General features: G+C 37.3%; 3 protein-coding genes and 3 pseudogenes across 4 annotated transcripts; 2 read left to right on the top strand and 4 right to left on the bottom strand.

Annotated features, from left to right (window-relative positions):
• Positions 1-5,661: 5,661 nt before the first annotated feature.
• Positions 5,662-35,852, bottom strand: LOC150055666 (UDP-glucuronosyltransferase 2B17-like; annotated as a pseudogene).
• LOC150055667 (coiled-coil-helix-coiled-coil-helix domain-containing protein 2) lies at positions 14,275-15,041 on the top strand. The gene has a single exon (XM_090343484.1). It carries the CDS (start codon positions 14,298-14,300, stop codon positions 14,763-14,765), a length of 468 nt encoding a protein of 155 aa, XP_090199610.1. The 5' UTR covers positions 14,275-14,297; the 3' UTR covers positions 14,766-15,041.
• A 23,201-nt stretch (positions 35,853-59,053) lies between the features above and the next one.
• On the top strand, positions 59,054-69,688 carry LOC150055665 (UDP-glucuronosyltransferase 2B17-like). 2 transcript variants are annotated; one of them, XM_090343475.1, is made up of 6 exons: positions 59,054-59,824; positions 61,652-61,800; positions 63,152-63,283; positions 64,634-64,721; positions 66,123-66,342; positions 68,912-69,688. In XM_090343475.1, exons 1-6 carry the CDS (start codon positions 59,101-59,103, stop codon positions 69,189-69,191), a joined length of 1,593 nt encoding a protein of 530 aa, XP_090199601.1. In that variant the 5' UTR covers positions 59,054-59,100; the 3' UTR covers positions 69,192-69,688. The 2 variants fall into 2 exon arrangements, with proteins under 2 accessions (XP_090199601.1, XP_090199602.1); XM_090343476.1 differs by having other exon boundaries at positions 59,130-59,220.
• Positions 69,689-74,665: 4,977 nt separating this feature from the next.
• LOC150055664 (UDP-glucuronosyltransferase 2B17-like) lies at positions 74,666-82,377 on the bottom strand (annotated as a pseudogene).
• Positions 82,378-93,923: 11,546 nt separating this feature from the next.
• On the bottom strand, positions 93,924-105,441 carry LOC150055663 (UDP-glucuronosyltransferase 2B17-like). Its single transcript, XM_090343486.1, has 6 exons — positions 104,701-105,441; positions 102,678-102,826; positions 100,913-101,044; positions 98,929-99,016; positions 97,966-98,185; positions 93,924-94,370 (listed from the first exon to the last, which is right to left on the bottom strand). Exons 1-6 carry the CDS (start codon positions 105,422-105,424, stop codon positions 94,091-94,093), a joined length of 1,593 nt encoding a protein of 530 aa, XP_090199612.1. The 5' UTR covers positions 105,425-105,441; the 3' UTR covers positions 93,924-94,090.
• A 6,005-nt stretch (positions 105,442-111,446) lies between these two features.
• On the bottom strand, positions 111,447-130,930 carry LOC150055662 (UDP-glucuronosyltransferase 2B15-like; annotated as a pseudogene).
• Between the last annotated feature and the right edge of the window lie 13,249 nt (positions 130,931-144,179).

Here is a 144,179-nt window from a genome sequence, read left to right as displayed (position 1 = left end):
GACAAAGTTATGCAACCTTTATTCACCAAAATCATAGCAGAGAACTTCCCCAACTTCAAAAGGGAAAATACTCACATTATTGAAGGTTTCAGGACCCCAAGCAGGCAAGATCCTAGAAGGAACACACCTAGACATAGCATAGTAAAGACAGTAGACCTGAATACCAAGGAATTGATCTTAAATGCTGCAAAAACAAAGAAGGAGCTATATTATAATGGGAAGAACATTCGAATTACAGCAGATCTCTCCATGCAAACCCTAAATGCAAGAAAAGCTTGGAAAAACATCATTGATGTCCTGAAGACCAACAACTGCCAACCCAGACTGATATATCCAGCAAAACTAGCATTTACATTTGAGGGAGAAACAAGAATATTTCACTCCAAAGAGAAGCTTTATGAATACGTGCACACTAAACTAGCGTTACAAACAATACTAATTAACCGAGAACAAATTGTAGAACATCAAGAACCCCCATCAAGAAGCAAACATCTATAATTCACTAAACACAAAAGGGGAAAAAAGAGAAAGAAACTTAGAAGTAAAAATAAATAACAACAATGGACACTGACCACTTCTCCATAATCTCCCTAAATGTGAACAGGCTGAACAATCCAATCAAAAGACACAGAGCAGCAGACTGGATTAAGAAACACCACCCATCCATATGTTGCCTCCAAGAGACACACCTCACTGCCAAAGACAGAAACAAATTCCAAGTGAAAGGCTGGAAACGAATTTTCCACTCCAATGCACCATGCAAAAAAGCAGGAGTAGCAATCTTAATCTCCAATCAAATTAACTTCTCAGTAAAATCAGTACACAAAGATAGAGACGGCCATTATATATTAGTAAAGGGTACAATCCATGCCCATAATATTACAGTTATAAACATCTACTCCCCCAACACGGGAGCACCCAAATTCGTCAAACAAACTCTTTTAGAACTACACAAGATAGACTCAAACACAATCATTGTCGGTGACCTCAATACTCCACCCTCAACAAATGACAGGTCAACTCAACAAAAGTTAAGCAAAGACACCATCGACTTAAATGACACCATAGCCCAGCTGGGCTTAACAGATAGACACAGAGTCTTCCACCCAACGGTGAAACTTTTTACATTTTTCTCCGCAGCACGTGGAACACACTCCAAAATAGATCATATAATAGTTCATACAGAAAACTTAAGCAGATACAAGAAGTCTGATATAATCCCATGCATCCTATCAGACCACAGTGGAGTCAGACTAATTCTGAACAATGCAGTCAAAGTCAAAAAACATTCAATCATATGGAAACTGAACAACACACTTCTGAATAACCCCTGGGTAACAGATCAGATCAGAAATGAAATTAAAAACTTCCTTGAATGTAATGACAATCAAGAAACATCACACAGGATCTTATGGGACACAGCAAAGGCAATTCTAAGAGGCAAATTTATCGCACTACGAGCGCATATTAAAAAGACAGAAGAAGAGCACGTAAATAACCTTAAAAAAAACTGAAACACCTAGAGCAGCAAGAAAAAGTTAATTCTAAAACAGCTAGAAGGACAGAAATAACAAAAATAAAATCAGAAATTTCAGAGATTAAAATAAGATCTACTATACACAAAATTGATAAATCAAAAAGTTGGTTCTTTGAAAGAGTCAACAAAACTTGGCAAGATTAATCAAACAAAGGAAAGGGGAGACTCAAATAAACAAGATTAGAGACCCCACGGGAACAATCACAACTGATTTCCAAGAAATTCAGTCCATAATGAATAGGTACTACCAGGGCCTATATTCAAAGAAACAAGAAAATGTAGCAGAAATGGATGATTTCTTAAATATAGGCTACCCACACTGAACAACGATGAGGTAAACAAATTGAACAGACCAATTTCTTACAACGAAATTGTGGAAGCAATCAGGGAAATGCCAACCAAAAAAGCCCAGGTCCAGATGGTTTCACTGCGGAATTCTACAAGACATTTAAAGATGAAATAACACCTCTACTCTTGAAACTCTTCCGAGAAATAGAAACAGAAGGAGCAATACCAAACTCATTTTATGAAGCTAATATTACTCTCATCCCCAAACCAGGGAAAGACCCAACAAAAAAAGAAAACTACAGACCTATCTCTCTAATGAACACAGATGCAAAACTCCTCAATAAAATATTAGCCAACAGAATCCAGAAACAAATTAAAAAAATCATACACTATGATCAAGTGGGCTTCATCCCACAAATGCAAGGCTGGTTTAACATTCGCAAATCAATCAATGTAATACATCATATCAATAGAGCTAAAGATAAGAATGATATGATAATTACTCTGGACGCGGAGAAGGCATTTGACAAAATACAACATCCATTCATGTTGAAAGCACTAGAAAAAATAGGAATAAGAGCTACATTCCTCAAAATAGTGAAAGCCATATATGAAAAACCTACAGCCAGTATTATACTAAATGGTCAAAGACTGGAAACATTCACCTTAAAATCAGGACTAGACAGGGATGCCCACTCTCTCCACTTCTCTTCAATATGGTGCTGGAACCCTTAGCCAGAGCAATAAGACAAGAAAAGGACATCAAAGGGATCCACATAGGGAAAGAAGAAATTAAACTACCCTTATTCACAGATGACATGATCCTCTACTTGAGTGACCCAACAAACTCCACTCCCAAACTACTAGAATTAATAAACCACTTTAGCAAAGTGGCAGGATACAAAATTAACCTTCAGAAGTCAGTAGCCTTCTTGTACACCAACAATACACAAACAGAAAGCCAAATCAAGAAAATGATCCCATTCGCAATAGCCCCCAAAAGAATAAAATACTTAGGAATATACTTAATCAAAGAAGTAAAGGAATTATTCAATGAAAATTATAAAAGCCTAATGAAAGAAATTAAAGAGGACACTAGGAAATGGAAAGACATCCCATGCTCATGGCTAGGGAGAATCAACATAGTGAAAATGGCTATACTGCCAAAACTGATATACAAATTCAATGCAATCCCCATCAAAATCCCAAAGACATCTTTACGGAAATTGAAGATATATGGAACAAGAAAAGACCTAGAATAGCCAAAACAATTCTAGGCAAAAAGAGCAATGCTGGTGGTATTACAATACCAGACTTCAAACTCTACTATAGAGCCATAATAACAAAAAACTGCTTGGTATTGGCACTAAAACAGATCAGAAGATCAGTGGAACAGAAGAGAAGACCCAGAAATAGAACCACATACCTATAGTCAACTTGTATTTGACAAAGGAGCCAAAGATATACAATAGAACAAACACAGCCTATTCAATTATTGGTGCTGGCAAAACTGGGCAGCCACATGCAGAAAACTAAAAATTGACCCTAGCCTTTCGCCATGCACAAGCATTAACTCAAAGTGGATCAAAGACCTCAATGTCAGACCGGAAACCGTGAAATTGCTACATGATAATGTAGAAGAGACACTGGAACTCATAGGCAGAGGCAACAGATTCCTGAACAGAATCCCAGGGTCACAACAGATTGGAGAGAGACTCGATAAATGGGACTACCTAAAAATAAAAAGTTTCTGTACAGATAAAAACATAGTTGCAAAAGTAGAGAGACAGCCAACCAACTGGGAAAAGATATTCACCTACAATACATCTGACAAATGCTTAATATCCAGTATCTACAGAGAACTCAAGAAACTAATCCCCTCCAAACCCAATAAACCATTCACTAAATGGGCACGGGAACTAAAGAGAGACCTATCAGAAGAGATTAAAATGGCAGAAAAACATATGAGAAAATGTTCATCATCTATGGTCATAAAGGAAATGCAAATAAAAACAACCCTAAGATACCACCTTACCCCAACAAGAATGGCCAAGATTTTGAACTCAGACAGTGACAGTTGCTGGCGGGGTTGTGGAGAAAAAGGAACCCTACTGCACTGCTGGAAAGCAGTGTGGAGGTTCCTTAAGAACTGAAAATAGACCTTCCCTATGATCCCGCCATACCACTTCTGGGCATCTATCCTGAACAGGATATTATAAAGACACCTGCTCAACTATGTTCATCTCTGCACTATTCACAATAGCCAGGCAATGGAAACAACCCAGATGCCCTACTGCAGATGAATGGATACAGAAAATGTGGTATATATACACAATGGAATTATACATAGCCAACAGACAAGATAAAATAATGGCACTCACAGGGAAGTGGATGAATCTAGAGCGAATCATGCTGAGTGAGACAAGTCAAGACCTAAGGAACAAAAGGCCCATGGTATCCTTAATATGCGATTATTAAATCCAAAGTGTACAAGAGCAAGGACTCAATAACTGCATATGCAAAGCAATGGACATGGTAATGGAAATGCAAACATAACTATATAGACAAAAAAACCTATGACTCTATAATCATAATGTTTTATTTCATAAACTGATATGTTTCTATGACATACAAACCGTTAGCCTAATTTTGATTAAGTTCTAAAGACTAAGTCCCAGAGAATGTAATTAGAGATTTCCTCCTTGAACAATTGTTGGTTAAACTTGTCATTTAAAATATGATGTAAACATAAGCCATATAATTAATCATTGTTGTTCTTAAGGTACTATGTTATCTCTCATCACTTCTACTGTCCCTTGGTTATCTTATATTGTTACACTATCTCACTTTGTTACCTGATATATCGGATATAATTGTATTTGGTTATCTGAAATTGGATAGGGAATGGGGGAAAACAAGATGAGGGGTGGGGGAGGGGGGAAGGGAAATGGGGACCATGACATGTGAAAGGGTATCAATGTGTGGGAATTAAGGCACCATTTATCTGGCAAATATCATGTAACCCTTCTATTAATTACAATAAAAATATATTTTAAAAAATGGACAGGGAAGTGGGGAAAACCAAGAGGGTGGGTGGGGAGGAGGGTAATGGGGACCAAGACATGTGGAAGGGTATCAACGTATGTGAATTAATGCACCTTCTATCTGGCAAATATCATGTAACCCTTTTATTAAATACAATCAAAAATATTAAAAAATATGTCCATATGACAAAGCAATAATTATGTCTCACTCACAATGTACAATGCAAACTCTCTAACTCTTCCACTGAGAGGACATTTTCAGTAATTTTCCACTTCCTTTTGTACTTGCATATCTTCACATAGATCTGTGGTCCTCTTTAATTACCTCTTCTTCATTTACTCTCAGTCACTTTTTATGTTTGTGAAAAAATTAGTTGGTTTTGATTGTGAAAAAATCAAATTCAGTTTTTGTCAACTATCTCCCATATTTCAGTAGTCTAAATAAAATCTCTTACCTGTTTTAATCTATCTCTTTCTTTTTTTTTGGACAGACATACAAGGAGTTCAATTAATTATGTTTTATTAAAATATTCCTTTTCTGAAAATGCACTGCAAGATGGTGGATTTCATGCTTCTCTCACAGTAACATGATCAAATTTTCACAGGTCCCTGCTGATTCAGTTATGATAACTACATAGGCCAGTGACATGAAACATTTTGAGGAATTATGAAATGAGTATTGTGCACTACTTCATGTTTAATGAGGAGGAAGGTCTGTTTGAATATTCCAAAGGCTTAGGTTTGGATAAAATGTGGAGGAGAATCTACCCTAGCTTGATTTTGCCCCAATCATTAGGATATCTTTCTTTGTAGACTTTTTGTCCATTCTCTGTGGTATTGAAATCTCTGCTCTTTCTTTTTCTTGTTTCCCATCTTGAAAAGCTTTTGGTAAGTAAGCTGGCAACATTTCATGAAGAGGAAAGTTACAGTGGCCACACAGGCCAGCAGGAACCCAAGGACATCCAGAGAGTGGTACTGGTACCAGGTGAGGTTGTGAGCAAGGGGCCTCAGGTGCTTGGCTCCTTTGTGGCGCATGACAAACTCGATCCAGAAGACAGCTCGATCCAGGGGCTTCACAGGCTGATCATGGTGAATGGCTGATAACCACATAGCATTCTTTTCGTAGCTGAAGATAAATCAGGATAAATTCAATTTATGGAATGAACTAGAGAAGAGAGAGATTGAATTTTGAGTAGATGATAGGAATGATTCTATAAAATTTGAGAGAAAAGGAAATGTTTTTGTTCTGCAGTATTTCTGGACATGTTAGTGTTAAAGGCAGAGCATCTGGATAACTCTGGATTTAACCATATAAAAATCTTGTGAAACAGAAGTTTGTGGAGTAGAAAATAGAATCAGACCAGGACCATATGGCTCATGCTTGTAATCCCACCCTCTTTCTCTCTCTCTCTCTCTCTCTCTCTCTCTCTCTCTCTCTCTCTCTCTCTCTCTCTCTCTCTCTCTCTCTCTCTTCTCTCTCTCTCTCTCTCTCTCTCTCTCTCTCTCTCTCTCTCTCCCTCACTCTCTGTCTCTGTCTCTCTGTCTCTCTGTCTGTCTCTCTCTCTCTTTGTCTCTGTCTCTCTCTGTCTTTGTCTCTTTCTCTCTCTCCCTCTCTCCCTCCCTCCCTCCCTTTCATAATTTCATTATCAGAGTGATATATTGAAGGGTTACTATTATATTTATAAGGTAGTGAGTGCATTAATATTTGAACATTGTTACCCCTTCACAGGTTTTTCTCCCACATTCCTTCCTCTACCCCTGAAGACTCTTATCTCCTATAAACCACGAGAAAAATTAGAAATGGTACTATACTTCAAAGAGGTAGAACACTAGCCTTGAGCTGAAAAGCTCAGGGACAGTGCCTGGGCCCAAAGTCCAAACCCCAAGACAGACATAAAGAAGAAAAAAAAGTAAAATTTCAAAGACAAAATGAAAACTTTAATTATCTACTAAACAATTAATTCATCTCTTGTTTAAAGTTCAAAATTGTATCATAATTTGGAGGCACAAGGATTATTTGATGAAAAGTTTTGTCCTTGGGGATTTGTATTTCTCTTTTATCACTGTTTAATTTTATTAATTATTGTATAACTATGAATGCTAATTTCCTCCTTTTTTCTTTCCTGTGCTGATATTAGACCTTAAACTCGGTGCCTTGGCACTACATTTGAGTTTTGTTTCCTTAAAGAAAAATACTATCACTTGAGCTAAAGCTCCAAATCTGGCTTTTCATTGTTAAGTAGAGACAAGATTCTTAGGGGCTTTTCTGCGTGGCCTGATTTCTCACCACAATCCTCAGATCTTAGCCTCCTTAACTATATAGGCATCAGCTAGATTAGAGTAGTTACCATTCATAAATAATTCTTTGAGCTTAATGTTCAACAAAACAGAAAGACACATGCACACACAGTCATACACATTCACATACACATATACACCCACACTCACACACACATACATATACACACACTGGAGCCTGTACTCATACAAGGTTGTTAATGACTACATCCAGTGCTCTGAGCAAGTCTTTTCTCCACATTGCTCTTATATCCCCTTAAACAGCAGCTCCTTTGGCCACCATGTAAGTAATGTTGTCATGTTGTTCCCCAAACAAAGGAATGCCCACCATGGGCATCCCATGATAGATGGCTTCATAGATGCCATTCGCTCCACCGTGAGTGATGAAAGCTTTGGTTTTGGGATGACCTAGGTGGATTTCAACAAGAGTGTCCATTAAAAGACCTGGACTTAAAATGAGAACTGGATAACGCAGTTACTGACTGGAGCAGTCTTTTGCAAATAACAATATTGAACCAATGAAACTGCATTGAAATGGCTTTCATGGCTCACCGCAAGTAGCACCAACTCCACTTGAGAGGTAAGCACAAGTCTTATGGGACATGCTTTACATTTTGGGTGACTTGAGACTTGAAAATGAATATACCATTTCCTGCTGAACATTAAACACATAATGGATAACAGAGAGCAAATTGTGAAGACGAAAATATTCATGTTGTTCTCATAAACTTGAAATTGTTGCATTAACCTAATGAAAGAGAGATGTTTTAAACAATGTATTAACACTACTACATACTAAGAAACATGATGTTATTTTTCCTGCATACAAAGCAGTTTTACTCATAGTAAAATGAAGGGGTTTGTTTCAGTAGCATTGGAAATACAAGCTGTCATTTAGGAGGCTAGATAGTGGAGTGACTGAGTTAAAGGACAGAGAGATATGCCAGAAGAAAATGTACTGTAAGAAAAGGTAAACTAATTATTATACAGAATATGATGGAGTATCACAAAACTGCAACTTTTAAAGCTTATTTTCCTTAGGGTGCAATCATAAATCTAAATTGTTTGCTTTCATTTTTGAGTTTTCATTAAAAAATCTCCATCAGTATATTTCTTTCAATAGTTATTTTTCAATCTTGCCCAGGAGGTCATTCTGGGGGAGCCTCTTGTACAGCCAAGTATTACCTCCAAAGGTGTCTGGTCTCTTGCCATTAAATCTCCAAAGAACCTGATTGGGAAAGACAGTGTACTCTTAAAGTTTAAAATTTAGAGAACACACTGTTAAATGAATTTCATAGAAAGCATAAAAAGAACAGGTGCAGTTAATTAATGAGGACTATTGTAAGACAGAGACAAAGGATATCAACATTTTCTGTATTTATTTTCACATTTAATAAGATGGAGTACCGGTATATTTTTACAGTAATTAGACAAACGAAATGGGTGAAAAATGCATGCAATAATATTTATTTAGTCGTAGTCATAGATCTCACACACAACAGAACTTACAATGATTACGATTTACAGCTTTACACATTAATATTCACCAACTGGCTATCCACTTCCATTTGTATCTATTAACCCTTGTAAAGTGATATTAGGGAAATATTCTCTTATGCTATAAGTAGTAATTTTTTTTTTTGGCCCCTTTCTCTCTTTCTGGCCCCGCTCGCTCTGGCCCCGCTCGCTCCGGCCCCGCTCGCTCCAGCTTGCTCCTGGCTCAGCTCGCTCCGGCCCCTTCTCGCTCTGGCCCTGCTCGCTCCGGCCTCACTGGCTCTGGCTCGGCTCGCTCCCTCACGCTCCGGTCCTGCTCACTCCGGCCCCGCTCGCTCCGGCCACCACTCGGTTGGGCTCTGTTCACTTCAGCTCCTCTGCCACTTTCCGGTTTGGTTGTGTCTCGTTTCTGCCACTTCCGGCTTGGTTGTGTATGTGGGATACCGAGGAATCGAACCCGGGTCTTTGTGCATGCTAGGCAAGCACTTTAACCGCTAGGCCAAACTCCCGGGCCCTATAAGTAGTAATTTTAGTTTAACATTTTTTATTTGCTTTTCAACTATCTCTTTATGATATATATTTTTTAAAATATTTTTTATTGTAATTAATAAAAGGGTTAGATGATATTTGCCAGATAGAAGGTGCATTAATTCACATACATTGATACCCTTTCACATGTCTTGGTCTCCATACCCTCCCCCTCACCCCCCATCATGGTTTTCCCCCCTTCCCTATCCAATTTCAAATAACCAAATACAAATGTATCCAATATATCAGATAACAAAGTGAGATACTGTAACAATATGAGATAACCAAGGGACAGCAAAAGAGATGAGAGATAACATAGCACCTTAAGGACAGCAATCATTCGTTATATGGCTTTTGTTTCAATATCCTAGAGGTCCATTCAATTAGCTTCATACTATATGGCCTTATGTATCAAGTTTTGCTCTATTGCAAATCTTTGCTATTAGAGCCCAAGGTTTCTACTGGTTATGATGAATGAGGGAAACCATTGAGCCTAAATTCCTTTGAGTCTGGCTTACTTCGCTTAATATGATTTTTTTTTCTAAGTCTTTCCATTTCCTAACAAATGGGGTGATGTTGTTTTTTCTGACAGCAGCATAGAATTCCATTGTTTACAAATACCACATCTTGTGGATCCATTCATCAACTGAGGGACATCTAGGTTGGTTCCATATCTTTGCTGTGGTGAATAATGCTACAATGAACATTGATGTGCTAGTGGATTTAGTATGCCCTAGTTTCTGGATGGTTGGGTAAATGCCAAGTAGTGGGATTGCTGGGTCATAGGGGAGCTCTATGTTTAGCCTTTTGAGGCACTGCCATATTGCTTTCCATAGTGGTTGAATGAGTTTGCACTTCTACCAACAGTGTAGTAGTGATCTCTCCTGGCCACATCCCCTCCAGCATCTGTTGTTATTCATTTTCCTGATCCTGGCCATTCTAACTGGAGTGAGGTGGAATCTTAGAGTTGTTTTGATTTGCATTTCTTTTATGACCAGAGATGTTGAGCATTTCTTCATGTGTCTATAGACCATTTTTGTTTCTTCTTCAGAGAAAGGCTGTGTATGACAAACCCACAGCTAATGGTGAAAAGCTAAAGCCCACTCTCTCCACTGCTCTTTAACATAGTATTAGAATTCCTAGCCAGTACAATAAGGCAAGAAGCAAACATAAAGGGGATCCAACTAGGGAAAGAGGAAGTAAAACTATCCCTCTTTGCAGACAACATGATTCTGTATTTAAAGAATTCTATAGACTCTACTCCCAAGCTCCTTGAGCTGATTCAAAACTTTGGAAGGGTAGCAGGCTATAAAATTAACCCTCAAAAATCAACTGCCTTCCTCTACGCGAACAGTGAGAGGAATGAGGCAACAATCAGGAAAGAAACTCCTTTTGCAGTAGCCTCAAAGAAAATAAAGTACCTAGGAATTAGCTTAACTAATAATGTAAAGGACCTTTTTGATGAAAACTTTAAAACCCTGAAAAAGGAAATTAAAGCAGAACTGAGGAAATGGAAAAACCTCCCATGCTCCTGGATTGGAAGAATCAACATCGTGAAAATGACAATCTTGCCAAGGGCTATCTACAAATTCAACACAATACCCATCATTATCCCAATGTCATTCTTTAAAGAAATAGAAGAGGCAATCCAAAATTTCATATGGAATAATAAAAGACCCCGCATAGCAAAAACACTTCTTAGCAGAAAGAACAGCACAGGAGGAATTTCAATACCAAACTTTAGGCTCTATTACAGAGCTATAATTATCAAAACAGCTTGGTACTGGCACAAGAACAGGCTTGAAGACCAATGGTATAGAACTGAGGACCCAGATATTAAACCACAGACCTATGGCCACCTAATCTTTGACAAGGGAGCCAAAAAAATAGAATGGAAGAAAGATAGCCTCTTAACAAGTGGTGCTGGCAGAACTGGTTAAGCACAGGCAGAAAACTAAAGTTGGATGCTTCTTTGTCACACTGTACTAGAATTAACTCCAAATGGATCAAAGACCTGGAGGTAAAAGCTGACACACCGAAAACTTTACAAAAAGGTATAGGAGATATACTAGGCCTCCTTGGCACAGGTCGAAACTTTCTTAATAAGGACCAAGAATCCCAACAAATCAGAGAAAGGCTGGATAAGTGGGACTGCATTAAACTGCAGAGATTTTGTATGGCAAAGGACATAGCTAGTAAATTAATTAGGAAGCCTACAGAGTGGGAGAAGCTCTTCACCAACCATACAACAGACAAAGGCCACATATCTAAAATATATCAACAGCTCAAAAAATTGAATCACTCCAAAACTAATCTTCAAAGTAACAACCATCCCATTAAAAAATAGGCCAATGACATATATTTTATGTTCTCAATTCTCTCTGGAGAGAAGTTGTGTGAAAAGGTACTATTATATTTGACCAGAAATGAAATCAATCGGTATTCTGTACTTCAGAATACTGAATATTTGGCTGGGATATAGCTCAGTAGCAAGGCATTTTCCTAGCAAATGGAACGTCCTGGGTTCAATCCCCAGTACCAAATGAAAATACAAAAAAAAATAGAGTTAAAAAACCCCAACAGAATACTGAGTATTATATTAAGTTACATTTTGTTATATAATACTCAACATTATGCAGAGAGTATACCATACTAACATACTATTTTTTATATTGTGTATGGTCCCACTTAACATGGTACAGACACAGTAACAATTCACAATTCTTATACTGAGTGTTATGGCTGCACCTACTGCCTCATAACCAGCATGAGGACAAACGTTATGTTTATACAATCTTTTCTGTGACATAATCCTCAAATCAATGTAACCAATTCTTTCTGAGAAATAATTGATTCTTTTGAATGAATTTATCCCATATTTATGATACTGACATCTAAACATCCTATCATTAGTTAATTGTAAGAAATAGAGCTAGCATGTAGTTCATAAGTCATATGGCTGCTGAAAAGAATCCAAATTTTAATTATGCTACTTTTATTTTTCGGATTAGTATGTCTACGTGCACATTAACTGTACAGTTCTGGTTTCAGATATGAGCAAGTCCAATAAGATAGGTCAGTTTTATTTTCTCTTAATGAAGAAGCCTGAATACATCCCTGGAAAGAGTAGTGAAATTTGCTTTCCTTTCTCTGAATAATCCTCCCCAGTGTACACTAAATGTGTCAAAATCAAAATTATAAGAAAGGATTGTACGGGAAGTCTAAAGTATATATTGTTATTATTTGACTTCACTTATTAAGTGACTTTAGTTCCTTTCAGAAACATGTTTAGTGTATTATAAGGCTTAAGATTTCTGCAAGGACCAGATGAAATTTAATGATTTCTGTGACATCTTGCTAGCAATATTATGACAGAAAAAGAATTTCACTTTGTGGCTGTGTTTCTTTCTGGTGATAAGGTTCATTTTGTGGTTATTGTCAGTTTAAAACAATCAAAAGTCCATACTATTGGAAGATCTGCCTAGTGTATCTTTGTTAAACTGGCTGAGATAAATTAGAGTTTTGTGACAGTGTAATTTTCACCAGGAAACTATTGTAATCTGATACCTACAGGTTGATTTCAGGAAGATTACTATTGAGGCACTATATCTCACCTTTTGTGGAATTTGTGCCAGTGCTGATGCAATCTCATTGGCTGTCTCTTCTGTTGTGTTATCAACCATTGGCCCCAGGGAAAACACTACCAGACCATTATTTCCAGAGCTCTGCACGAAGTCTTCCATTTCCTATGAAGAAAAAAATACACACACATGCACATACATTCAGAACTAGCAGTGAAGCAAACAGTTTTGATGTATCAAACTACTCAAGCGTGGGTAGCTTTTACGTATAATCTAGCTACTCAGGAATGTAAGATCTGAGTATCATGGATTGAAGCCTGCTTGAACAGGAAAGACAGTGAGACTCTCAGCTCCAATTAACCACCAAAAAACAAACAATGCAAAACCAAACGACAACAACAACAAAACAAACCTGGAAGTAGAACTCTGGCTTAAGTGGTAGAGCACTGGACTTGAGCACTAAAGCTGAGGGACAATTCCCAGGTCTTGAGTTCAAGTCCTACTTACGCCTGGAATGAAAATAAAACTTAGGAGAGAAAATTAAATATCATTAGAAAAGAATTGAGGAGTGTAACATAAACACAGTAACACACACCAAATACAATTTTCCATTAGCCTCTAGAAAGGGCACAGGTAGGGTTATGAAGTACATTGATATCATTGCACAATAAATTGTTCAAATATTTCTATCTGGACTCTAAATTATTTCTTGAGCAAATTTACATGATAAGCAAAATTATTGTACATTGTTGCCACTGTTCTAATTTGCTTTTCTTCATATTTCTTTTTCAATTTTCTTTCCTCAAATGATTTCTGAGCATTGTTCATATTATTGTTCGTAATATTGATGACTGAGAAACTTCCTAATTCCCACCTCTGTTCTTTTAGTATTATGTCTTATGCTTTCATAGAATTTTGACTAGTTGATTCTAAACTATCCTTTGAAATGGAGTCTAAAGTGTGAGGGTTGCAGTAGAAACAGACATTATGTTTACATGCAAATCTAACACTTATTTCTTCATATGATAATCACTTGTTACTTTTACGAGTGAATCAAGGATTCCTTTTAGATGCTGAATAATTAAGTTTTAATTAAACTGACTTTTTTTTAAATGACTCTTAGGTGTCTGAAATGCAGAAACTTGAGATAAAAAAAGTTCAAAACTCACCTTCAGTTGTTAGAATGCTTTATCCCACTTCTTTTTTCTGTTTCACTGTAAGCAAAGACTTAGAGTGAGTGGCACAAAACTATATTTATTGAAATCATGTAACACAGACAAGAGAAATATATTTACCTTGGGCAAGGGTTTTGCAGGTTTGCAGTGGAGTCCTCCAACAAATTCAACATTTGGTCAAGTTGGGCGAGGGAATTCCAAGTCCCAGTAGGACCGAATAAGCCAGATTTCTGCTTTACTCATTGTCTCCATTAAGGTAGTGGGTCGTCCTGAGTGGAGAAGTGGAAAAGTAAATATTAAGAAAGAACATGGCCTCCCCGTTTCTGGACGTGCTTCGTAGTCAGGGTCCAGGATGCCTCGTGGAAGCCGTAGCCGCACCTCCCGAGTGGCCCCACCGGCCAGCTGGGCTCCTCAGATGAGAGCTGCACCCAGGCCAGCTCCTGTAGCTCAGCCACCAATGGCAGCCCCAGCATCCGCTGTGGGCTCTCCTGCTGCTGTACCCCGCCAGCCAGGGCTGATGGCCCAGATGGCGTCCACTGCTGCTGGCGTGGCTGTGGGATCTGCCGTAGGGCACACACTGGGTCATGCCATCACTGGGGGCTTCAGTGGAGCTGGTAATGCTGAGCCTGCCAGGCCGGACATCACTTATCAGGAGCCCCAGGGAGCCCAGCTGGCACAGCAGCAGCAGCAGCTTAGTGGCCCATGTTCCTATGAGATAAAGCAGTTTTTGGAGTGTGCCCAGAACCAGGGTGACTTCAAGCTCTGTGAGGGCTTCAATGAGGTGCTGAAGCAGTGCAGAATTGCAAATGGACTAGTTTAACTGTGAAGTTGAAGTTGAAAAAATGGAAAATCGCCTGTGATGACCAAGTTAATTTAACATGGAAATGTAATTGATAGTGACACTATAAAGTGTAAAACTATAAGTTAACTTCTTGTTATTAATAATTTTGTTGCCTTGGGTGGCCATGGAAGAGGGTATTGTGACTCTTAATAGAGGTTCACTGAGATGATGTAGAGTTGGAGCTAATGGGAGTCTGTATGGCCTCCAGCTGTTCTGTTATTCAGTTACTTAGAATAAAGTGATTTCTTCAAAAAAAAAAAAAGAAAAGAAAGAACATGGCAGAGGTGTTTGTGAATACCATATTTATTTTTTCCCCAAAGGATTGGTATAATTTGTACTCAATGATATATAATTCGTTTGTTGGTAAAACAAATATATTTATGTATGATATAATTTAGATGCATAATTTAGTTTTTGGTAATGTATGGCACAGGAAGTGTGGTGTGTGTGTGTATTTGACCAAGGCAAACTCATAAGCAACTATTTTTATGGTACTTCCATTTATGAAGTCATATTTAATCATTGTGTTCCTTTTCTCTTTATCAATTAGATAAATGATTCTAACTGAAATCAATAATTCTAGCATATTGACAGAAATCGTTTTTCTACTAGTTTTCAAACTGGTTTTCTATAATGTAACATACTATTCATTGATTCTTCTTCTCCTTCTTCTTCTTCTTCTTCTTCTTCTTCTTCTTCTTCTTCTTCTTCTTCTTCTTCTTCTTCTCCTTCTTCTTCTTCCTCTTCTTCTCCTTCTTCTTCTTCCTCTTCTTCTCCTTCTTCTTCTTCTTCCTCTTTTTGTGCCCAGGGGCCTGGGCACGCCCTGAGCCCCTAAGCTCAAGGCTACCACCCTACCCCTGAGCCATAGCCCCACTTCCCGTTTTCTAAGGGTTACTTCGAGATAAGAGTCTCATGTTCTTTAGTGCCCAGGCTGGCTTTGAACCACAGACCTCAGATCTCTGCCTCCTGAGTAGTTAGGATTACGGTTATGAGCCAAGGCACCTGGTTGTTTGTTGATTTTTTAATTTCCATGTAAATGTATGTTTAATGACTGTGGCTGAATTTCTTACTTCTACTTGATTCACAATACGACCTTGAAGATGTTTATTATATAGAGACACTAGCAAATATCACTTGGACGTATTTCAGAAATAATTTGAGTAGATAATTGTATTTATCATGAGTACATGGATAATATTTTATTAAATGCAGAAATATGCTGTAAGATTTTGGGAAGATGGTGACGATCCAGGTTGTCTTTCTGAGCTCTTACCAAGTTACCAGTTTTAGCACTGTAGTAGAAAATCTATAGCTAAAGAATGATTCTAAATAAGCTGTAGTAGCAGAGTGATCTATCTCAATTAGAGAGGAAAAAGACAGGCAGCCAGCTTGAGAAGACAGTTTTGAGCCCACACTGGTGGCAGTGGTGGCAGCAGTGGCAGCTGCTGCTCCCCAGAGGAGCAGCAACATCTTAGCTACTGGCAAGAACCCTGCCAGACCAACTAGGAGAGAACTGGAGCCTGACAAGTGGTATTGACAATGTCATTTCTCAAAAGGGCTAAGGATCTGATCAATGTCACCTTAGCTAGGTGACTGGTTCTTTGCCCAGGGAAAAGCAATTCCTCCCTGGGTGGAGAGGCTTGCTTCTCCCTAGGTAAACAAAGCCAGAGGCAGCTCCTGAACTGGCTAAAACCATAATGGCCCCAGACTAGATCTGAAGCTCACCAGGGACTCCAGATAGAATACAACTCCATGCATATTCAAGCTACAGAAGTCAACCAACTTTCTCCAACAGGACACATAAAATTTATCACCCTGTCAGTAACTTAATCTGGATGGGCAGTCACAGAGACTCCAAGTCTATAAGGCAGAATTTTTCTGCCTACTCAAGCAAACTGATTGGAAAAAACAACTAAGCCAAAACACAGGAGATAAGAGACTACATAAAGAGACTGAATCCCGAATTCAGTGGAGACACATGTTTTCCCTGAAAAAAACTGAAGAATATTTTTATCATATTTTTAAACAATTACTTTTTTCCATTTTCATTTTCATTTTTACTTGTTCCTTTTTTTTGGCCATTTTTTCTCCATCCTTTTTTTCCTTTTTTTCTTCTTCTGTCATTGTTGTCATTCCAGAAACATAGTGTCAGCAATTAGTAGTGGTCCTCCTTCATTAGGTACAGACTTGTTTCAAATTATATTTTTATTGACTCAGTCCCCTGCTTTTTAATCTTTTGGTTTTTTAATCTTAGCATTTCTTCTTTAAGAGCTCACAGTTGTGAGGTGTTTTTCTTTAATCATGGATCGTTCTTATATATGTATATATATACATATATATTCTGTTTTTCTTTTATATATTATTTTTTTATTTTGTAAATATTTTAATGGTTCAGTAGCAAGTATTATCAACTTTTGTAGTACTGCAATTGCATATAAGTAACAACATGTCTTCTGAGAGGTCCACAATTTATTACGTCTTTAAAAGAAAATATGAGTTACTGAGGTTTCTTACACAGAATCTGGAATTGCAGTATACAAGCTAACCAGCAGAGGTCAGAACAGGATCTGTTTCTTGGGATTAATGTATGAAAATACATTAAACAGAAAGTTCTCAAAGGGCTGAGTTTTTCTTGCTCTGCTGTCTAATAAATTTCATTTCTAAGGTCTACTGAGTATATATTATTTTTGTTTTTAAGTTTGATTGTTTGAATTTTTTATTCATTTATTTTCCCTTCCTATCACTCTAGATCACAGTTATCTTTACTCTATTCCTTTCCTTCATTAATACATCTTACATTCCTACATTACTCTTCCTTAGTTGCCCCTCTTGTCTTTCATAATGTCTTTCTATCTCTGGTCCTTTGTTTCTTCTTCCAATTCCACAGCGCATGGCTCTTCGGTTGATTGTTGCTGACCCAGATGGTGTATGTATTTGTTCAATTATAATATAGGCCTAGAGTGATTTAAATCTCAAAGAGATTGGAATGTGGGGGTTTTTTGGTCATAAAACTGTGTTTGGTGGTGGTATTGGATTTGTTTGTAAGTGAACAGAAGGAGAGACAGAGTGAAAATGCCAGACTAAGATTGTGTGCTTCTGTACTTTGGGAAGCTATACAGTACTAGGTTGGATATTATCTTAAATTGTAGTCTTTTGTGGTATTAATTTTGCTCCCATTTTCAAATGGGAAGAACAAGAAACTGAAGAAAAATGGCAAATTAAGGAACTGCATCTTCCCTCCAAATTAAACAGGCAACAAAGCAGTCAATGGGAAACCTAGAAGAGAGTCTTCCAAATGCTCTACAAATGCAATTGGTCAAGATGATCAATGAAAAGATTGAAAGCATAAAGAAGGATATATTTTAGAGATGAGACCTTTGTCGGTTGTATGGTTAGTAAAGATCTTCTCTCACTCTGTGGGCTTTCCATTTAACTTGCTTGATAAAAGACACCACTTTTTAGGGTATAAAGTAAACCTGTGCAGATTCAGAAAAACTGAAATAATTTCCTGCACTCTCTCAGAGCACAATGACATAAGACAGAAAGTGAACACCAATCTCCACCTAGGAAAGTCCTATAACTCATGGACACATGATTGAATCACCAGTGGGTCATTGAGGAGATCAGAACAGAAATTCAACAGTTTATGGGATTTAACAAAAAGGATAACACAAAATACTAGCTACTTTGGACACAGCAAAGGCAGTACTTAGAGGAAAATTTATAGCTCTGGCTATCTACATTAATAAATTGGAAAAAGTTCAAACCAACAATTTATTGGTGTACCCTAAGCTTTTGAAAAAAGAGCAACAAACCAATCCTGATTCCAGTAGAAGGAAGAAAACTATTAAAATCAAAGGAGAATTAAATGAATTAGAGTCCACAAAAAACATAGAAAGAATTAACAAAACAAGGGGTTGGCTCTTTGAAAAAATTAGCAAAATTAAGAGACCTTTACCAAATCTTACCAAAAAAAGAAGGGAGCATGCCCAAATAAACAAAATCATGGATGAGAATGGAAATATCCTGACAGAAATTACCAAGAACCAGAGCATCAAAAGAGAATACTTTTCAAATCTTTATGTCAACAAGTGTGAGAATCTAGAAGAGATGGATAAATATCTAGTCAATATTAACATACCTGAACTGAACCAAGAAGACTTAAACCCACCTACTATTTCAAGTATTGAAAGAGAAATGGTAATAAGAGACCTCCAATCCAAAAGAAGTCCAGGACCTGATGGCTCCAAAACTGAATTCTATACGGCCTTCAAAGCAGAGCTCACACAAATACTCCTCAAACTCGTCAATGAATTTGAAAGCAAAGGCTCTCTGCCAAACACGTTCTACGAAGCCGCCATAACCTTCATCCTGAAACCAGACAGGTACCCATCAAAGAAAGAGTACGATAAACCCATTTCTTTGATGAATATTGATGCAAAACTTCTCAGCAATTGTCTTCAACAACTCATCAAAAATGTTATATACTATGATGAAACAGGATTCATCACAGAGATGCAAAGCTGGTTCGATATACGCAAGACAATTAATATAATGCATCACATCAACAGGACCAAGGACAAGAATCACATGACTGTCTCAGTAGATGCAGAATACATATTTGACAAGATCAATCAAACCTTTATGCTAACAGCTCTGGAGAAATTAGGAATTCATGGACTATTTCTCAGTGTAAAGGCTGTGTATGACAAGCCTACAGCTAGCATTATAGTTAATGGCCAAAAGCTAAAGCCATTTCCTCTAAAAACACTTCTTAGCAGAAAGAACAATGTTGGAGGAATTTCAATTCCAAACTTTAGACTCTATTACTGAGCTATAATTCTCAAAACAGCTTGGTACTGGCACAGGAACAGGCCTGAAGACCAATGGAATAAAACTGAGGACCCAGATATTAAACCACAGACCTATGGCCACCTAATCTTTGACAAGGGAGCCAAAAAAATAGAATGGAAGAAAGACAGCCTCTTCAACAAGTTGTGCTGGCAGAACTGGTTAAGCACCTGCAGAAAACTAAAGCTGGATCCTTCTTTGTCACCTTGCACTAGAATTAACTCCAAATGGATCAAAGATCTGGAGGTAAAAGCTGACACACTGAAAACTCTACAGGAAGGAATAGGAGATACATTAGGCCTCCTTGGCACAGGTCAAAACTTTCTTAATAAGGACCAAGAATCACAACAAATCAGAGAAAGGCTGGATAAGTGGGACTGCATTAAAACTGCAGAGATTTTGTATGGCAAAGGACATAGCTAGTAAACTAATCAGGAAGCCTACAGAGTGGGAGAAGATCTTCACCAACCAAACAACGGACAAAGGCCTCATATCTAAAATATATTAACAACTCAAAAAATTGAATCACTCCAAAACTAACCTCCAAAGTAACAACCATCCCACTAAAAAATGGGCCAAAGACTTAGAGTCTTCTCTGAAGAAGAAACAAAAATGGCCTATAGACACATGAAGAAACGCTCAACATCTCTGGTCATAAAAGAAATGCAAATCAAAACAACTCTAAGAGGGGGTGTGGCCAGGAGGGATCACTACTACACTGTTGGTGGGAGTGCAAACTCGTTCAACCACTATGGAAAGCAGTGTGGCAGTGCCTCAAAAGGCTAAACATAGAACTCCCCTATGACCCAGCAATTCCACTACTTGGCATTTACCCAACCACCCAGAAACAAGGACATACTAAATGCACTAGCACAACGATATTCATTGCAGCACTATTCACCATAGCAAAGATATGGAACCAACCTAGATGTCCCTCAGTTGATGAGTGGATCAACAAGTTGTGGTATTTGTACACAATGGAATTCTATGCTGCTGTCAGAAAGAATGACATCGCCCCATTTGTTAGGAAATGGAAAGACTTAGAAAAAATCATATTAAGTGAAGTAAGCCAGACTCAAAGGAACTTAGGCTCAATGTTTTCCCTCATTTATCATAATCAGTAGAAACCTTGGGCTCTCCTCACAGAGATTTGCAATAGAGCAAAACCTTGATACAAAAGGCCATATAGTAGGATGCTAAATGAAAGGATCTCTAGGATATAGAAACAAAAGCCATATAATGAGTGATTGTTGTCCCAAATGTACTATGTTATCTCTCATCTCTTTTGCTGTCCCTTGGTTATCTCATATTGTTACAGTATCTCACTTTGTTACCTGATATATCGGATATATTTGTATCGGGTTATTTGAAATTGGATAGGGAAGGGGGGAAAACAAGATGAGGGGTGGGGGTGGGGGGGAGGAAATGGGACCAAGACATGTGAAAGGGTATCAATGTATGGGAATTAATGCACCATCTATCTGGCAAATATCATGTAACCCTTCTATTAATTATAATAAAAATATATGAAAAAAAAGAATGATGGGCTGGGGCTTTTAAGGAAGGGGCTATGTGTGAATCCTAGAAGAATTATTTTTTCTTAACACCCAAGATCTTTTATTTTTGTTTGTTTTCACTCAAGACTAGTATTCTTCCACTTCTGCCATAACTTCCATTTCAGCTTTTGGATGGTTAACTGGTTCTTTTCTGGCTTTGAACTGTGGTCTCAGCCTTTTAAGCAGCCAGCATTACAGACATGAACTACCCAGTAACAAGCTATTAGGATCAGTTTTTAGGCTTCGAAGATCAGTATTGTTATGGAAGTAATGAAAACTTAATTAGATCAACAGCACACAATGAGATTTAGAAATATAACAATTATTGCTCTAAATATACTATGTTATTTCTCATTTCTTTTGTTGCCCCTTGGTTAATCTTATATTGTTACATCATCTGACCTTATTATTGGGTTTATTTTATATATAGGTTTATTTGCTTATTTGAAATAGGAAAGGGAAGGGAAGAAAATAAGATAAGGGAGGAAATGGGGGAAGGAAATGGGGACAAAAACAAAAGAAGGGGTATCAATGTGAGAAATAATGCCCCTTCTATCTGGCGAATACAACTGCAATCCCTCTATTAATTACGATTTAAAAAAGAAAGTTTTTTATTCCCATTTCCTCAACGTTTGTTTTAATTTCATTGTCTAGGTTTTAAAGTTTTCATCGTAGAGAACCTTCACATCTTTTCATAATTCCTAGATTTTTTTTTATGTCATCATGGGACTTGAAATCTTGGCATGGGTGCTGTTACTGAGCTCTTCAGCTTAAGGCTAGCCTTCTACAACTTGAGATAAAGCAGCTCTCCCAGTTTTCTGGTGGTTCATTGGAGATAAGAGTATAACAGACTTTCATGTCTGGGGTAGTTTTGAACCACAATCCTCAGATTTCAACATCCTGTGTCTTGCATTCTTATAAACCAATTCTGCAGGTTATCCATCCAGACAATTGGGTTCCAATTTCCTATTCATTGCTGAGGAGCTGTTTCTAATAATCTCTGTAGCTTTATTTCTGAAGTATCATTTGAGGTGAATGAGTCCTTTCATATGAATTTGGTTACTTAGTGATAGTTCATCTGAGAAAAAGGTGTCCGTTTGTTCTGTGAAGTATTTTATGCAAAAACTAATAAATTAGTACATTATCAGTTCCCAGGCCATTCTACATTGTTGGTTCATAGGACAACTCTGTCAATGCCATGGTTTCTCTCAAAGTTTCAGATCTCCACTTAGGAAGAGATGCCATGTTCTCAATGTGATGAGGAAGGCAGTGTGGTTTAGAAATTGCTTTTTTATTGTAATTAGTAAAAGGGTTACATGATATTTGCCAGATAGAAGGTGCATTAATTCACATACATTGATACCCTTTCACATGTCTTGGTACCTGTTTCCCTCCCCCCCCCCACACCCCCTAGAAATTGCTTTTTAAACTAACTTCACTGAAGGATGATTTTGTTGAAGGACACAGTGAAAAAGAGAACTATATACCACTGGTTTTGCTCTGTTAAATTTTCACTTCCAGTACATAAGACTCTGTGGTATTCTATGTGCACTTCCATTCAACCAGCTCTTCAGTGATTATTTTCTTGAGTCCCCATCCTTGGTGGAGTTTTGTTTTATCTACTACAGAGGCACTAAGAGCATAGTTAATTCACGTGGCAAGCACTATTTATTAATCGGGCTGACAATCTTTTGTAATTTATAATCCACCTATCATTCCAGGGGCTTGAATTCAGCCCAATGGGCATTTGTTCCTAAGCTTTTTTTTCCATATGTGTTTTATTGTAATTACTAGAAGGGTTACATTATATTCACCAGATAGAAGGTGCGTTATTTCACAAACATTGATATACTTTCTCATGACTTGGTCCCCATTTCCCTCCCCCCAATCCCCACCCCTCATCTTGTTTTCCCCCTTCCCTATCCAATTGCAAATAACCAAACACAAATATATCCAATATATCAGATAACAAAGTGAAATACTGTAACAATATGAGATAACCAAGGGACAGCAAAAGAGATGAGAGATAACATAGTACATTAAGGGAAACAATCACTCAATATATGGCTTTTGATTCTATATCCTAGATGTCCTTTCATTTAGGGTCATACTATATGGCTTTATGTATCTATGTTTTGCTCTATTGCAAATCTTTGCTTTGAGAGCCCAAGGTTTCTACTGATTATGACAAATGAGGGAAACCATTGAGCCTATGTTCCTTTGACTCTGACTTACTTCACTTAATATGATTTTTTCTAAGTCTTTCCATTCCTAGCAAATGGGGCGATGTTGTTCTTTTTGACAGCAGCATAGAATTCCATTGTGTAAAATACCACATCTTGGCTGGGAGTTTGGCCTAGTGGTTAAAGTGCTTGCCTAGCATGCATGAAGACCTGGGTTCGATTCCTCGGTACCACATACATAGAAAAAAGCTGGAAGTGGTGCTGAGGCTCAAGTAGTAGAGCTCTAGCCTTGAGAAAGTCCAAGGACAGGGCTCAGGCCCTGAGCTCAAGCCCAGGACTGGCAAAAAAAAAATACCACATCTTGTTGATCCACTCATCAACTGAGGGACGTCCACGGCACAGGTCAAAACTTTCTTAATAAGGACCAAAGAATCACAACAAATCAGAGAAAGGCTGGATAGCATTAAACTGCAGAGCTTTTGTATGGCAAAGGACATAGCTAGTATATTCTTTCTGTAGGAAGCCTACAGAATGGGAGAAGATCTTCACCAACCATACAACGGACAAAAGCCTCATACCTAAAATATATCAACAGCTCAAAAAATTGAATCACCCCAAAACTAATCTCCAAAGAAACAACCATCCCATTAAAAGATGGGCCAAAGACTTAAAGAGAGTCTTCTCTGAAGAAGAAACCAAAATGGCCTATAGACACATGAAGAAATGCTCAACATCTCTGGTCATAAAAGAAATGCAAATCAAAACAACTCTTCCACCTCACTCCAGTTAGAATGGCCAGGATCAAGAAAACTAGTAACAACAGATGATGGATGGGATGTGGCCAGGAAGGATCTCCCACTGCTGGTGGGAGTGCAAACTTGTTCAACCACTATGGAAAGCAGTATGGCAGTTCCTCAAAAGACTAAACATAGAGCTCCCCTATGACCCAGCAATTCCACTACTAGGCATTTACCCAATTGTCCAGAAACAAGGTCAGACTAAATCCACTAGCACAACAATGTTCATTGCAGCACTATTTACCATAGCAAAGATATGTTCCTAAGCTTTGTCTCTTCTTTTTTGACCCAGTGCTAGCACTCTACAACTGGAGCTACAGCTCCACTTCCAGCTCCTATTGTTTAATTGGACGGAAGAGTCTCATAGATTTTCCTGCCTGGACTGTCTCTGAAATGTGATCTTCAAATTTCAGTTTTCTGAATAGATAGGATTTCAGTCATTAGCTCTCAATTTCAATTTTGCAAAATCTCTACTTTCTCTACTTTCTCATAGACAAGTGAGAAAAGTAAATTTCTTTTTTTGTGGAAAGATAAGTCATGATGACAATGGCCCAGCATTACTGACAAATTTACAAGTTCAATAAAGGTTAGAAAAATGGCAATAATTAACTAGAACTTCTAGGTCAAGTAAGGTTAGATTTGGAAACATTTGTCCATCAGAATTGTTACTGGCAATTGGCAGGATTTTAAACAAATCTGCTGAAGTCCACCCCCTGCGCTGCCCGTGGATCAAGCAATCTGATCCAAAAAACCGCAAAGCCAAATCACAAAAGAAAAAGACTTTGTGAAGTGTTTAGATCCCGAATTTAGTGGAGACACAAGTTTCCTGTCCTGCCCATTCCCCCGCCCCAAAATGAAGAATACCCTTTTTTTTCTTCTACCCCATTTCATTTGAATTTTTAGATGTTCTTATTTTTCTCTTTGCCATTTTACCTACGCCTTTTTTTCTAATGTTATGATTCATTCCTTTTTTTTCCCTCCTCTCTTTTCCCTCAATCCTTCTATCACTTTGGTCATTCCTAGAAACACAGTGACAGCTCTGGGTACAGTCTGAATAAAAATGATATCCATATAGATACAGTCACCTGCTTTTTAAACTCTTGGTTCTCAACCCTAGTATCTCTTGGGTATGAACTCAGAACAGTGAGGAATCTCCCCCCACCTTTTCTTTTTTTTGTTTTTTGTTTTTGTTTTTTGTGTGTGTGTGTTCTGTTTTCTTTTATTTTGTTGTTGTTTTGCTTCTTTTATTCTTGTTAAAATTTGTATCATTGAAATCTCCTATATCTACCTCCCTCTTTTCTCTATATATTCTTTATTACTCTTCTTATTTTCATAAGTTTTATCTAAGTTCATCTAAACTTTCTACTCAAATATTCTACCTGTATATCACCTTAGGTCAGTTATCATTTTGGTCATAAATTTTTCATCTGTGATTGTATTAGATTTGTATGTAAGTGCACAAAAAGAAAGAGAGAGTGATATTACCAATTTAAAAGAGTGAACATCTATTGTCAGCCAACTAAAAAGGTCTAGGGTGGTTATATCTGAAAAATTATAATATTGTTTAGTATTGATCTTGCTCCCATTTTCAAATGTACATGTTTTTCTTTTTCACTCTATTCTCATTCCCGTCAACTACCTCTCCTTTTTTTACAAATAATTATTTGTGTCACTTTTATCATGATACTGTCATAGATATGTGTATGTGCATTATGTCCTTTTATTCTGTTTGCTCCACAGTATCCTGTCCTTTCTTTCTTTGTCCTTATGCTGATCCCCTTCTAAAAAGTCCTGCCTTTACATTCATGTATCTTGTCTGCTAATTACTATTATTATCATCATCAGTTTTGGTGTCAACACTACAAATAAGCAAGATGACACAGTATTTGGTATTTCAATATATGTTCATCACAGTCCACCTGATAATTTCCACTTTTTAAAAAAATTTCTGAAAATGAATACCTTAAATTTTCTTTATAGTAGAGTAGCATTTCTTTGTGTATCTAATGTTAATGTGCAGCCTTATTATATATAATAATTTGATGGAAAAATTAAAATTATACTAGATTTGTTTTGAGTAGTATATATAGAAAGCTTCATTTTTGGCTCAGAAAAATAAATGTGCTAGATTTTCTCATTAAAAACTCAGTGCATTAAAAACACTGAAGTAGTATTTTTGTATTCTAAGCATTGTTTGTACTGTTTTCTTTTAAATTTAGCTGATTGTCCATTTAAATTGCAATGAACCATAGCTATTGCTGCCTATTTCTTTTTTGCATGTTGTTTTTATAATTAGTTTTATTGATAGTAACTCTGTTTTTGGTAGCACTAGGAATTAAAATGAGAGTGTCATGTTTGCTAGGCAAGCACTCTAACACTTGATCCTATACCCTTTTGCCTTTACTGGATAAAAAGCACTCCCATACTGTCTCCATTTCCCATATATTGGAAATTACAAATCTTTAACACAATTCCTGTCATATTCCTTCTGTATGTGTGCATGTAATTAAGTATGTATTTATGTCAGTAATGGAGTTTAAACTCAAAATCTGGGCACTGCCTTTCAGCTTTTTTTGCTCAAGGATAGTTCTCTATCATTTTGAAACACAGTAATTATTTAGGTTTCCAGTGGTTATTGGGAGATAAGAGTTTTCTGGGCTGTCTTTGAATAACAATTTTCAGATTCCAGGCTCTTGTGTAGCAGAAGTGAGCCACCATAGTCTGCAATGATATCTAATTTTATTTTCTTCATAACAGTGATATAAAACTGTCCATTTTATAAGAGCATTAGTCATGTCTCACATACAATGCAAAATCTCTAACTCTTCTACCCAGAGAAGCACATTTTCAGTTTCTTTTGTATTTGGCTATCTTCATGTAGATATGTGGCCCTTTCTAATTCTCCCTTCTTCACTTCCTGTCACTCACTGTTTGTTTATGAAAATCTTAGTTGGCTTTGACTATTAGAAGTTAACTTTAGTTATTGTCAACTCTCTCCCATATTTCAGTAGTCTGAATAAAATCTCTTACCTCTTTTAATCTAGTTCTGTGAATTTTTGGACAGACATGCAAAGAGATCATTTTATTAAATTTTATTCAAATGTTCCTTTTCTGAAAATGCACAGCAAAAGGTTGGGTTTTATGTTTCTCTCAAAATAACATGATCAAATTTTCACAGGTCCTTGCTGATTCAGTTATGATAACTGCATAGACCAGTGAGACGAAACATTTTGAAGAATTCTGAAATGGGATTTGTGTATGACTTCATGTTTAATCAGGAGGAAGATCTGTTTGAAAATTCCAAAGGCTTAGGTTTGGGTAAAATGTGGAGTTGAATCTATCCTAGCTTGATTTTGCCCCAATCATTAGGATATCTTGCTTTGTAGGCTTTTTGTCCATTCTCTGTGGTGTTGAAAACTCTACTCTCTCTTTTTCTTGTTTCCCATCTTGAAAAGCTTTTGGTAAGTAAGCTGGCAACATTTCATGACAAGGAAAGTTACAGTGGCCACACTGGCCAGCAGGAACCCTAGGACATCCAGAGAGTGGTACTGGTACCAGGTGAGGTTGTAAGATAGTGGCCTCAGGTGCTTGGCTCCTTTGTGGCGCATGACAAACTCGATCCAGAAGACAGCTCGATCCAGGGGCTTCATAGGCTGATCATGGTGAATGGCTGATCACCACAAAGCATTCTTTTTATAGCTAAAGGTAAATCAAATTGACATCAGTTTTTGGAATGATCTAGAAAAGGTGGATATTGCCATTTTTTATAGATGATAGAAATAATTCTATAAAATTTGAAAGGAGAGTAAATAATTTTTTTCTTTTGTTTTTGGTCAGCTTTGGGGCTTGAACTCTGGGGATGGACATTGTCCCTGAGCATTTCAGCTCAAGACTAACACTGCACTACCTAAGCCACAGTGCCACCCCAAGTTTTCTGGTGGTTAATTGCCGATTGCATCTCATGGCATTTTGTGCCCAGTTTGGCGTTGAATGACAAACTTCAGGTCTCAGCCTCCTGAGTAGCTAAGATTACAGGTGTGAGCCATCTACGCCCAGCTTGATTTTCTTCTCTAGAATTGTGGACATGTTAGTGTAAAAGGCAAGCACCTCTTAACGACACTGATTGAATCATTAAAATATCTTTTTAAACACAAGCAGAAAGTAGAATCATTTAAACATCAAAGGCATTTTTTTAACTTTTCTATTGTGAATAATAGAAGGGTTACATTGTATTCACCAGATAGAAGGTGCATAACTTCACAAATATTGATACCCTTTCTTATACCACATCTTGGTGATACACTGATATACTGAGGGACATCTGGGTTGGTTCCATATCTTTGCTATGGTAAATAGTGCTTCAGTGAACATCATTGGGCTAGCGAATATAGTATGCCCTTGTTTCTGGATGATTGGGTAAATGCCAAGTAATGGAATTGCTGGGTCATAGGGGAGCTCTATGTTTAGTCATTTGAGGTACTGCCACACTGATTTCCATAGTGGTTAAACGAGTTTGCACACGCACCAACAGTGTAGTTTTTTTATATATTTATTTTTTATTTTTTTAATATTTTTATTGTAATTAATAGAAGAGTTACATTATATTTGCCAGATAGAAGGTACATTAATTCATGTACATTGATACCCTTTCTCATGTCTTGGTCCCCATTTCCCTTCCTCCGCCCCCACCCCTCATCTTGTTTTTCCCCCTTCCCTATCCAATTTCAGATAACCAAATACAAATATATCCAATATATCAGATAACAAAGTAAGATACTGTAACAATATGAGACAATCAAGGGATAGCAAAAGAGATGAGAGGTAACATAGTACATTAAGGACAACAATCATTCATTATATGGCTTATGTTTCTATATCCTAGAGGTCCTTTCATTTAGCGTCATACTATATGGCTTTATGTATCTTGGTTTTGCTCTATTGCAAATCTCTGCTAGGAGAGCCCAAGGTTTCTACTGATTATGACAAATGAGGGAAACTATTGAACTTATGTTGCTTTGAATCTGGCTTACTTCACCTAATATGATTTTTTTCTAAGTCTTTCCATTTCCTAACAAATGGGGCAATGTCATTCTTTCTGATAGCAGCATAGAATTCTATTGTGTACAAATACCACATCTTGTTGATGCACTCATCAACTGAGGGACATCTGGGTTGGTTCCATATCTTTGCTATGGTAAATAGTGCTGCAATGAACATGGTTGTTCTAGTGGATTTAGTCTGACCTTGTTTCTGGACAATTGGGTAAATGCCTAGTATTGGAATTGCTGAGTCATAGGGGATCTCTATGTTTAGTCTTTTGAGGAACTGCCATACTGCTTTCCATAGTGGTTGAACAAGTTTGCACTCCCACCAGCAGTGGGAGATCCTTCCTGGCCACATCCCATCCATCATCTGTTGTTACTAGTTTTCTTGATCCTGGCCATTCTAACTGGAGTGAGGTGGAATCTTAAGAGTTGTTTTGATTTGCATTTCTTTTATGACCAGAGATGTTGAGCATTTCTTCATGTGTTTATAGGCCATTTTGGTTTCTTCTTCAGAGAAGACTCTCTTTAAGTCTTTGGCCCATCTTTTAATGGGATGATTGTTTCTTTGGAGATTAGTTTTGGGGTGATTCAATTTTTTTGAGCTGTTGATATATTTTAGATATGAGGCCTTTATCCGTTGTGAAGTTGGTGAAGATCTTCTCCCATTCTGTAGGCTTTCTAATTAATTTACTAGCTATGTCCTTTGCCATACAAAAGCTCTGCAGTTTGATGCAGTCCCACTTATGCAGCCTTCCTCTGGTTTGTTGTGATCCTTGATCCTTATTAAGAAAGTTTTGACCTGTGCCAAGGAGGCCTAGAGTATCTCCTATTACTTTTTGTATAGTTTTCAGTGTGTTGGCTTTTACCTCGAAGTCTTTAATCCATTTGGAGTTAATTGTAGTGCAGCGTGACAAAGAAGGATCCAACTTCACTTTTCTGCAGGTGCTTAACCAGTTCTGTCAACACCATTTGTTGAAGAGGCTATCTTTCTTCCATTCTATTTTTTTGGCTCCCTTGTCAAAGATTAGGTGGCCATTGGTTTGTGGTTTAATATCTGGGTCCTCAGTTCTATTCCATTGATCTTCAGGCCTGTTCTTGTGCCAGTACCAAGCTGTTTTGATGAAGTTTGTTATTGAATTTCTTCCTGCGCTGTTCTTTCTGCCAGAAAACTGATTCCATAAATGTTTTATTTGGGAGATATAAACTTTTCTAAAGACAAATCCCTCAAATCTATGCAACCAATTCTTTATGATAACTCAGTTATTTATTTTGAGCAATGTCATGAAACTAGTTTGAATACAATTTATTAGTTGGGACTTGTAGGAAAAATTGTAAGCTGAATTTTGATCACAAATTATAGTACTGTTTTTTAACCTACCTATCATTAATGATGGAAAAATATTAAGGGTATAAAGTAGAGCTGGCTTGCTATTCATAATTCATATGGCTGATGAAAAGAATCCAAGTTTTAATGATGCTGCATTTAGTTTTCAGTAGACTATGTACACTTTAACAAGAACTACACAGATGTGCTTTTAGATATAAGCAAGGCCCAGCCCAGAAGGGCAGGTTGGTTTCATTTACTTTCTCTGAATTAACACGACTGGATACATAGGACCCAGAAGAAGTGAAACTTTGTTTTCCTTTCTCAGACTAAGCCCTTCAACTCTATATGCAATATGTCATTTACAAAATTAGAGGAGAGTATTGCATGGGAATACTAAACTATATAATTCATTTATACATGCTAAATGTTATAGTATGTCTTCAATTATAAAGTGACATTATCTTCTTGCTGAAACATCTTTAGTGTATTGAGAGGCCTTAACATTCCTGCAAAGATCAGATGGAATTTGACGATTTCTGTGAAGTCTTGCTAGCAATAGTATGATAAAAAAATTTCACATTGTGGCTGCTGTGTTTTTTTCTAGTGACAGAATTCATGCTGTATTTATTGAAGATGAAAAAATTCCAAATTTCATACTATTGGAGTACCTGTCATGCATATCTTTGTCTTTTAACTGTCTAAGATAAATTAAAGCTATTGTGGCAGAGTATATTGCATTGGGGAGCTAGTGTAATCTGATACCTATAGTGTTTATGCCTCATTCAGTGAAGATTGCTATTGAGGCACTATATCTCACCTTTTGTGGTATTTGTACCAGCATTGATGCAATCTCATTGGCTATCTCTTCTGTCATGTTATAAGTTATTGACCCCAAGGAAAACACCACCACACCATTGTCTCCAGAACTCTGCACAAACTCTTCCATTTCCTGTGAGGAAAAAAGATTTGAAATCCACCCCCCACACAAAATTAATTGTGAAGCAAACATTATTTAAAATTTTGATATATCAAAGTAGCCAAGCATGGGTGGCTTTTGCCTATAATCATAGATATTCAGGAAGCTGAGATCTGAGGATCATGAGTTAAAGCCTTGCCTTGGCAGGATAGTTTGTGAGACTCTCAACTCCAATTAACTTCCAAAAAGTTGGATGTAGAACTGTGTCTCAATTGGGAGAGCACTGGAGTTGAGTACTGAAGCTCAGAGGCAGTGCTTTGGTCTTGAGTTCAAGTTCTACTGAGGGTTGGCAAAAAACAAATAATATAAAACTAATGAGAAAAAATCTAATATTATCAGACAATCACAGAGCAACACAACATAAACAGAGCAACATGCATAAACCATAAGATTTTCCATCAGATACTAAAATGGGCATGGGCAATAGTATGTAATATTTTGCGCCATATGGCAACAAATTGTCCAAACATTTCTATGTACAGTCAAATTACTTCTCTAGCAATTTATCCCATGAAGCAAAATTTGTAGTTCTTGTAAAGTGTTCTCACTCTTCCAATTGATTTCCTTTATACCTTTTTAATTATCATTCTTCAACTGATTTGTTAGCATTATTTATAGAATTTCTTATCAATGTATGAGAAATGGTCTATGATTCTCATCTCTGTTCTTTTAGTAATGTATCATTCCTTTCCAAGATGCTTTCACAGAATTTTTAATAACTGACTGTAAATTATCCCTTTAAATTGATTAAACCATATCAGGGTTTGGAGTAGAGTTAGTTAACTTGCATACATATCTAACACTTACTTCTTTAATACACTTATCACTTGATTTATTTTGCCAGCCCTGGAACTTGAACTCAGGGCTTGAGCACTGTCTTTGGGCTTTCCTCAAGGCTAGCACTCTATCACTTGAGCCCCAGCACCACTTCTGGCCTTGCCCCAGCACCACTTCTGGCCTTACCCTTGAGCCAAGCCTCACTTCCCACTTTCTAGTGGTTAATTGGAGATAAGAGTCTCAGGTCGGTCTCGCTTTGAACCACAATCTTCAGATTTCAGCCTCCTGAGTTGCTAGGATTACAGACATGAGCCACCACGCCTTGCTATAAGAGACTATTTGTATGGTGCCTCAGCTTATTAGTGGTCATAAAAATCATTAAAACAGGTGTTTATATAATGAACAATACATTTTTATTCTTTTTCCACTGAAGAAATATTTCTACTGTGTCGCTGCCCATGGCAACAACACGTCACTTCGGAGTAGTACTGGGAATGATCACAGACTCAAATCGCTGCAAGCAGAAGTCGTTTATTTCTCTCTTCTTTCTCCTCTGCCTCTCTCCTGTCTCCTCTCCCTTCTCTGTCTTTTCTTCCTTCTTCGTCTTCCCTCTCTTCTTCATCTTCTCTCTGTCCTCTCTCTCTCCTCCCCGCAAACCCCACATTATTTATATCCTTAAGCAGCCAATCACAGTAAAGGTCATCTGCAAAGCAGCAAACAAACCTGGAAGAAATCTAGCAATCCACTCTATTCACAAGCATAAAAAACAAATCAACAAATGCAAAGAAACTTCCTGGTCAACAAGTACTGACTCATTAGCGAGCTGCCAGGTGCCAACTTAGAATCTTACTTCCTCCGGAGGCTGAAAGCAATGGTCTCCAACACTACTGCAAAAGCAATATTTGTATAATATTTACAGAAATTGTTTTCCCAGCAGTCTTCACACTGGTTTAACAACTAATTTAACAACTAGCTCTCAAACTATGGCAACAGACTGTTCCTTGATTCTTGATTTCCCAGCTGAGAGGATGTTTTCTGACTGTGGCTGAAGATTTTGCTTCTACTTTATTCATTTAAAGAGCTTGAAAATATTTATTTACTACATAGAAACACTGGAAAATATCACCTGAAAGCATTTCAGAAATAATGAGAACAGCTAAGTGTTCTCTACTTATTCATGGCTCATACATTATTAAATGCAGAAGCATGGTTAAAAATGATAGAAAATTATCATATGTACATTCCCATTTTACTAGATTTTATGCCTATAAAATAAATGATTAAAAAGCAATAAAGGAATGTGGAGTTGTTAAAAGTTATAATTTTTTTAGGCTTAATTACTGTTTATTGCACAGGTCCATGTTAGACTATGACATCTGACAATTGACAGAATATGTTCCGCCACTTTGAGAAGCAAATGGCATAATTGTCTTCATACCTCTTCTAGAATAACAGAATCAGAATTTTAAAAGTCTCATGGACCAATGAAAAAAACATGGCAGCATATTTTAATAACTGAAGCAATCAAGCTGTGAGGTAATAGGGAAATGGAACAAAGTTTTAAAAGTTATAATTATTGACCTGTTCTGAAACACTGGAACTCTCAAGAATAAGAAAACTATTGCTGGTCATGGTGTCTCACACCTATAATCCTAGCTACTCAGGAGGATGAGATCTGAGGACACAGGTTCAAAGCCAGCCCAGGCACAAAAGCACCTGAGTCTCTTATCTCCAGTTAACCTCTAGAAAATGGGAAGCGGTGCTTGGCTCAAGGGTAGGGTGGTAGCCTTGAGCTGAAGAGCTCAGGGACAGTGCCCAGGCCCAGGGGTAGGGGGGTAGCTCTGAGTAAGAGCTCAGGGACAGCGCCCAGGCTGAGTTCAAGTCTCATGACTCACCAAAGGATAAGAAAATATGGTGTTGAAACATAAACACAACTACATAGACATAAAAAATTATGACTTTATAGACATAATGTCTTATTACATAGATTAATATGTATCTATGACATGCAAACCCTCAGCCTAATTTTAATTATATTCTAAAATCAAAGTGCCAGTGATTGTATACAGAGATTTCCTTCTTGACTACTTGTTTGTTAAACACGTTATTTGAAATATGATGTAAAAATCAATATTAATAAATTCTTTATTTAAAAAAGAAAACTATTGAAAAATGTGGACAGTGGATACCAGTGGCTCACATTTGTAATCCTAGTTACTAAGGATTCTGAGATCTGGAAGACTGAATTCTGAAGCTAATATGAGCAGAATATCTTCAAGACTATCCCTCCATTAAGTAGCAAAATGCTGGACTAGAAGTATACATCAAGTAGCAAAGTACCACCCAAACAAAACGTGTTAGCCAAGCAAATTTGAGGCATCCAAGTTCAAACTTAGGTACAATAAAAAAGAAAACTATAAGAAAGAATACAAAATAGAATATTTTGATTTCAATGAGGAAATTGATCAAAGGAAACAATTTACTTCATGCATACATAGGATTAATAAAAATATCTCCTCAATAAATATTTTTCATTCAGTTTCTCTTAGGAGGTAATTTTTGTTTTTGATAATAAAGAAAAATGAATAACTTTTTATTGTGAATAGCATTTTTCAAACTGGATGACATCCTAGAGTGTCTTATATAGGTAGCTGTCAATTGTCAATTATCTTTGATAGTTGGGAATCTGATAGAAAATTTTACAGCTCACTTAACTGTTTCACCTACAAAAGACAAATTTCTCTCATCTTACATGCATCCTGAAATGCATCTTACATGCATTTCATAAAAATGACAACCTAACCCTACTAAAAGTGAAGCATGATTTACCTAAAAAATCACTGTAAAAGCTACTCCACTCCTTCAAATCAAATGTCTCCAACCAAAAGTCAAAATAAAGCATGCACATCATGTTTTCTATCCTCTCCAGGAATGTCATCTGACCACTTAAGCCTGACAGAATGACAGGTACATAGGAAGGAGGAACTAGAAGCCTTCCACTATACTTCTCCATTGTGTAGTCAGGATAGGAGTGGAGAGTGTACACCAAAGGAATGTCCAACAGTTCAGCCAGGAGTTCTCCACAAGGACCAATGGCATCTTGCAATCATAACATCAAATCTTGCCTTTTGTAGCCTAGCTATCAGTTTCTTGTTCATGGCTGCCTCCTTACAAATGTTTAGCCAAATATGAGAAAATGCCTTAAATATATTCTCCAGTAATGGCAAATTGGCCAAACATGTTGTTCTTGGCAATTCATATGTCCACAGATATGTCAATCCTGAGAAAACTGCAATTAGTTCATCAGTAGTGGAAGATGAAGGGAAAGTTTCAGATTTAATGCTGGATGGTTCCTGGCTGTCAACAAAAATAGCAGATGATAGCCTCACAACTGTTACTTCATGACCCCTGAAGATGAGTTCATCCAGTATTACTTTGATATTTAACCAGTGGCTGTATTGCATGGGCCCCACCAGTATTTTCCCACAACTTCCAGAGTTAATGCAGCAGCTCAGTTGTAGTAGCAGAAGAACCGAAATCCATTTCCCAGTCATGTTGAGGAGCAACACAGCGACTTTTCAAACTATGCTCGCTTGTGTCAATTTCTTATGCTTATATTCGAGAAAAAATTGATCATGAAGTTAAAGTATAACTTGGGTTGGTCAAAATAAATACGTAAAATAACCAGTCAGTTAACAATCAACTTAACTAAGAATGCAAAGGATCTTTATGATGAAAACTTTAAAAACCTGAAAAAGGAAATTAAAGCAGAAGTGAGGAAGTGGAAAAACATCCCATGCTCCTAGAGTGGAAGAATTAACATTGTGAAAATGGTAGTATTGCCAAGGGCTATCTACAAATTCAAGTCAATACCCATCAATATCCCAAAGTCATTCTTTAAGGTAATAGAAGCGGCAATCCATCATATGGAATAATAAAAGACCCCATAGAGCAAAAACAATTCTCAGCAGAAAGAACAGCACAGGAAGAATATAAATACCACACTGTAGGACTCTAGTACAGAGCTACAGTAACAACAGCAGCTTGGTACCGGCATAAGAACAGGCCTGAGGACTAATGGAACAGAACTGAAGATCGAGAAATCAACCCACAGACCTATGGCCACCTAATCTTTGATAAAGCATCCAAAAAAAAAATAGAACGTTAGAAAGACAGCCTCTTCAAGAAGTTTTACTGGCAGAACTGAGTAAGCACCTGCAGAAAACTAAAGTTGGAACCTTCTATGTCATTCATCAGGGTCTTTTATTATTCCATATTATTATTCCATATTATTATTCCATATTATTATTCTATATTATTATTATATGGGGTCTTTTATTATTCCATATGCCTAGGCTGGTTTTGAACTGTGATCCTCATACCTCAGCATCCTGAGTAACTAGGATTACAGGAATGAAGCCACCATGCCTGGCTTTCACTTCTGTTCTTTAAGATTACTTCATATTTGTGCTTAATACCTTTATGAATAATTTCTGTGCTGGCATTTTTCTGAAATATCTGGGTTATTTTTGTATCCTTGTTTTGATATATATTTTGAATCACATATTAAGTTCTTTTTTCCATATATTTTTATTGTAATTAATAGAATGGTTTCATTATATTCACCAGATAGAAGGTGCATTTCTTCACAAACTTTGATACTCTTTCTCATGTCTTGGTCCCCATTTCCTTCTCCTTATCCCACCCCTCATCTTGTTTCCCCCTTTTCAAATATGCATATATCCAATATATCAGATAACAAGGTGAAATACTGTAACAATAAGAGATAACCAAAGGACAGCAAAAGAGATGAGAGATAACATAGTACATTAAGGACAACAATCACTCATTATATCGTTTTTTTTTCTATATCCTGGAGGTCCTTTCATTTAGTGTCATACTATATGGCCTTACCCAATCTTCCAGAAACAAGGACATACTAAATCCACTAGCACAATGATGTTCATTGCAACACAATTTACCATACCAAAGATACAGAGCCAACCCAGATACTCCTTAGTTGATGAGTGGATCAACAAGATGTGGTATTTATACACAATGGAATTTTATGCTGCTGTCAGAAAGAATGACATCTCCCCATTTGTAAGGAAATGGAAAGACTTAGATAAAATCATATTAAGTGAAGTAAGCCAGACTCAAAGGAACATAGGCTCATTAGTTTCCTTCATTTGTCATAATCAGGAGAAATCTTGGGCTCTTCTCGCAGAAATTTACAATATCACATAAGTTCTATAACCAGCATGAAGTTCCACGAAACTTAAAATTTGAGAAATTAGTACGATTTTCAGTTAGCATATTAATTGATTTGGAAAAATAAACACCCATATAAAACTTGTTTCTCTAGTCTTTGAATATGTACACAATATTTATTTTTCAATATTGATTTTAATAATGTATTTTGAATTGTAACCATACATGTCCTACACAACTTTTCTGAGTATTCAATGTATTTAACTTGAAATACATAGATACCTTTCTTAGGGTGAAAGGGAGTCAGTCAGGAGCTACTTGACCTCATTCTTTGGATGCCCTCTCTCAGTTCTGTCACTCAGGGCTAGCTAGCCCTCTACCACTTTTATCCTCAATGCCACTCCTGGTTTTCTAGTTGTTAAGTGAGATAAGAGTCTCAAGGACTTTCCTGCCCAGGCTAGTTTTTAACTGAAGTCCTTATGTCTCAGCCCCAAAGTACCTAGAATTAAATGTGTGATCCATAGGAACTTGGCATATATGCATATACATATAATGCATATATATACATACATACATATATGTCTTAAATGAAACGTTTACTGTATTACCTATATTTTTTCATAGGGATCACTGACATTATATAAGGTAGGGACTTATGTCTTATTTGAAAGTGTCACATTCTTTCTAATGAGTTATTTCTATATTCTTTGGGATTTACTCCATAACAAGTCATTATTAGTTAGATAATTAGACACACAAAGAGAGACACACATAGACAAACAGATAAATACATAGATATATAGATATGTAGATAAGTAGATATATAGATAGATGAACATCTGCATTATACCTGGATAACTTTATTGTCTATTTTGATTTTGCTAAAGCAATGTATAACATGATTGAGTAGTTGTAATCTAATATACCAATGACTTTTATTTACCATGAAGTGAGTGCTCATATTATACAAAATTAATGGATATATTGGAATTCTTTGCTTTAAGAAAGCTTCTTAATTCCTAATATCTTGTAAAATTATGTGATATTTCTATTATTTGTGAAATTGTAGAATTGTTCTCATTTTACCACATGAAGTTTTAATATATATTTGTATTTTAAGTTATCCTTTTAATTCCTAGACATATCTTCTAGGCAACTTTTCCTGACTTTTCCAAACTCCAGTGTTTTCAAACAATTATATGATATTTGGTAGCCTAAATATTTTCAAGAAATAGCTTTTGTTTTTCAATGAGATTCATCACTAACTTTTATTCTCAACGTAATAATACTGTTTGTATAATTAGTTTGATTGTTAATTTTTATTTAATTCTACTTCTTCTCTAACTTTTACTTACATCAATGTTATTTTCCTCCTAATTAGTAAATACTTGAATTTATTTTAGATCTTTATTTATTGGGTTCCATTTAGATCATGATTATTTTAATTATTTTCCCATTCTACATATTTGCTGATTATTTCACTGACAGATGTTGTTTTTAATGTTTGCATTTTTGTGTAAAAGGCAGGATGTGCATCTGCAGGTGTGAATCCTCAGTTTTGTCACAGTACATTTTAAAACTCAGTGACATAAAATAGCAATCATTGGCTAGTGTAAATAAGCCTTATTTTTGCAGAGCCACTCTTTTGGCAAATGGACTCAGAGATTTTAATCTATTTTCTTTTCTTCCTTTTACCCTTTGTTTGCCCATCCCTTTTCCCTTCCTTCCTATTTTTGGCCTCCATTTAAATTGGAAGTATTTCTATGGATTGGAATTTTCTCCCTAATAAAATACAAGGAAATGGATGATGTGTTATTTTTTTCTCAGCAAAAAGATAGATAGACAGACAGACAGACAGACAGACAGACAGATAGATAGATAGATAGATAGGTAGATGAGTGTTCATCACTGAAATATCCTTCCTTTTTTCTTTTTCCCAGGAAGACCCCACAACATTGTGTGAAACTCTGGGAAAAGCTGAAATGTGGCTAATCCGAACATACTGAATTTTTATTTCCCTCACCCATACTTACCCAATTTTGAATTTGTTGGAGGATAACAATGTAAACCTGCCAAACCTTAAGGTAGGTCTCTAATTGGGAGAATATTATGTGCTTTATCATATAATACCAGATAACCACTCAACATTATTACCTTCATTCACTGAAATGTGTTATTAGATACCTTCAGATTGTAACAGCTAATTTTTTTCCTCATCACAGGTCATTGATATGTAATATTGGGTCTTTTGGATTCCTGTGCAAGCTGAGGCTGTGTTAAAAATACGTGTGTCTGTACTATAGATACTGGAGTAGATGAATATCAAACCAGAACCATAGAAATTACTAGTATTAACTAGTTCATTCTCCAGAATGTTTGACTCAGAAAGGTGCTTTCATGAAGCCTAATGACGTGTACGGGATATGATGAGTTAGAAAAGTAAGAGTTGGGATGGGAGTGTAACCTCCCTGGTTTCGATTCCTTAGGACCATGTAAACTGAAAAGGCAGAAAGTGGTGTGGTGGCTAAAGTGGTAGAGCAATAACCTTGAGAAAGCTCAGGACAGTGCCCTGGCCCTGGGTTCAAGCTGCAGGACTGGTAATAAAAAATATATAACTAAATATATTAATAAATAAATAAAAAGAAAATGTCAGTATTGAGGGAAAGACATAGACTGCGATGGTGCTTTCAGATATCAATCTTAGATAATGGTAACATTCTTGTCAAAAAATTAAACAACTAGTTAAATAACTTATGAGTTGATGATGATTTCAGTTTTTTAATTGTTGTCATAAAAATTCATCAATTGGAGGGAAAGAGGAAGTAAAAATTTCCCTCTTTGCAGATGACAGGATTCTGTATTTAAAGAATCCTATAGACTCCACTCCCAAGCTCCTTGAGCTGATTCAAAACTTTGGAAGGGTAGCAGGGTATAAACCCTCAAATTCAACCACCTTCCTCTACGCCAACAGTGAGAGGAATGAGGCAACAATCAGGAAAGCAACTCCTTTTGCAATAGCTTCAAAGAAAATAAAGTACCTAGGAATTACCTTAACTAAGAATGTAAAGGACCTTTTTGATGAAAACTTTAAAACCCTGAAAAAGGAAATTAAAGCAGAACTGAGGAAATGGAAAAACCTCCCATGCTCCTGGATTGGAAGAATCAACATCGTGAAAATGACAATCTTGTCAAGGGCTATCTACAAATTCAGTGCAATACCCATCAATATCCCAATGTCATTCTTTAATGAAATAGAAGAGGCAATCCAAAATTTCATATGGAATAATAAAAAACCCCGCATAGCAAAAACACTTCTTAGCAGAAAGAACAGCACAGGAGGAAGTTAATAGCAAACTTCACTCTGTTACAAAGCTATAATCATCAAAACAGCTTGGTACTTGCACAAGAACAGGCCTGAAGACCAATGGAATAGAACTGAGGACCCAGATATTAAACCACAGACCTATGGCCACCTAATCTTTCATAAGGGAGCCAAAAAAATGGCAGAACTGGATAAGCACCTGCAGAAAACTAAAGTTGGATCCTTCTTTGTCACCCTGCACTAGAATTAACTCCAAATGGATCAAAGACCTGGAGATAAAAGCTGACACACTGAAAACTTTACAAGAAGGAATAGGAGATATACTAGGCCTCCTTGGCACAGGTCGAAACTTTCCTAGTAAGGACCAAGAATCACAACAAATCAGAGAAAGGCTTGATAAGTGGGACTGCATTAAAGTGCAGAGCTTTTGTATGGCAAAGGACATAAATTAATTAGGACATAATTAATTAGCTAGTAAATTAATTAGGAAGCCTACAGAATGGGAGATTTTCACCAACAGATAAAGGCCTCATATCTAAAATATATCAACAGCTCAAAAAATTGAATCACCTCAAAACTAATCTCCAAAGAAACAACCATCCCATAAAAAGATGGGCCAAAGACTTAAAGAGCGTCTTCTCTGAAGAAGAAACAAAAATGGACTATAGACACATGAAGAAATGCTCGACATCTCTGGTCATAAAAGAAATGCGAATCAAAACAACTCTAAGATTTCACCTCACTCCAGTTAGAATGGCCAGGATCAAGAAAACTAGTAACAACAGATGTTGGATGGGATGTGGCCACGAGGGAGCACTACTACACTGTTGGTGGGAGTGCAAACTTGTTCAACCACTATGGAAAGCAGTATGGTGGTTCCTCAAAAGACTAAACATAGAGCTCCCCTATGAGCCAGCAATTCCACTACTAGGCATTTACCCAATTTTCCAGAAACAACAACATACTAAATCCACTAGCACAATGATGTTCATTGCAGCACTATTTACCATAGTAAAGATATGGAACCAACCCAGACGTCTCTCAGCTGATGAGTGGATCAACAAGATGTGGTATTTGTACACAATGGAATTCTATGCTGCTGTCAGAAAGAACGACATCTCCCCATTTATAAGGAAATGGAAAGACTTAGAAAAAATCGTATTAAGTGAAGTAAGCCAGACTCAAAGGAAGATAGGCTCAATGTTTTCCCTCATTAGTCATAATCAGTAGAAACCTTGGGCTCTCCTAGCAGAGATTTGCAATAGAGCAAAACCAAGATACATAAAGCCATATAGTATGACGCTAAATGAAAGGACCTCTAGGATATAGAAACAAAAGCCATATGATGAATGATTGTTGTCCTTAATGTACTATGTTACCTCTCATCTCTTTTGCTATCCCTTGATTATCTCATATTGTATCTTACTGTGTTATCTGATATATTGGATATATTTTTATTTGGTTATTTGGAATTGGATAGGGAAGGGGGAAAACAAGATGAGGGGTGGGGGTGGGGGGTGAGGGAAATGGGGACCAAGACATGAGAAAGGGTATCAATGTACGTGAATTAATGTACCTTCTATCTTGCAAATATAATGTAACTCTTCTATTAATTACAATAAAAAAATCATCAATTGTGGCCGGGAGTTTGGCCAAGTGGTAGAGTGTTTGCCTAGCATGCATGAAGACCAGGGTTTGATTCCTCTGTACCACATGCATAGAAAAAGCTGGAAGTGGTGCTGAAGCTCAAGTGGTAGAGCTCTAGCCTTGAGAAAGTCCAAGAATAGTGCTTGGGCCCTGAGCTCAAACCCAGAACTGGCAAAAAAATTTCATCAAGTGTTCGGGTGGTGAAAAATCTCAATCTCAATAGAATAAAAGTAGATTGTGAGAATACAATATAAAGAAGATTATGAAGTTAACAGGCTCAAATATTGCATGACTTTAAGATTTGTATGGATGACCAAGAAAATTTCTTACAGGAAATATTTTAAATGAAACCTATGTTGAAGAGAAATGCATGCTGATGCAGTAACAATACAAATATGGCATGAGTCATGCATTTAATTAACAATAGTTAGCAAGGACGGAATAATTCAATTGCTTTGTTAGAAAGTGAACAGGCACAAATACTATTTAGTCTGTATTCTAAATGATGATCCCAGGAGAGCTGTTGAGTTCTGCAACATGAAGAAGTCATTTTCAACTTGAAATGTAATTTCAGCATACTGATAATGTTTAAATTACTAGTGAAGGAAAGTTTATTGAGCATTGTCCTATGAAAGGAAAGAAAGAGACAGGTCTATGGATAAAAATTACTAACCACACATATAACTATTTTCCTAGTCTTGTTCAATTGCACACAAACTATTATAGTCTTAGACATGATATTTTATCATGGGAGTAGATGGGAGCTGGTAGCTCCCACCTATAATCCTAGCTACTCAGAAGGCTGAAATCTGAAGATCACAGATCAAAGCCAGCCTGGGCACACAAAGACCAAGAAACACTTTTCTCCAATTAACCACCAGAAAATCCTAAGCAGAACTGTGGCTCAAAGTGGTCCACTTTAGAGTGTTAGACATGAACTGAAGTGCTCTGGGACAGCACTAAGGCCTGATTTCAAGCCCCACAACTGACAGCAACAACAACACCTGAAAAGAATTGGTAAGTGCAAAAACACAACAGAAACTCATGCAGCCGAGTATCCATAATCCATGCTTGATTTCTTCCTTTCCTTCCTTCCTTCCTTCCTTCCTTCCTTCCTTCCTTCCTTCCTTCCTTCCTTCCAACCTTCCTTCCTTCCTTCCTTCCTTCCTTCCTTCCTTCCTTCCTTCCTTCCTTCCTTCCTTATTTCCCTCCTTCCTTCTTCCTTTTTTCTTCTTTGTTTCCTTTCTTTCTTCTCTTTTGTTCTTTTACTTATTCTTTCTTTTTTTCACTTTTATTTTGCTTTCTTTTCTTCTTTACTTTTCTTCCTCCCTTCATTCCTTCCCTTCTCCCTCCTTCCCTGTCTGTGTCTCTGTCTTTGTTTCCCTATCTCTCTGACTCTGTCTCTCTGTTTCTCTCTCTTCTTTCTTTCCTTCTCCAGTCCCAAGGCTTGAAGTCTGGGTGTGATTGCTGCCCCTGAGCTACTTTTTTCATATAGTTTTTATTGCAGTTATTGGAAGGGTCACATTATATTCACCAAATAGAAGGTGCATTACTTCACAAATATTGATACCCTTTCTCATGTCTTGGTCTCCATTTCCCTCCCCCCCACCCCCACCCCTCATCTTGTTTTCCCCCCTTCCCTATCCAATTTGGAATAATGATGATGAGTATTCTCTCAGTTTTAAAATGCATGTGTGTGTACTAAATAAAGTGACTTTATTAAGGAACTGAAATATATTTATTTTCTTTTTTTTTAAGAAAAAGAAAGCATAATATAGAATGAGGACAAATTAATGGACTTCCAGGACATGGAAATAAGAGCTTAATTATGTGACTATTATTATTTAGGTATTATGTTTTTTTCTATTCTCTTGTGTTGCCCTTTGCTTAATCTCATATTGTTTATTACCTTGCATATTATATAGATATTTACTTGTTTATTTGAAATAGGAGGGGAAGAATAACGGGAGGGGGTGGGGAAGGAAATGGGGACAAAAACATAAGAAGGGATATATATGTGTGAAGTAATGCACCTTCCATCTGGTGAATATAATTGTAACCACTCTATATACTAAAATAAAAAAATTATTAATTACAAAAGAAAAACAGCATGACACATATATATCGATAACACAGTTACAAGATGAATGATGAAGTGAAAAATCACAGAGAGAAAATAAGATTCTACTTTTGACTGATATTAAGGGGGATAAAATAAGAATTCTTAAAGTATGAATCTGGATTTCAACAACCACTATGATTACCCAACTTCCAATATACAAATATTGTATCTTTACCAATTTTACAGATGTATTATAGTGGTCACTTTTAGTTTCAGACCAAAATATAATAATATACACACATGTATTTGTATAAATATGTGTATTTCTTGACACTATTGCAACAATAGAGAAAGAAAGATCGAGAGGTGGGAAAGAGGGAGAAAGAATATCAATAATCTTTTCCTTATTGCCAAAAAATTGTTTATATATTTCATGTCCTCTGTAGCAGTAAAAAAAATCACTATACTATCAGGCAAAATTAGTGTCATTTTCATTTTCATTTTATGTCTGTTGAATTTATTATCACTTGCTTTGATTAATCAACATTTGCCATGTTATTTTGAATCAAGCTTTCACATAAGTTCCTCATCACTGTTTCTTTCTTTTATCAGGTAATTGAAAACAGCCTACACGACTGTCAGGCAAGCCTAAGCTTCATACACAGACTTCATTTTATATTTGATTTTGACAGAGTCTCAGTTAGTTTGTATGATCTGGCATCAGAATCAAGATCTTCCTGTACAAGCTTCACCAGCTGATGAATTGTAAGCATCAGCTATCATGCATGACTGACTCTAGGATTTTTTAAAATTTTACTATTTATCTTTAATTAATTAGCTGATCAAAGCAGCTGCCATTCATTGTAAGGCTTTCTTAAATGAGGCTCAAAAACATGAAAAAGTCATATAAGCTGTTGGCAATTAGGGAGAATATAAAATACAAGCAATTCAGAGGACAAAATGTATTTGTTGTTGAGATGTTCCTGATGTAACTTCTGGAAATTTCAAACAATATGCTCAATAAAACTTTATCAAAGGCATTAAAATTTTCTACTTTGAATATATCTTTCAGTTGCAATACTTTTCTTTTTGTAAATAGAAATAATTGATTTGTGTAGTTAAGCCTCTTGCTTAAAGATTGAAGATTAACTCTAGAATGTACCCTTGCTCTAAGCATACTATTGAACGGCAATACCTAGGCCTTTAGTGCTCCTGTGTGTGTTCAGCATAGGAGTCCTTAGAGGCACTGATTTAACAGAAAATTACTACTCAAAGTGTTGCATCCATGAAGTAAGGTGTGAAATTCAGGACATCTATGTAGACTTACATAAGATACATTGCTGACTTCAAACTAGAAATCATTCAAACATGACTTGGCAAGTATTGTAGGTTTAATTCATCACCTGAAATTATTTGGAAAAACTGATACACTTCCTTGTCATTTCAAGTTAAGATGGTTTTTTTTTCTTTGCTAGTCTTGGGGCTTAAACTCAGGAACTGGGCATTTTCCTTGAGTTTCTTTCTCCTCAAGGCTAGCACTTGAGCCACAGCACCAGTTCACACCTTTTCTGAATAGATTATTGCAGATGAGAGTCTCATGAACTTTCCTGCCCCAAGCTGGCTAAAAATAACAATCCTCATATTCCTCTCCATTTTCTGAGTTGCTAGTAGCCACAGGTGTCCGGCACTTGTGGATTTTTTTATGTTGTGAAAATATATTCACATATAACTGGCTATTCTTTCATCTTCTTGACCTTCTTTTTTTCTCCCCTTTTTCCCACCCTCCCTCCCTCCCTCCCTCCCTCCTTCCCGCCCTTTCTTCCTTCCTTCCTTCCTTTCTTCCTTCCTTCCTTCCTTCCTTCCTTCCTTCCTTCCTTCCTTCCTTCCTTCCTTCTCTCTTTCCTTCCTTCCTTCTCTCACCATCCCTTCCTTCCTTAACATAGAAAATGTTGAGCAATAAAACAGGCTTGAATTTATGTAATGAACTTTGTTTTGTGAGTAGTTCAAAGAAATATCAGAACTTTCAAATGGAGTTTACAGAATTAATTGTCTAATATAAGGTTTCATATAATTATAGCAATCCCTCTCTAGATGACCTTTATAACAACAATAAAAATGTTTAAGTAAATTCTTATAATAAAGATCTTAAATTCTGAATAAGTAAAGGGCATATAGTAAGAACATTTCTTTAGTTGAGAATAAAACCATTTTCCCTCTATTGAGCATTCATAGTATTTCTCAAGGAAAACCAGAAACAACAATTTAGAACTCTGAGAACTAGGAAAAAAGCAAAGTTGTATGTCATAATTAATACCTTCTGTAAAATAGACTTTAAAATCAAATGTCCTTTTATTGTAACTAAAAGTAAATAAAACAGTAGTTTCCATTACAGATGAGTTAATTCCTTATTTATGACTCAGAAACCATCTCTAAAATCAGACTCATTTTTCCTTGTTTCTAGTTTTTGCTGCTTGATCTCTCACAATGGGAAAATTTTGGGTACAGTAGTTTCTACATATCTTTAGAGACAAGTAATTGTGAAAGAAGCAATATCTACTTCTATAATACAACTCCCAGAAAAGTCTCAATATAATGCATTTTCCCTAAGACATATGCCCTCCTAAAATAATTAGTAGCATACATAAAGGTTGAATAGTATATTACACAACATTCTAATTAAGAATTAGTGAGGAGGGCTGGGAGCCTTGGCTAGTAGTAGAAGGCTTGTCTAGCATGCACAAAGCCATGAGTTTCATTCCTTGGTACCACGTACATTGAAAAAGCCAGAAGTGATGCTGTGACTCAAATGGTACAGCTCTAGCCTTGAGAAAGCCCTAGGACAGTGCTCAGGCCCTCAGTTCAATCCCCACGACTGGCAAAAAAAAAGATTTAGAGGAAATTATTTTTCCAGAGGAAATTTAGATTACACACACAATATAAAGAACATGAGTGTGGCTTATAAAAATACATGAGATTGGGGCTGGGAGTTTGGCCTAGTGGTAGAGTGCCTGCCTAGCATGCACGAAGACCGGGGTTCAATTCCTCAGTACCACATACATAGAAAAAGCCAGAAATGGCGTGGTGGCTCAGGGTACAACACTAGCCTTGAGGAAAGCCCAAGGACAGTGCTCAGGCCCTGAGCTCAAGCCCAGGACTGGCCAAAAAAAAAAAAAAGTAAAAAAAATGCATGAGATTGAACATGAAAGCAAATTTTACTATGTTTCAGAAATAAAATTAATTTAAGTGATAAGAGATCAGAGATATGGTTGTTAAACTTAATAGCATGGAAATGTTTGTGATTATGTCTATGATTATTCATTATCATAGAGGAGTTAGATATGAAATAGAAAAATAAAATAATTTTTAAAATACCACCAAAAATCAATTTTCTTAATATGTTCAAAGACCTTTTCAAGCATTGAATCACCAAGGTCTATAATCACACAGTGATCAGTCTGCTAGTAACCATAGAGCACATGTTAATGTGTCACCAAAAAGTAATTTTATTTTATTTTTATTATAAAGATGATGTTCAGAGGGGTTATAGATACACAGGACAGGTAATGAGTGTATTTCTTTTTGAACACTGTCATCTCCTCCTTGGTTTTCTTCCATTTTTTCCCCTCCTGATTCTTTTCCCCCACATATTGCATAGTTCATTTTCAACATGGTTTCTAGAAAGTATCACTGCTAAATTAGTTCACATGTTGTCCTAGCCTTTAACAGCAAATAATTCTAAGAAATTCCTCCCTTTAAATGTCAACATTTGTAGTAGATGTGTGTTAAAAATAATAGAAGTCAGAAGACACTCATATAGTCCCAGAATTCAACTATATCATTGATCATTGATCCAATTCATTAAACAAGACTCCCAAATTAAATGTTAATCAGATTTACAAGCTGACATGTGGCTTTTTCAGCTTTCTAACAAGAAGTAATCTCAGACAACATATGCCTTTACCCTTTCTAGCATAGTTACAGAAAGCAAGAACATTTTGTTGCTCTGTGCCTTTTTTGAAATATCAATACAATATAGATTACCCTTATTGCATGATCTGTTTATTCTTCCCTTTGTCTTTCTGTCCCTTATTTCTATACAAACTATCTCTCCTTTTCTTTTTGCCGGTCCTGGTCCTCGAACTCAGGACCTGAGCACTGTCCTTGGGCTTTCTCGAGGCTAGCGCTCTGTCACTTGAGCCACAGGACCACTTGTAGCTTTTTTCAGCATACTAAGGAATTGAACCTGGGTCTTTGTGCATGCTGGTAAAGTGCATTGCCGGATGATACACTAGTTTACAAATGCTTCCTTCTCATATAGTTTTATGTACCTATGGCTATGTTACCCAAAAGTTACTGGCCCTCTGGACTGCGGTGGTTAACATCAACTTTACCATCCAGAATGAAGTCACATTTCAGTTTATCAAGACCTTTCAAATTATGACACAATGCTTAAAATCAAACTTTCAATTTCTAGCTTAGAAATCACCTTTCTGTTGTACCACTGAATTAGGCAAAGCAATAACAACAATAAAACTATGAAAACAGTGAACATGATATGGGAAGAATTCTATAATTGCACCAACATCTTCTCTAATCCCTCTTTCTATGATCACAGCAGAAAAGTCTATCTATTAATGACTTGCCTTAGCTACTCTTAATATTGAGTGTGATCACACAGTAATGAAGACCAGTTCTTTTCATGTCTTTATCTCATGCTATCCTAATCAGTGTCTCAGTGGCTGTGCTCAGCTAGCTAAATACAGTAGGATTGGGATAATTTACAAAGACTGGAAATATATTTCTTCTAGTCTGGAAACAGAAGTTCACAGTCTGGACTTCTGGCAGGTTCATGCTTTGTTGAGGACTGCTCTTGTATTCCAGTGTTGTACCTTGCACATGTGTCTTCTGGAAAAAAAAAAACAAAACATCGTGCCCTCACATACAGGAAAGCTTGAAGGGATAAAGACCTACATCATGGAAGGTTATTCCACCTTACCTAGACGGAAGCTCTTACAAAACAGATATTCAAACAGGATTGCACAAACATGAGGTCATACTTTTGTTTGTCCACTTGCTATCTGCATGTTCAGAATGTTCATACTGAGTTTCTAATTAGAAGTGTGATTATTATATTTTAACTTCTTGATTGATTTATCCTTTCTCAAGGCCAATGTCAAAGTATGGGGGAATTTGAAAGAAACAATGTATGATGCCAGTAAATCTGTGGGATGCACTTTAGTTCTGCTAAGATACTGGGCAGGTGGTCATTAACTTTTGTTTCAGAAGCTGTGTAAAGTTTCTGTGGTGGTGTGGCCCACAGAAAATGATTGGATCAATTTACAGACAATTTTGGGAGAATCTGTCCATAGACGCTCTGGGTGACTTCCCTGATGCCAGAGCCAGCCGGCAGCGAACCGGGATTCCTGATTTAGGGGGTGAGGCCTTGGAAAGAAGACAAGAAAAAGATGGGGTCAGGAGGTCTACATGACAAGAATTCTATGACAGGAATTCAGTCACAATGGCACAAAATCTAACCAAAAGTTCTAATAGTTACCTTTGTGTGGAGTATTTTTTTAAATTTTTTATTGTGATGTATAGAGAGATTATAGTTATATTCGCCAGATAGAAGATGCATTTTTTCTCACACATTGATATCCCTTCTCATGTTTTTGTCCTCACTTCCTTACCCCCAGACCCTCCCCAACATCTTTTCCCCCCTTCCCTTTCCTATTTCAAAGAAACAAATAAACCTGTATGCCAGGTAGCAAAGTCAGATATAACAACATGAGATTAACCAAAGGGCAAAAAAAAGAAGAGAAATAACATAGTACATTAAGAACAACAGTCACACAAGATAAAGCTCTTGTTTTCATATCCTAGAGATCCTTTCATTAGCAGCTCACAGATTTCTCTGGTATGTGATTGAACTTTGTTTGGACTGACAAGAGGATTTTTTGGACTGACTGAAGGAGGAAAGATTGTTTCTTACCTCTAAGTGCATAGAGAAAACACAGAGGTCTCCTTTGTGATTTTACTGGTTTTTAGCTCTGCAATCCTTAATACTTAGCAAACAATATTTTAGTTTTGTTTGATTTTCTGGAGATTTGATTATTTATTGATAATATTTTCAGGTATGAATTTAGATTCCAGATAAGGAAAAGAAAAAGGAGACACACAGGGATGATGAGCATTTACAGATTATTAAATTATGATAAAATGTTTGTTGCTCAAAAAAGTATTTTCTAAGAATGTTTAAGAACTTTGTCTTTTTAAAAATGTATAATATGGGACCAGGAATTTGGCCGAGTGGTAGAGTACTTCGCCTAGCATGCACGAAGACTCAGGTTCGATTCCTCGGTACCACATACATAGAGAAAAGCCAGAAGTGGTGCTAAGGCTCAAGTGGTAGAGCCCTGGCCTTGAGAAAGTCCAAGGACAGTGCTCAGGCCCTGAGCTCAAGCCCAGGACTGGCAAAAAAAATAAAATAAAAATGTATAATATATTTTCTTTCAAGAGTAATAAAAAGGTATAAATTTATAGACTAGTTTCTTAGACTTTAGAGAGTTGTTTAATTTTTCATCAAGAAGAAGTTACATGTCAAATCTTCTCTCACAATCACCATGTATATAAGAGAAAAAAAACAAAGCAAGAAAAAAAATGTTGTTCAGCAATCTATTCACTTTTCTACAAATCTCCGATTGCCAGCAAAATTCCTGGTATCTTCCCTAGTCTCAATTTATCTCTATGGTCCCATTTTCTCCTTAGTGTATTTGCCAATGCTATATGATTCATTGCTAGCCAAGGAATGAGGGCTTTCTACTAGGAAACCATTCAGAAAAATATCCTGCTACTAAGAAAGATATCTGGGCAAAAATAACCAAAAATCCTTTCTATTTCTAGATAGGGTACATTTTCAATTGTTTTGTAGACAGCATATAATGATTTTATTTGAATAAAATAAGGGTAAAATAGGTACAATATTTTAAACAAAATATAGGTACAATATTTTAAACATTATTTTCATATATTTCTAGGTATAGATCTTAAGTATCTACTGTTGCAAGCTGCTGCAAGTGCCTTATCCAGAAGCAACACAGTGATGGAAACTGGACTGTGGAATTGGTTTTCAGGTCACCAGGGAAACTATGCCTCCTACCAGCAACAGACTTCCCAAGGTCCCATTAACAGGGTCTTTATTGAGTATCAAAGAGGGGAGTAATTGCAGGCAGTAAGGTAGCAATCTCTTTGAAGTTACCAAGACAGGCAAGTGAAACAATATCAGTATGAATCTTCCTTTATCTTAGGAAGTGGAGATAAGCAGCTAACAACCACCATTTGGATTCTAATTAATTCACAATTAGGGCAGAACCTTGGGGCACCATAAGTCTAAGAGCTAAGAGCAATTGATCTTTCTCTGGCCATTCCTGCTGTCTGAGAATGGCATTCCAATTCTTTTCATTAGGCCTCATGACTCAGCATTTGTAAGTTCCCACAATCTACACTAAAATTACTTAAAATTTATTTTCTAACATCATATGTTGTCAAGTAATAACAAATATGTTGTATTTTCCTATTATATTTATGCTACTGTTTGAAATTGTCGGTATAACAGCCTCAGGCTACACTGAGATGTAAGGATAAGTACATTACTACTGGAAGCTGGGCTTCTATTATCTGGAGCATATCCTTTATTATAAGCAAATTACACTGAAGCTCTTCTTCACTCAGAACAAAGATCATTTTCATATTTTCTCTTAACAAACAAAGCTTAATTCAACTTTGTATCCTGGCCTCCATTTTTCTCACATGACACTTTAATTATGCCTAGGAATTCACAATGGACTTTGTTTTAGCCTTCTTTGATAAGTGATATATTTACCTTAATCATGATGACCATCATTTTTTAATATTTTTGATTATCACAACATCATGGCATACTTCACATGTTTCTTCTTATTTATCCCATAAAGACTTACCCATAAAGACTTATTCATTCTATAAAGACTTACCCATAGACTTTATATTTTTGTTGACAGTCCTGGGACTTAAACTCAGGGCCTGAGCACTCTCTTTGGGCTTTCTCAATGCTAGAACTCTACCACTTGAGCAACAGTACCACTTCTGGCTTTTTCTAAATATGTGGTACAGAGGAATTGAACCTAGGGTTTTGTGTATGCTAGGCAAAATTCCAACTACCACTAGGCCAAATTCCAAGCCGGTTTCCCCCAATTTTTAAGCAGCTACATTATTGCCTTTATTTTTGTTATGATTGTCTGCATATATTCTGTATTACCAGTCTGCATTTCCTGCTGTTATATGTTTGTATTTTGAGGACATTTAATGTATTTTTGCTCATTAAGATATGGTATACATCTAATCTGTAGTCTTTATGGAGGAATGCTGTGTGTTTGATTCTGTTGTACCCAGATTTTAGGGTCCCCAAAGACCACCAAGGAACCGAATCCAATGCAAGAGCATGAGTCTTTATTGCAACCTCCAGCCTGAACTCACAACTGACACTGCCACAGCGGGTCTGAGTTGAGTCCCGACTTAATATTGTACAGGATTTTTATAAGGTTCTGAGCACTTTCCGAGCATAGTTACAGGTTTGAATGAATCATAACACACTGAGGAAAAATCAAAGAACAATACTCAAAGCTGATTTGTGCAACTAGTGGCGAGCAGGTATTTGGCTGGAAGTGATTGGTTATCTCAAAGGGTTAATATTTTATGAATTGATTGACTCATGTTATGGGATATGGGTGCTTTATTGTAGGGGATACATGCAGAACTTCAGTGCAGCTGATCAGTTAGCTTATCTTATCCTGGAGCCTTTGCTCGCTGGGGTTGTTCTTTACACAGGGAGTGGACTGGAATTTACTATTTTCCTTGAAGCTGCTAGCTCTGCTGGTTTAGAATTGGGTCACAATGACCCTCTGGTGGGGCCTGCTTAAAAATAACTTTTTACTGAAGTTGATCCAGCTTCAAAATTAATTTAGGCTTCTCAATTTCTCTTTTGTAAGACCATGTTGTACCTCTGTATTCTGTAATATCTATATCACAGCCACAACCATCATTCTTCACTGTGACTCACTGCCTCATACACTTCACGAGAATAGCTGTTGTTTCTAGTGAATTAGGTCCTTTCTTTGGAGAAAAGCATGGCAAACAATTTGAATCAGCCATCTTGATGACTTTCTGGAAGCATTGTTAGGATAACTTATTAGAGTATTTGAATGCTTGAAAACTGATAATGAAGGTGATTACAGGCTTCTGGAAATACACTAGAAAAAAATTGATGCTATACTTTAAACTGAATTGGATGAAAGTGAATTATATTTCAGCAGAGTTGCCACAAAATTTCTTGAATCATGATACGTAAAAATTTAAGATCGGTGGAAGATGGTGGCCCTTGAGTGTGAGTCTTTCTGAGCTCTTATCAAGATACCAGTTCTGGCATCATAGTGGAAAGTTAATAACTAAAGATCAATCCTAAGTAAGATTTAGCACTGCAGAGATCTCAGTCAGAGAGGAGAAAAGCAGAAAAAGAGTGGAGGTGGAGACAAAGCCTCCCTCCAAACCGAGCACACAGCACTTTTTGGCAGTGCAGACCGACTGGCTCCAGAGCCAGACAGAGCCACAAGCCATCACCCATCCATGGCTCAGACCCACCAGCTTCATAGATTCAGACAACCAAGGGATTTGTAAGCACCTCATTAGAGACATTTCCACTTCTGCTCGCAGAACTGCATTGGGAAGTTAGCCCCTCTCCCACCAGCCAACAGCAGCACCATCTTGACTACTGGCAAAGACACTGCCATAATGACTGGAGACTGAGAAGTGGTGCTGGCACTGCTTCTTTCAAAAGGGCAAAGGTTTTTCCCAGAGTGAGCTTAGCCAGAAGTCTGCTTCCCTGTGCTACCGGAAGTACCTCCTCCTGGGCGGAGCCTTTCCCCTGGTTAACAAAGCTGGTAGCGGCTCCACCCCAACATCTATAGTGAACTGGCTAAAGCTCAAGTTACTGAAAATACTCTATTTTCCCTGGTAACTCATAAAACTCACTTCCCCGCCAGTAAATTAACCTGCCTGTCACAGAGTCCCCAAGCCACCTGGTCATAAAGGAAATGCAAATCAAAACAACTCTAAAATTCCACCTCACTCCAGTTAGAATGGCCAGGATCAAGAAATCTAATAACAGCAGATGCTGCCCAGGAATGTGGCCAGGAGGGATCACTACTACACTGTTGATGGGAGTGAAAACTCATTCAACCACTATTGAAAGCAGTATGTCAGTTCCTCAAAAGATTAAACATAGAGCTCCCCTATGACTCAGCAATTCCACTACTTGGCATTTACCCACCATCCAGAAACAAGGACATACTAAATCCACTAGCACAATGATGGTTGTTGCAGCACTATTTACCATAGCAAAGATATGGAACCAAGCCTGATGCTCCACAGTTGATGAGTGGATCAATAAGATGTGGTATTTATACACAGTGGAATTCTATGCTGCCATTAGAATGAACAACATTGCCCCATTTTTAAGGCAATGGAAAGACTTAGAAAAAAACCATATTAAGTGAAGAAAGCCAGACTCAAAGGAACATAAGCTCCATGGTTTCCCTCATTTTTCATAATTTGTTTAAACCTTGGACTTTCCTAGCAGAGGTTTGCAATAGGGATACAACTAGTTACATAGGATGAGCCCTGATGAAAGGACCTCCAGGATATAAAAACAAGATTGTTGTTCTTGATGTACTATGTTATTTCTCATCTCTTGTGTTGTCCCTTGGTTACCTCTTATTGTTACAGTAACTTACCTTATTTTCAGAAATATTCTCTATATATTTATTTCTTTATTTGAAATAGGATAGGGAAGGGGGGAGGTGGTGGGTGGAGAGAAATGGGGACCAAGACATGAGAAAGGGTATCAATGTTTGTGAAGTAATGCATCTTGTATCTGGCGAATATAATGTAACCCTTCTATTAATTACAATTTTAAAAAACTAAAAAAAAAAAAGATATGTTTTTAGGGGCCTAGAGTTTAACATAGTGGTAGAGTACTTGCCTAGCATCCACGAAGACCTGGGTTTGATTACTTGGTGCCAAATACACAGAAAAAAGCCAGAAATGGTGCTGTGGCTCAAGTGGTAGAGCTCTAGCCTTGAGAAATCCCAAGGTCAGTGCCCAGGCCCTTAGTTCAAGGCTTAAGACTGACAAAATAAGAAAGAAAGAAAGAAAGAAAGAAAGAAAGAAAGAAAGAAAGAAAGAAAGAGAAAGAAAGAAAAAAAGAAAAAGAAAGAAAGAAAGAGAGAAAGAAAGAAAGGTTCTTAGCTTGGTGAGGTGGCTTTTGCCTGTAATCCTAGCTGCCCAGGGAGTTGAGATCTGAGGATCGCAGTTCAAAGCTACCCTGGGCACTAAAAACCATGAGGGTCTTATCTCCAATTAACCACTAGAAAACTGAAAGAGGTGCTGTGGCTCAAGGGCTAGGACAGTAGCCTTAAGATGAAGAGCTCAGGACAGTGTCCAGAACCATGAACAACAAAAGAAAAAAAGAAAGAAAGATAGAAAGAAAGAAAGAAAGAAAGAAAGAAAGAAAGAAAGAAAGAAAGAAAGGAAATGTTCTTTGAAGAATTGTTTTGGGGGAATTTTCACTTTTTTTTAGTTCTAACTATATTTTAATATGTAATCCTTGTCTGTTGTATGTCTAGTGAAGACATTCTCCCAATCTATGTGATTTCTATTTATCATGCTAGCTATGTCCATTGCTATGCAGAAGCTCTGTAGCTTAATGTAGTCCCATGTGTCTAAACTTTCTTTGATCTTGTGTTTCTGGGTCTTTATTAAGAATCTATAATGCTTTTCAAGTATCTGCTTTTACCTCGATGACACTGAGCAATTTGGAATCATTGTGGTGCAGGTTGATATACAAAAATCTAATTTCAGTTTCTGCAGGTGTTTAACCAATTCTGCCAGCACCATTTGTTGAAGAGGCTCTCTTTCTTCCATCCTATGTTTTTGGCTCCCTTGTTGAAGATTAAGTTGGCATATGTCTGTGCATTCATTTCTGTGTCTTCAGGTTCTATTCCATTGGTCCTGTTCTTATGTCAGTACCAAGAAGGTTTTAATTACTATGGCTTTGGAACAGAGTTTGAAGTTTGGTATTGCTTCATCTCCAGCACCATTATTTCTGCTATGCATTGTTTTTAATATTTGGGGCCCTTTATTATTCCATATGAATTTATTATTGCTTCCTCTATTTCATTAAAGAACACTGTTGGGAGTGCCCCGAGATATCAGTGTAAGCAGCTGGGTGGCAGGAGGATCTATTAATGGACTGATCAAGATGACCATCCTCCAAAAGCATCAAGATATTGTGGCTGATCCCATGGGGGAAAAGCCAGTGGGGAGCCTGCAGGGATTGATGAAGTTCTGGGCAAGAAGCTAGAGGAAAGGGGCTTTGACAAGGCGTATGTTGTCCTTGGCCAGTTTCTGGTGCTAAAGAAAGATGAAGACCTTTCTTGGGAATGGCTGAAGACACATGTGGTGCCAATTGGAAGCAGGACAGCTTTGGGGGCTTCGATACCTTCTTGTGATACTCCCTGGAGAACCTGCCTCCCCTAGGCCCTATGTTGAGTCTCCAATGTTTGCAGCTGAGTGGAGGCTCTTCCCTACCAAAGAAAAGATTGCTGTTGTCACACTCAACTCCAATGTACACCAGGATCTTTTGGGAGTTTTCTCATCATTTCAACTTTTTGGAATTATCACTCTTGCAGGCAGCACCCTTCTTTCTTCCTCTGCCACTTCCACACCTTTGCAAGTGGACTCCTGACCTTTTCCCTCCCCATCTTCCCCTCTGGTCTGTTGAATGCCATTTGGATCCTTTTTTGGCAGAAGTCACTGTCCTTGTAAAGTTTTTTAGATCAATAAGTCAGTGGCCATCAAAAAAACCCAAAAACACTGTTGGGATACTTTGGGGGTATTGCATAGCCCTCAGCAAGGTTGCCATTTTCATGATGTTAATCCTTCCAATCCAGGAGCATGGGAGATTTTTCCCTCTTCCTTAGTTCTGCTTTAATTTTCTTTTAGTTTTTTTTAAGTTTTCATTACAGAAATGCTAAAGACTTAAAAAGAGACTAAAGAAGAAATAAAAATGGCCAATAGACACATGAAGAAATGCTCAACATCTCTGGCCATAAAAGAAATACGAATCAAAGCAACTTTGAGCTTCCACCTCATCCCAGTTAGAATGACTAGTAACAAGAAATCTAATAAAAAGCAGATGCTGGTGGGGATGTGGCCAGAGCCAACACTACTACACTGCTGGTGGGAGTGTAAACTTGTTCAGCCACTCTGGAAAGCAGCATGGGAATTCCTGAAAAGACTAAATATAGAGTTCCCCTATAACTCAGTAACCTCACTTTGGGGAATTTACTGAAATTACTACAAACAAGGCCATACTAAAGCTACCAATACAGCCATGTTCACTACAGTATTATTTACCATAGCTAAGATATGGGACCAAGCCAAATGCCTCACAGTAGATGAATGAATCAAGAAAATGTGGTATATATACACAATGGAATATTATTCTTCCATTGGAAAGAATGACATTGCCCCATTCAAAAGCAAATGGAAAGAATTGAAAAAAATCATATTAAGTGAAATAAGCCAGACCCAAAGAAATATAGACTCCATGGTTTCCCTCATTTATAACAATTAGTACATGTGTAAGACAGTCCAAGCAAAGGATAACAATAGCTCAACAGCTATGTGTATGTGATGCTGAGCAAAATGAACTCCAAGATATGGAAATAAGAGATTTTCTTTTGGGGTTGTTATTTTTAATGTGAAGTTATTTCCTTTTTCCTTAATTTTTTCCCATATGGTTTATCCTTGTTGTCACTGGAGTTGATTTCCATACCCTGTGTGTGTTTTTCTGAATTAGGGAAGGGAAGAGAAAGAACAAAATGGTAAGACAAAGGACAAAGGGTAAACCAAAGAAACAGCAATACTCTGAAGACAATATGTTAGAAATAAACTTTACATCTTGGGGAGATGGGGGAGGGAAAGTGAGAGCAAAAGGTGGGAGGAGGTAACAATGTTCACCAAGAAATGTTCTCAGTACCTTATTTATGTGACTGCAACCCCTTTGCACATCACCTTGACAATAAAATTAAATTTAAAAAAGAAATGTGGAATAATTCTGAAATTATTATGTTTATGTCTGTGTCAAATGCAATAAAAATAAGTCACTTCTCATCAGTTAAAATTGTTTGAATTAAAAAATGGCTTTCCTAAAATAGGTGATTTCAACCTACACGTCATAGACTCCTAACTACGTGAAATTGCTTAATTATAAAAAAGATGCTGAGCTTACCTGCATAATCATTAGGAAATTAAAATTTTCTTGATAAGTCTGCCACTACATGAACATAGTTACTTTGATGTACCCAAGTTACATTTTAACTTCATGATCAATTTCTTTTCTTCAATTTAAACACAAGAAATTGACAGCAGTGAACACAGTTTGAAGGACACTGTGCTGATCGTCAGGATGACTGGGAAATGGATTTCAGGTCTTTTGCTACTACAACTGAGTTATTTCTTTAACTCTGGAAGCTGTGGAAGAATACTGGTGTGGCCCATGGAATATAGTCACTGGTTAAATATCAAGGTAATGCTGGATGAACTTATCTTGAGGGGTCATGAAGTAACTGTTTTGAGGCCATCATCTGCTATTTTTGTTGATAGCAAGGAATCATCCAGCATTAAATTTGAAACTTTCCCTTCAACTACCAATACTGATGAAATGGCCACTTTTTTCACAGAATTCATCAATTTGTGGACATATGAGTTGCCAAGAACAACATGTTTGGCATATTCACCAGTACTGGAGAATATATTTGCAAATTTTTCTAACGCTTGGCTATCTATTTGTAAAGAAGCAACCTCGAACAAGGAAGTTATGGCTAGGCTTCAAAAAGCAAGATTTGACATTGTGATTGCAGATGCCATTGGTCCTGGTGGAGAACTTCTGGCTGAGATATTGGAGATTCCTTTGGTGTACACTCTCCGCTTTTATCCCGGCTACACAGCCGAAAAGTATAGTGGAGGACTTTTGGTTCCTCCTTCTTATGTACCTATCATTATGTCAGGATTAAGTGGTCAGATGACATTCCTGGAGAGGGTAGAAAACATGATGTGCATGCTTTATTTTGACTTTTGGTTTGAGTTATATGATTCAAAGAAATGGAGTAACTTTTACAGTGGAGTTTTAGGTAAGTCATTGTTCATTATTATTAGGTTAAGATCCTAACTTTTGTAAGTTAAAATATTTTTCTGTTTTTTCTTTCATATTTTTTGTGTTTACTTATAGCAAGGATTGAATATAGGGACCTCCTGCTTGCTTGGCTTACCTGCTTTGTGATGGTACTTTAGTACTTGAACTATGCCTGTAGCCCAGCATTTTACTACTTGTTAGACAGGTAATTTTTAGAATATTTCTACTCATATTAGCTTCAAACTGCAGTCCTCTAGTTCTGAGAACAATGAGTAGATAGGGTTTGAGATTGAGCTAGTATTGTCCAGTTTTCTGGATCTTTCTAAAAGGTTCTCTTATTAAGAGATGCAATGTTCATCACAGACTCAATAATTATAACTTCTAATTATTCCACATTACTTTATTATTTCTTTTTCAAACATCTATTTTATAAACATAAAATTTAGTAAAGTGGGAAATATACATTGTTCTCTACTACTCTCAAATCATATTTCTGTATTTAATAAATATTAGTCATGAATAAAGTGAATATAGTAGTCTAGTAAAATTATTTCTGAAAATTTTCAAATGATATTAGTAAATATTTCTATATAATAAATACATACTTTTAAGCTTCTAATGTGAACTAAAATTAGAAGTAAGAAATTCAGTAACATTTACTAGCAGAGATCTGCAATAGAGAAAAACCTTGATACATAAGGCCATATAGTATGAAGCTAATTGAAAGGACCTCCAGGATATTGAAACAAAAGCCATATAATGAATGATTGTTGTCCTTAATGTACTATGTTATCTCTCATCTCCTTTGCTGTCCCTTGGGTATCTCATATTGTTACAGTACCTCAGTTTGTTATGTGATATATTGAATTTATTTGTATTTGGTTATTTGAAATTTGATAGGGAAGGAGGGAAAACCAAGATGGGGGGTCGGTGGGGAGGAGGGTAAAGGGTACCAAGACATGTGAAAGGGTATCAATGTGTGTGAATTAATGCACCCTCTATATGGCAAATATCATGTAACCCTTTTATTAATTACAATTAAAAAAGTTAAAAAAATAAAAGCCTAGGTATTTTAATGTCATGCATTAAAATGATGATCTCTCTCAATCAAAAAATAAATGAATAAAATAAAATATGCACCCAAAAGGGAATCAAGAATCAAGGACTAGTTTGTTAAATTGTAGAAAACTATATTGAGAAGTTCAAGGAAAACTATTCCTGCAAACATGATAGAATTATTAACTTTAGAGCTAAGATACTTCTTAAATGGATAAAGAGAAAAGGAATAGTTAATCATGTAGTTATTTAATTATTTAGTTATGTATTTATTTTTTCTAGTCCTGGGCTTGAGCTCAAGGCCTGAGCACTGCCCTTGGAATTTTTCAAGGCTAGAGCTCTACCACTGAAGACTCAGCACCATTAAAGCTTTTTTCTCTGTATGTGGTACAGAAGAATCAAACCCGGGTCTTTGTGCATGCTAGACAAGCACTCCACCACTAGGCAAAACTCCCAGCCCTCATATAATTATTTTAATGATTATTCATGACTGCTAATAAATTAAGGTACCATAGAAATAGTCTCTTATCAGTTTGCCTTTCACACACAAGTACAGACACAACACATATACCTATATAATACATTACCCCCCAAAAAATTATACATGTAAATTATATCATACATAATTTCTGATTTATCAACCAACACATTATATATCATTGAGTACAAATTATACCAATTCTTTGGGGGGGGAAGATAAATACTATATTCAAAAACCAACTCAGTCATATCCTTATCCATTATTTACTTTTTCCCCTCCTTCACTCAGGACGACCCACTACCTTAATGGAGTCAATGAGTAAAGCAGAAATCTGGCTTATTCGGTCCTACTGGGACTTGGAATTCCCTCGCCCAACTTTACCAAATGTTGAATTTGTTGGAGGACTCCACTGCAAACCTGCAAAACCCTTGCCGAAGGTAAATATATTCCTTTTGTCAATGTGATTTCAGTTCCTTTTCAATAAACATGACTGTACCACTCAATGCAAGTCTTTGCTGCAAAAGAGTGAAAGAGACATAGGCAATGGGGTAAAGAATTCTACTGAGACTGAGTTTTGAACCAACACTAGTTTCTAGTATCTGAATTTCATTCAGAAACAAAGTCAGTTTAATTAAGACCTAATTATTGAAGAAATCTTTGATTCACTCATAAAAATGATTAGGATATAAAGAAATAAGTATCAAATATGCAAGGAAACAGAGTGGCTGTTTATATACCAAACCTCACACTATGGAGTCAATTTAAAATGATAGCTTAGGTTCAATTAATAAAAATTATGTAAAAATATTTATGAAAGGAAAAATACAATAGTAAAAGAATATCTAATTGGAATCATAGAAATTTTCTCAGTCATTGATAGTAAGATGGCTTGTGAACAACACTCAGCAATCAGATGAAGAATGAGAATTGAAAAGGATATATAGAGAAAAGCAATTTGAATAGTAAGAACAATATACAAGACCTATATTTTTTGCTTAAGAGGATTCAGTTGCTAGAAAAATAATTTGGACTTCAGTGGGTAATGATTCCAATATTCTTCGTAGTACTACCTGAACCCTAATGAGCAACTAATGGAAAATTTTGTATTTTATGTGTCTAACTATTGCTTCTCTAATAATTTCTAATAATATTTTATATTTCTCTCAGTTTTATATAAATAAATTTTTTGCCAGTCCTATGTAGGTCTTGAACTCAAGACCTGGCACTTTCCCTGAGTTTCTATGCTCCCAGACAATTGCTTACCACTTGAGCCACAAATCTACTTCCAAATTTTTTGATTAATTGGGAGCTGAAAGACTCACAGAATTTTCAGCCCTAGCAAGCTTTGAACCATGATGTTCAGATCTTAGTTTTCTGAATAGGTAGGATTACAGCCAAGTTCCATCAGCACCTGGGTAGTTTGATATAACCAAATTTTTAATAAGGTTTGCTTCACTAATAATTGTGGGTATATGTTTGTGTGTGTGTGTGTTTGTGTGTGTGTGTGTGTGTGTGTGTGTGTGTGTGTACACAGCAGGAGAGAGAGAAAAGTGAAAGAAATATTTCCTTGTTTTTTTTTTTTTTCCAGCCCTGGGGCTTGAACTCAGCGCCTAAGCACTGTCCTTGAGCTTTCTCAGGCTAGAGCTCTACCACTTGAGCCACAGGAATCACTTTAGCTTTTTCTATGTATATTTTATGGAGGAATCAAATCCCGGTCTTTGTGCATGCTAGGCAAGCACTCTACCACTAGGCTGATCTCCCAGGTTGAAAAAAATATTTTCTTTACAGGACATGGAAGACTTCATCCAGAGCTCTGGGGACAATGGTGTGGTGGTGTTTTCCCTGGGGTCAATGGATGTTAACGTAACAGAAGAGATAGCCAATGAGATTGCATCGGCACTGGCACAAATTCCACAAAAGGTGAGATATAGTGCCTCCATAGCGGTCTTCACTGAATGGGTCTTAAGCTCTGTGGGTATCTGATCACTTTAGTTTCCTGGAGAAAGATGAACTGTCATAATAACTCGAATTTATTTTAGCCAGTTTAAAGACCAAGATATGCATGCCAGGTCCTCCAATATAATGAGATTTAGATTTTTAGGTTCTTCTTGTTGTTGTTGTTTTATTTTGTTTTGTTTTGTTTTTGTCAGCTGTGGGACTTGAACTCTAGCCTGGGCAGTGTCCCTGAGCTCCCTACTTCCAGGCTGGGTATTGTCTCTGCGCTCTTTACCTTTAGGCTATGGTTTTACCCTTGAGCCACAGTCCACTTACCATTGTCTAGGGATGAATTGGAGATAAGAGTCTCATGGCTTTGTAGTGCTGTACTCAGATCTCAGTCTCTCCTGAGTAGGTAGGACAACAGACATGTCTTTTGAAAATGTTGTACAAACATAATGTTGGTGCATGTGCTGGTCATAAGGCGGAGCCTTAGTATACAGTATAGGATTATAAGCCATTGATGTGATTGTGTCACAGGAAGGATCTGTCAGCAACTACATGATTGGTTCTAAGGCCCATGTGTGTGTCTTTTCAGATAAGTGTACCAATGTTGACAGTCTAGGGGAAGTTGAATTGTCAGTTTACAACCTACAGTCCTGTGGAGTCATTCATAGTATTAATAGTATCTGAGTGTTGTATACTCACTCCATAATGCTGAACATTATGTAATACAATTTCACTTAATATAATACTCAATATTCTATAGAGTATTCAGAATACTGAAGTAGAGAATACTGAGTGGTTTGATTCCATTTCTGCCAAGCATGACAATAACTTTTCACAGAATTCTCTCCAGCGACACCATTGAACATAAAGTATTTATTATGTATAGGTAATCAAAAGCACACACATAAAATCTTAAACTAAAATATCTCAAAGAATAAGAGAAAATTACCCTAATATCACTTTATAAAGGTTAATAGATAAAATTGGAAGAGATCTCATTTAGCAAATATTTTGTGTACAGCTATAAATCTTAATAATTTGATGTTATCTTACAACCACATAAAATTTCTTGAATACATCCATTTGTCATTTATTATATTATTTATCAAAGTACTGTGAAATTATGATGATATTTGAGCTTATTGAATATGAAAATAAGTACAGAAAATGTTTATATTCTTTTTCTTTAGTCCTATATTATTTCTCTTTAATTAATCACTCTTGTTCTTTTTTTTATCCATTCTATGAAAGTCATTTAACTGTGTGTTCTCTACATTTTACAAATGCCATTTTAAAATTTAAAAGTACACTGTCTTTCCCTACCAGGTTATTTGGAAATTTAATGGTAAGAAACCAGACAACTTAGGAACTAATACCCGGCTGTACAAGTGGCTCCCACAGAATGACCTCCTTGGTAAGACTCTGAAAAACAACTACTGCAAACATGAGCAGGGACCAGGAGTTTGCCCTAGTGGTAGAGTTCTTGCCTAGCAAACATGAAGATCCAGGTTCAATTCCTTGGTTCCACATACATGAAAAATCCAGAAGTGGTGCTGTGACTCAGGTGGTAGAGCTCTAGCTTTGAAAAAGCCCAAGGAGAGTGCTCAGGCCCTGTGATCAAGCCTCAAAACTGGGAAAAAAAGCCCAACCCCCAAACAGGCACAATTGTAGATGTAGGAGATGACAGTACAACAGGAAACAAATGAGGATTTATTAGTTAAAACTCAAAAATGAAACCGAACATTTTTGAATTTATAAACCCATCTTAATGAAAATAAACTTTAATACTTTGAATCTTATTATACACTGTGGTATTCTTTATAATCATTTCATTGTTTCTCAAAGTATATTTACAATTGCCAAAGAATTTTCTATAATTACCAGAAGTTAGCTCTCTGTCCCTTAATTCAGTAATATATTATCCATCCTCTTATATTAGAGCTAGTATTTCCAATGCTAGTGAAACAACCTCTCCCCTGTTTTTTATAAGTTGTGGGGCAAGGACTCTGGGCCTGGGACTGTCTCTATTCTCTTCAGCTCAAGGCTACCACTCTACCACTTCAAGCTACAGCACAGCTTTTTATTTTCTGGTGATTAATTGGAGATAAGAGTCTCATAGACTTTCATGTCTGGTCTGACTTTGAACTGTGATCCTCAGATCTGAGCCTCCTGAGTAGCTAGGATTACAGGCATGAGCCATTGGTGCCCAGCAAATAAACATCTTTTATGAATGAGTTTGTATTTTATGTGAGAAAAAATTTCATGTTTCTTAACAGTAAGTGACAATACATCCATTTTCCAGCATTTCTCCTTCCTTAGGTTAATGCACTATTTTTAACTTTATGAGAACATAAAGTAACATGGATATTTTCTTGCTTCAGGACTTTCTTTTATCCATTATGTGTATTTCTTACTTGATTAGCAGGAAATAGTATGTTCATTTTCAAATCTCAAGTCACATTAAAGTTAAGACATGTCCCATAAGATTTGTAATTACATCTCAAGTGGATTACATACTACTTGCCATGAGCTATGAAGGCTATTTCAAAGTAATTTCATTATCTCAATACACTTCCCATTTGATGTCCAAGTCTATTTTCCCCCAGTCCTAGGGCTTGAATTAAAGGCATGAGCACTGTCCTTAGGTCTTTTTACCAGTTAAGCCACAGCACCACTTTCTGCTTTGTCTATGTATGTGGTACCAAGGAATCAAAACCGGGACTTTGTGCATGCTAAGCAAACATTCTACCACTAGGCCAAACTCCTGGCCATTGTCCATGTCTTTTAATGAACACTCTTGTTGAAATTCTCCTAGGTCATCCCAAAACCAAAGCTTTCATCACTCACGGTGGAGCGAATGGTGTCTATGAGGCCATCTATCATGGGATTCCCATGGTGGGCATTCCTTTGTTTGGGGAACAACATGACAACATTGCTCACATGGTGGCCAAAGGAGCAGCTGTTCAAGTGGATATAAGAGCAGTGTCAAGAAAAGACTTGCTCAGAGCACTGGACGCAGTCATTAACAATCCTGTGTGAGTACACACTACAGTGTGTGTGTGAGAGAGTGTGTCTGTCTGTCTTTCTGATTGTCTAGACATTAAACCTTGGGAAACTAGTTAACTATTCTACCCGCTCGTTAGTATACTTATGTTTTATTAAATAGTCTTTAAAGATTATATCTTACCAGTGTGTGAACTTTTAAATTACGATCAGTTTAGAGTTGCTTAATAGTGACAGAGGTTATCAACAACCCATAATGTGTGTCACAAATCAAAATGGTCGTGTGTGTGTGTGTGTGTGTGTGTGTGTGTGTGTGTTGCAACCTTGTTATGCTATAGAGGCCAGGGTGGGTTTAAAATCATGGTCATCATCTTTCATTACTTGGAATGCTGAGAGTTCATGGATTCACTTTCATTTCCAGCCATAATAAGTCATTTTTCTTGCAAGCATGGAAAAAAATTATCAGATCCTTTAGCATTCAAAAACAGGATAAAAGTGTACTGAAAGAATCAGTAAGGATGACAACAAATGATTGGAAGGAACATGAGGAAAGCAATTAAGTAAGGACACAGGAACACTCCCTGCACAAGTGACACTAACCCATTCACATATAAGTTTCTTCTAGCTTAAGATCTCACTAGCTACTCTTTATAAAACAAATATTTGGCAAATACAATATGAAATTAAGATAGTTAACATCTTGCTATAGTGAAAAGGATGAACCATTTTGGTTTCTGTTTTCTGGTTTTCGTTTCGTTGTTGTTGCTGTTTTTGTTATTTTGCCAGTCCTGGGGCTTGAACTCAGGAGCCAAAGCATTGTCCTTGGGCTTTCTCAACGCCAGAGCCCTATGACTTGAGCCATAGCACCATTTCTGGCTTCTTCTATTTATGTGGTTCTGAGGAATCAAACCCAGGTCTTTGTGCATGCTAGACAAGCACTCTACCACTAGGCCAAACCTACTGTTGTGTTTTTTTTTGCTTTTTTTTTTTTTAGCACTGCTACACTGGCTTTTGTTGTTATTAATTTCTAAGTTCTATTATATTTAATGCTTTCTAAATGATCAATGTTAATGTTTTAATTCTATCACTAAGACTTTTGAATTTACCTTAGTAATCCTGTTATCAAAATTAGCACTATGATTATTCTGTTCAGAAAAACTATAATTAAAAAATTTAACTTGAAAAGTACAAAGTCAAATAGAGGTGTTTAACAACCAACATAAGCAAGAAAGATTTCTGATTTAAATTATTTCAGTGCATGTAAAAATTTCATTATTTCTATTATCAATTTATTCTTATTATCAGCAATGTATAGATTTCTCCCCTTTCACCAAACTGCAAAATAAAACATTGTATTGTGTAAAACATTGCCAATAGCAAAAACCTTTTAAAATCAAAGATAACTGATTTTTTTTGGAGGCTCTTGGATTTCAATTCAAAGCTTGCTGTTTAGCTCATTTTCTTCCTTAGCTGGCATTCTGCCACTGCAACTGTGATTCTCACTCTGCTTCTTGCTGTTATTTAGAAAATAAAGTCTAAAGACTTTTCTATCAGGTCTATGTTGAGCTATGATTTTCAGGACCTCAACCTCCTGGGGTAGACAAAATTACAGGCAGCCCTCCATATCTGGCTCTTCCTTTGACTTTCATACAGACAGTGGACATTTAAAGAAATATTTGGTGAGGCATATTTTCTCTTTCTTTAAAAAACAATGTTTCTTTTGTAGGCTGATTGCATATAAAAATAAACCTCACATACTCTTCATTTTAAATTTTGAGTAAATGCAATGTTGATATGGAGAAATGTGAGGGATTCTTTACTTAAATAATACATGCTATAGCTTATAGTAGCACAAACACTTCAGTAGATTGTAATGAATTTCGCGATATGATTCCTTGCAATATTATGAAAGCATACTAAGATTAGTACCCTATTTAAGATTAGGAAAAGGTAAGTGTTAGGATAACAGTGTAATATGTAGATGATTGGGCCAAGAAATTAAAGGAAAGCAGGCTGCCTATAACCCCACACACTCAAGAGGTGAGAGATCTGAGGATTGAGGTTTGAGGACACCATGGGCAGGAAAGTCCATGAAATTCTTATCTCCAATGAAAGAGGGAGAAGTTGAGGTATGGCTCAAGTGGTAGAGTTCTTCCACTGAGAAAAAAACAAACTCAAGGACAGTGACAAAGCCCTGAGTTCAAGCTCCAGGATAAGCACAAAAAAGGGCAGGCAATGAGGTTTTATTATTATATAATAATTAAAAACAAATAAAAGATCAATACATGATACTGGGGGAAAACCCTCTATACCCAGTATTACCCTATCTCTATATTATGATATAATTCTGAACTTTGAACAAGAGGTGCATTAACAATTCATTACTAAATAACTTAAGATATTGTTTTACCTTTACTATTGAACTGATTGTACTTTCTAATTTAGAGATATTTGTGTTTGGTAGGCCAGCATTCCACCACTAGGCTAGAGTCCTGTTCTCTCCTCTTCAAATTTTATGGAATCATTTTATCATTGACAGCAATCTTTCAATGTCTTTCTAGCTCATTTTCAGAAATTGTTGTCAATTTGATTTACCTTTAGCTATAAAAAGAATGCTATGTGGTTATCAGCCATTCACCACGATCAGCCTATGAAGCCCCTGGATCGAGCTGTCTTCTGGATTGAGTTTGTCATGCGCCACAAAGGAGCCAAGCACCTAAGGCCACTTGCTCACAACCTCACCTGGTACCAGTACCACTCTCTGGATGTCCTTGGGTTCCTGCTGGCCTGTGTGGCCACTGTAACTTTCCTTGTCATGAAATGTTGCTTGCTTGTTTACCAAAAGCTTTTGAAGATAGGAAACAAGGAAAAGAGAGAGTAGAGCTTTCACCACCTCAGGAAATGGACAAAATGCCTACAAAGCAAGACCACCCTAAGGATTGTGAGCACAGTCAAGCTGCAATAGATTCTCCTCCACATTTTACCCAAACCTAAGCCTTTGGAATTTTCAAACAGATCTTCCTCCTGATTAAACTGAAATAATGCACAATTCTCATTTCAGAATTCCTCAAAAAGTTTCACTTTAATGGTTTATCTATGTTAGTATTATTGAATGACTTAGAACTAATGTCTCTGCATCTTACAAAACCTATGTCCTTTCAACATTGAACTACCTCTTGATTAAGCATGAAATAATGTACAATTCTAATTTCAGAGTTCTTCGATATTCCACTTCACTAGTCTTATGTTGTTAATATAAGTGTATCAACTGGGACTTATGGAAATTTGAATCTGTTAATTTTAGATAAGCATAAAATCCAAAGTTTTACTGTGCGTTCCCAACAAGGGGATACTGTAATAAAACATAATCAAGGAGAATCACTGTATCTTTGCTCCTTCCCAAAAGAGAGAGACAGTAAGGTTAAAGAGGTAAAAACAAGACCGGGAGTTTGGCCTCATGGTAGATTGCATGCCTAGTAAGGATGGAGAACCTGGTAAGATTCCTCGGTGCACATACATAGAAAAAAGCCAGAAGTGGTGCTGTGACTCAACTGGTAGAGTTCTAGCCTTGAGAAAGCCCAAGGACAGTGCTCAGACCCTGAGCTCAAGGACCAGGACTGGCAAAAAAAAAAAACACAAAAAAAACCTAGATACACAAGGCCATAAAGTATGACTCTAAGTGAAAGGACCACCAGGATATAAAAACAAAAGCCATATAATGAGTGGTTGTTGTCCTTAGTGTATTATGTTATCTCTTTGTCTCTTTCGCTGTCTCTTGGCTGTGCCTTGGTTATCTCATATTTTTTACAGTATTTTACTGTGGGGGATGTCACATCAAGGGTAAAAGGCCTACCTCATGGTCCAGTGCTCACTTCCTGGCTTTGGAAATCCAACCTGCCTGTCTCCTGGTTGGGAGGTTTGGCTGTGGTTTGTGATGTAAAATAAGGCTACCGCAAACCCACGGATTGGCCCCTGCTGCCCTCTCTGACTGCACCTACCTCCCCCGCCCTGCCCACCTTTATGCTGATAGACTCCTGCTTCTTACTTTAGCCCTCTGGAGAGGGAGGGCTGGGTGAAGGTGGCCAGTCGGCCCTAACCTTTCTCAGTCTGGTCTTAATTGGGGCGTGTTCTCCTCGCCCTTCTTGCGGGTCAGGAGGCAAGAAGCGCTAAAAACCCTGACATTTTACCTTGTTATCTGATATACTGAATATATCAGTATTTGGATATTTGAAATCGGATAGGGAAGGGGGGAAACAATATGAGGGGTAGGAATGGGGGGAGGGAATGGGGACCAAGACGTGAAAAAGGGTTTCAATGTTTGTGAAGTAATGCACCTTCTATCTGGTGATTATAATGTAAGCTTTCTATTAATTACAATAAAAATATATGGAAAAAAATGAAAAAAAATAAAAAAGCCAGAAGTGGTGCTGAGGCTCAAATGTTAGAGCTCTTGCCTTGAGAAAGTCCAAGAACAGTGCTCAAGTCCTGAGCTCAAGCCCAGGACTGGCAAAAAAGATTAAAAGCATAATTACAGGTAAGACTTAACAAAACTGTCAGCCACATCAAAGGAAGCAAAAATGCAACTAGACTCAGGGCAATATGAATTAATGAACATGGGAATTAATGAACATGGGAATATGGAGAACAATGAGTGTGTTCTGAGGATACTCAGGGAGAGGATCTGCTGAAATTTGGTCTTAAGACATGCGCCTCGGTAAAGAAATAATGGGATAAGATCCATAAGCCCTATTGTGTGCTTGAGTCATCCTTGCCATTGGTGCTGTCTCTGTCGTCCTCTTCTTTAACAGCCTCTTCTCCGTCATCCTTGATCAACTCCAGCGGGTCTTCCCCCATCTTCATTATCATCATCATCATACTAGGTCCCCCTCCTCAGCAGAGTCATCTACCCCCCCTCAGACTCCATCTTGATAATAATCTCAATTATTTAGACCAAATCTAAGAAATATAATGACATAACTGTACACTGGATTTTCATACACTAGATTTTACCACGACTATTCCCGGTTATCAACATGGTAGACACTGTGCTTGACTCTGTAGATTTATTATCAGGGTGCAGCCATGAGTAAGTTTGGGAGAGCCTAACAGAAAAGATGAAAAACCTGAAGATATGAATGTGTTAAAACATTATGACAGAAGGGGTATGATTAATCAAGATACACTGAAACCTTTTTGTACAACTACTTAATAATACAATAAATACTCACATAAAAAAGTCATCAATGGAGGGCTGGGAGTTTGGCCTAGTGGTTAAAGTGCTTGCTTAGCGTGAATGAAAACGCGGGTTCGATTCCTTGGTACCACATACATAGAAAAAAGCTGGAAGTGGTGCTCAGGCCCTGAGCTCAAGCCCAGTACTGGCCAAAAAAAAAAAAAAAAAAAAAAAAAAAAACAAGCTACAAGAGTATCTAAACTTAAAAAAAAAAAAGTCATCAATGGAAACCTACCTATAATTCAGTGGTACCACACTTGGACATTTGTCCAAAAGATTGTAAGTCAGAAAATGGTGATCTCCAGTTCTAACCATTTTTTCTGGCAAATAGCATGACATTATTATTGCTGTAAAATGCTCTCATATACACATGTAGATCTATATATACTCATTTTTTATAGGTATAAATGTGGGGGATGTCTATTTTCCTCAACCATTGAAAAGTCAAAGGGCATCTAATCTAATTTCATAACTTGGCTACTAGCAAATAATGCTGCAATAAACATCTGAACATGCAATTATATTACTTTAGAGATATGACTAAGAGTGATATTACTGCCTCAATAAGTATATCATGTTTCCTTTTTGCCTTATAACCTGGTTAGTATCTTTTGTGTTCCTTTTTAAGAGTTCCTTTTTGAATTACTATTTCTTAATACTGTGAGGCCTTTTATTGTGATATTCCCATATATACATATTGCACACTTTGAACATGTTTTTATTTTCCATTTTATTCTCATTCCTCTTCTCTCTCTTCTTCCTTCACAAATAACATTTGGTTCCTTTTATCATGACACCATCCTTGCTATGTTTGTGTGTGTGTGTGTGTGTGTGTGTGTGTGTGTGTGGTGGTGGGGCGTTAAGTCCTTTTATCCTCTTTGCCTCACAGTAGCCCTTTGTTTCTCTCTTCCTCCTTTTACTAATCCTCTCCTAAAAAGTCCTGTGTTTATATTCATATACCCTGTTCACCAATTACTATCATCATCAACATGAGTTGAGATGTCCACGCCACAAATGAAAAAGATAGTGCTGTTTAGGCATTTTGATTTTGGTTCATAGCAGCCAAACTGATGATTTTAAGTTTCATTTATTCTCCTGAAAATGTTATAGTTTAATTTTTCTTTATGGTAGAGTAATATGTCTTTGTATATCTCATGTTAATATGTAATTTTATATACAATAATTTGAGGAAGGAATTAGAAGTAGATTAGAATTTGTTTTAAGTAGTATATAGAGAGAGTTTCACTATTAGCTCAGAAAAATATACCTGCAAAGTTCACTTCTGCTGAAGAGCACTAAGATATTATTTTTATATATTGCACTTTCACTTGCATTCAATTCTTTTTTTTTTTTTTTTTTGCTAGTCCTGGGCTTGAGCTCAGGGCCTGAGCACTGTCCTTGGACTTTCTCAAGGCTAGAGCTCTACCACTTGAGCCTCAGCACCACTTTCGGCTTTTTTTTTTTGTATGTATGTGGTAACAAGGAATCGAACCCGGGTCTTCGTGCATGCTAGGCAAGCATTTAACCACGAGGCCAAACTCCAGGCCCTGCATTCAGTTCTTTTAAAATTAGATTGATTCAATTTTTAAATTTCTATGAAATGTAGACAGCATGACCTATTTTTCCTGAATATTATTTTTATAGTCTGTTTTATTTATAGTAACTCTTTTTTATGGTTCTATGAACTAAACTGAATCTCAAATTTGCTAGCAAGTGCTCTAATACTTGAGCTTATCAATTTTGCCTTTACTAGCCTCAAACTACTGCCATAATGTCCCCATTTTCCAAGGATATGAGATTACCAATGCTCAACACAATGCCAATCAGAGTCCATATGTATTTATGTATATGTGTATGTATATATGTGTCTGTATATATGCATATTTATGTATTCATGTATTTATGAATGCATGTATATATGTATGAATGTCAAGGGGCTTGAACACTGTCCCTTACTGCTTTTTCTCAGGCTAGTGATCTATCACTTTGAGTCAGAGATCCACTTTCATTTTTCTGGTGCTCATTGGGAGATAGGAGTCTTCTGTAATTCCTTTCTGGACTAGCTTTGAATAATGATCCTCAGATTTCAAATCTCTTATGTAGCTAGGATTACAGGCATGAGCCACTATGGCCTGGGATGGTATCTAATTTTCCTTATATTCATGATAAGGTGCTATAAAATATGTCAATATGCATGTCTCACCCACTATGTACAATGCAAACTCTCTAACCATTCTACACTAAGCAGGACATTTTCAGTAATTTTCTACTTCGTTTGTACTTGCCTATATTCACATAGATCTGTAGCCCTCTTTAATTCCCTCTTCTTTATTTGCTCTCACTCACTCTTCATGTTTATGAAAATCTTAGTTGGTTTTGACTGTGCAGAAATCAACTTCAGTTTTTGTCAACAGTTTTCCATATTTCAGTAGTCTGAATAAAATCTGTTATCTTTTTTCAGCTTTCCCCTCTCTTTTTCTGTGGACAGATATACAAGGAGTTTATTTCATTATGTTTTATTAAAATATTCCTTTTCTGAAAATGCACAATAAAGCATTGGACTTCATGCTTCTCTCAGAGTAACAGGATCAAATTTTCACAGGTCCCTGCTGATTCAATTATAGTGATTACATAGACTAGTGATGTGGAACTTTTGAGGAATTCTGAAATGAGAATTGTACATTACTTCATGTTTAATCAGGAGGAAGCTCTATTTGAGAATTCCAAATGCTTAGGTATGGGTAGATACATAAGGCCATATAGTATGATGCTAAATGAAAGGACCTCCAGGATATAGAAACAAAAGCCATATAATGAGTGATTGTTGTCCCTAATGTACTGTTACCTCTCACCTCTTTTGCTGTCCCTTGGCTATCTCATATTGTTATAGTATTTTATCTTGTTATCTGATATATTGGATATATGCATATTTGGTTATTTGAAATCGGATAGGGAAGGGAGGAAAACAAGATGAGGGGTGGGGGTGGGGGAGAGGGAAATGGGGACCAAGACATGAGAAAGGGTATCAATGTATGTGAAGTAATGTGCCTTATATCTGGCGAATATAATGTAACCCTTCTATTAATTACAATAAAATATATGGCAAAAAATGTGGAGGAGAATCTATTGCAGCTTGACTGTGCTCACAATCCTTAGGGTGGTGTTGCTTTGTAGACTTTTTGTCCATTTCTTGAGGTACTGAAAGCTCTACTCTCTCTTTTTCTTGTTTCCCATCTTAAAAAGCTTTTGGTAAACAAGCAAACCACACTTCATGACAAGGAAAGTTACAGGCCAGCAGGAACCCAAGGACATCCAGAGAGTGGTACTGGTACCAGGTGAGATTGTGAGCAAGTGGCCTCAGGTGCTTGGCTCCTTTGTGGCGCATGACAAACTTGATCAAGAAGACAGCTCGATCCAAAGGCTTCATAGGCTGACCATGGTGAAGGGCTGATAACCACATAGCATTCTTTATAGTTAAAGGTAAATCAGGGTAAAGTCAATTTATGGAATGAATAAAGGAGAGAGAGATTGAATTTTGTGTAGATGATAGGAATGACTCTATAAAATTTGAGAGAAAAGGAAATGTTTTTTTCTGCTATATATCTGGGCATGTTAGTATTAAAGGCGGAGCATCTGGATGGCTCTGCATTTAACCATATAAAAATCCTGTTAAACAGAAGAGTTTGTGGAGTAGAAAGTAGAATCAGACCAGAACTACATGGCTCATGCCTGTAATACCACCTCCTCTGGAGGTGCTTTCTCTTTCCCCTTCTCTTCTCCCCCCCACCACTGTCTGTCACATAACTTTATTGTCAGGGTTATGTAAAGAGGGGTTACAGTTACACTTATAACATAGTGAGCGTATTAGTTTTAAAATATTGTTACCCCTTCACATGCTTTTCTCCACTTTCCTTCCTCTATCCCTGAAGACTCTTATCTCCAATTAAACACCAGAAAATCCAATGTGGTACTGTGGCTCAAAGTGGTAGAGCACTAGTCTTGAGCTGAATTGCTTAGGGACAGTGCCTGGGCCCAGAGTTCAAATGCCATGATGGACAAAAAAGATTCAGTGAAATTTCAAAGACAAAATGAAAGCTTAAATTATCCACTAAGCCATTATTAATTCACCTGCTGTTTAAAGTTCAAAATTGTATTATAATTTGGAGGCACAAAGAATATTCAACAATGGTTGTTCTCATGGGATTTGTATTTATCTTTTATCACTGGTTACTTATTAATTATCATATAACTAGAAATGTTACTTGCCCCCTTTTTTTCTTTTCTGTGATGGTATAGGACTTGAACTCAGGGCCTTGACACTATTTTGAAGCTTTGTTTGCTTAAGGGAAAAATTCTATCTCTTGAGCCAAAGCTCCAAGAAACCAAAAAAAGGAACAAAACCAGAAACAAAGAAGCTAGAAACTGAAATGATGGACACTTTCAAGAAGCTCACAAGTGTAAAATTTCAAGAATGTTGTATTCTTGAAACACAGTGAATTTTTATTTTGTGAATGGTAATTAGTGAAATGTTAGGTTGAAAGGAAATCATACCACAAATTGCTCAGTTTATTTGTGGAAGGAATGATCATAACCCCCTAATTTCTTGTTCTCCTCATCTTCCTTACAATCATCTGTTGTTTTCCTCAATGATTTCTTTCAGTGCACTTTTGCCTTGGTTTAGAATTTTGCACTATTCTCAATGTACTGATTGTTCTATTCCACTGAAATCATCGGGCAGGGATGTGAAATAACTGATTATGGATAGAAATGAAGTGGATTTGTGAAATCTCAGCATTCCAAATGCTGAGAGTTGATCATCATGAGTTTGAGGCCATCCGGCAGATATAGCATGACAGGGTTGAAACACTCTCTCTCTCCTCTCTCTCTCTCTCTCTCTCTCTCTCTCTCTCTCTCTCTCTCTCTCTCTATCATATTGGGACATGTGAAATATATGATGAGATCTTGATAAAGTCTTCCAGAATTACTCAAGTGAATGCTGAGGGTAACTTTCAGGGTCAGATTTATGTGAACAATTATCTATAAATACTACTTTGTAAAACAACAGTCAGACTAACATGTAGCTAGACTAGAGTAGTTACCTTTCATGAACAATTCTCTGGGTTTAATGTCTAATGAAACAGACAGACACATGCACACATACCCACACACAGTCATACACTCACTCTCTCTCTCTCTCTCTCTCTCTCTCTCTCTCTCTCTCTCTCTCTCTCTCTCTCACACACACACACACACACACACACACAGATACACATGTACTGGAGCGTGTACTCACACAGGGATGTTAATGACTCCATCCAGTGCTCTGAGCAAGCCTTTTCTTGACATTGCTCTTATATCCACTTGAACAGCTGCTCCTTTGGCTACCATGTGAGCAACGTTGTCATGCTATTCCCCAAACAAAGGAATGCCCATCATGGGAATCCCATGATGGATGGCCTCATAGACACCATTCGCTCCACCGTGAGTGATGAAAGCTTTGGTTTGGGGATGACCTTGGTAAATTTCAACAAGAGTGTTCATTAAAAGACCTGGACATAAAATGAGAACTGTATGACACAGTTACTGACTGGAACAGTGTTCTCCAAATAACAATATTGAACCAATGAAACTGCATTGAAATGGCTTTCATGGCTCACCGCAATAGGACCTACTCCACTTGCAAAGTAAGCACAAGTCTTATGGGACATGCTTTACATTTTGGGTGACTTGAGGTTTGAGAATGAATATACCATTTCCTGCTGAACAGAGAGGAAAAACACATAATGGATAACAGAGAGCAAATTGTCAAGAAGAAAATATTCATGGTATATTATGTTCTCATAAACTTGAAATTGTTGCATTAACCTAATGAGAGAGACATGCTTTAAACAATGTATTAACACTACATCTTAAGAAACATGATGTTATTTTTTCTGCATAAAATGAAGTTTCACTCATAATAAAATATAGGGGCTTGTTTCAGTAGCATTGAAAATACTTGCTGTCATTTAGGCTAGATATGTCAGAGGTAAATGTACTGTGAGAAAAGGTAAACTGATTATTATACAGTATATGATGAACTATCACAAAATTGTAATTTTAAAGCTTATTTAATTAGGATGTAATTATAAATATAAGGTTTTGGCTTTCATTAAAAACTCCATCAGTTTGTTTCTTTCAATAGTTATTTTTCAGTCTTACCCAGGAAGTTATTCTGGGGGAGCCACTTGTACAGCTGAGTATTAGCTGCTAAGGTGTTTGGTTTCTTGACATTAAATCTCCAACGAATCTGGTAGGGAAAGACAATGTACTCTTAAAGTTTAAAATTTGGAGAACACACTGTTAAATAAATTTCATAGAAAGGATAAAGAGAACAGGTGCAGTTAAATAATGAGGAGTATTGTAAGACATTTTCTGTACTTATTTTCATATTTAATAAGATGGAGTAGCAGTACATTTTTACAGTAATTAGACAAATGATGAAATGGGTGAAAAATGCATGCAATAACTTTTTATTTAGTCATAGGCATAGATCTCACATACAAAAGAACTTACAATGATTAAGAGTTACAGCTTTACACATAAATATTTACCAACTGGCTATACACTTCCATTTGTATCTATTAACCCTTGTAAAGTGTTATTATGGAAATATTCGATTATGCTATGAGAAGTAACTTTAGTTTAACATTTTTTATTTGCTTCTCAACTAGGTCTTTATGACATATATTTTATGTTCTCAGTTCTCTCTGGAGAGAAGTTCTGTGAAAAGGTACTGTTATATTTGACCAGAAATGGAATCAATCAGTATTCTGTACTTCAGAATACTGACTACTTGGCTAGGATGTATCTCAGTAGCAAGGCATTGGCCTAGCAAGTGCAACGTTCTGGGTTCGATCCTCAGTACCAAACGAGACAAAAACATACAGTTAAAAAAACAAACAGATGGGGCCGGGAGTTTGGCCTAGCGGTTAAAGTGCTTGCCTAGCATGCATGAAGACCCGGGTTTGATTCCTCGGTACCACATACATAGAAAAAAGCCGGAAGTGATGCTGAGGCTCAAGTGGTAGAGCTCTAGCCTTGAGAAAGTCCAAGGCCAGTGCTCAGGCCCTGAGCTCAAGCCCAGGACTGGCAAAAAAAAACAAAAACAAAAACAAAAACAAAACAAAACAGAATACTGAGTATTACATTAAGTTATATTTTGTTACATAATATTCAACATTATGCAGAGAGTACACCATACTAACATACTACTCTTCATGTTATGAGTGGTTCCACTTAACCTGGTATAGACACAGTAACAATTCACATTCTTGTACTGTGTGTTATGGCTGCACCTACTGCCTCATAACCAGCATGTGGACAAACGTTATGCTTATACAAGCTTTTCTATGACAAATTCCTCAAATCAATGTAACCAACTCTTTCTGAGAAATAATTGATTCTTTTGAATGAATTTATCCCATATTTATGATACTGACGTCTAACTACCCTATCATTAATGGGAAAATCATTAATTGTAAGAAACAGAGCTAGCATGTAGTTTATAAGTCATATGGCTGCTGAAAAGAATCCAAATTTTAATGATGCTACTTTTATTTTTCAGATTAGTATGCCTACGTGCACATGAACTATACAGATCTGGTGTCAGATATGAGCAAGGCCCAGTCCAATAGGGCAGGTTAGTTTTGTTTACTTTCTCTTAATGAAGAAGCCTGAATATATCCCTGGAAAGAACAGTGAACTTTAATTTTCCTTTCTCTGAATAATCCTCTCAAGTGTACACCAAATGTGTCAAATTCAAAATTAGGGGAAAGGATTGCACGGGAAATCTAAACTATATAATGTAATTATTTGACTTCATTTATTAAGTGACTTTAGTTCCTTTCAGAAACATGTTTAGTGTATTATAAGGCTTAAGATTTTTTCAAGGACCAGATGAAATTTAATGATTTCTGTGACATCTTTCTAGCAATATTATGACATTAACAAAATTTCACTTTGTGGCTGTGTTTCTTTCTGGTGATAAAGTTCATTTTGTAGTTATCGTCAATTTAAAACAATCAAAATTCCACACTATTGGAAGATCTGCCAGGCATATCTTTGTCTTTAAACTGGCTGAGATAAATTAGAGTTTTGTGACAGTGTAATTTTCACCAGGAAACTATTGTAATCTGATACCTACAGGTTGATTTCAGGAAGATTACTATTGAGGCACCTTTTGTGGATTCTGTGCCAGTGCTGATGCAATCTCATTGGCTGTCTCTTCTGCTGTGTTATCAACCATTGACCCCAGGGAAAACACCACCACACCATTGTCCCCAGAGCTCTGCACAAAGTCTTCCATTTCCTGTGAAGAAAAAAAATACACACATGCACATACATACAGAACTAGCAGTGAAGCAAACAGTTTTGATGTATCAAACTACTCAAACGTGGGTAGCTTTTGCCTATAATCTAGCTACTCAGGAAAATAAGATCTGAGTATCACGGTTTAAAGCCTGCTTGTGCAGGGGTGAAACTCAGCTCCAGTTAACCACCAAAAACCAAACAATCCAAAATCAAAAAACAACAACAAGAAAACAAACCTGGAAGCAGAACTATGGCTAAAGTGGTAGAGCACTAGACTTGAGTACTAAAGCTGAGGGACAATGCCCGGGTCTTGAGTTTAAGTCCTACTTACGCCTGGAATGAAAATAAAACTAAGGAGAGAAAATTAAATATCATCAGAAAAGAATTGAGGAGTGTAACATAAACACAGTAACATACATCAAATACAATTTTCCATTAGCCTCTAGAAAGGGCACAGGTAGGGTTATGAAGTATATTGGTATCATTGCACAATAAATTGTCCAAATATTTCTATCTGGACTCTAAATTATTTCTTGAGCAAATTTACATGATAAGGAAAACTATTGTACATTGTTGCCACTGTTCTAATTTGCTTTTCTTCATATTTCTTTTTCAATTTTCATTCCTCAAATGATTTCTGAGCATTGTTCATATTACTGTTTGTAATATTGATGACTGAGAAACTTCCTGATTCCCACCTCTGTTCTTTTAGTATTATGTCTTATGCTTTCACAGAATTTTGACTAGTTGATTCTAAACTATCCTTTGAAATGGAGTCTAAAGTGTGAGGGTTGCAGTAGAAACAGACATTCTGTTTACATGCAAATCTAACACTTATTTCTTCATATGATAATCACTTGTTATTTTTAAGAGTGAATCAAGGATTCCTTCTAGTTGCTAATACATAAGTCTTATTTAAACTGACTTTGTTTTAAATGACTCTTAGGAGTCTGAAATGCAGAAACTTGAGATAAAAAGTTCAAAACTCAGCTTCAGTTGTTAGAATGCTTTATCCCACTTCTTGTTTCTGTTTCACTGTAGGCAAAGACTTGGAGTGAGTGGCACAGAGCCATATTTATTGAAAAGGAAATCATGTAACAGACAGTAGGAATATATTTACCTTGGGCAAAGGTTTTTCAGGTTTGCAGTGGAGTCCTCCAACAAATTCAACATTTGGTCAAGTTGGGCGAGGGAATTCCAAGTCACAGTAGGACCGAATAAGCCAGATTTCTGCTTTACTCATTGTCTCCATTAAGGTAGTGGGTCGTCCTGAGTGGAAAAGTGGAAAAAGTAAATAGTTAGAAAGAACATGGCAGAGGTGTTTGTGACTACCATATTTATTTTTCCCCCAAGGATTGGGGGAATAATTTGTACTCAATGATATATAACTTGTTGGTAAAACAAATATATTTATGTATGATATAATTTAGATGCCTAATTTAGTTTTTGGTTAAGTATGGCACAGGTGTGTGTATTTGAGAAAGGCACACTCAGAAGCAACTATTTTTATGGTACTTCCATTTATGAAGTCATATTTAATCATTATGTGTTCCTTTTCTCTTTATCAATTAGATAAATATTTCTAACTGAACTCAATAATTCTAGCATATTGACAATAGTTCTCAAACTGGTTTTCTATAGTGTAACATACTGTTCATTGACTCTTCTTCCTCTTCCTCTTCTTCCTCTTCCTCTTCTTCCTCTTCCTCTTCTTCTTCTTCTTCTTCTTCTTCTTCTTCTTCTTCTTCTTCTTCTTCTTCTTCTTCTTCTTCTTCATCTTCTTCTTCTTTTTGTGGGTCATGGAACTTCAGCTCTAGGCCTGGGCGCTGTCCCTGAGCCCTTTAGCTCAAGGCTACCATACTACCCCTGAGCCATAGCGCCACTACCCGTTTTTCTAAGGGTTACTTCGATATAAGAGTCTCATGTTCTTTAGTGCCCAGGCTGGCTTTGAACCACAGTCCTCAGATCTCTGTCACCTGAGTAGTTAGTATTACAGCTGTGAGCCTCGACACCTGGTTGTTTGTTGATTTTTAATTTCCATGTAAATGTATGTTTAATGACTGTGGCTGAATTTCTTACTTCTACTTGATTCACAATATGACCTTGAAAATGTTTATTTATTATATAGAGACACTAGCAAATATCACTTGGACGTATTTCAGAAATAATTTGAATAGATAATTGTATTTATCATGAGTACATGGATAATATTTTATTAAATGCAGAAATATGAAGTAAGATTCTGGGAAGATGGTGACGATCCAGGTTGTCATTCTGAGCTCTTACCAATTACCAGTTTTAGCACTGTAGTGGAAAGTCTATAGCTAAAGAATCATTGTAAGTAAGCTGTAGTAGCACAGAGATCTATCTCAGTTGGAGAAGAAAAAGACAGGCAGCCAGCTTGAGAAGACAGTTTTGAGCCCACACTGGTGGCAGTAGTGGCAGTGGTGGCAGCAGCTGCTCCCCAGAGGAGCAGTGACATCTTGGCTACTGGCAAGAGAACCCTGCCAGACCAACTAGGAGATAATTGGAGCCTGAGAAGTGATGTTGACAATGTTATTTCTCAAAAGGGCAAAGGGTCTGACCAGTGTCAACTTAGCCAGGTGATTGGTTCCTTGCTCTGGGGAAAATAATTCCTCCCTGTGCAGAGAGGCTTGCTTCTCCAGTTAAACAAAGCCAGAGGCAGCTCCTGAACTAGCTAAAACAATAGTGGCCTCAGGCTGGATCTGAAGCTCACCAGGGACATATTCAAGCTACAGAAGACAACCAACTTTCTCCCAGAAGACATGTAAAGTTTATCACCCTGCCCGTAACTTAATCTGGATGGGCAATTACAGAGACTACAAGTCTGTAAGGCAGAAGTTTTCTGCCTAGTCAAGCAAACTGATTGAAAAAACCAACTAAGCCAAAACACAGGAGATAAGAGACTACATAAAGAGACACACGGTTTCCCTGAAAAAAACTGAAGAATATTTTTTATCACATTTTTAAAAAAATGTACTAGTTTTTTCATTTTCATTTTTATTTGTTATTTTATTTGTTGGATTTCTATGCTGCCATCAGCATAAAATTCTGCCTTTTGTAAGGAAATGGAAAAACTTGGAAAAAATCATATTTAGTGAAGTAAGCCAGCCCCAAAGGAACACAGGCTCAATGTTTTCCCTCATTTGTAATAATTAGTACACATCTAGGACTCTCCTAACAGAGGATTACAACAGCTCAGAACCTACATGCATAAAGCCATATAGGATGAGGCTGAATGCAATAATCTCCAGGATATGGAAACGAGCTTTAACTGTGATTATTGTTCTAAATGTACTATGTTATTTCTCATCTCTTTTGTTGCCCCTTGGTTAATCTTATGCTGTTACAGTGTCTGACCTCATTCTTGGGTTTATTATATATAGGTTTATTTGAAATAAGCTAGGGAAGGGGAGAAAACAAGATGAGGGGAGGGACCGGGGGAAGAAAATCAGTACAAAAACAGGAGAAGGGGTATCAATGTGGGAAATAATGCACCTTCTATCTGGTGAATATGACTGTAATCCCTCTATTAATTACGATTTACAAAAGGAAAGTTTTTTATTTCGATTTCCTCCAGGTTTCTTTTAATTTCATTTTCTAGGTTTTAAATTATTCATCACAGAGCTCAGGTTTTAAATTATTCATCATAGAGCTCCTTCACATCTTTGCAGAATTCCTAGATTTTTTTTATATCGTCATGGAACTTAAAATCTGGGCCTGGATGCTGTTATGGAGCTCTTCAGCAGAAGGCTAACGCTCTACCACTTGTGCCGCAGTACCACTGCCAGTTTTCTGGTGGTTCATTGGAGATAAGAGCTTCACAGACTTTCATGCCCAGGCTGGCTTTGAACCACAATCTTCAGATTTCAGCATCCTGTGTCTTACATTCTTACAAACCAATTCTGCATCCAGATAATTTCCAATTTATTGCTGAAGAATTGTTTCTAATAATCACTGTAGCTGTATTTCTGAAGTATCAGTTGAGGTGAATGAGTCATTTCATATGAATTTGGTTACTTTTGTGATGGTTCATCTGCCATAAAAGATGTCCATTTAGTTCTCTGAAGTATTTTATGCATAAACTAAAAATTAATACATTATCAATTCCCAGGCCATTCTACATTGTTGGCTACAGTATCGAAAAGCACACGGTTCATAGGAAAACTCTTCTCTAAAAGTTTCAGATCCCATGGGGCCAAGAGTTTGGCCTAGTGGTACAGTGCTTGCCTAGCATGCACAAAGACCTGGGTTCGATTCGTCGGTACCACGTACATAGCAAAAAGCCAGAAGTGGTGCTGTGGCTCAAGTGGTAGAGCCCTACCCTTGAGAAAATCCAGGGACAGTGCTCAGGCCCTGAGCCCAAGCCCAGGACTGGCAAAAAAAAAGTTTCAGATGTCTACTTGGGAAGAGATGCCATGTTCTCAAGGTGGCAAGGCAGCCAGTGTGGTTCAGAAATTGCTTTTTAAACTAACTTCACTGAAGGATGATTTCAGTGAAAAAGAGAAATATATACCTATAGTTTCGCTCTGTTAACTTTTCATTTGCAGTACATAAGACTCCGCTGTATTCTATGTGCACTTCCATTCAACCAGCACTACAGTGGTTATTTTCTTGAGTCCCCATCCTTGGAGTTTTGTTTTATCTACTACAGAGGCACTAAGAGCATAGTTAGTTGATGTGGTAAGCACTATTTATTAATAGGGTTGACTATCTTTTGTAATTTATAATCCACCTATCATTCAGGGGCTTGAACTCAGCCCCTAGACATTTGTTCCTAAGCTTTTATCTCTTCTTTTTTGACATAGAGCTAGCACTCTACAACTGGAGCTACAGCTCCACTTCCAGCTCCTACTGTTTAATTGGAGGGAACAGTCTCATAGATTTTCCTGCCTGGACTGTCTTTGAGGTGTGATCTTCAAATCTCATTTTATAATAGATAGGATTTCAGTGATGAGCTCACAATTTCAATTTTGCAAAATCTCTACTTTCTCATAGACAAGTGAGAAAAGTAAATTTCTTTTTTTGTGAAAAGATGAGTCATGATGACAATGGCCCAGCATTACTGACCAAGTTTCAAGTTCAATAAAGGTTAGAAAAATGGCAATAATTAACTAGAACTTCTAGGTCAACTCAGGTTAGATTTGGAAACATTTGTCCATCAGAATTGTTACAGGCAATTGGCAAGATTTGAAACAAAATATATGCAAAATTGAAGCAATTAATCTGAAGCAGTTCCAAAATGCAAAATCTGAATAATTATAGTTGAGTAAATAGTAAGAAATAATACATCATATTCATTGTGGATTCAACCATATAAGTTTACTCAGAAACCCAGGAAATTCACTAAATCTCCCCATGGATGGTCATACTGGTCAAATACTTTTGTCTTTCATCCAGTTATCTCATACAATGTCATCTCAAACAATGAGGGAATGCATCTATAATGAAGAATTTATATTTGTTCATATTAACTCAGCATATAGTTTCTTGTCCTCATGTACTCTACTGCACTCTCATTAAATTAATCCTCCTCTTAATTACATTTTCCTTTGTGAGTGTACCCACCTCTTACATTTGATAAAGTATTTGAAATGCTTTCAGTAGGTTCTATGTGCCATCGTTAACCATAGACAATATATTTTGGTGTTGTTTATCCTTAATCATTCTCTTTAGCGTTCATCTTCTCTCCATCATATTGTCCAATAATCAGAAGCACATTATACTTATAAATATGTATTGATTATACTCACATAAATATGTACATATTTAGTGATAGGACATTGGTGTATAAACACACATAGGTATATACAGTTATAGATATACCCATGTTATTTTGGTGTTATATGTACAAGTATAATTCTATACATACACTGTTCATATTCTGCATGTGAGAGAAAACGTGATCTTTGTCATTCTGAACCTTCCTTACTTTTTTAACATACTAATGTTTAATTGTACCTATTTTTTCTTGCAAATGGTATGGGATTTTTATTACCATAAAATGCTCTCAAATGTACATGTATGTCTATTCATTTTCTTTTATACTTATATATGTGTATATATGTACCTATATATGTATCTTTATCTCTACTTATTTTTTGTCATCCATTGAAAAGTCAAAGGGCATGTATACTGATTATATTATATCATTCAATTGGTCTATTTCTAGTATTTTGAAAATCATCCATGTTGGGGTCCATAGGAGCTGCATGGATTTGCATTACTGACAATAGTATATCATGTTTAATTTTCTGCTCATAACCTGATTTGCATCTGTTGTGTTCTGTTTTAAAATTTTTTTTGAGTTACTCTCCCGACCCGCGGGTTCAGCTATTCATGCGGCTCGAAGAGGCACCTCCTAAAAGAAGAAAACCAATGGGGGAAAGAGAGGAAGGAGACCAGGCGCATAAAGAAAGACAGAGACAATCTGAGTCGCGTCAAGGTCTCATTTATTAAAAGTAAAGCAGGGTTTATATACCCTGAGTGTAAGGAAGGGAGTATAGAGGGGGGGGGGATGGAGAGTTTTTGTGATAACAAGAATGGGAAATCTCAAGGTTAGGGGTGGGTCAGGCTGTTCTTTTGGCCGTTGTGCTAACCCAAGCAACAACCTGCGGTTATTCCGAGAAGTATTTTGTGCAGATGACTCAACCAGATGCGATTTGCTCAAGGCTAGAGGGTCTTTGCTCTGTTCCGTTTAACTCCTTGGTCTCTGACAATTCCCCCTTTCCTTTAAAGAACAAGGTCTCTATAGGTGGAGAGAACACCCTGTCTTAGGCTATATGGAGGGACCCTTACTCCTGGCAACATGCCTTGTTGAGCCGGCCTCGACGGCCTCTGTATGTTGTGCCACCCAGGGTAAGCTCCATAATAATCCCGTCATTGGATGCTCTCTAGCCGCTTGGGGTTTATCAGCCAAGAAGTGTATGAAACTGGAGCCCTCTTTCGGGAGTGCTTGTTTCGGACCCTACAGGGTCATCCTGAGCCTCTAAGCGATGATAATGCACCGAGATTGAGTTTTTGGAAAAGGCAGAATCAATTTGATTTTTTATAAATCGCGTAAGGCGCTGAAAAGCCCAAGGGCCAAAAGAAATTAGGAGGAGAAGTCCCACAAGGGGGCCCAAGAGGGAGGGTAAAAGAGTTGATAGCCAGGGAGATGTGGAGAACCAATTTTGATACCAAGATTCTTGTTTTTCCCTTTCTCTTTTTCGCTTTTCTAGGCTAGCTGTAATTTTTTCTAAGCTATCCTTAACAAGTCCTGTTCTATCTACATATACGCAGCATTTTTCCTTTAAAGCCGCGCATAAGCCTCCTTGCTGTAGAAAAAGTAAGTCTAATCCTCATCGATTTTGGAGGACAACTTCTGCCAGAGAGCATCACCGTCAATAGCATCATGTGGAGTGATGACGGGGAAGGCCTCATCATCATGGTTGTTGACCTGTAAAAGAAAAATATTTTTGTTCTCAGGCGCCACCCTGGAATTAGTTATATGGCTTTATTGTTTATTATATGGTTTTATTAATCTTTCAGGCAACCATCTAGCTCCCCCTTCTTTAGAATTATAAATGCAAGTTGATCCTTTTACCCAGATAATGACTGGGTCAGGGCCATTCCATATTCCCGTCAGTGGGTCTTTCCATTTTTTGAACCATTAATAAAGATGCTCAAAGTATTGGGGATGGGCTTTATCAAGGTATTTTTTAGAAAAACGAAAGGAGTGATATTAAGGAATTGAATAAGTCTGTCGCTGGGCATGTGAGTATCAAAGCTACCCTGGAACCCAGTGCATAAAACAGTCCAATCATCTTGTCTTTGTTGTAACCAATTAATTTGTTCCTTAGAGTAAGGGGTGATTATGATATCAGGATCCTTGCCAAAATATTTGACAGAAGTCTTGAGCCCCAGAAAAATAAGTTGGGAGACCAAAAAGGGGTAGGAGTGGAGTACCTTGGACTGAGAGGCGGAGGCATGAATCCATAACAGGGGCACGGTTTTTTGCCACAATAAACCGGTGGGTGTAAATTCTGTGGCAAAAATGATTAAATAAAGGGTCAAGGAGGGGTTGAAGTAACCTATATTTTGTTGTGTAATGGCCTCCTCTAACTTTATTAGGGCTTTTTCAGCTTCGGGCATAAGTTTTCTGGGGGAGGAAGGGTCAGAATCTCCCTGTAGAATATTAAACAGGGGTTTGAGATCTCCTGTTGTTAATTTAAGGTGAGGACGTAGCCAATTAATGTCTCCAAGGAGTTTTTGGAAATCATTTAGACAATTTAGCTTATTCCTTTTGATTTGAATTTTTTGAGCATATATTAAAGAGGGTTCTAATTGAAAACCCAGGAACAAGAAGGGATAGCAAGTTTGAATTTTTTCTGGGGAGATAAAAAATCCTCTGTCTTGTAAAGCAATAACTATTTTTTGAGTCACTTGATGTGCCTCCATTTCTAGTTTGGCAGCAATTAATAGGTCATCCATATAATGTATAATATATATATGAGGGTATTGAACACGAATTGGGTCTATGGATTGAGCCACAAATTTTTGACAAAGAGTGGGAGAATCAGCCATACCTTGTGGCAACACTCGCCATTGAAAGTGGGGATTAGGGCCTTTATGGTTTATCATGGGTATGGAAAAGGCAAATCTTTTACAATCTCCAGGATCGAGGGGAATGGAGAAAAAACAGTCTTTTATATCTATTACAATTTTAAAATATTCTTTAGGGATAGCTGTGGGAGAGCCAGGATGTTAGAAACCAGACGATGAACATGTCCCTAGATCAACCTGTAAGGCCTGGAAGGACTGGACTGCATCATGGTTAGCACTGTCAGCTAGTTTAGCTTTCCCAAGTTTTCCTTTAAATGACTCCTGGGGCTGCCTCTGATACCAGAGATAACATATGGCCTGGTGGGGGGGGGGCTAACAATTGCTATCAGACCTGGGCAGAATGCTGGGCAGACAGCATTCTTTGGTTTGGAGGGGCATACAGCATTCCCTCCCAGTTCTGCACCCAAGAAAACCCACACAATTAGAAAATATACATCCAAGTATAGCAACCCCTCACATCAGTGTATTAATTCTGACTCTATTTACATTACTGCAGTTTAACTGCATACCAACTTTACTCAAGACATACTCATACCATTGGCGACATACTCAAACCTTTTACGACTTACATGAACATTCCATGATTATTTTCCCTTTTGAGCAAACATTTAAGAGAATTCCTTTCAGATCCTTTTTTTATTCAGATAAACCATTTTAAAGAGAGTCCTTGCAGTGAGCTTGAAGCTCGACCTATAATAAGAAAAAACATTCCTGGCGGGGGAGGCCCGAACCTTCCAGAGTTTATAACAACTGTTCCTTCCTCTGGAGTTATAATTCTGGTGGTGGAGGAACAGAGGTCCAGTCCTGCGCTGCCTGCAGTGGCTTGGAACAAGTCTGAGTCAGCGATGTTTGCATCAGAGGCAGATTTTGGGGGGGAGGGGTCATTGGTTGTCATGGTGGGTAGGTAGGGCCCCCTACTGGGGCCCGTTTCCTGAGACCGCAGATAAAGGCTGGCCATTTATATCGGTCTTGGACTGGCACTCTCTAGCCCAGTGACGGCCTCTTTTGCATTTAGGACAAAGGCCAAGGGGAAGGGGGAGGGGAATCGTCCCAGGAACGTTGGGTTGTTTAATAGTTCCAGGGCATTCTCTAGCAAAATGTCCAATTTGTCCACATTTAAAACAGTTTTTAGGGCTAGATATTCGTCCTAGTTTTCCTGAAGGTGGAGTCTGGTTTTGGAGTATGGCTCCAATGGCCAAATTAATAGATTTAGACATTTTATGTTCAAAGGAATCCACATCATTGCAAATTTTAATCATACCATTTAAATCTAGGGTCTTTGTTTTACCTCTTAAAGTAGCTTTACAGGCTGCATTAGCATTTTCTATGGCCAACTGTCTAACTATAATATCATCTGTATCTACCTCACCTAATATTCTTTCAGCTGCTTCTAACAGTCTGGCAACGAATTGAGAATATGGTTCATTATTGCCTTGTACTACCCTGGAAAGAGAGGTAGTAACCGCTCCTGCAGCAGGCACGGCTCTCCAGGCGGCCAGGGCAGCCTGAGCAGTCTGGGTTAATATTCCTGCAGGGAGTTTTTGTTGTTTTTCCTCCGAGGCAAATTTGCCCCTCCCTGAAATTTTATCAGAAGACCATGAAGCCATTTGTGTATGTTTTTTTTATTGGTAATAGCTTGATTTTTCTGCCTTATCTATAAATTCAGCTTTCCAGGTTAGATATTGACTCCTGGTTAAAACAGACTGCACAATCTTGTGCCACTCAAGAGGCAATAAATGTCCCTCACCCCCGAGGCACTCCAGTACTGTTAAAGTAAAAGGGGCGTTAATTCCATAATTCTTAACAGTCGAATGTAGTTCTTTAATTTGTTTAAACGTCAATCTCCTATATGTAATTTGAGAATGTCTCCTTGCCTCCTCCTGATCACCCCCTTCCTCCTCGGAGGCAGAGGAATCTAGGTTTTGTCCCTCCTCCTGCCTTCTGGTGGTGTCCGCCTCCTCCTCTCCCGCTTCTCCTCCCTCCCCCTCTTGTTCCCGAGGTTGAGTGTTAGAGCGAGTAATTACGGGGAAGGAGAAGGAAACAGTTTGCGCCCCAGATCTGAGTCTACTATTGCGGCTCTCTGAGGCCGAGGGTGTTTTAGGGGGCTTGTTACCCGAGGCATGGGGGGTAGTCACGGCTTCCCCAACAAGATCCATTTGTAAATCATGAATTTGCAAAGTGAGGTCCCTTAACTCTCTTTTTTAAATGAAGCACGTTTTTTAATTCTGTCACTTGTTTCAAGAGAGAGTCTTTGGATTTAAGGAGACCTTGCACCTCTGGAGGAACAGAAAATGATCTCAACATTTCCTGTGGTGGGGCTGACAGGAGAGAGGTGTCTGGATAGGAGGGAGGGGTGGGCCAGTGAAGGGCCCTTATCTCTGGAGTCTGTGTAGCTGCAGAAACTTGGGGAAGAGGAAAAGGGCCATATCTTTCTTCCTCATAATGCGCTGCCTCCTCCTCTAGCTCCACCTCAGAGGGGGGGTTGAGCCTGCCATTATCAGGAGAAGTCTTAGGAATAATAGGATAAATATTTTTATAAGGTTTTAGTGACATATTTTTCTTTTTAGTATAATTCCTGATGCTGTCTTCTAAAGGGGGTTGGGCTTGTTTCTCTTTTTCGGGGATTAAAGGTGACGCCAAGCGGCGTCCTGAGGGCACAGGCTCATCAATCACAGAGGGAGTGCGCGAGCCAGGCCGAAGGCCAGTGACCATAGGTTTTTCATTGTCACTTTCGCTTTTGCGAGACGGGCAACGTGACTTCGTTAGGTAATCCTCTGTTAAAGCTAGTAAGCGAGCACTGTCACCTCCCTCCTCTGCTTCCTTTAAAATATCTCTAATAACCCCATAGAAGCTAAAGAAGGCCTCGGGGATTTCCTCTCCCTGACGGAGTAAATCATTGATATTTTTTCCTACCTTATTCCAGGTAAGGGGATGGATGTCTGGTCCGTGCAAGACCAACCACGGACACTTTTCTCCAACAAAACAAAAGAATTTTACCACATCTTTCTTTTTAACTCTTATTCCTCTCTCCCTAAGTGATCCTTTCATTTCTTTTATAAATAAAACCTCTTTTGATAACGCTTTGCCCATGGTTGATGGGACGGCAGAACTTACCTCAAGACTCTCCCACGGTGCACGAGCGATGCGGTGTGGGCGTCTCTACCTTAATATAATCGGGGTCCCCTGTTCTCCACGCCGTCCGGTAGGTCACCGTGCTTCGAGCCCCACGTTGGGCGCCACTTCTCCCGACCCGCGGGTTCAGCTATTCATGCGGCTCGAAGAGGCACCTCCTGAAAGAAGAAAACCAATGGGGGAAAGAGAGGAAGGAGACCAGGCGCATAAAGAAAGACAGAGACAATCTGAGTCGCGTCAAGGTCTCATTTATTAAAAGTAAAGCAGGGTTTATATACCCTGAGTGTAAGGAAGGGAGTATAGAGGGGGGGGAGGGATGGAGAGTTTTTGTGATAACAAGAATGGGAAATCTCAAGGTTAGGGGTGGGTCAGGCTGTTCTTTTGGCCGTTGTGCTAACCCAAGCAACAACCTGCGGTTATTCCGAGAAGTATTTTGTGCAGATGACTCAACCAGATGCGATTTGCTCAAGGCTAGAGGGTCTTTGCTCTGTTCCGTTTAACTCCTTGGTCTCTGACAAGTTACCATTTTGTAATATGAAGGCTTTCATACTGATGTTTACATAGACACACGTGCACACACACGCTGTGTCTTTGTACATGGTTTTCTTTTTCACTCTATTCTCATTCCCTCAACTACCTCTCCTCCTTTCACAAGTAATTATTTGCATCATTTTTATCATGACACTGTCATAGATTTTTGTGTGTGTTATGTCCTTTTATTCTGTTTGCTCCACAGTATCCTGTCCTTTCTCTCCATGTCCTTCTGCTGATCCCCTTCTAAAAGATCCTGCCTTTACATTCATGAATCTTGCTGCTAATTACTATCATTATCAACATCAGTTTTGGTGTCAACTCTACAAATAAGCAAGATGACACAGTATTTGGTATTTCAATATATGTTTGTCACAGTCCACTTGATAATTTCCACTTTTTAAAAAAATTCCTGATAATGAATATTTTAAATTTTTTTATGGTAGAGTAGCATTTCTTGGTGCATCTAATGTTAATGTGCAGCCTTATTATATATAATAATTTGAGGGAAAAATTAGAAGTATACTAGATTTGCTTTGAGTAGTATATATAGAAAGCTTCATTTTTGGCTCAGATAAACAAATGTGCTAGCTTTTCTCATTAAACACTCAATGCATTAAAAACACTGAAGTACTATTTTTGTATTCTAAACATTGTTTGTACTGTTTTCTTTTAAATTTAGCTGGTTGTACATTTACATTACCATGAACCATAGCTATTGCTGTCTATTTCTTTTCTGCATGTTGTTTTCATAATTAGTTTTATTGATAGTAATTCTGTTTTGGTAGCAGTAGGAATTAAAATGAGCATGTCATGTTTGCCAGGCAAACACTCTAACACTGATCCTATACCATTTTGCCTTTACCGGCTACAAAGTACTCCCATACTGCCTCCATTTCTCATGGATCTGAAATTACAAATGTTTAACACAATTCCCATCAGATTCCTTTTGTATGTGTGCATATATGTAGGTATGTATTTATATCAGTAATGGAGTTTAAATTCAGAGTCTGGGCACTGCCCTTTAGCTTTTTTTTTTTTTTCAAGGATAGTGCTCTACCATTTTGAGCCACAGTTCTAATTTAGGTTTCTGGTGGTTAATGTAAGATAAGAGTCTTCTGGATTTTATTTTCTGGGCTGTCTTTGAATAGCAATCTTCGGATTCCAGCCTTTTGTGTAGATAGAATTATAGGAGTGAGCCACCATGGACTGCAATGATATCTAATTTTATTATCTTCATAACAGTCATATAAAAGCTGTCTATTTTATAAGGGTATTAAGCATGTCTCACTTACAATGTACAATGGAAAATCTCTAACTCTTCTACCCAGAGAAGGGCAATTTCAATTTTTTTTGTATTTGGCTATCTTCATGTAGTTATGTGGCCCTTTCTAATTCTCCCTTCTCCACTTCCTTCACTCACTGTTTATGTTTATGAAAATCTTAGTTGGATTTGACTATTAGAAGTTAACTTCAGTTATTGTCAACTCTCTCCCATGTTTCAGTAGTCTAAATAAAATCTCTTTAAATTTAGCTCTGTGAATTTTTGGACAGACATGCAAAGAGATCATTTCATTAAATTTTATTCAAATGTTTCTTTTCTGAAAATGCACAGCAAAAGGTTGGGTTTTACGTTTCTCTCAAAGTAACAGGATCAAATTTTCACAGGTCCCTGCTGATTCAGTTATGATAACTACATAGCCCATGACACGAAAGGTTTTGAGGATTCTGAAATGAGAATAGTTCATTACTTCATGTTTAATCAGGAGGAAGATCTGTTTGAAAATTCCAAAGGCTTAGGTTTGGGTAAAATATGGAGGAGAATCTATCCTAGCTTGCTTGTGTCCAAATCATTAGGATATCTTGCTTTGTAGGCCTTTTGTCCATTCTCTGTGGTGTTGAAAACTCTACTCTCTCTTTTTCTTGTTTCCCATCTTGAAAAGCTTTTGGTAAGTAAGCTGGCAACATTTCATGACAAGGAAAGTTACAGTGGCCACAATGGCCAGCAGGAACCCTAGGACATCCAGAGAGTGGTACTGGTACCAGGTGAGGTTGTGAGCAAGTGGCCTCAGGTGCTTGGCTCCTTTGTGGCGCATGACAAACTCGATCCAGAAGACAGCTCGATCCAGGGGCTTCATAGGCTGATCATGGTGAATGGCTGATAACTGCATAGCATTCTTTTTGTAGCTAAAAGTAAATCAAATTGACATCAGTTTTTGGAATGATCTAGAAAAGGTGGATATTGCCATTTTTTATAGATGATAGAAATAATTCTATAAAATTTGAGAGGAGAGTAAATAATTTTCCTCTTTTATTTTTGGTCAGTTTTGGGGCTTGAACTCTGGGGATGGACTCTGTCCCTGAGCATTTTAGCTCAAGACTAACACTGCACTACCTAAGCCACAGTGCCACCCCAAGTTTTCTGGTGGTTAATTGCAGATTGCATCTCATGGCATTTTTTGCCCAGTTTGGCTTTGAATGACAACCTTCATGTCTCAGCCCCCTGAGTAGCTAGGATTACAGGTGTGAGCCATCTATGCCCAGCTTGATTTTCTTCTCTAGAATTGTGGACATGTTAGTATAAAAGGCGAGCACCTCTTAATGACACTGATTTCATCATTAAAAAATCTTTTTAAACACAAGCATTTGTGAACCAGAAAGTAGAATCATTTAAACGTCAAATGCATTTTTGCCTTGTGAGTGGCTAGAATGGCAGGTATCAGTCACTGACTCCCAGTCTTCCTTTTATTTGTTGAGCCTATCTCTTTCCTATTCCAATCACTTGACTTTTCATTTTAATGAACCTTTTTCAAACTGCTCATATTTTACTTGTTTACTATTATAAAATAAAAGTAAAGGAAATAGAAAAATAGGAATAATTGAGTTCCTGACTTCTGAGAAATAATGTATTGATATCTAGAATTCTTCTAATTTGTCGTATTTTCAAATAGAATCTCAAAGATGTTTGCTGTTATCTTTCTTGTTAGTTTTATGATTTTAGCCCTCACATATAATTTGTGTTGAAATGATTATTTCCAATAGTTAAGGTGAAAATGTAGAAACATAGACAATGATTATTAAGTGTAAATACTAGGAGAATACAGCAATCACAATCAAAGTGAATTTTCCATTTATTATTTTAAAACCTCTGGTATGGCTGATTTTCTGCCACTATTAATGATAATACTAACCTTAGCAAACATTTGTAATAGAGCAGGTAAAATAAAATTAAATGCATGAGAAACTAGAGAAATATGTTAAATTATAAAGTTTAGCATGTATTATGTAATAAAGATATCCCCCACATTTCTTATTATCTTCCTGGTATCTGTTTGAATTTTAATAAGAACAGTATTGAGAAATTTATTTTTATCTCCAATAAGTCTATGAAAAATCCACAGGTTTTCAAAAAAAAAAAAAAAAGGAAGAGAAACTATGGCTCACAAACTATTTGTTAGGTTACTTAATGACTGGGAAATCAAAGTAAGAGCTAGATGCTGATGGTGCTTGCCTGTGAATTTGTCTGCTCCAAGAGGCTGAGGTCCTGACAATCACAGCCCAAGGCTAGATAGACATGACTGAAAAGTCTCTACACTTAACCTCTAAAAGGCATCAAACAGTTGGGTGGGAGTCATACCTAAAGTGTTAGAATTCCAGTTGAGCCAACCAGCTCCATATTAAGCCCCAAGTTCAGTACTCCAAAAACTACCAACGTTTAACATGGCTTTTACAATGTGTCTGGTATTATAACCAATAAAATTAAAAGTAATATTTTATTTTTGCAAAATAATTTGAAAATTATTGAAAAATATTTTGAAAATTATGGTAAAATACATACAGAATAACAAGAGAAAATTGATAACAGTATAAAAGAATTAAATATATTTATTGAAACGATTGGAAAGCAAATCTTTTTTTTCTTTTTTGGCCAGTCCTGGGGCTTGAACTCAGAGCCTGGGCACTATCTTTGTGCATTACCAAGGCTAGCACTCTACCACTTGAGCCACGGCACCACTTCCAGCTTTTTCTGTGTATGTGGTACAGAGGAATCCTATCCAGGACTTTGTGCATGCTAGGTGAGCATTCTAGACTAGGCAATGTTCCTGGGCTGAAAGCAAATCTTTCTTGATCCAAGTATTTTTAATATTATGTCCATCTTTCCCTTATATTTTAAAAGACAGTTGCTTTTATATTTTATAATTTTTCTGAATATGGTAATAATAGCTCTAAGTATAAATGAGCATATATACATTTCAAAATACTGTCCTTTTGATATAATGGGATTAGTTAGGTAAATTTAAAAGCATTAACGTAGATAATTTAGAAAACATTAAATATAGCTGGCTGTGGTGGCTCACACCAGTCATCCTAGATACTCAGGAGGCTGAGATCTGAGGATCAAGGTTTAAAGCCAGCCAAGGCACAAAAAGACCTGAGACTTTTATCTCCAATTAACCTCTAGAAAATGGGAAGTGGGGTTGTGGCTGAAGGGTAGAGCAGTAGCCTTGAGTTGAAGAGCTCAAGGACAGCACCAGGCTCCGAGTGGCCCATAACCCATCAAAAAAAAAAAAAAACATTAAATAGAATAGGAATTAGATTATTGTCTTGAGGTTTATCAATATAAACCATTTAGAAATTTATTTGAAGAAACAACAAAAACTAAAAACTGAATTGATGAATATGATTATGGATTTCACAGGAATGAATTTTCAATAATCTTAATTTCATGCTACATTCTTTGAATACACTAAGTTTTTCTTTCATAAAGAGTAATTGGTGAGATGTGAAGTTAAAATAATCATAATAGAACTAGCTTGGTTTATCCCATTTATGGAGGGAGTGTTCATGTGTCCTTAATTCAGTGCTTTCCTCATATTTCTTACAATCATATGTTATCATCCTTAGTGAATCCTTTCATTGCATTTTTGCACTGTTTTAGACTTTTTTTTGGCCAAGTCCTGGGATTGGACAGCGCCTGAGCACTGTCCTTGGACTTTCTCAAGGCTAGAACTCTACCACTCCTTTTTTCTATGTACGTGGTACTTGAGGAATCGAACCCTAATCTTCATGCATGCTAGGCAAACACTCTACCACTAGTCCAAACTCCCGGCCACGTTTTAGATTTTTGTAAGATCTCAAGATTCTGATCATTCTCCCACTGAAATCACTGGGAGAACAAAACAACTTACTATGTTTGGAAAAGAAAGCAGATCCATGAAATCTAGCATTCCAAATATTGAAATGTAATGATCATGAGTTTGAGGCTGTTCTGGCATGTATAATATGACAGTGTTGCAATCACAGACACACACACACACACACACACACATACACACACACACACACACACACACAGGAGCTTATTGTGACTTGTGAAGCATGTGATGGGTTATTGGTGAAATGTTCCAGAATTAATCAAGTGCAAACTGAGGGTAACTTTCAGGGTCAGTCTCAAATGAGAAATTATCTATGAGCACAATTTAGTAAAACAACAATCAGACTAACAAAAGCTAGAGTAGAGTGGTTATCAATCATGAGCAAGTCTCTGGGTTTAATGTCCAATAAAACAGATAGACAGACAGACAGACAGACAGACAGGCACATCCACATATACCCACACACAGTCATATACTCTCTCTCTCTTTCTTTCTTTCTTTCTTTCTCTCTCTCTCTCTCTCTCTCTCTCTCTCTCTCTCTCTCTCTCTCTCTCTCTCTCTCTCATACACACACACACACACACACACACACACACACACACACACATAATGGAGCATGTACTCACACAGGGATGTTAATGACTCCATCCAGTGCTCTGAGTAAGTCTTTTCTTGACATTGCTCTTATATCCACTTGAACAGCTGCTCCTTTGGCCACCATGTGAGCAATGTTGTCATGTTGTTCCCCAAACAAAGGAATGCCCACCATGGGAATCCCATGATAGATGGCCTCATAGACGCCATTCGCTCCACCGTGAGTGATGAAAGCTTTGGTTTTGGGATGACCTAGGAGAATTTCAACAAGAGTGTTCATTAAAAGACTTGGACATAAAATGAGAACCGTATTGAAGGACATTTTAATGTCCTTCTTAGCTTACGGAAAGTAGCACCTAATCCACTTGAGGGATAAGCACAAGTCTTGTGGTTCATCCTGTAAGTTTTATGTGACTTGAGATTTGGAAACGAATACAATTCCTACTTACCACATAGGGAAAATCTCATAAAGGATCACAGAGAGCAAATTCTGAAGCAAGGAAATATTCATCTTAACTTACCCTCTTATAAAGTGAAGTATAGTGCAGTAACCTAATGAGGGATGCCTGAAATATAGTGTATTATCACTTTCTGTTAAGAAACATGAATTTTTACCCATGTAAAATGTAGACTCATTCATAAAAGGTATTTATTTCAGTGGCGTTTCAAATACTTATTACCCTCCTTTAGGAAGATGGCATAATGCAATGACTGAATTAAAGGACAGAGAACGAATCCCAGGTAATTATAGCAAATACTTTGTCACTAGTAAATGTATTTTGAAAAATGATACACTGATCATAAACAGTATGATGGTGTATAATACAATTCCAAATGTTAAGGCATATTTTCCTTAGGGTTGGATTATAAATTCAAAATGTTTGCTTTCATTTTGGAGTTTTCACCAATAAACCTCCATCAATGTGTTTCTGTTGTACTGTCATCATCTATGTCTAAAACTGCTCATGTGTTCAGTAGTTGTTTTTAAGTCTTACCCAGGAGGTCACTCTGGGGAAGCCACTTGTACAGCCGGGTATTAGTTCCTAAGGTGTCTGGTTTCTTGCCATTAAATCTCCAAAGAACCTGGTAGGAAAGATAGTGTATTCTTAAAGTATAGAGAACCACAGTTAAATGACATTCATAGAATGGATCAAGAGAACAGAGATGGGATTAATTAGTGAGGACTATTATAAGCCTGAAAAAAAAGGGATATAAACATTTCCTATTTTCATATTAAAAAGATGGAATATCATATCATAAATTTTCACAGTACTTAAACAAATGGTGTAGTAAATGATAAATGAATGCATTGAAAATTTCATGTGGTTGTAATCATATAGTTGTTATAACATCAAATAATTAAGATTTACATTGTTACATATAAATACTGGATAGCTCTCATTTTCCAATTTTATCTACAAACCTCTATAAAGTGATATTAGGATAATATTCTCTTATTCTGTGAGGTTTCATTTCAGTTTAATATTTTTCATTTGCTTCTTAACTCTCTGTTTATGAAAGATGTTATATGGTCACAGTTCTCCCTGGGAAAAGTTCTGAAAAGATATTGTCACATTTGACCAAAAATGGAACCAAAAATGCAATTACAATGTTCTGTGTATTAAGTGATATTATATTGCATATTACTCAGCATTATGCAGTAAGTACACAATACTAACATACTATGCGTACTATGAATGGAATGGTCCCACCAAACTGCAGGTTGTAAACTGGCCATTTAGCCTTCTAGATGTTGGTTGTCAACTGTGGCACATTAGTCTGGACAAGATACTATGCATACTATGAATGGAATGGTCCCACCAAACTGCAGGATGTAAACTGGCCATTTAGCCTTCTAGATATTGGTTGTCAACTGTGGTACATTTGTCTGGACAGACAGACAAATGGCCCTTAGAACCACTTGTAAAATTGTAGGGTTGCTGAATGGGCCTTCTCTTGGCACACAATCATAAACCATCCATACTCTTGTACTACATGTGACTGAACTTACTGCCTCCAGACCAGAACATGAACAAATGTTATTTTTGAACAACTTTTCTTAAAGACAAATTCCTCAAATCTATGAATCTAGTTCTTTATGATAGATCAATTGATTCTTTAGAGTAATTATATGAAACTAGTGTTTACCACTTAAATTATTAGTTGAGATATCTAGGAAAATAATATCTGAATTTTGAAGACAAATTTATAATACTGACTTCTAAACATCCCATGATGAATGGGGGGAAATCTTTAATGTAGGAAATGGAGTAGTTCCTAAGTTATATGGCAGTTGAAAAGAATCCAGTTTCATGATGCTGCATTTAGTTTTCAGATGAGAATGTACTCTCTAACATGAAGTATTATCTCTTTCAGATATAAGCAAGGCCCGGTCCAGTAGAGCAGGTTGCTTTATTTACTTTCTCAGAATAAACAGGGCTGAATACATACCTAAATGAACCTTCCTTAACTTTCTCTGCATAACCACCTCAAGTGTATACTAAATGTGTAAATTTCAAAATTGGAGGAAAAGATTATCTGGGACCACTAACTATATAGTGCATTCAAACTTTTTTCTACAATTTAAATGTTGTTGAATAACTTTAATTATGAAGTAACATTTATCTCATTTCTGAAGCATGATTAGTGAATTGACAGACCTTAGAATTCTTGCAAGGACCACGTCAAATTTTGTGATTTCTGCAAGTCTTGCTAGCGATATTATGAGAGTAACAAAATTTTAGTGTGGCTGCTATGTTTTTTGTGACAAAATACATATTGCAGTTATTGTCAATTGAAGACAGTCCAAATTCCACACTGTTGGAGTATCTGTCATGCATATCTTTGTCTTTTAACTGTCTAAGATAAATGAAAGCTATTGTGACAGAGTATATTGCACTGGGAAGCTAATGTAATCAGATACCTGCAGAGCTTAAGGCCCCATTCAGTGAAGACTACTATTGAGGTACTATATCTCACCTTTTGTGGAATTTGTGCCAGTGCTGATGCAATCTCATTGGCTGTCTCTTCTGTCATGTTATCAACCATTGACCCCAGAGAAAACACCACCACACCATAGTCCCCAGAGCTCTGCACAAAGTCTTCCATTTCCTGTGAAGAAAATATTTGCATGCTTGCTTCCTCTCTCTCTCTCCCCCCCTCTCTCTCCCTCTCTCCCTCTCTCTCTCTCTCTCTCTCTCTCTCTCTCTCTCTCTCTCTCTCTCTCTCTCTCTCTCTCTCTCCCTCTCTCTCTCTCCCATTCTCTCTCTCCCACTCTCTCTCTCTCTCTCTCTCTCTCTCCCTCCCTCTCTCTCTCTCACCCACACCAACACACAAATAATAGTGAAGTAAACATTATATAAAGTTTTGTTATGTCAAACTAGCCCAGCTTGGGTGGTTCTTCTGTGTAACCGTAGATATTATCAGTTCCAATTAACCACTAGAAGTTAGGAAGTACATCTATGGTTCAAGTGATAGAGACTAGACCTCAGCGCTGAAATTCAGGGACAATGGCCAGGTCTTGTATTCAAACCCTATGGAGAACTGGCTAAAAAATTAATATAAAAAGCTAAGAAGAGAAAATCAACTATTATGAGAAAATAATGGATTAAGATACACAGACACAGTATAAAACATTAGCCTCTATTAAGGGTACATTTAGTATGTAGCATATTGGCATCATTGTTCCATAAATTTCCAAACATTTCAGTCTGGAATCTAAATTATTTCTCTATAAAATTTTTCTGGTAAGCAAATTTTTTAGTTCTTTTACATTTTTCTTATTATTCTGATTGCTTATCTGTATATATCTTTTTCAATTCTCCTTCTTTGTCTCATTTCTGAGCATTGTTCATATACCATCTTACTATTGATGACTAAGAAACTTCCCATGATTCCCATCTCTATTCTTTCAATATTGTGTCTTTACTTTCCAAGATGCTTTCACAGAATTTTGACTAGTTGATTACAAACTATCTTTTATTCCCCTTTTTTGTCAGCCCTGGGCCTTGAACTTAGGCTCTGGGCACTTTCCTGGGTTTCTCAAGGCTAGAGCTCCACCAGTGGAGTCACAGCACCATTTCTGGCTATTTCTATGTATGTGTTACTGAGGAATTGAACCTGGGTCTTCATACAGGTTAGGCAGGCATTCTACCACTAGGCCTAACTACTGGCCCCTAAACTATCCCTTGAAATGGAGTATAAGGTGTGAAGATTACAGTAGAAACAATCATTCTGTTGGTTTGCATAACTAACACTTCCTTGTACACTAATCACTTGTTACTTTTAAGAGTGAATCAAGCCGGGAGTTTGGCCTAGTGGTTAAAGTGCTTGCCTAGCATGCACGAACACCCGGGTTCGATTCCTCGGTACCACATACATAGAAAAAAGCCGGAAGTGGTGCTGAGGCTCAAGTGGTAGAGCTCTAGCCTTGAGAAAGTCCAAGGACAGTGCTCAGGCCCTGAGCTCAAGCCCAGGACTGGCAAAAAAAAAAAAAAAGAGTGAATCAAGGATTTCCTCTAGGTTCTGAATAATTCTTAATTAAACTGACTGTTTCAGAAGGACTCTTAGGTGTCTGAAATGCAGAAACTTGTGATAAAAACTTCAAAACTCAGCTTCAGTTGTTAGAACGTTTTACCCCACTTCCTGTGTGTCTTTCACCTAAGCAAAGACTTGGAGTGAGTGGCACAGAGCCATATTTATTGAAAAGGAAATCATGTAACCCAGATAATAGGAATATATATACCTTTGGCAAAGGTTTTGCAGGTTTGCAGTGGAGTCCTCCAACAAATTCAAAATTTGGTAAAGTTGGGCGAGGAAATTCCAAGTCCCAGTAGGACCGAATAAGCCAGATTTCTGCTTTACTCATTGTCTCCATTAAAGTAGTGGGTCGTCCTGAGTGGAGGAGGGGAAAAATCAAATAGTAAGAAAGGACATGGCAGAGGTGTTTCTGAATATAACAGTTATTTTACCTAAAAGGGATGGTATAATTTGTAATAAATGACATATAATGGGTTTATTTGTAAAATGTGTTACAAAAGAAATGTAGAAATGTGGACTGTGCATATTATGCAAAGGTATACCATTTATTTTTTCCTTATTTCCTGTTTTTTTTAATATTTTGATGATAATGTATAGAGGATTTGCATTATGTTCATAAGATAGTGAGTTCATTCCTTCTTGAACATTGTTATCCCTTCTGGTGATTTTCTCCCACTTTCCCTCTCTCCATAAGTGATTATTTCTATAGTACCTTTGTTTAATAGCAGTTATAAATAATACTTAAAATATGTGATTATGTAATTAACTCTATGTCTATTTTCTCTTTCTTTGTTAAAGAAATAGATAACTGTAGTGTGAATGACTCTGTCATGTTTATAGAAATTGTATTTCCAGTAGTTCTTAATCTTGTTTAACAACTAGTTCTCAAACTAGTATAGCAAACTGTTCCTTGATTCTTGATTTTCCATATGAGAGTATGTTTCTCTGACTGTGACTGAATTTCTTACATCTACTTGATTCACATTAGGAGCTTAAAAGTATTTATGTATGAGATAGAAACATTGGGAAATTTTATCTGGAAGTATTTCAGAAAAAATAGGAATAGATAAATGTGTTCACCTTATCCATGGTAAATATTTTATTAAATAAAAAAGATGATTGAAATGAAAAATGATAGAAAATTACCACATGTGCATTTATACTTAACTAGATTTTTTGTTTTTTGTGTGGCATGGACTTGAAGTCTGGGCCTGGGCTCTCTACTTGAGTTCTTCAGCCCAAGACTTCTGTCCTACCCCTTGAGCCACAGTGTCCCTTCCAGTTTTCTGGTGATTAATTGGAGATAAGAGTCTCATGACATTTTAGTGCCCAGATCTCAGTCTCCGGAGTAGCTAAGATTACAGGCACTAGTAATGATGCCCAGCTTAACTAGATTTTTATGTCTATAAAATAGATGATTGCTAAAACAATATAGGAATGTGGAGACATTGGAAGTTATAATTATTGAATCTGTGCTGAAACCTTGGATCACTCAAGAATAAGAAAACTTAGAAAATCTCAAAAATTGGACACCAATGGCTCACAACTTCACAACATAGCTACTCAGGATTCTGAGATCTGGAAGAATGGCCAGACAATTCTCAAGAAAATTCCCCCATTAAGTAGCAAAATACTGGGCTGGAGGTATAACTTAAGTGGTAAAAAAAAAAAACAAGGAAAAGATGTCAATCAAGGCAACTTGAGGTTCCCGTTTTCAAACCATAGTGCAAGCAAAAAATAAAAACAGGAAGTAGGAGGAGGAAGAGGATGAGGAGGAAGAGAAAAAAAATGGAATACAAAAAATATATTTTGATTTAAATGAGGAAACTGATCCAGGAAACATCCTGTACACATAGGAATAGTAAAGAAAATGTATCTTGTTAGTATATGTATTCATATATATATTCATAGATAGGCATATAAATATACTTAGGGAGATAATTAGTGATTTTGACAATGAAGAAAAATGAACAAAGTTTCATTTTGAATGACATTTTAAAACTGGATGACATTCTAGAATATCCTATTTGGTAACTGTCCATTGTCCTCTCTCTGAACCTATAATGTGAGCTATTCCAGTTAGGAGTCTCATAGACAATTTTACAACTCATTTAACTGTTTCACCTACAAAAGATAAATTTCTCTCATTTTACATACATCTCAAAGTACCTCTTCCAACTTTCACAAAAGTGACAATTTAACCCTACTGAAAGTGAAACATGACTTACCTAAAACTTCACTGTACAAGCTACTCCATTTCTTTGAGTCAAATATCTCGAACCAAAAGTCAAAATAAAGCATGCACATCATGTTTTCCACCCTCTCCAGGAATGTCATCTGACCACTTAATCTTGACATAATGATAGGCACATAAGAAGGAGGAAAGAGAAGCCCTCCACTATACTTTTCCGTTGTGTAGCCAGGAAGGAAGCGGAGGGTATACACGAAAGGAATCTCCAATAGCTCTGCCAGAAGCTCTCCACAAGGACCAAAGGGATCTGCAATGACAACATCAAATCTTGCTTTTTGTAGCCTAGCTATAAGTTCCTTATTCGAAGCTGCTTCTTTACAAATATTCAGCATGACATCAGAATATGGCATAAATATATTGCCCAGTGTTGGTGAATAGGCCAAGCACGATGTTCTAGGCAAGTGATATGTTCCCATATAGATCATTTGTGAGAAAAGTGCTATTAATTCATCAGTATTGAAGGATGAAGGGAAAGTTTCAAATTGAATACTGGACGGTTCCTTGCTATCAACAAAAATAGCAGATGATGGCCTCACAACTGTTACTTCATGACCCTTCAAGATGAGTTCATCCAGCATTACTTTCATATTTATCCAGTGGCTATATTCCATGGGCCACGCAAGTATTTTCCCACAACTTCCAGAGTTAATGTAGCAGGTCAGTTGTAGTAGCAGTAGAACTAAAATCCTTTTCCCAATCATCCTGACCAGCAACACAATGTCCTTTCAAACCATGCTCACTTCTTGTGCTTATATTGAAGGACTAAATCAATAATCAAGTTAAAACATAACTAGGGTTGGTCAAAGTAAATATGTCAGAGCATGAGAAAGGTTTGGAAGATTGAAAATGAATTTTTGTTTCAGAATGATTAGATAGGCAAGTTCAGCTTCTCTTTTAAAATTAGGCGATTTCATGTAGCTAGACGTCTGTGGTCCCTGTATGCAAGTCACCTGTTTTATGTAAGCCATTTAACAATTACTAAAAATTGATTTGTCTTTGACAAAGAAATAAACATTTCACAATTACTCAGTACTTCTATCATAGTTCAAAAAATAATTGTAGCAACTCTACTGAAATATAATTCATATTCATCCAATTCATATGTAAAGGATACCATTGAATCCTTTCTAGAATATTTTCAGAAGCCTCCATCCTCTATTAGTTTTCAATCATTTAAGTACTCTAATAAAGAATCCTAACAACACTCTAAGGAAGTCATCAATATGGCTGACTCAAAAATGTTTGCCACTGTGAAGTATGACTGTGGATATAACAGACACATTACAGAATCAAAGATACTACATGGTCTTACAAAGAAGGAATCAAGCACACAGAACACCTAGGTAAAGACTCTAAATATGGACTATATGTCTTCTGTATTTCAATGTGCATTTTACATTTAGCTTCTCAAAAGCATTGAAAACGTGAATTGTTGTTTCTGAGCTTGGCTTATATCACTTAACATGATTTTTCTAGGTCTATCCTTTCCCTTGCAAATCATATAACATTATTCTTTATGCTGGTTGTGAAAAATTCCATTCTGTATATGTGCCAATTTCACTGAAGTGAGATGGATTCTCTGGTTTTTGCTTTCCAAGTCATTTATGGATAGGGATGATGAACTTTACTTCATGTTGACTAAGAGATTTTGCAACTTTTAAAACTATAAGTCATAACTTATGCAAATATTTAATGTAGCCTGTGAGACATTTAAATCAGTGGAGGAAAAGCAGTAAATAAGGCAAATTCTATTAGAAACTCCATTGAGTCCTAGCACTAGTGGTTCATATCTGTATTCTTAGCTATCTGGGTCATGGTTATCATAAGAATCATAGTTCAAAGATGAAAAAGTTCACACAGAGAAGAATATTTCAGACCATTGGTCACACAGGCAATTAAAGTTCACAAATCCCAATACCAGCATCAGAAGATGAATGTCGGTATATTCACCTGTCAGCCCAGTTCCTAGAGATCCATAGAATAGGGCATCATAGTCCAGAGTGGCACAAGGAGAAAGTACACAACTATTTCAGACTCATAGTCTGTACTGTGACCTGACATGAACACTAACATCTGTCACGAGCTTACTTGGGAATTTCCATTCAATAATGTGCTTAGAACAAGAGTACATTCTAAGAGTTCGCCTTCAATGTTTAAGCAAGAGGCTGCTTCAGGGTAATTATACAAATCAATGATTTCTATGTAGAAACAGGAAATTTAACAGCAGAGTAAGATAAATCCAAGTTAATAAATCCCTAATGCCTGTAGTTTGGAAAGGTTTATTTTGCAAATTATTTGACTATCGAGAGGTTACATCAGGAACATGTTAACAATGAAACAAATGCATTTTGATCTCTGATTTGCCTTTTTCCAACCTCTTTTATAACTGTTATTTTCATGGCGAATGTACAATTTATGTAATGACTGCATTTGCTCACCAACTCCAGGTGTCCCTTTCACACCGCCCCCGCCCCTCCTGCCCAAGCATGCTTTCATGCCTGGTGTTTATTTTGATCAATAATACTTTAGTTGTTCAGAGAGGGCATGTCTTTGAATTCTTCCACTAATTATACTCCCCTTTAACCACGTTTCAGTGTGTGTAAAGGCATCGAAACCTTTATACTTTATCATGCATGATTGTATTTTAGATCTAGCTTCCATATAGGAGAGAAAACATGTTGACTACATATTACTGTCTTGAACATTTTTGCAAAGGAGGTTCTCCCTGACATTACTTTAGAGGAAGATTACTGCATTATCTATTATTCTCAAAGCTCTGTGTTCTGGAGCTGTTCTGTGAGCCTAGAGACCTGAATCACCATTGAATGTAACCTGGGATCTGTGTTGGGATTTGTCAACATCACTGACAAATATTGCTCTGTTGATGCTGCAGTTGATAAGTCTCTAGGGAGTAGATTACTGCCTTACTGTTGTCATACTGATGAACAATGTGGATATTTGTACTCATTCTGTGATATCTTTATGAACATAAAAAAACCCAGTTTTAGAATAATTTTCAATGTATGAAAAAGTTATGAGATGGGGGATGTAGCTCAACTTCTGTGGGATTTGTGCAAGCCCTGGTGCATTCACATTTGCTCTTTCTTCTGTTATGTCAAGAACCATTGATCCCAGACTAAACATCACAACACCATCCTCTTAAATTAATGACTGCCTAAAATATTCAAAATAATAATTGTAAAGAAACTCAACGAGATACAGATGTTTAGAAGGCTCAGCAAATCCATAATAGGTTTTATCAGAGCTATATAATGAGTGAATGTTGTTCTTAATGTACTATGCTATTTCTCATCAATTTTTTTTATCGCTTTCTTATTCTCATATTGTTACAGTATCTTACCTTGTAATCTGGTATATTGTATGTACGTTTATTTGTTTATATGAAATAGGAAACGAAAGGGGGAAAACAACATGAGGGAGGGGGTGGGGGGGAATGGGGACAAAAGGATGAGGGGTATCAATGTGTGTACAATAATGTACCTTCTATCTGGCAAATATAACTGTAACCTCTCTATTAATTGCAACAATAAATTTAAAAAAACTTATTCTGGTCAAGGCATATCATCAAATAGTCACCTGAAAATGATGTAGCTAAGTTTCTCTCTATGGTAGAGTAATCTTTCTTTCTTTATTTCTTCCCTACTTTTTTTTTGTGGGTCACAGGGGTTGAACTCTGCCTGGACGCTGTTCCTGAGCTCTTTAGCTCAAGCCTACAACCCTACCGCTGGGCCTAGGCGTTGTCTCTGAACTCTTCAGCTTAAAGCTACTACCCTGCCCTTGAGCCAAGACCCACTTCCAGTTTTTACGGGTTAATTGGAGGTAAGTGTCTTGTCCGTTAGTGCCCAGACTGGCTTTAAGCCTTGATCCTCAGATCTTAGCCTCCTGAGTAGCTAGGATGACAGGCGTGAACCATCCCACCTGGCTGCCTATCTCTATATAAGGTTAATATAAAGTCATGTTATATATAATGTTTTAAAGGAAAAATTATAAAGAGTGTAGTATTTTCTTTGAGTAACTATATATATAGAGAGATGCACACATATATATTATAGATATGTATATGGAGAGCTTCATTATTAGCTAAGAAAAATGCACCTATAAACATTTCTTCTGTTCAAAAACAGTATAATAAGCCAGGTGCAGAGGCTCATGCCTGAAATTCTAGCTAGTCAGGAAGCTGATATCTGAGGATCATGGTTCAGACATAGCCCAGGCACTAAAAACTGGTGCTGCAGCTCACGGGGTAGGGCAGTAGCCTTTAGCTGAAGAGCTCAGGGATAATGCTCACGCCAAAGTGTTGGGTAATAGCCTTGAGCTGAATAGTTTAAGGACAGCACCCAGGCCCAGAGTTCCTGTTCCATGACTGACCTCCCACCACCCCAAAAAAAAACAAACCAAACCACTGTAATAAAGAATACTGATGGATTACTATATTTTTTTAACATAGACATATAGCAGACTTTATTTCATTTTACTTTTTGTTTTTGTCCAGTCCTGGGGTTGAGCTCAGGACCTGAGCATCATCCTACCACTAGCCTAGAATCCTACCACTTGAGCCACAACATCACTTCTGGCTTTTTCTACATATGTGGTACAGAGGAATCGAACCCGTGTATTTGTGCATGCTAGGCAAGCACTGTACCACTAGGCCAAACACCTAGCCCACATTTTTCTTTTTTTCTTTTTGTTTACAATTTTATTAATATTGATTTTTACATCATATTTGAAATGTCATGTTTAACAAACAAGTATTCAATAAGGGAATCTCAATATACAACCACTGGCACCTAGATTTTAGAACATAATTAAAATTTAGTTGAGTATTTGTATGTTATAGATACATATTAATATATCCAATAAAACATTATGTCTATAGAGTATGTAGCCCATTATAGATTTTTATATCTATGCAGTTATGCTTAATCTCCAAAATCATGTCCATATCCTTGGGTACCCAAATATATAAAGTCATCGTTGTACTGTTTGGATCTAATATCCACATATTAAGAATGCCATGCACCATTTAATCCTTTGGTCTTGACTTTTCTCACTCAACATGATTCATGGGTTTTGGGGAACATTTTGCACTTTTAAATGTTCCCTGTAGCTTTAAAGCTGCTTTACAATTGCTTTTAGGTATTAATATTCAGGAATAATTAAAATGTAATATACAGTTAGTATTTCATGTACTCAGTGTGTAATTAATTTTTGAGTGTGTAATTAATGCAAGAAAGAGGAGGTCCTGTTTCAACCTTTGAATCTTAAGAGACTTTGCAAAATAGAAAATAGGAAAACAGTTCTTGAATTTCAAAAGAGATGTACACGGCATATTCTTCCATGGTACTAAGCATTAAAAAAAACAATATTGGGCCAGGAGTTTGGTCTAGTGGTAGAGTTCTAGCCTGGCATGCATAAAGACCCAGGTTTGATTCCTCCATGCCACATATATAGAAAAAGCCAGAAGTGGTGTTGTGGCTGAAGTGAGAAAAGTGACCAGATGTATCCCTGGCTCTACCTACACTAAGTTTTTGTTATGTCATTTTAGGAGACCACAATTTGTTTTTGCTCCCCAAAATATGACTCAGCAACAATGTACAATGCACAACCTGAAACGCTTCCACCCAGGACAGGCCATTTTCAGTAATTTCCCTCTTCTTTTATAATATGCTGTCTTGATAAAAACTTTGGTCTCCCTTTTTCACTTCATCTTATTCCATTTTTATGTTTATGAACATCTTAGTTGGCTTTGCCTTAGCAGAAGTTAAGTTCAGTTACTGTCAACTATACCCCATGATTCAGTACTCTGAATAAAAGCTGTCACATCTTTTTTATTATAAAAATTCTTTTTTATTGTAATGTATATAGGGGTTACAGTTACATTTGCCAGATAATAGGCGCACTACTTCTCACACAATGGTACCCTTTCTCAGGTTTTTGTTTTCACCTCCTTTTTTTTTTGTGCCATTCCTGGACCATGAGCTCGGGGTCTAAGCACTGTCCTTGGGCTTTTTCAAGGCTAGAATTCTACCACTTGAGCCACAGCACCACTTCTGTTTTTGTTCTATGTGTGTAGCACCGAGGAATTGTACCAGGGTCTTCGTCCTTGCTAGGCAAGCACTACCACGAGGCCAAACTCCCAGTTCTGTTGTCACCATTTTAACTCTACTGTCTCTCTCAATTGGGAGGGAGCAAAGATACAATGAGTCTCCTTTATTATGTTTTATTACAGAATCCCCTTGTACGGAATGCACAATAAAACTTTGGATTTTATGCTTATTTTAAATCAACAGATTCAAATTTCCATAAGTCCCAGTTGATTCAGCTATATTAACTACATAAATTAGTGATGTGGAATATCTTAGGAATTCTGAAATTAGAATTGTACATTATTTCATGTTTAATCAAGAGTTAGTTCAATGTTGAAAGGGCATAGGTTTGGTGAGATGCGGAGACATAAGTTCTAAGTTCATTCAGTAATACTAACATAGATAAACCATTAAAGTGAAACTTTTTGAGGAAATCTGAAATGAGAATTGTACATTACTTCATGTTTAATCAGAAGTAAGATCCATTTGAAAATTCCAAAGACACAGGTTTAGGTAAAATGTGGAGGAGAATCTATCACAGCTTGACTGTGCTCACAATCCTTAGGGTGGTCTTGCTTTGTAGGCTTTTTGTCCATTTCCAGAGGTGCTGAAAGCTCTAATCTCTCTTTTTCTTGTTTTCCACATTAAAAATCTTTTGGTAAACAAGCAGGCAACATTTCATGACGAGGAAAGTTACAGTGACCACACAGGCCAGCAGGAACCCAAGAACATCCAGAGAGTGGTACTGGTACCAGGTGAGGTTGTGAGCAAGTGGCCTCAGGTGCTTGGCTCCTTTGTGGCGCATGACAAACTCGATCCAGAAGACAGCTCGATCCAGGGGATTCATAGGCTGATCATGGTGAATGGCTGATAACCACATAGCATTCTTTTTATAGCTAAAGGTAAATCAAATTGACATCAATTTCTGAAAATGAGCTAGGAAGGAAAACAGCAGAGGGCCAGAGGTTTTGCCTAGTGGTAGAGATCTTGCATAGCCTGCACAAAGACCCAAGTTCGATTCCTCAGTACCACGTAAAAAGAAAAAGCCAGAAGTGGTGCTATTGCTCAAGTGGTAAGGCTGTAGCCTTGAAGAAGCCCAAGGACAGTGTTTTGGCTCCTGAGTTCAAGCCCCAGGACTGGCAAAACAAAAAACAATAACAACAACAAAATAAAAACCAGAAAACAGAAACTGAAATGGTTCATCCTTTTCACTATAGCAAAATGTTAACTATCATAATTTCATATTGTATTTGCCAAATATTTATTTCATAAGCATTTATTTTATAAAGAGTAGCCAGTTAGATCTTAAGCTAGAAGAAATTATATGTGAGTGGGTTAGTGTCACATGTGCAGGGAGTGTGCCTGTGTCCTTATTTAATTGTTTTCCTCATTTTTCTTCCAATCTTTGGTTTTCATCCTTACTGATTCCTTTCAGTACACTTTTGTCCTGTTTTCGAATGCTGAGGGATTTGATATTTTTTTTCCATGCTGGCAACAAAAATGAGGTATTATGGCTGGAAATGAAAGTGAATCCATGAACTCTCAGCATTCCAAATAGTGAAAGATGCTGACCATGATTTAAACCCACCCTGGCCTCTATAGCATGACAAGGTTGCAACACACATACACACACACACACACACACACACAGACACAAACACACACAAGCCCATTTTGATTTGTGACACACATGATGGGTTATGATGACTCTTCCACTATTAAGCAACTCTAAACTGATGGTAATTTAAATGTTCACACACTGGTAAGAAATATTCTTTAAAGGCTATTTAATAAAACATAAGTATACTAACGAGCGGGTAGGATAGTTAACCAGTTTCCCAAGGTTTAATGTCTAGACAATCAGACAGAAAGATAGACAGACACAATCTCATACATACACACTGGAACATGTACTCACACAGGGTTGTTAATGACTGCATCCAGTGCTCTGAGCAAGTCTTTTCGTGACATTGCTCTTATATCCACTTGAACAGCTGCTCCTTTTGCCACCATGTGAGCAATGTTGTCATGCTGTTCCCCAAACAAAGGAATGCCACCAGGGAATCCCATGATGGATGGCCTCATAGACTCCATTTGCTCTACCGTGAGTGATGAAAGCTTTGGTTTGGGGATGACCTAGGAGAATTTCAACAAGAGTGTTCATTAAAAGATGTGGACATAAAATGAGAACTATACATTGCAGGCACTGACTGGAGCAGTGTTCTCCAAATAACAATATTGAACCGATGACACTGCATTGAAATGGCTTTCATGGCTCACCGCAAGTAGCACCTAGTCCACTTGAGAGGTAAGCACAAGTCTTATGGGACATGCTTTATGTTTTGGGTGACTTGAGGTTTGAGAATGAATATACCATTTCCTGCCGAACCTAAAACCCATAATGGATAACAGAGAGCAAATTGTAAGAAGAAAATATTTATGTTAGATTATGCTCTCATAAACTTACAAGTATTACATTAACCTAGTGAAAGAGGGATTTTTGAAACAGTGTATTATCACTTTATGCTAAGAAACATGATATTTTTCCCACATGAAATGCCCACTAGCTGGATGCTGGTGGCGCACATCAGTAATGCTCCCTACTTAAGACGTTGAGATCTACGAACGAGGGTTCAAAGTCATCCCGGGCACCAAAGTCCATGAGACTTTTACCTCTAATTAACCACCAGAAAATCAAAATTGGCACTGTGGCTCAAGTGGTAGAGATGTAGCCTTAAGCTGAAGAGCTTGGGGACAGGACCCAGGCCCATACTTCATGCTCATGACCATCACTACTACCAACAACAAAAAGCACACTCATTCATTAAAGGTGTTTTTTTCAGTGGCATTGTAAATACTTGTCCTTCTTTAGAGGATGGATAAGGCAGTGTTTGAATTGAGAGACAGAGATATAACTTCAGATATTTAGAGAAAATGACATTGTCACATTCGTAGGGAAATGGAAAGACTTGGAAAGTTTCATGTTTTCTTTGAAAGTAGGCTTAGTATTGACAAAGAATTACAATAGCTCAGTAAATATGCACATATGACTCTATAGAATGATGCTAAGTGAAATGAATTCTGGTATATGTAAAAAAACAACGGTTTCTTCTTTGTGGTTGTTATTTATTTTTTTTGCCAGTCCTGTGCTTGAGCTCAGGGCCTGAGCACTGTCCTTGGACTTTCTTAAGGCCAGAACTCTCACTTGAGCCTCAGCACCACTTCTGGCTTTTTTCTATGTATGTGGTACCGAGGAATCGAACCTAGGTCTTCCTGTATGCGAGGCAAGCACTCAACCACTAGGCCAACCTCCCGGCCCCTGTGGTTGTTATTTTTAATGTACTAAGTGAAGGTATTTATTTTTTCTTTTATTTTCCCCCTTCTAGCTTATGCCTTGTGGTTTATGTATCTGAGTTTGGTAACTGGTGTATTGTATATATGCCTATTTGCTTATTAAATTAGCAATGGAAGGGGAACAACAAGATGATGAGACAAAGGACAAAGCATGAACCAATATAACAGAGAGACAAGAAGTTGGAAATGGACTTCAGTATTTGGGGGTGGGGGAAGGGAAAGGAAGAGAAGAACATGGGAGGGTAACAATGTCCGAGAAGAAAGGTACACACTCCCTGACATATGTAACTGTAACCTCTATATATCACCCTGTCAATAAAATTAAAATTTTTAAAAGACAAAGAAAAAAGATAAACATTATATATAATACATCAGATTATAATAAAATTCAAATGATTCATGCTTATTTTCTTTAGGCTGAGATTACAAATATAAAATGTTTGCATTCATTTTTGAGATTTCATCAATAAACCTCCATCAGTGTGCTTCCTGTTGCACTGTCATCACCTATGTCTAAATCTGCTCATGTTTTCAGTGGTTGTTTTTCAGAATCTTACCAAGGAGGTCATTCTTGCGGAGCCACGTGTACAGCCGGGTATTAGCTCCTAAGGTGTCTGGTTACTTGCCATTAAATCTCCAAAGAACCTGGTAGTTAAAGACAATATATTTTTAAATTTAAAGGGTAACTTTTCAAATTTAGAGAACATGTGGTTAGATGGCTTTCGTAAAATGGATAAAGAGAATAAGTAAGGTTAATTAATGCAATTTGAAAGACTGAGAGAAAAAGGTTATGAATATTTAATGTACTCATTTTCATATTCAATATGAATAGCATCATAAACTTCATAGTATTAGACAAATGATGTGATAAGTATCAGGTTTATGGATTAAATAATTATTAATGAAATGAAAAATAATTCATTAGTGAGGAGAAACCTAGATGGATGTAACATACTAATACATGGATCATAGTTCCAGGAGGATATAACCATGCTATCTATATTCACAACTAATGCAAGATCACACAACTTCATCAAGAAAACTTTAATTTTACTAAAACCACACATAGATCCAAACAAAACCATGGAAAAATCAACAAAACAAGGAATTGGTTCTTTGAAAAAATTAGCAAAATTGACAAACCTTTTTCAAATCTAACCACAAAAGAAGGGAGCACACCCAAATAAACAAAATCATGGATGCTAATAGAAATATCATGACAGATATTACTAAGATCCAGAATGTCGCAAAGAAATACTTTTCAAACATTTATGCCAACAAATTTGAGAATCTAGAAGAGATGGATGAATTTCTAGCCAATATAAACATATCCACACTGAACCAAGAAGACCTAAACCAAGTAACCAGGCCTATTTCAAGTATTGAAATAGAAATGGCAATCAGAGACCTCCCATCCAAGAAAGGCCCAGTCCCTGATGGATTCACAGTTGAATTCTATAAGGCTTTTAAAGTAGAGCTCATACCAATACTTCTCAAGCTCTTCAATGAAATTGAAAACGAAGGCTCTTAGCCAAACTTATTCTATGAAGCCAGCATAACCCCCACCCTAAAATCAGACAGAGACTCATCAAAGAAAGATAACTATAGACCTATTAATGTGATGAATATTGATGCAAAATTTCTAAGCAAAGTTCTAGCCAACAGTCTTCTACACCTCATCAAGAAATTATGCATTATGATTGAACAGGATTCATCACAGGGGTGCAAAGCTGGTCCAATATATGCAAGACAATCAATATAGTTCATCACATCAAGAGGAGCAAGGACAAGAATCACATGATCATTTCAATAGATGCAGAAAAGGCATTTGACAAAATGCCTTTCTGCTAAAAGCTCTGAAGAAACTAGGAATCCATAGAACATTCCTAGGTATAACAAAGACTGTGTATGACAAACCTACAGTTAGCATTATACTTAACGGTGAAAAGCTAAAGCCATTTCCTCTAAAATGAGGAACAAGACAAGGATGTCCACTCTCTCCACTCCTCTTTAACAGAGAACTAGAAATTCTAGCCACAGCAATAATGCAAGAAACAAGCATAAAGGGGACCCAAATAGGAAAAGAGAGATTGAAATGTTCCCTCTTTGCAGATGACCCCAAATTAGTTGAGCTGATTCAAAACTTCGGCAAGGTAGCAGGGTATAAAATTAACCCTCAAATATCAACTGCTTTCCTGTGTGCCAAAAATGAGAAGAGCTAGGCAGATATCAGGAAAGCAATTTCTTTTGTAATAGCTTCAAAAAATAATAAAGTGCCTAGGAATTAACTAAGAATGTAAAGGAACTTTTTGATGAAAACTTTAAAACCATGAAAACAGAAATAAAAGTAGAACTGAGAAAGTGGAAAAACCTCACGTGCTCCTGGATTATTAGAATTAACGTCGTTAAAATGGCAATCCAGCCTGCAAAACCCAACAACATCCCAATGTCATTCTTTAAGGAACTAGAAGAAGCAATCCAAAATTTCATATAGAATAACAGAAAGCCCCTATAGCAAAAACAATACTTAGCAAAAAGAACAGACATGGAGGAATATCAATACCAAGCTATTACAGAGCTATAGAGTAGTCAAAACAGCTTGATACTGGCACAACAACAGTTCTGAGGACTAATGGATTAGAACTTAAGATCCAGAAATCAACACACAGACTTATGGCCACCTATTCTTTATTCGGGAGCCAAAAAAATAAGATGAAAGAAATACAGCCTCTTCAACAAGTGGTGCTGGGAGAATTGGTTAAGCACCTGCAGAAAAGTAATGTTGGATCCTTCTATGTGACCCTTCACCAGGATTAATTCCAAATGGATCAAATACCTTGAGGTAAAATCAGATACCTTGAAAACATTACAAGAAGGAATAGGATATACACTAGGTCTCCTTGGCAGAGGTCAAATCTTTCTTAACAAAGACCCAGAAACACAACAAATTAAAGAAATTTGGATAAACGCTACTGACTGCATTAAACTGCAAAGCTTCTGTATGGCAAAGGTTGTAGCTAGCAAGATTAATAGAAAGCCGACAGAATGGAGATCTTCAGAAGCCATACAAGAGACAAGTGCCTCATATCTAAAAAATATCTACAGCTAAGACATTGAGTCTCTCCAAAACAAATATTGAAAGTAACAAACAACCCATTAAAAGGTGGGCCAAGTCTTAAAGAGAGACTTCTCTGAAGAAGAAATAAAAATGGCCTGTAGACCCATGAAGAAAGCTTGATATCTCTCTGGCCATAAAAGAAATGCAAATCAAAACAACTTTGAGATTCCACCTCACTCCAATTAGAATGGCCATGATCAAGAAATCTAATAACAACAGATGCTGGCATGGATGTGGCCAGGATGGATCACTCTTACATTGTTGGTGGGAGTGTAAACTCTTTCAACCACTATGGAAAGCAGTATAGCGATTCATCAAAAAACTAAACATAGAGCTCATCTATGACCCAGCAATTCCACTCCTTGGCATTTACCCAAATGTCCAGAAACAAGGAAAAACTAAAGCCATTAGCACAAGGATGTTCATTGCAGCACTATTTACCATAGCTAAGATTCCTAACCCAGATTCCCCTCGGGAGATGATTAGATCAAGAAGATGTGGTACATATACACAATGGAAATGTACGTTGCCATCAGAAAGAATGGCATCACCCTATTTTTAAGGAAATGGAAAGACTTGAAAACAATCATATTAAGTGAAGTAAGCCATCCCCAAAGGAACATAGGCTCGATGGTTTCCCTCTTTTGTAACAATTGGTATACATCTAGGACCCTCCTAGCAGAGGATTATAATAACTCAAAACCCGAGATTCATCAGACCATATAGGATGAGACTTAATTAAAGGATCTCCAGGATCTGGAAACAAGAGATTTATAATATGTGATTGTTGTTCTTAAAGTACTCTGATATTTCTCTTCTCTTTTTTTACCCTTTTAATCAATCTCTTATTGTTTCTGTATCTGACTTAGTTATCTGGGATATTCTAGATATGTTTATTTTATTGAAATAGGAAAAGGAAGGAGGGAGATACAAGATGATTCAGAGTGAGTAGGGGAGAGAAACGGAGACAAAAACATGAAAAGGGGGTATCAATGTGTAAGAAGTAATGCACCCATTACCTGGCAAATGTAACTGTAACCCTTCTAGGGTTTACTCAAAGATAAAAAAAAAGAACAGATTCATCATGAATAACACCTGCGGCAGTTCTGACACAAAACAGGGAATAGACACAAAGTCCACTCATATTTTGTATATTTCTCTTAAAGGTAAATGTAAATTTGAGTGCATAATTCCCCTCCATTTTATTGAGCTATTTATAATGAGGGGGGAATAAAGGCTAACATTTATGTACCGGAATTACATTTTTAAAATCTAAGGATTTTTTTCTTTTACAGCAAAATGTTTGTATTTTTTGTATTTCATATTTATATTTTACATTAAGATTATCTAGAATTATATTGCATAGTTCACTGTGGTCAAATGTATGAAATCAGTTTTTTTAAAGAATTTACTAATGTTGATTTTTACATCATATTTTAAATGACAAGTTTAACAAACAAGTGTTCAAGAAGGGAATCTGTATAGACAATCACTGGGACTTAGTATTTAGAACTTAATCAAAATTAGGCTAAGGGTTTGTATGTCATAGAAACATTAATTTAAGAAATAAAACATTATGTCTATAGAGTCATAGGTTTTATGTCTATATAGTTATGTTTGTATTTCCATTACCATGTCCATAGCATTGGGTATGAAGTTATTGAGTCCTCGCTCTTGTACTCTTTGGATTTAATAGCCACATACTAAGGATACCATATGCCTTTTGTTCCTTAGGTCTTGACTTGTCTCACTCAACATGATTCGCTCTAGATTCATCCACTTCCCTGCGAATGCCATTATTTTATCTTGTCTGTTGGCGATGTAGAATTCCATTCTGTATATATACCACATTTTCTGTATCCATTCATCTGCAGTAGGGCATCTGCATTGTTTCCATTGCCTGGCTATTGTGAATAGTGCAGAGATGAACATAGCTGAGCAGGTGTCCTTATAATATCCTGGGTCGTGCTGTTCAGGATAAATGCCCAGAAGTGGTATGGCGGGATCGTAGGGAAGGTCTATTTTCAGTTCTTTAAGAACCCTCCACACTGCTTTCCAGAGTGACTGAACTAGTCTACATTCCCACCAGCAGTGTAGTAGGGTTCCTTTTTCTCCACAGCCCCACCAGCAACTGTCATTGTCTGAGTTCAAAATCTTGGCCATTCTTGTTGGGGTAAGGTGGTATCTTAGGGTTGTTTTTATTTGCATTTCCTTTATGACCACAGATGATGAACATTTTCTCATATGCTTTTCTGCCATTTTAATCTCTTCTGATAAGTGTCTCTTTAGTTCCCTTGCCCATTTAGTGAATGGTTTATTCGGTTTGGAGGGGATTAGCTTCTTGAGTTCCCTGTAGATACTGGATATTAAGCATTTGTCAGATGTATTGTTGGTGAATATCTTTTCCCAGTTGGTTGGCTGTCTCTCTACTTTTGTAACTCTGTTTTTATCTGTACAGAAACTTTTTATTTTTAGTTAGTCCCATTTATCACGTCTCTCTCCAATCTGTTGTGACCCTGGGATTCTCTTCAGGAATCTGTTGCCTGTGCCTATGATTTCCAGTGTCTCTCCTACTTTATCGTGTAGCAATTTCACGGTTTCCGGTCTGATGTTGAGGTCTTTGATCCACTTTGAGTTAATGCTTGTGCATGGCAAAAGGCTAGGGTCAATTTTTAGTTTTCTGCATGTGGCTGCCCAGTTTTGCCAGCACCAATAATTGAATAGGCTGTGTTTGTTCTATTGTATATCTTTGGCTCCTTTGTCAAATACAAGTTGACTATAGGTATGTGGTTCTATTTCTGGGTCTTCTGTTCTGTTTCACTGATCTTCTGGTCTGTTTTAGTGTCAATACCAAGCAGTTTTTTGTTATTATGGCTCTATAGTAGAGTTTGAAGTCTGGTGTTGTAATATCACCAGCATTGTTCTTTTTGCCTAGAATTGTTTTGGCTATTCTAGGTCTTTTCTTGTTCCATATGAACCTTTGGATTATATCTTCAATTTCCGTAAAGAATGTCTTTGGGATTTGATGGGGATTGCATTGAATTTGTATATCAATTTTGTCAGTATAGCCATTTTCACTATGTTGGTTCTCCCTAGCCATGAGCATGGAATGTCTTTCCATTTCCTAGTGTCCTCTTTAATTTCTTTCATTAGGCTTTTATAATTTTCATTGAATAATTCCTTTACTTCTTTGGTTAAGTATATTCCTAAGTATTTTATTCTTTTGGGGGCTATTGTGAATGGGATCATTTTCTTGATTTGGCCTTCTGTTTGTGTATTGTTGGTGTACAAGAAGGCTACTGACTTCTGTCACCAGTCAATGGCCTGGGGTAGGGGGCTCTTGAGGGAAGGGACAGGATTCTAAATTCCTTGCCCCCCTGCCCTTGCCAGTCTTTCTCAGGCGGGGTGGAGGCGTCTTAGTTAAGTTGTATAGCTTGGTACCAGCTGTGCTTTCCGATGGGTTTGGGGACCCTCTGGACTATCCGCTGGGCTACTCACCCCTCTGCATTGGCTGTGGGTGCTCCACGGTGTTGGAGAATCATTCACTCACCTCGGATCTCCGCCGCCGCCTGTGGTCTGTGTCTGGGTTCTGCTGCTTGCTGTTCTGGTCTGCGCTGTGTCCTGCCTCTGGCTTCTGCTGCTGGCTTCTGTGGTGGTTGGGGCTGCCCAGCCTGGTGCCCTCCGCTGCCGCTTTTTGTGGCTTGGAGCCGGCTGGGAGGTGGGGGAGGGGTCCTCGCATTCCGAATTCTTTGAGAAAGTTGGATGTGAGCTTTATCTGGATTTCTTTTCCGGTTTGAGTCCTTCTCCATTGCTTTTTGAGTTTGTTGCTGTGGATTTCTTAAGGTAGTTGGGATTCCCTGGTTCTCTCTTTTTGTGGGAGAGAGCTAGGCAGCGTCCCTATTGTCTCGGTGCCATCTTCCGCTCAAAATCTAAGGATTTTAAAAATAAACTTCTCAAGACACACACACAAACACACACACAATTTCACATTGTGACTGCTGTGTTCTTTTCAAGTGACAAAATACATGTTGTATTTATTGAAGATGAAAAATGTTCAGATTGTATACTATTGGAGTACCAGTTGGGCATATCTTTGTCTTTCAACTATCTAAAATAAATTAAAGCTATTGTGACAGAGTATGTTGCACTGGGAAGCTAGTGTAATCAGATGCCTACAAAGTTTATGGCCCATTCAGTGAAGACTGCTATTGATGCATTATATCTCACCTTTTGTGGAATTTGTGCCAGTGCAATCTCATTGGCTGTCTCTTCTGTTATGTTAACAACCATTGACCCCAGGGAAAACACCACCACACCATTTTCCCCAGAGCTCTGCACATACTCTTCCATTTCCTGTGAAGAAAAAATTTGCTTCATTTCACTCTCTCCCCCTTCTCCCTCTCCCTCCTCTCTCTCTCACAAACACACACACACACACACACACACACACACACACACACGAACATACACAAATAATAGTGAAGCAAAAATTATTTAAAATTTTGATATATCAAATTAGCCAAGCATAGTGGCTCTTGCCTGTAATCCTAGATAGTCAGGATGATGAGCTCTGAGGATCATGAGTCAAAGCTTGCCTGAGTCTTTCAGTTCCAATTAACCAGCATTAAGTTCAATATAGAACTGTGGCTCAAGTGGTAGAGCACTAAATGTGAGCACTGAAGCTCAGAGCCTATAGCCTGTTCTTGAATGCAAGTCCTACATAGGATCAGCAGTAAAAATTTAATGTAAAACTAAGGAGAAAAAATTCAAATTTTATCAGACACTCACACTGGAACACAAAATAAACAGAGCAGTATGCATAAAGCATAGTTTTCAATCAGCCACTAGAAAGGACACTGATAATAGTATATAGTATTTTGCACCATAGGGCAACAAATTGTCCAAACGTTTCTACATGTAATCTAAATTATTTCTCTAACAATTTTACCTGTGAAACAAAAGTCATAGTTCTTATAAATTGTTCTCACTTTTTGAATTGCTTTTCTTATACATCTTTTTCAATTATCATTCTTCAACTGATTTGTTAATGTTATTTACAGAACATCTTATCATTGACTGAGAAACATTCTATAATTCCCATCTCTGTTCTTTTAGTATTGTGTCTTTCCTTTCCAAGATGCTTTCACAGAATTTTTACTAATTGACTCTAAATTATCCTTTTAAGTGGATTATAAAGTATGAGGGTTGATTTTAGCGTTATTCTACCTCCATGCATACTTCTTTAATATGCTAATCACTTGATGTTTTTGTAAGGATTCCTTCTAGGGACTGAATTATTAAGTTTTAATTAAACTGACTTTGTCCTGAAAGACTCTGCACTGACTGGAATGCAGAAAATTGTGATGGTGCAAAACTCATTTTTAATACTTAGAATGCTTTATCCCACTTCCTGCTTTCAATCTAAGTAGACTTGTGTTGAGTGGTACAGAGCCATATTTTTTCATATATTTTTATTTTAATTAATAGAAGGGTTACATTATATTTGCCAGATAGAAGTTGCATTAATTCATACACATTGATACCCTTTCCCATGTTTTGGTCCCCATTTCCCTCCCCCCACTCTCACCCCTCATCTTGCTTTCCCCCCTTCCCTATCCAATTTCAAATAACCAAATAAAAATATATCCAATATATCAGATAACAAAGTAAGATACTGTAACAATATGAGATAATCAAGGGACAGCAAAAGAGATGAGAGATAACATAGTACATTAAGGACAACAATCACTCATCATAGGGCTTTTTTTTGTATATCCTAGAGGTCCTTTCATTTAGCATCATACTATATGGCCTTATGGATCTAGGTTTTGCTCTATTGCAAATCTCTGCTAGGAGAGCCCAAGTTTTCTACTGATTATGACCAATTAGGGAAACCATTGAGACTATGTTCCTTTGAGTCTGGCTTACTTCACTTAATATGACTTTTTCTAAGTCTTTCCATTTCCTAACAAATGGGGAGATGTCATTCTTTCTGACAGCAGCATAGAATTTCATTGTGTATAAATACCACATCTTGTTGATCCACTCATCAACTGAGGGACATTTGGATTGGTTCCATATCTTTGCTGTGGTAAATAGTGCTGCAATGAACATCGTTGTACTAGTGAATTTACTATGTCCTTGTTTCTGGACAATTGGGTAAATGCCAAGTAGTGGAATTGCTGGGTCATAGGGGAGCTCTATGTTTAGTCTTTTGAGGAACTGCCATACTGCTTTCCATAGTGGTTGAACAAGTTTGCACTCCCACCAACAGTGTAGTAGTGATACCTCCTGGCCACATCCCCTCCAGCATCTCTTGTTACTAGTTTTCTTTTTTTTAATGTATTTTTTATTGTAATTAATAGAAGGGTTACATGATATTTGCCAGATAAATGGTGCCTTAATTCCCACACATTGATATCCTTTCATATGTCATGGTCCCCATTTCCCTTCTCCCCTCCCCCACCGCTCATCTTGTTTTCCCCCATTCCCTATCCAATTTCAGATAACCAAATACAAATATATCCGCTATATCAGGTAACAAAGTGAGATAGTGTAACAATATGAGATAACCAAGGGATAATAGAAGTGATGAGAGATAACATAGTACCTTAAGAACAACAATCATTAATTTTATGGCTTATGTTTACATCATATTTTAAATGACAAATTTAACAAACAATTGTTCAAGGAGGGAATCTCTAATTACATTCTCTGGGACTTAGTTTTTAGAACTTAATCAAAATTAGGCTAACGGTTTGTATGTCATAGAAACATATCAGTTTATGAAATAAAACATTATAATTATAGAGTCATAGGTTCTTTTGTCTATATAGTTATGTTTGTATTTCCATTACCACGTCCATTGCTTTGGGTATGCAGTTATTGAGTCCTCGCTCTTGTACACTTTGGATTTAATAACCGCATATTAAGGATACCATGTGCCTTTTGTTCCTTAGGTCTTGACTTGTCTCACTCAACATGATTCGCTCTAGATTCATCCACTTCCCTGCAAATGCCATTATTTTATCTTGTCTGTTGGCTATGTACAATTCCATTCTGTATATACACCACATTTTCTGTATCCATTCATCCGCAGTAGGGCATCTGGGTTGTTTCCATTGCCTGGCTATTGTAAATAGTGCAGAGATGAACATAGCTGAGCAGGTGTCTTTAAAATATCCTGGGTCATGCTGTTCAGGATAAATGCCCAGAAGTGGTATGGCGGGATCGTAGGGAAGGTCTATTTTCAGTTCTTTAAGGAACCTCCACACTGCTTTCCAGAGTGGCTGAACTAGTTTACAATCCCACCAGCAGTGCAGTAGGGTTCCTTTTTCTCCACAACCCCACCAGCAACTGTCATTGTCTGAGTTCAAAATCTTGGCCATTCTTGTTGGGGTAAGGTGGTATCTTAGGGTTGTTTTTATTTGCATTTCCTTTATGACCATAGATGATGAACATTTTCTCATGTTTTTCTGCCATTTTAATCTCTTCTTCTGATAGGTCTCTCTTTAGTTCCCTGCCCATTTAGTGAATGGTTTATTGGGTTTGGAGGGGATTAGTTTCTTGAGTTCCCTGTAGATACTGGATATTAAGCATTTGTCAAATGTATTGTTGGTGAATATCTTTTCCCAGTTGGTTGGCTGTCTCTCTACTTTTGTGACTCTGTTTTTATCTGTACAGAAAATTTTTATTTTTAGTTAGTCCCATTTATCACGTCTCTCTCCAATCTGTTGTGACCCTGGGATTCTCTTCAGGAATCTGTTGCCTGTGCCTATGATTTCCAGTGTCTCTCCTACATTATCATGTAGCAATTTCATGGTTTCTGGTCTGACGTTGAGGTCTTTGATCCACTTTGAGTTAATGCTTGTGCATGGCGAAAGGCTAGGGTCAATTTTTAGTTTTCTGCATGTGGCTGCCCAGTTTTGCCACCACCAATAATTGAATAGACTATGTTTGTTCCATTGTATATCTTTGGCTCCTTTGTCAAAGTGATTGAATATTTTTGACTTTGACTGCGTTGTTCAGAATTAGTCTGACTCCACTGTGGTCTGATAGAGTGCATAGGACTACATCAGTCCTGTTGTATCTGCTTAAGTTTTCTGTATGAACTATTGTATGATCTATTTTGGAGTGTGTTCCATGTGCTGCTGAGACAAATGTAAAAAGTTTTGCTGTTGGGTGGAAGACTCTGTGTATATCTGTTAAGCCCAGCTGGGCTATGGTATCGTTTAAGTTGATGGTGTCTTTCCTTAATTTTTGTTGAGTTGACCTGTCATTTGTTGAGAGTGGTGTATTGAGGTCTCCCAGTATGATTGTGTTTGAGTCTATCTTGTTCTGTAATTCTAAGAGAGTTTGTTTGACGAATTTGGGTGCTCCTCTGTTGGGGGAGTAAATGTTTATAACTGTAATATTATGGGCATGGATTGTACCCTTTACTAATATATAATGGCAGTCTCTATCTTTATGTACTGATTTTACTGAGAAGTTAATTTTGTTGAAGATTAAGATGGCTACTCCTGCTTTTTTGATGGTGCATTGGAGTAGAAAATTCATTTCCAGCCTTTCATTTGGAATTTGGAAGTGAAGTGTGTCTCTTGGAGACAACATATTGATGGGTGGTGTTTCTTAATCCAGTCTGCTGCTCTGTGTCTTTTGATTGGATTGTTCAGCCCGTTCACATTTAGGGAGATTATGGAGAAGTGGTCAGTTTCCATTGTTGTTATTTGTTTTTACTTCTAAGTTTCTTTCTCTTTTTTCCCCTTTTGTGTTTAGTGAATTATAGATGTTTGCTTCTTGATGGGAGTTCTTGATGTTCTACAATTTGTTCTCGGTTAATTAGTATTCTTTGTAACGCTGGTTTAGTGTGCACGTATTCATAAAGCTTCTCTTTGGAGTGAAATATTCTTGTTTCTCCCTCAAATGTAAATGCTAGTTTTGCTGGATATATCAGCCTGGGTTGGCAGTTGTTGGTCTTCAGGACATCAATGATGTTTTTCTAAGCTTTTCTTGCATTTAGGGTTTGCGTGGAGAGATCTGCTGTAATTCGAATGTTCTTCCCATTATAATATAGCTCCTTCTTTGTTTTTGCAGCATTTAAGATCAATTCCTTGGTATTCGGGTCTAATGTCTTTACTATGATATGTCTAGGTGTGTTCCTTCTAGGATCTTGCCTGCTTGGGGTCCTGAAACCTTCAATAATGTGAGTATTTTCCCTTTTAAAGTTGGGGAAGTTCTCTGCTATGATTTTGGTGAATAAAGGTTGCATACCTTTGTCCTGGAATTCGGCCCCCTCCTCAATCCCTATTATACGAAGATTAGACTTCTTTGCTGCATCTCCCAGTTCCTGGAGCTCTCTCTGGTAGATTCTGACTGATTTTTTCCAAGGTGGCGATTATCTATTCCAGTTCTTGTGTTTTGTCTTCCGTTTCTGATGTTCTATTCTCCATCTCCGTCAATCTGCTGCTTAATGCCTCCATTTTTGCTTGAAGTGTGGACGCTGAGCTGTTCATGTCTGCTCTGAGGGTATTAATCTTTTCTTCCATTTCTGTTTTGAATTCGAGGAGCTCTTTGGAGATTTCCTGCTTATGTTCCTGGAATTGTTTTTGGAATTCTGTTTTAATCTCTTTAGTCATGTTCACAATCATCTCCTTGAAAAGGGTCATGTTTCGTGTCTCTTCAGGTGTCATTTCTTGGGATGGTGACATCTCTCTCATTGTTGCCTTTTGGGCTTTGTGTGGGACTTTGATTATTTATGTATGTTGTGATTCTTCTTTGAGCTCTCCTCGGCACCGAGAACTGTTGTTGTAGTTCGCTCTGTGGTCAGTAGATTCCCAGAGGCTGTGTGCTGCTGTACGACTAGCTCTCAGCCAGCCAGTGGCCTTCCAGTGTGCCGTGGGATGAATCTGCGAGCTTCGGTCTCAGCATCCTGGGCAGATGGTTGGTTTTCCTGTGCTGCTTCTAGGGGCAGGCCCCCAGTCAAGGGTCTGGGGTTTGGGAGCTTCCAGAGGCTCTCAGAAGGACAAGCAGCTGTCTGCTCTGTTCCGAGGGGCACGGCCCAGCTGAGGATGTGCACTCCAAGGGCAGAGCACAGCCTTTCTGATTCTCAGAAAGCTAGCTTGGCTGCTGGTCGGCCCTTCAGTTCCCTGCTGCTTTGTCAGAGAGTCTGTGACTGTGGGGCGCCCCTTGGTGCTGTCTCACTCAGGATTCCCAGCTGGAGAATGCCCAGCTCAAGATTTGAGGGGGACAGCTGCTGGGTCCTATTGTCCCGTACACCCCACCCGCTGTTGTAAGGCAGGGACACAGTGCTCCCCACTCTCCAGACCCAGTGGCTTGGGAGAGGAACCAGATGGGCGGGTGGGAGCTGGGACACCCCCGCCTCCCCTGGTGGGGTGCTGGGTCTTGGCGTAGCCCACCTGTCAGTCTGCAGTCAGAGGCCTGGGAGAGGAACCTGGTGGGCAGGTGGGGACTGGAACACCTCCGCCTCCCTTCGTGGGGTGCTGGGTCTTAGTGCCGCCCACCTCCAGTCATTGGACTGGGGGAGGGGGCTGTTGAGGGAAGGGACAGGATTCTAAATTCCTTGTCCCCCTGCTCCTCATTTTGTCAGGCGGGGTGGAGGGGTCTGAGTTAAGTTCTATGGCTTGGCACCCGCTCTGTGTTTGGGGGTCTGCTGCAGTACTCACGCCTCTGCATTCGTCTATGGATGCTGCACGGTGTTGGAGAATCCTTCACTCCTCTGAGATCTCTGCCACCACTTGTGGTCCACGTCTGGGTTCCGTTGGTTGCTGTTCTGGTTCTGCGTCTGGGTTCCGCTGCTTCTATGGCTCGCTGACCCGGTTGCCTGGCCGGCACAGCCAAGCCCGGCTCCCTCCACCGCCCCCTCCTCTGCAGCTTTTCTTGGCTCAGAGGTGGCCCGGTGGGGGAGGGGTCCTCGCGTTCCGAATTCTTTGAGAAAGTTGGATGTGAGCTTTATCTGGATTTCTTTTCCAGTTTGGGTCCTTTTCCATTGCCTCTTGAGTTTGTTGTTGTGGATGTCTTAAGGTAATTGATTCATGGGACTCCCTGGTTCTCTCTTTTTGTGAGAGAGAGCTAGGCAGCGTCCCTATTGTCTAGGCGCCATCTTCCTCCCAGAGCCATATTTATTGAAAAGAAAATCACATAACACTGACAAAAGGATTATATTTACCTTTGGCAATGGTTTTGTAGGTTTACCGTGGAGTCCTCCTACAAATTCAACATTTGGTAAAGCTGGGTGAGAGAATTCCAAGTCCCAGTAGGACCGAATGAGCCAGATGCCTGCTTTACTCATTGTCTCCATTAAGGTAGTAGGTTGTCCTGAGTGGAGAGTGAAAAAAGTTAGCAGTAAGAAAGGACATGACAGAGGTGTTTCTCAATATGTTTATTTTTTGCCTAAGGACTGGTAAATTTTTTTTTTTGCCAATCCTGGGCTTGGGCTCAGGGTTTGAGCACTGTCCTTGGACTTTCTCAAGGCTAGCACTCTACCACTTGAGACTCAGCACCACTTCTGGCTTTTTGCTATGTATGTGGGATACCGAGAAATCGAACCCCGGTCTACGTGCATGCTAGGCAAGCACTCTACCAAACTCCCGGCCCCAGGACTGGTAAATTTTTTTTTCAGTGATACATAATGTGTTTTTTTGTAAAGTGTATTACACAGGAAACGTGGTATTTATGTGGGGTTTTGACAGGCAAACTTATAAGAAACTATTTTTATGGGGCCATAGCTAATTAGCATTCATAAAGAATCCATAAAATAAGTGATTATAGAATTAACTGTACATTTGTCTACTCTTTCTTCATTAAGGAACATTCTAACTGAAGAGTCAATAATTGTATAATATGGACAGAAATCATTTCCCAGCAGTTCTCAGAGTAGTTTAACAACTAGCTTAGCAACTAGTTCTCAAATTAATGCAACAACTTGTTCCTTGATTCTTGATTTCCCAGATGAATATGTTTTCTGACTATCTGATTGATTACTTCTACTTGAATCACATAAAGAGCTTCAAAGTGTATATTTACTGCATAGAAACATTGGCAAATATCATGTGAAAGTATTTCAGAAATAATGGGAACAGGTAAGTGTGTTCACCTTATTCATGGATGATATTTTATTAAATGCAGAAGCATGTTTAAAAATGATAGAAAATTATCATATGTACATTCCTACTTTACTAGACTTAATGTCTACAAAATGGATGACTGTAAAAATAATAAAGAATGTGGAATCATTAGAAATTCTAAATATCTAGTCTGTGCTGAAACACTGGATCTATCAAGAATAATAAAACTATTAGAAAATTGAGACAGTTGGTTACTAGTGGCTCAGACTTGTGACTAGCTACTCAGGATTCTGAGATCTGGAAGACTGAATCCTGAAGCTAATATGGGCATCCAGTAAGTAGCAAAATGCTTAAATAGAGGCATAGCTCAAGTGTTAAAGTACCACTCAAAACATGTGAGTCAAGCAAATTTGAGGCTTCTGATACCCCTTGATACAAGCAAAAAGAAAAATAAGAATGAGCATAAAAAGTATTTTTATTTAGTTGAGGAAATCGATCAAGGGAAACAATATTTCCTGCATACATAGGAATAATAAAAATGTAACTCATCAGTATCACTAATTCTCTCTCAGGGAGGTAAGTAGTGATTTTGAAAATGAAGAAAAATGAACAATTTTTCATTGTGAATGACATTTTTTAAATTGGATGATGTCCTAGAGTGGCTTATGTAGGTAGTTGTCAATTGTCAATGGTATTTGATAGTTGGGAGTCTCATAGACAATTTTACATCTCATTTAACAGTTTCACCTATAAAAGACAAATTTCTTTCATTTTATATGCATCCAAAAAGTGACAGTCTAATCTATTAAAAATGAAATGTGACTTATGTAAAACTTCACTGTAAAAGCTACTCCACTCCTTTGAATCAAATGTCTCCAACCAAAAGTCAAAATAAAGCATGCACATCATGTTTTCTACCCTCTCCAGGAATGTCATCTGACCACTTAACCCTGACAGAATGACAGGTACATAAGGAAGAGGAAACAGAAGCCCTCCGCTATACTTTTCGGTTTTGTAGCCAGGATAGAAGTGGAGAGTATACACCAAAGGAATCTCCAATATCTCAGCCAGAAGTTCTCCACAAGGACCAATGGCATCTGCAATCACAACACCAAATCTTGCCTTTTGTAGCCTGGCTATCAGTTCCTTGTTCATGGTGCTTCCTTGCGAGCTTTTAGCCCAGTATCAGAAAATGCTTTAAATATATTATCCAAATATATATGCCAAACATGTCGTTCTTGGCAATTCATATGTCCACAGATAAATCAATTCTGAGTAAATTTCAATTCGTTCATTAGTATTGGAAGATGAAGGGAAAGTTTCAAATTTATTGTTGGATGGTTCTTTGGTATCAATAAGAATAGCAGATGATGGCCTCACAACTGTTACTTCATGACCCCTCAAGATGAGTTAATCCAGTATTACCTTGATATTTAACCAATGGCTATATTTCACAGGCCATGCAAGTATTTTCCTACAGCTTCCAGAGTTAAAGTAATAATTCAGTTGCAGCAGCAAAAGAACTGAAATCCATTTCCCAGTCATGCTGACTATCAACACAGCGATCTTTCAAATTATGCTCACTTGTTTTCAATTTCTTATGCTTATATTGATGGAATAAATCAGTAATGAAGTTAAAATATAACTTGGGTAGGTCACAATAATTATGGAAAGTGACCAGTCAGAGAATTTGATTCTGGTAGATTCATAGTACAAATTTTAATTTGAGGATGATTCAGGTAGTAAATTCAGCCCTTCTTTTTAAAATAAACTGCTTTCATGTAGCTAGGAGTTTATGACCCTTGTGTGCAAATCAGCTATTTTACATAAGCCACTTTACAATTACTCAGAGAACACTGGAAGTTGAGAGGTGACATGTTTTTATTGTTTTGACAAATATATAAACACAGCAATTTCAGAATTGCTCAACATTTCTTAGATAATCATGATTCAAAAATAATTGTAACAGCTCTAGTGAAATATTATTCACATTCATCCAATTCAATTTAAACGATACCATCAATCCTTTCTAGAATATTTCCAGAAATCTATAACTCTATGCACTATCAATTTTCAAGAAGTGAAATACTCTAACAGGGAATCCTAACAATGCCCCCAGGAAGTCATCAAGATGACTGACTCACAGTGATTTAAATGCCTTCACTCCAAAGGACCTAATTCACTTAAAAAAAGAGCTATTTAGAAGTGTATCAGGAGTGTGCCACTGTGAAATATGTCTGTGGATGTGACAGAGACATTGCAGACTCAGGAGATACAACATGGTGTTACAAAGGAAGAATCAAGCACATTGCACACCTAGGTAAAGTCTGTAAATAAAGACTATATATTTATTCTATATCAATGTGGTTTTTAGATCTTGCTTCTCTCAAAGAGTGAAAACATGGACTTTTGTTAATTCTAAGTTTAGCTTATATCACTTAATATTATTTGTTCCAAGCCCACCTAATACTATTTGTTCCAAGTCCATTCCTTTTTTATTTTTAAATTGTTTATTGTAATTAATAGAAGAGATATATTTAACAGATAGAAGGTGCATCACTTCAGAAACATTGATACCCCCTCTCATGTTTGTGCCGTCAACTCTTTTGCTTGCAAATGATAAAACATTATTCTTTCTAATATATATATTCTTTCATATATATGTATATCAAATATATCAATCTAAATGGGTGGGATGAAATCTCTGAGTTATTTTCCTCTGCATTTCATTTATGGCTGGTGGTGACAAGCAATTTCTCATGTAGACTAAGAGATTTTTCAGACATCAAAAATGGACCTGGGAGTTAGACCTAGTCATAGTGTGTTTGCCTAACATGCACGAAGCCCTGGGTTTTATTCCTTGGTATTACATACATAGAAAAAGCCAAAAGTTGCAAAATGGCTCCAGTAGCAGGACACTAGCATTGAGCAAAAATATGTCTAATAACAGTGCTCAGGCCCAGAGTTCAAGTCCCAGGATTAGCATATATAAATACATACATTTCATAATTTAAACATATATTTAGTAAACTTTAAAGACATTTAAAACAGTGGAGATAACATCTGGTAATCAGACAAATTCTAGTAAAAAAAAAACAACACTAATAGGCCCAATGGTACATAGCACTTAGATATCCAGGATATCATGAAGATCATGGTTCAAGGATAGAGACGTTCACAACATAGTTCACACAGAGTGGAATAGTTCAGATCACAGTTTACAAAACCCAAACAACTTCAAAAGCTGAATGTTGGTGTGTTTACCTCTCATCCCAGCTCCTAGAATTCCATAGAGAATGCCATCCTAGTTCAGACTGGCACAGGAAGAAAGTAATAGCTCATTTCATATTTCTAGTCAGTATTGCGAAGTACACTTGAACAACAAAGGACTATCATATGCTTAAGTGGTTATTACTGTCTGATGACATGCTCAGAATAAGGGTACATTCTAATTGTTAATCTTGATCTTTAAGCAGGAGGCTGATTCAGAAAAATTACACAAATCAGTGATTTTTTTTTTTTGCCAGTCCTGGGCTTGAGCTCAGGGCCTGAGCGCTGTCCTTGGACTTTCTCAAAGCTTGAGCCTCAGCACCACTTCAGACTTTTTTGTATGTATGTGGTACCAAGGATTCAAACCTGGGTCTTTGTGCATGCTAGGCAAGCACTTTAACCACTAGGCCAAACTCCTGGCCCACAAATCGATGATTTTTATTTACAAAGAAGTTTAGCAACTGAAACTAAATAAAATCCAAGGTTATAAATCTCAATGCCTTTTTTTTTCTTGCCAGCTGCCAGTCATTGGCAACTACTAATCTTATCCCTGCCTTTATAACTGTTCTTGTTCTTGACATTTCATTTAAATAGAATAATAAAATATATCACCTTTTATATTTGGCATCTTTCATAATGCTCCAATAGTTCATTTCTAGACATATATATATATATATACATATATAGCAGTATTTCTTTTTCATAGCTGAGTAATATACCATAATTGGGCTTGACCTTTTTAGTGTTTTCATTAATCTGCTGATGGATATTGGTTTCTTTTTATCCTTTTTTTCATATATTTTTTATTGTAATTAATAGAAGGGTTACATTACATTCGCCAGATGGAAGGTGCATTACTTCACATACATTGATACCCTTTCTCATGTCTTGGTCCCCATTTCCTGCCCCTCACTCCTATCCTCATCTAGTTTTCCCCCCTTTCCTATCCAATTTCAAATAACCAAATACGCATATATCCAATATATCAGTTAACAAAGTAAAATATTGTAACAATATGAAATAACCAAGGAACAGCAAAAGAGATGAGAGATAGCATAGTACATTAAGGACAACAATCACTCATTATATGGCTTTTGTTTCCTTATCCTGGAGGTCCTTTCATTTAGCATCATACTGTAGGGCCTTATGTATCTAGGTTTTGCTCTATTGTGAATCTCTGCTAGAAGAGTCCAAGGTTTCTACTGATACTGGCAAATGAGGGAAACCACTGAGCCTATGTTCCTTTGAGTCTGGCTTGCTTCACTTAATATGATTTTTTTAAAGTCTTTCCATTTCTTTACAAATGGGGAGATGTCATTCTTTCTGACAGCAGCATAGAATTCCATTGTGTATAAATACCACAACTTGTTGATCCACTCATCAACTGAGGGACATCTGGGTTGGTTCCATATCTTTGCTATGGTAAATAGTGCTACAATGAACATCATTGTGCTAGTGGATTTAGTATGCCCTTGTTTCTGGACGGTTGGGTAAATGCCAAGTAGTGGAATTGCTGGGTCATAGGGAAGCTCTATGTTTCGTCTTTTGAGGTACTGCCATAATGCTTTCCATAGTGGCTGAACGAGTTTGCACTCCCACCAGCAGTATAGTAGTGATCCCTCCTGGCCACATCCCCTCCAGCATCTGTTGTTATTAGTTTTCTTGATCCTGGCCATTCTAACTGGAGTGAGGTGGAATCTTAGATTTGTTTTGATTTGCATTTCTTTTATGACCAGAGATGTAGAGCATTTCTTCATGTGTCTATAGGCCATTCTTATTTCTTCTGCAGAGAAGACTCTCTTTAAGTCTTTGGCCCATCTTTTGATGGGATGGTTTTTTCTTTGGAGATTAGTTTTGGAGTGATTCAATTTTTTGAGCTGTTGATATATTTTAGATATGAGGCCTTTGTCCGTTATATGGTTAGTGAAGATCTTCTCCCATTCTGTAGGCTTCCTAATTAATTTACTAGTGGTGTCCTTTGCCATACAGAAGCTCTGCAGTTTAATACAGTCCCACTTATCCAGCCTTTCTCTGATTTGTTGAGTTTCTTGGTCCTTATTAAGAAAGTTTCGACCTGTGTCAAGGAGGCTTAGTGTATCTCCTATTCCTTCTTGTAAAGTTTTCAGTGTGTCAGTTTTTACCTCGCAGTCTTTGATCCATTTGGAGTTAATTCTAGTGCAGGGTGACAAAGAAGGACCCAACTTTAGTTTTCTGCAAGTGCTTAACCAGTTCTGACAGCACTAGTTGTTGCAGAAGCTGTCTTTCTTCATTCTATATTTTTGTCTCCCTTGTCAAACATTGGTTGGCCATAGGTCTGTGGTTTAATATCTGGGTCCTAAGTTCTAGTCCATTGGTCTTCGGGCCTGTTTTTGTGCCAGTACCAGGCAGTTTTGATGATTATAGCTCTGTAATAAAGTCTAAAGTTTGGTATTGAAATTCCTCTTGGGCTGTACTTTCTGCTAAGAAGTGTTTTTGCTATACAGGGTCTTTTATTATTCCATATGAAATTTTGGATTGCCTCTTCTATTTCTTTAAAGAATGACATTGGGATATTGATGGGTATTGCATTGAATTTGTAGATAGCCCTTGGCAAGATTGTCATTTTCACGATGTTGATTCTTCCAATCCAGGAGCATGGCAGGTTTTTCCATTTCCTCAATTCTGCTTTAATTTCCTTTTTCAGGGTTTTAAAGTTTTCATCAAAAAGGTCCTTTACATTCTTAGTTAATTCCTAGGTACTTTATTTTCTTTGAGGCTATTGCAAAAGGAGTTGCTCTCCTGATTGTCGCCTCATTCCTCTTACTGTTGGCATAGAGGAAGGCAGTTGATTTTTGAGGGTTAATTTTATACCCTGCTACCTTGCCAAAGTTTTGAATCAGCTCAAGAGCTTGGGAGTAGAGTCTATAGAGTTCTCTAAATACAGAATCATGTCATCTGCAAAGAGGGAGAGTTTCACTTCCTCTTTCCCTACTTGGATCCCCTTTATGCTTGCTTCTTGCCTTATTGCTCTGGCTAGGAATTTTAATTCTATATTAAAGAGGAGTGGAGAGAGTGGGCATCCTTGTCTCATTCCTGATTTTAGAGAGAATGGCTTTAGCTTTCGCCATTAAGCATAATACTAGCTGTGGGTTTGTCATAGACTGCCTTTATTATACTGAGGAATGTTCCATTCCTAGTTGCTCCAGAGCTTTTAGCATAAAGGGGTGTTGGATCTTTTCAAATGCCTTTTCTGCATCTATTGAGATAATTGTGTGATTTTTGTCCTTGCTCCTGTTGATGTGTTGAATTATATGAATTGATTTCTGTACGTTGAAACAACGTTGTCTTCCTGTGATGAATCCTGTTTGATCATAGTGTATGATTTTTTTGAGTTGTAGAAGACGATTGGCTGGTATTGTGTTGAGAAGATTTGCATCAAAATTCATCAGAGAAATGGGTCTATAGTTCTCTTTCTTTGATAAACTCTGTCTGGTTTGAGGATGAGGGTTATACTGGCTTCATAGAATGAGTTTGGCAAAGAGCCTTCGTTTTCAATTTCATTGAAGAGCTTGAGGAGTATTGGTGTGAACTCTGCTTTGAAGACCTTATAGAATTCCGCTGTGAATCCATCTGGCCCTGGGCTTTTCTTAGATGGAAAGTCTCTTATTGCCATTTCTATTTCAGTGCTTGAAATAGGCTTGTTTATTTGGATTAGGTCTTCCTGGTTCATTGTGTATATGTTAATATTGGCTACAAATTCATCCATTTCTTCTAGATTCTAAAATTTGTTGGCATAAAGTTTGAAAAGTATTCCCTCATGATACTCTGGATCTTGGTAATTTCTGTCATGATATTACCATTCTCATTTGTGATTGTGTTTATTTGGGTGAGCTCCCTACTTTTTTTGTAAGATTTGCTAAGGGTCTGTCAATTTTGTTAATTTTTTCAAAGAACCAACTCCCTGTTTTGTTGATTCTTTCTATAGTTGTTTTGGACTCCAATTCATTTCATTCTGCTTTGATTTTTATAATTTGCTACCTTCTACTGTGATTAGGGTTGGTTTGTTGCTCTTTTCCCAAAAGCTTATGGTAGGACATTAAATGGTTGGTTTGCCCTTTTTCCAATTTGTTAATGTAGGCACTCAGAGCTATAAATTTTCCTCTGAGTACTGCCTTTGCTGTGTCCCAAAGGAGCTGGTATTTTGTGTGCTCCTTTTTGTTAAATTTCTCAAACTGTTGAATTTCTGCTCTGATCTCCTCGATGATCCATTGGTGATTCAAAAATATGTTGTTCAATCTCTATGAGTTACACTGTTTTCATTGGTGGAGATTGGTGTTCAGTTCCAATTTGATGCCCTTCTGGTCTGAGAGAAAGGAGGGAATAATTTCAGTATTTCTGTGTTTGCACAGGTTTGTTTTATGCCCTAAAATGTGGTCTATTTTGGAAAATGTTCCATGTGCTGCTGAAAAAAGCATATATTGTGATGTTACTGGGTGAAATAATCTCCAGATGGCTGCTAGATCTAGTTTGTCTATACAGCTGTTCGATTCTGAAGTTTCTCTGTTGAGTTTTTGCCTTGTTGATCTGTCCATAGGTGAGAGTGGTGTGTTAAAGTCACCAACAGTCACTGTGTTTCAATCTATGTGTGGTTTTAGTGAAAGTAAAGTTTGCTTGATGAAGTTTGTTGCTCTGGGATTAGGTGTGTAGATACTTAGGATGGTTATGTCATGCTGGAGAAGAGATCCCTTTATTAGTATGTAATAACCTTCTTTGTCTTTTCTCACTAATTTTAATTTGAAGTCTATTTTATCTGATATGAGGATGGCAACTCCAGCCTGTTTATGCAGGCCGTTAGCTTGATAATCTTTATTCCAGCCTCTCACTTTCAAAAAATATTTGTTTTGGGGGCAAGATGTGTCTCTTGAAGAAAGCGGAATGACGGATCTTGCCTTTTGTTCCAACTAGACAGTCTATGCCATTTAATTGGAGAGTTAACTCCACTGATATTGAGAGATACGACTGAAAAATATTTGCTAGTTCCTGCCATTTTTGAAAGTTTTCATTTGGGCCTGTGGCTTGACAGTTCTTGTGGTACTTAGCTGGTATGATTTTTAGGTGCCATTTGTTTGTCAGTATCACGTCTGTGTTGGTTTTCAATGTGGAGAACATCTTCGAGAATGTTCTGTAATGTTGGTTTGGGCGCAACATAATGTTGCAACTTTTCCTTGGAATGGAAGGTTTTTATTGTTCCCTCAGTTATGAATGAGAGCTTAGCTGGGTACAGTATTCTTGGCTGGTAATTATTTGTTTTAATGGCATGACATATATCCTTCCAATCTCTTCTTGCTTGCATGGTCTCTGCTGAGAAATCTGTGGTTATTTTGATTGGTTTTCCTTTGTAGGTGATTGTTCTCTTCTCCCTGGCTGCTTTTAGTATCCTTTCTTTGGTCTCTATTGATCCTGTTCGGATTATAATATGGTAGGATGTCCTTTTCTGGTCAGTTCTGTTTGGGGTTCTAAAAGGTTCTTGTAGCTGGATGGGCCTGCCCTTCTGGATATTTGGGACATTCTCTGAGATGATTCCCTGAAGTATATTTCCAATACCATTGACCTCTTTCTCTAGGCCCTCCTCAATACCAATTAGCCTTAAATTAGGCTTTCTTATTGTATCTTGGACCTCCTGAAGCATTCTTTCATATTTCTTAGAATTTTTTTTTACTCATTTTCTGTTTTTTCTCTATAACAACTAGGTTATCTTCAACCCCAGAGATTCTTTCTTCTACATTGTCTAATCTGTTATCAATACTTTCTACTTTATTCTTCATCTCCCTTGCTTCTAATTGCTCATTTTTGATGCCTTGTGTCTCTTGTTTTAGGTCATGTATGGGCATCTTTAACTCCTTTATTTCCATTGTTTGGTTAGCTCAGCAACTTTATTCTCATTGGTCATTTGTTGTAGTTGGGTCAGCTTTTTTTTTTTTTTTTGCCAGTCCTGGGCTTGAGCTCAGGGTCTGAGGACTGTCCTTGGATTTTTCTCAAGGCTAGAACTCTATATTCTCAAATTTGTTGCCATTAATGTTGGAAAAATATTCCCATATGATGTTTGGATCTTGGTAGTTTCTGTGGTTTTATTTCCATTTTTGTCTCTGATTTTATTTCCATATGTTTTCTTCATAAGATTTGTTCAGGGGCCACTGTTCCCTGCTCTTGTTATTCATTGGATCTGAGCAAAGAGGTGGAAGACTATACTGCATAGGGGTGGCCAGGCCACTCCCCCCACCTTGGCTGGGCTGGAGCACCCCTGCTTTGGCAACACTGTACCATCAGGGGAAAATTCAGGGGAGTTGAGATTTGTAATTTCCTTGCCCTGGGACAGAGCTATGACCCTGGATTTTTGAGCCACATGGAAGGTCTAGGGACTTGGTGTCTGTGCCAAGATTGCTCCTCTCTTACTTGGCATCAGTATTTGACCAGGAATTTGGGTGGTCTTAGAGAGCAAGCTCTCCCAGGAAGGGGTCCTCAATGGGTTAATCATGAGGTTTGGAGTTGGGGCTCATCTGGATAGGTGAGTCCTTTTGAGGGTGTCTTGTTGGCTGGTGTGTACTGGTGAGCTCTCAGTGGGGCTTCCATTTGCCTGGCAGGGGCAGCTGTGCAATGGTTTTCAGTTGGCAGGGTTTGTGGGGCCTTGGTGTCCTTAGGGAGGGTGGGTGAGGTGATGAAGACATATGACATTGGTGTGGATGATGGAGACCTGTCTTGGCCAGGAGAAGTCACTAGCGCCTTGGGTCACTGTGATCTGGGGCCAGGCTGCTTGTTTCATTGCCAGCTGCAGCAGGGGTTTGGGAGCAAGATGATTCTCCCATCCTACTTTTTGCCTCAATAACTATGTATATATGAACATATAAAATTATGCTTATTGAAATAAAATACAAGAAATGGAAACAAGCTATTTTTATTACACTGTTTTCAGTTCTTTCCTTACTTTCTTTTTTCTGTTTAATTTGTAAAATCCTTTGTTCCTGTGTTTTACTTCTGTATCCTTTGTCTTATATATTGCTTACCCGATTTAGGGAGGAGAAGGGGAATCACAGAAAAAGTGAACAAAGAGTGAATCAATTCAGCAGTGATATCCACTAGACACTATGTCAGAAGTGAACTTTACAGCTTGGGGGAGAGGAGAGAAAGAGGGGAAAAGTGGGAGAAAATGAGAGAGGATGTAACACTGACTTACATAATTGACTTGCCTGACTTATGTAACTGTAACCACTGACTTATATGACCTTCTGTATATTACCTTAACAATAAATTTTAAGTATGAATTTTTAAACAAAAGTTATATGCAGCAATGCAAACCAGAAGTGAACAGGAGTGTCTATAGTATTGAAGATAAAATATACTTTAGTACAATGCTGTGAAATAATACAAAGGAGGTAACTCCATAATGATCAATATATCAGTACAAAGAAAAGAAAAACCCTATTTCTCAACGTATATTTAGCCAATCCTGACACTACATGGAAAAAATATTTTTTAACTAATACTAATATGTGGACCCTAAATACCCTTAGGAAACTAAGTACTCAGCTTTCCTTAAAGGACAGATCATACAAACTGCCAAAAACAAAAGAAACCCTTTATGATTACCAGCTAGTCTAAGGCTTCAACTAAGGGGTGCATTTCTCTCACTTTTACTTTCTCATTTTTTGTGCGAACTCAAGGATATCACCAATTAATCCAAGCTTCCTTTCTAGCTGTCAGTGTTTCATTGAAGATAATAATCTCAGACTTTTCTTCATAGACTGGTTATGGACCATGAGCCTCAGCTCTCAGTCTCCTGAGTAGCTAGGATTACAGGCATGAGATCTCTATTTCTCTTTTGCAAAATCTCTACTTTCTTATATTAAAACTGTTTTATGAAAAGAGTAAGATTTCTGAGTGCTATTGACAGTGGCCCAGAGTTACTGGCAAAAATGCAAGGTCAATCAAGGCTACAAGTATGGCAATTATTAACTAGTTATTCTAGGTGAGGTAAGGTTAGATTTTGAAACATTTATCAGAGTTGTTACAAGCAATTAGTAACAATTAAAACAAAATAAATGCTAAATTGAAGTAAGTAATAGGAATCAGTTTAATAATGCAAAATCTTAGTGAGTATGACTGATGAAATAGAAATAAGAGTGTGTCAAGCAAAGAGAGAACTAAATTACCATACTAAAAACCCTGCTACATCTTTCCACTGCCATTCATGCTGTCATTTTCTTTCATTGATTTCATTTGATCTCATATAATGAGGGAACAGATTTATAACTTCAAAAATTTTTATTAGTGTATATTAACTCATTCACCATATAAGTTTGTACCCAAATGTAGTGTACTTCACTTTGATTAAATTAACCCCTATATTAGACTTTTCTTTTATCTAGCCATTTTACCTGCGAATGATATGACATTATATTTTCTGGATAACACTCTAATAGATATACATGCATGCATGTTTATCTATTCATTTTCTTATATATGTATAGATACATATATGTGTACATATCTCTGCTTTCCTTATCCATTGGAAAGTCAAAAGTTATCTGAACTGACTTCATATTTTGGCTATTAACAAATAATGCTGCAATACACATACACACAAGTGTACAATTACATTACCTCAGAGATTAATTCAAGAGTGATATTGCTAGATCATTTCATAGTTCTCTTTCTAGGTTTTTCTTAAAAACTTGCATACTGCTTTCCATAGGACCTGAACTGACTTGTATTCTTGCCAACAGTATATCATATATCTTTCCTGCCTATAACCTGGTAAGCATCCATTTTTGTGCTCTTTCTCTCTCTCTCTTTTTTCCGTGGCAGTCCTGGGATTGAGCTCAGGGCCTGAGCACTGTCCTTAGACTTTCTCAAGGCTAGAGCTCTACCACTTTAGTTTCAGCACCACTTCCAGGTTTTTTTCTGTGTATGTGGTACTGAGGAATTGAACTTGGGTCTTTGTGCATGCTAGGCAAGCACTGTACCACTAGGCCAAACTCCCGCCCCTGTTACGCTCTTTTTAAAAATTTTACTTTTCATTTATCATTTCTATGTGATATGAGGACTTTCCTGGTAATATTTGCATATACACATGTGCACTTTGATAGTATTGTCTTTTTCTACTATATTCTCAATCCTCTCAATTCTCTCCCTTTATCAAATAGAATTTGGTAGATTTTAATATGACACGGTTATAGATGTGTGTTTAATGTTCTTTTATCCTCTTTGCTACAAGGTGTTTTCAGTTCTTTCTTACTCCTTTTGCTGATCCAACTTAGAAGTTTTGACTTTTACATTCATTGATTTTTGTCTACTAATTACTATCATCATCATCATCATCATCATCATCATCATCATCATCATCACCACCATCATCATTTCAGCTGTCAACACCACAAGTGAGCAAAATCTTGCAGTATTTGCCATTTTGATTTTGGTTTCCACCAGTGAACATGAAGCTTTCTCATTTTATGCCTTTTTTTCTGAAAGTGATGTAGCCAAGTTTTTCCCCCATGGTAGAGTGACCTTTCTTTCTTTCTTTCTTTCTTTCCTCCTTCCTTTCTTTTTTGTGGGTCATAGGGCTTGAACTCTGCCTGAGCACTGTCCCTGAGCTCTTCAGCTCAAGCCTATCACCCTACCCCTAGGCCTGGGTGTTGTTCCTGAGCTCTTCAGCACAAAGCTACTACCCTGCCCTTGAGCCAATTTTTAGAGGTTAATTGGAGATAAGTGTCTTGTCCTTTAGTGCCCAGACTGGCTTTGAGCCTTGATCCTCAGATCTCAGCCTCCTGAGTAGCGAGGATGAAAGGCATGAACCATCACATTGGCTGCCTATCTATATATAAGGCTAATATAAAATCATGTTATATATAATGTTTTAAAGGAAAAATTAGAAAGAGTGTAGTATTTTCTTTGAGTAACTATATATATATATATATGCACACATATATATTATAGATATGTATATGGAGAGCTTCATTATTAGCTCAGAAAAATGCACCTACAAACATTTCTTCTGTTAAAAACAGTATAATAAGCCAGGTGCAGGGGCTCATGCCTGAAATTCTAGCTAGTCAGGAAGCTGATATCTGAGGATCATGGTTCAGACATAGCCCAGGCACAAAAAAATGGTGCTGCTGCTCAAGGCGTAGGGCAGTAGCCTTTAGCTAAGAGCTCAGGGATAATGCTCAAGCCAAAATACAAGGTAGTGGCCTTGAGCTGAATAGCACAAAAACAGCACCCAGGCCCAGAGTTCATGTTCCATGACTGACCAAAAAAAACCAAAACTAAACCTAACTAGAATAATAAAGAGTACTGATGCATTATTATTTGTTTTTTACATAGACATATAGCAGACTTTACTTCATTTTACTTTTTGTTTTTGTTCAGTCTTGGCCTTGACCTCAGGGCCTGAACATTATCCTACCAGTAGGCTAGAATCCTACCGCTTGAGCCACAACATCGTTTCTGGCTTTTTCTACATATATAGTACAGAGGAATCGAACCAGTGTATTTGTGCATGCTAGGCAAGCACTCTACCACTAGGCCAAACACCTAGTCCACATTTGTCTTTTTCTTTTTTCTTTTTTTTTTTTTTTACAATTTTCTTAACATCGATTTTTCCATCATATTTCAAATGCCATGTTTAACAAACAAGTATTCAATAAGGGAATCCCTATATACAATCACTGGCACATAGATTTTAGAACATAATTACAATTTAGCTGAGTATCTGTATGTTATAGATACATATTAATCTATGCAATAAAACATTATGTCTATAGTGTATATAGCCCATTGTAGATTTTTTTTGCCAGTCCTGGGCTTTGGCTCAGGGCCTGAGCACTGTCCTTGGACTTTTTTCAAGGCTAGAGCTCTAGCACTTGAGCCTCAGCACCACTTCTGGCTTTTTTCTATGTATGTGGTACCAAAAAATCGAACCCGGGTCTTTGTGCATGCTAGGCAAGCACTTTAACCACTAGGCCAAACTCCCAGACCTGCATTGTAGATTTTTATGTCTGTGTAGTTATGTTTATATCGCTAAGATCATGTACTTTGGTACCCAAATATATTGAGTCATCGTTGTACTGTTTGGATCTAATATCCACATATTAAGAATACCATGCACCATTTAATCCTTTGGTCTTGACTTTGCTCACTCAACATGATTCGTGGGTTTTGGAGAACATTTTGCACTTTTAAATGTTCCCTGTAGCTTTAAAGCTGCTTTACAATTGCTTTTAGGTGTTAATATTCAGGAATAATTAAAATGTAATATACATTTAGTATTTCGTGTACTCAATGTCAAGGATTCATATAAGCTACCATGTAATTAATTTTTGAGAGAAATTAATGCAAGAAAGAGGAGGTCCTGCTTTAACCTTTGAATCTTAAGAGACACTGCAAAATAGAAAACAGAAAAACAGTTCTTGAATTTCAAAAGAGATGTACACAGCATATTCTTCCATGGTACTAAGCATTAAAAAAAACATTATTGGGCCAGGAGTTTGGT

The sequence above is a fragment of the Megascapheus bottae genome, chromosome 13, assembly GCF_031878675.1.
Source record: "Megascapheus bottae isolate mThoBot1 chromosome 13, mThoBot2.hap1, whole genome shotgun sequence".
Lineage (NCBI taxonomy): Eukaryota > Metazoa > Chordata > Mammalia > Rodentia > Geomyidae > Megascapheus > Megascapheus bottae.
This window is presented reverse-complemented; position numbering and strand designations above follow the sequence as displayed.

Excerpts from the sequence above, each read along its gene's own strand:
- LOC150055665 (XM_090343475.1), top strand. The coding sequence starts at position 59,101 with ATGACTGGGAAATGGATTTCAGGTCTTTTGCTACTACAACTGAGTTAT. Across the intron at positions 61,801-63,151 it reads CTGCAAAACCCTTGCCGAAG|GACATGGAAGACTTCATCCA; the intron begins GTAAATATATTC and ends TTTTCTTTACAG. Across the intron at positions 63,284-64,633 it reads TGGCACAAATTCCACAAAAG|GTTATTTGGAAATTTAATGG; the intron begins GTGAGATATAGT and ends TTTCCCTACCAG.
- LOC150055663 (XM_090343486.1), bottom strand. The coding sequence starts at position 105,424 with ATGATTGGGAAAAGGATTTTAGTTCTACTGCTACTACAACTGACCTGC. Across the intron at positions 101,045-102,677 it reads CTGCAAAACCTTTGCCAAAG|GAAATGGAAGACTTTGTGCA; the intron begins GTATATATATTC and ends TTTTCTTCACAG. Across the intron at positions 98,186-98,928 it reads TCCCCAGAGTGACCTCCTGG|GTCATCCCAAAACCAAAGCT; the intron begins GTAAGACTTAAA and ends AAATTCTCCTAG.
- LOC150055667 (XM_090343484.1), top strand. The coding sequence starts at position 14,298 with ATGCCTCGTGGAAGCCGTAGCCGCACCTCCCGAGTGGCCCCACCGGCC.